The 129,121-nt window shown below is 40.3% G+C and overlaps 4 protein-coding genes across 9 annotated transcripts; 3 read left to right on the forward strand and 1 right to left on the reverse strand.

Moving 5' to 3' along the window:
• Positions 1 to 535: 535 nt before the first annotated feature.
• On the forward strand, positions 536 to 31,268 carry taf2 (TAF2 RNA polymerase II, TATA box binding protein (TBP)-associated factor). Its single transcript, XM_051075769.1, has 27 exons — positions 536 to 966; positions 7,496 to 7,571; positions 8,064 to 8,224; positions 8,481 to 8,599; positions 8,872 to 9,013; positions 9,359 to 9,590; positions 10,449 to 10,633; positions 10,779 to 10,892; positions 13,655 to 13,754; positions 14,389 to 14,474; positions 14,578 to 14,713; positions 14,840 to 14,994; positions 16,128 to 16,242; positions 16,456 to 16,565; positions 17,267 to 17,332; positions 17,475 to 17,601; positions 18,160 to 18,285; positions 21,035 to 21,175; positions 21,575 to 21,685; positions 21,914 to 22,107; positions 22,358 to 22,497; positions 22,821 to 22,890; positions 23,896 to 24,005; positions 28,237 to 28,466; positions 29,337 to 29,501; positions 29,706 to 29,808; positions 29,937 to 31,268. The coding sequence occupies exons 1-27, from the start codon at positions 536 to 538 to the stop codon at positions 30,233 to 30,235; spliced, it is 4,044 nt and encodes a 1,347-aa protein (XP_050931726.1). The 3' UTR covers positions 30,236 to 31,268.
• A 1,042-nt stretch (positions 31,269 to 32,310) lies between these two features.
• On the forward strand, positions 32,311 to 57,454 carry enpp2 (ectonucleotide pyrophosphatase/phosphodiesterase 2). The gene is made up of 25 exons (XM_018665660.2): positions 32,311 to 32,686; positions 33,315 to 33,420; positions 35,738 to 35,893; positions 37,349 to 37,474; positions 39,510 to 39,570; positions 39,744 to 39,841; positions 40,037 to 40,116; positions 41,432 to 41,551; positions 42,323 to 42,378; positions 43,570 to 43,635; positions 45,464 to 45,536; positions 45,996 to 46,104; positions 46,285 to 46,410; positions 46,712 to 46,743; positions 46,927 to 47,054; positions 49,116 to 49,191; positions 49,350 to 49,437; positions 49,589 to 49,758; positions 51,856 to 51,901; positions 52,145 to 52,284; positions 52,522 to 52,657; positions 54,076 to 54,153; positions 54,281 to 54,413; positions 54,720 to 54,873; positions 55,644 to 57,454. The coding sequence occupies exons 1-25, from the start codon at positions 32,669 to 32,671 to the stop codon at positions 55,812 to 55,814; spliced, it is 2,547 nt and encodes an 848-aa protein (XP_018521176.1). The 5' UTR covers positions 32,311 to 32,668; the 3' UTR covers positions 55,815 to 57,454.
• Positions 57,455 to 62,470: 5,016 nt separating this feature from the next.
• On the forward strand, positions 62,471 to 72,142 carry nod1 (nucleotide-binding oligomerization domain containing 1). Of its 5 annotated transcripts, none has more exons than XM_018665657.2 (13): positions 62,502 to 62,666; positions 63,346 to 63,538; positions 63,692 to 63,866; positions 65,251 to 67,063; positions 67,173 to 67,256; positions 67,557 to 67,640; positions 67,761 to 67,844; positions 68,402 to 68,485; positions 68,577 to 68,660; positions 68,750 to 68,833; positions 68,971 to 69,054; positions 70,066 to 70,163; positions 70,654 to 72,142. In XM_018665657.2, exons 2-12 carry the CDS (start codon positions 63,368 to 63,370, stop codon positions 70,136 to 70,138), a joined length of 2,820 nt encoding a protein of 939 aa, XP_018521173.1. In that variant the 5' UTR covers positions 62,502 to 62,666; positions 63,346 to 63,367; the 3' UTR covers positions 70,139 to 70,163; positions 70,654 to 72,142. The 5 variants fall into 5 exon arrangements, with proteins under 5 accessions (XP_018521172.1, XP_018521173.1, XP_018521174.1 ...); XM_018665658.2 differs by having other exon boundaries at positions 70,066 to 70,158; XM_018665656.2 differs by having other exon boundaries at positions 62,471 to 62,590; positions 70,066 to 72,142.
• Positions 71,880 to 102,825, reverse strand: znrf2b (zinc and ring finger 2b). 2 transcript variants are annotated; one of them, XR_007814742.1, is made up of 5 exons: positions 101,901 to 102,825; positions 85,795 to 85,890; positions 78,731 to 78,893; positions 77,916 to 77,988; positions 71,880 to 77,793 (listed from the first exon to the last, which is right to left on the reverse strand). XR_007814742.1 is itself a non-coding variant. In XM_018665662.2 (5 exons), the coding sequence occupies exons 1-4, from the start codon at positions 102,304 to 102,306 to the stop codon at positions 77,931 to 77,933; spliced, it is 666 nt and encodes a 221-aa protein (XP_018521178.1). In that variant the 5' UTR covers positions 102,307 to 102,825; the 3' UTR covers positions 71,880 to 77,793; positions 77,916 to 77,930. The 2 variants fall into 2 exon arrangements, 1 of the variants encoding a protein (XP_018521178.1); XM_018665662.2 differs by having other exon boundaries at positions 78,788 to 78,893.
• Between the last annotated feature and the right edge of the window lie 26,296 nt (positions 102,826 to 129,121).

The following is a 129,121-nucleotide window of genomic DNA, read 5'->3' on the forward strand; positions in this document are numbered from 1 at the left end:
AACTTTGTTTGTTGTTGTTAAAAACAATAAATGATTTTTGGCACATAGAGTTTACAACATCAAGCTAATTCACATATCAATTATGTGCATTTGGAAACAAAGGAATAAATACTGTGATTTGTTTGTTTTACATTTGGTACAAACCATCCAGCTCTTGTGTCTGCCCCCTAACTAAGACATGTAAATGAAAATAATAATGCTAAAATAATAACTAAATAAAATTCAAGTTTGTATTTCAAGACAAATTAAGACAAGTCTCGGTATAGTATATAGTTACAATCAGTCCTTGGCATGTGCCAAAATATGTATGTATGTTAAGTTAATCCAGCTGGTAACAGGTAACAAGGTAGGTTATTTTTAGAAATGGATTTGACATCAAGATATTTCCAGTTAGAAGAAGGTGATGTTCTGTCTGGCAAATCAGGCAGGTACCTGATAGAGAAGTTCCTGGGGCAGGGCAGTTTTGGGAAAGTGGCCAGGTGCATAAAATTAAGCACCAAGGAGAAGATGGCCATGGTTCAGTAAAAGAGAGCTCATGCTTAAAAAACTCAAGAATCTTGACCAAGACAAAAACAACCTGGTCAAGTTTGTGGATCGTTTTAAGTATGGAGTATATGTTTGTTTGGCATTTGAGCTGCTGGACAGAAGTCTCTATGATTTCATGAAGCAGAGGTACTTCAAGCCACTGCATGTGTCTCAGATTCATCGAATCGCTCAACAGATGCATGTGGCTAAGAATGCCCTCAAGAGCATTAGTCTGGTTCATGCAGCCATCAAGCCAGACATCATGTTCATCAATCATCAGTCGCAGCCATTCAAGCTGAAACTGATTGATTTTGGTTTGGCAGCACCAGTCTCTGCCCTCTACAGAGCCCCTGAGGTTATCTTGGGCCTTCCATTGAATGAGGCTGTAGACATGTGGGCTATTGGCTGCACTTTGGCCTATATGTACCTCGGACAGGACTTGTATCCCACAGTGTGAATATGAGGTAATGAAAGCCATTGTGCAGATGCAGGGCCAGCCAAGTGATCACCTGCTGAATTCTGCAATTAACACCACAGACTTTTTCAGCAAAGACCACAACCTCCATCGTCCCTCATGAAAGCTGAATATGCAGGTTGAATACATGACTGCAACAGGCTCCAGTGCCAATCTGTGTGGGAGTCTTTTTGACACGTTTACCAGTCATTGAAAATGACGACACACAGGCCTTTTTAAACCTCCTCAAACGGATGCTGCATGTGCATCCTGAAAGAATCACCTCAAGTGAAGCTCTGGGGGACCATTTCATTACCATGAGACACTTAACCAGCAATGACAACTTATACCACATCAGCTTGTTCGACACTAAAAGAATACCGACTGGAAGAATCGACGACTGAAATCAAGAACTTTATAACATCCAGTGAGGTTGTAAATTGGACACTTACATCCATTACCAGCTCAGATTACTTAGCTGATGAAGAAACTGCTTCTGGTTCTTCTAGTAATGAATTATGGCCCCCAGCACTGTCGGCCAGAGCATGTAAAATACACATGTAAAAAATGCAATTTTATATTTCACCAAAAGGTTGCAGCAGCCCTGTGTAGCCACCCCCTGACTGTGTGACCCCTGCTGTGACCCCTTCCCGCCAATTTCTGAAAGGTGACTGTAAATAAACAAAAGGAAAGTTGACTGCGAGGGACACTGCTTCCAGGACAGGTGGAAATTACAATATAATAATAAATACGGAGAAATACGAAATAATGTTTGCCTGATTTGCCAAGAGAAAAAATTTGATGTCAGGAGACACTACCAGTCAAAATATGCTAACACATTTGACAAGCTATCGGGGAGCAAGCGAGACAAAAAATTTAAGCAGCTGGAAGCTGTTTTAGCGTTTTTTCACAAGAGCCCGTAAGTCAAATGAAAAAGCCACAAAGGCGAGCTACGAGGTGGCGATGCTAACTGCTAAATACTGCAAACCTTTTGCAGAGAGTGAGTTTGTCAAAGACTGTGTTATGAAAATAGTGGAGAACATCTGTCCCAAGAAGAAGCAAGAGTTTGCCAATGTTTGCTTGGCTCATAACACTGTAGCACGGAGACTTGAAGACATATCATTGGATATTAAGAGACAGCTGGGGGCCAAAAGAGCAGACTTTGACTTTTTTCGTTAGCCTTCAATGAAAGCATGGATGCAACTGACACTGCCAAGTTAGTAATTATTTTTGAGAAGAGTTGATGATGACATGAACGTAACTGAAGAGCTGCTTGACCTCTAGAGCCTTAAGTCCAAACAAGAGGAACGGACTTATTTCTGTTTGTTCCGCCGTTGGTGACGTGAAACTACCGTGAAGTAAAATCAGTGGGATTATTGATTACATCATATATTATATGATGTGCCGGCCATGGCTGATGAACGAAGTGGATTATCAACACTAATCAGGCTGAATACGGAGGTGTTATATAACAACTATGTAAGATGGCAGAGTTTCAACAACGATTCTGGATTTTGCAGTTATTGAAAAAGAGATCATGCTTTTCTCCTCTCTCTTCTCTGTGGATCCCGATGACGCTCTGCATCAGCTGCAACTGGAGCTCACTGAGCTGCAGTGACAGCGAGTGGTGCAGTCGACACCAACAGCTCTCTCGTAAACTTTTACCAGCAGCTGGATAAAGGCAGGTTTCCAGAGATTTGCATATTTGCGAAGAAAATGCTGAGCTTGTTTGGCTCCACATATCTGTGTGAAAAGACATTCTCTGTTATGAAGTTAAATAAGAACTGCGTGAGGACAAGACTAAGTGACTCTCACCTGCGTGACATTTTGAGTGTCAAAACCACTGCCTTTGAACCAGACCTGGCCTATGTACTGCAGTCCAGATCTCAGTATCACCCCTCACATTAGTGCCAGCAAGTTACTTAGTTTGGTCATTTGAGATGAATACATTCTAGATTCTGTGTTTAAAATTTGTTTTGTGTTGGTCAAAAACAGAGTTATAAATGTTTGCACTTGGACTATTGCACTTCTTAATAACTGTTTGTGTTATGTACCAGTAAGAGTGACATTGGAGGCATGTCCATATGTTTTGAACTTAAACGTTGACAGAAAACATTTCATTACTAATAACAAGTCATGTTTTAAAGTGAACCGAGATATATTTCAGCTTCGTGGACGTTTTTTTTTCCAGACAGCTTTTTCATATTACATGGCCTTCAGATATGAAAGGCAGAGTGGTTTTGGTAAGACCTGTTTATGCCTGCATGGGTAGCCTAGATATATTTGCATTCCATGTGAATAAATGTATTTGGAATAAATTTTTCATCAAATATTTCATTTGCATTTAATTGTTCAAAGAATGTCAGACAGAATGAGTGGCCCTCACACATTTTCCCATTGTCAAATCTGGCCCTCAGCCAGAAAAAAGTCTGGACACCCCTGGTTTACACGAACCCAGAACTGTTGGAAGAGTACAGATGGAAGGAGAGAGGTGTTGTTATGAACTCTGAAGCACTGCGAAATGAAATTTACTAAACTTGAATACACATACAGTGTGATGTGAATGTAGAATGCTAAAGTGTCACATACTCGCAAATATACAGCAGTATTTGTTAGGATGTTGGTGGAACAGTTTGAGATCCTGCTGGGGAAGCGACCGCTGCATTTGAGGAGGCCGAGACCAACTACCAGGATCTTTTGACCCAGAGCAGCTTTTGGCAGCTTGTGTCATTGTGATGTCTTTAGTTATGATGTGAACGCTCAGAAAAATTGACCTCCTTTCGAAAAAAAAATCCTAGCTTTTTCACCATGTAGTATTCACATTCAATGTGAAAGTAGTCATAACAAAAACTATTATTTGAAAAAATAAATTAACGTGAATTAATCACATGACAAAAACACCCTTGGTGTGAAATAACCTTCAGGAGTGAGAGATATAGTCTAATAATAATATCACAATATTTTTACTGCATTACAGAACAGTACGACATTGTTACAGCGTCACGTGACTACGTAGTTTCATTCTACTCAGGTCCGTGGTTTCAGGTGTGTTTTACTTAATGCGGTGCTGAGCAGCACTGACTGGACGTGATGCATGCTGAGCTAAAAACAATGCATGCTGGTTAGAAATTTTGTCCCGACTTTTGCTGGAGCTGTGCAGCGTCACCATGTCCTGTGACTTTAAAACCTCACTGGAGGGGTTGCTTTCCTCCGGCTGCACTGACTTGGAGCCTCCTCTGTGATGGCAGCACTTTGTCCTGATTAGCTCAATGCCTTCACTGACGCACATGACGTGTAGTATGTTTTTATTCTGTTTTACACCTGTGAACCAACACTATAGTTTGAATTTCCAGACAGAAGCTGTTCATGAGTTTAGTTCAGGAGTTTGTTATTGCAGAAGATATAAACATATTTTTTATCCTTCATATTTCACCTATTCTCACTCTCTCTTGTCCCCCCATACACCTGACCATATCGCTCTATCTTTGGTTGAGTAAACAGTGTATATATAGGTTACAAAGCAGTCTGAAATATATAAAATATATTATGATAATTTAAAGAAATTGTACAGTACAGCTGTACAGGTTTTCCACAATAAGTTCGATATATTTGATGAGATGAGAGTACAGCTGGTAAAAGGCAAACGCCGTCACTCAGTCTCGCTGTAGGAAGCAACTTGAATGTGCTCGACTTGACTTTGTAGTCCTCCCCAGCAATCAGCGGCAGTTCATGTTGACCATCAAGTCAGGCGTAGTCAGCCACAGTCAATCTCAAACGCACCTTTTCCTACAGGTGGTGGAACAAATTGGTTGTGTTGCTACCTTTAGCTGTGACTGTTTTCTTGCAAACCTTGCAGAAAATTTATGCGGATGTTGTATTCTATACAAATTATGTATGTTATTGTTTATCTATATTTTTTTAATATTTATTTTATCACATTACTTTTATTTAAAGTTCTATTATATTGCACTGATCACTGCACTTTTCAGTGCATTTATTCTATGCCTTATTTTATTTTTTTTTTAAAATAAATAGATGAATATTGTCAACATATTCTACTGTCTGTAATGTTTGTATATGAAAAAACTTTAAGGCCTAATCCTTGTTAATGCCTAAGTTTACCCTGACCAGACAAGTCAGCCACCAGAGGCCTGTACTACGAAGCAGGATTTGCAGATGTCAGGTTTGACTCTGGGTTTTCAGCCTAGGACAGTGGTTCACTTCTTATTGGAGTAAATCACCACAGTAACTGATGCTGAACAACTAACCTGCTCCAGGGCAGGTTAACTTCAGAGGACTGGATCAAAATCTGTCAACTACTGACCAATCAGATCACTGGAAAACTAGTGTTACCATTGCAACAGGATCCTGACAGGGACTGGAAAGTTTACAATAAAGTGATAAAAAATAAAGATCAATAGATATTTATTATAGCTCAGTGGAATCGCTTTGTTCCAGGCTTTCCATATCCACAACAGAGCTTCTAACAGAGAGTTTATCACACTAAATGATCACATACTCAGTATTAATGTCTTCATTTTGGTTGAATGAAGATTTTATCCATGCACTGCTGAATATTTCCCACGATTATAAATGAACATCTCAGTCAGATCCACCTCAGACATTAACTCTCTCCTCTCTGCTTTGGCAGCAGAAACAGTCAGACATTACTGTCACTTTCACTTACTGTTTATCTGCATCACATATTCACAGTAACAGAAAACAATCATTTATGTACTTATTTACAATAAATCCTCGGCGTGACTTTGATAATTGGAAATTATTTCTAGTGTTTCTATTCCAGTCACATGATCATATTGTTAACATTTCACCTCATAACTAAAATTAATTTATGGACGTCGCAAGAACCGAAACGACATGAAGCTATCATAGTAACTTCTCATATCATACCGGGTACCTGACTCGTGGTTCTGACAACGCTGCTTTTAACTAACAACTCCGCCTTGTCTTGGGTTTACTTAATGAGTTGATAACCATTGTAGCCAGATTGTTAGGTTTGGTGAAGCCAGATAATGACAAGATATCCTGGATATATTGAATTCATTTGGTAGTACAGGCGTCAGGTTGGCTTTAGTATCCCCTACCTGAATGGCTCATCTGGAGGGGGAGCAGCTAAATGAGGAGCTAGGAACCCAATTCCTAAGGGTTTTTTTTTGCAAATGTATTTCTTTGTGTGACTGTTAAAAGGTTAAGGTAAAAGCCATGTTAAAATATAACTCGTTAATGAGAAATTTGATGGCCTTTGTGTATGTTAGAGGTACTGAATGTTCTACGAATAATGACCCTGCACTCCCTCTGCAGCTGACTGTCAGTGTCATACTTTTCCTTACCTGTTGATAGTTTATGAGCCAATGTTGTACTTCACTCTCCAAAAGCCAAAGAGGCCTAAAATAAGTGCAGTTTTAAACCATTTAGTTCCTATTATTCACATATATAAGGAATGGTACAATACAGCTGCATGAAAACAGTGATAATCATTCAGACAAGTGAACGCTCCCTGTATGCGCGCTCCCGCGGGACTCGAGATTCCACAGTCTCCGCCCCACTATGACGCAGCAAAGATGGGGCTCTTATTTTTTATAAAACTAATTTAAATTAATCGGCGTTTAATTTATAAACATTGATATATTGCGTGGAATGTACGTACTGTAAATGTTGGTGATTGCTCTGTCGTTATTAAAACTATTTGTTTGATGCCATTTTTACGCGGGAGGTCAGAGGTTACGAACAAAATGGCCGAACGAACCGGAGCAGTTACCTCAATGCTGTGAGCAGCCGGACAGAGAGGGAATATTCGAATGTTTTGTTGCGCGGCGACTGCAGCAATCATCATGCGGACCTGTTCGTTTCTATATAATACCCACTGCTAGTCATGGCCGACTTATATTCATGGATACGTCCACGGTGGTTGCAGTAAAAACACTGCACAGCCGTCTCCGGGGGATACAAACTGAAGCTAAAGCACTCATTACAGATAGGCTAATACAGCGCTGATTACGGCTTTTGACCCCGACTGTTACATGTAGCGTTTTGTTAGCGTTGCTATGCATTAGAGGGTACCTCTCTTACTTTCTGCAGTCTGGCAAATGTATGAGCTTGCTGAGTCTGAAGCTAGCAGAGTAGCCCAGCACGGCTGGTAAGAGGGAGACGTCACGGAGCAGCGGTACGGCATGTTGAAACTTCAGCCGAGACACAGCAACAAACGAAGATGAACAGGAAGAAGGATAAAGGATTTGAGAGCCCCCGTCCCTTTAAATTATAAGTTCTTTTTGCTTAACTTTGTTCTTGTTAGCCTAAAACGAATCAAAAGGCAGTGCAGTCATGTCTGACAGTAAAGCAAAGTTAACGTTAACCAGCTAACATAACAGCGTACAAGCAGCAACTCTTGTTAAGCAGAGACAGTAACAAGTACAACAACAGTTTGAAAATATCTGTTTAGTGAATGGCAGGGAGTGTCCAGTTTATAGTTCAGTTTTACATCACATATTGATGTAGTTTTTGTGTCGCTGCTTTTACGACCCACCAGGTGGTGTGCATCAACAACATCAACTTCCAGAGGAAGTCTGTCATCGTGAGTACATCCTATCCACTTACTGCAACAGTTGTAATATTATAACTGACAGTAGGAGTTCACAGCTTGACTGTAGTGGTCCCTCTTCTTGTCCATTACTCTCCACACATTACACTCATCCAATCAGGGACAATTACTAACTGCATTAAGGATAAATACTCACTGTATTAACAACATATTACACTAGTAACTCAGATGTAAGTTATGTTACAGTCTTATGAGTCATAATTTGTATTTGCTAGATGTTATGCACATATTATGTGTCAGACTTAAGTCTTGTTATTGTGTTACAGCCCTACAGAACTGTGTTAAACATAAGTCACAAGGATGTGTGTGATTAAGCCAGCACAGACATTTGTGTTTGGAAGATTTTTAAGTGAACAAATCCTTTTCAACAGTTCACTCTGGGTCAGCAATGAGAATAACTTCAGCTAAGGATTACAGTTGTTGTCTAGTTTCACCAACATCTTCCTCTTCTTTTGCATCCTGTAGGGCTACGTCGAGCTGACCATTTTCCCCACAGTGGTCAACCTGAACAGGATCAAGCTTAACAGTAAACAGTGCCGCATTTACAGGGTTCGAGTCAATGAACTTGAAGCTCCATTCATTTACAATGACCCCACACTGGAGGTGTGCCACCATGAGTCCAAGCAGTGAGTATATCAGCGTGTTGTACTGTACACATATTCTGCTTATCAGATTAACTTTCAGAAGACTGGAAATACATTTGGTTGTGACAGTGAGGTGTAGGGCAGGACACTCATGTAAATAAGTAGAAAAATATTCTTGTGATAATATTTTTATTTATCTTCTCACATTCTCTGTGTATTTTAATCAATATTATCGTGTGCCTATTTTAAGAAGTATTTTTGATGGTGGTGTGGTTCTTTCTTGTTAATGTTTTTGTAGGAGGAACCTCAACTATTTCTCTAGTGCCTATACAGCAGCAGTGAGTGCTGTGGACCCTGATGCAGGACATGGGGAACTGGTCATCAAAGTTCCCTCTGAACTCTGGAAACAAGGAGATGGTAAAGGCCACTAACAAAGAGACTCACTGATTTCTTTTGCATAATTGATGACATAAAGTTAAGAGGATTTGGAGTATAAAACAAGTTATCATATTATCTGTTAAGTTCAATATTGTCATCATCAGAAATTTGCTGTAAAAATCCAAATTTTGAATTCCTCATGGCATGTGTTGATATGGTCACATGAGATGTGCATGACTGAAATGAGGTTCAAACTGTGGTTATCTACATAAATGAAACCAAACAAATGTCTGTGTGTTTTGTGTCTCCAGATTTGAAAGTTTTAAAGGTGTACATAGAATTTTCCCTGGACCAGCCAAAAGGGGGTCTTCACTTTGTTGTTCCCGATGTGGAGGGCAGCATGGCAGAGAGAGGAGCTCATGTGTTTTCCTTTGGATATCAGAACTCTACCAGGTATCAAACATGTGCTTATAATTACCATATTTTACAGAAGTTGATTCAAATCAAATGCAGTGTTTTTATTAGCTGTCCATATGTGGAAAGTGGCAATTAATTCTAGGAACAATAAAAAATGTTGGTTGACATTTTTACCTAATCTAATAGTTAAAATCAAAAGGAGATGCCTATTGAGGCTGTAACATTTGAAACCGGATGTTCCACCAGCAGCCCAGGAAACTAACACCAAGTAGAAGTAGTAGTAGTAGTATAATTGTCTACTAGCCCACAACAGCATTAGTCATTGTATTTATTCCTGTTTCTATCCTGTGCTTAAACTCATAAGATTGACTTCTACCCCAGATTCTGGTTCCCTTGCGTGGACTCTTACTCAGAGCTGTGTACATGGAAGCTAGAATTCACAGTGGACGCTTCCATGGTGGCAGTGTCCTGTGGAGATCTGGTGGAGACCATCTACACCCATGACATGAGGAAGAAGACTTTCCACTATGTCCTCCCCATTCCCACAGCAGCCCCCAACATCTCCCTGGCTGTGGGGCCCTTTGAAATCCTTGTAGACCCCTATATGCATGAGGTGGGTTTGTAGTGACCAGTGGTCAGTTAAAATGATGATGTTGCTTCATGCAGCTTGGGATATTGGAAAACCAATTCAATATCACGTTTTTCAATGTTTATACTGATTATGTTTAGACCAGTAAAAGACATAATGATGTGAATCATTTGCCGAAAATGTGATTTTGCTTTTAGAAAATGAAACCGTAAGCACAGTATCACTTCAACTTTCTGTCCAGTAACATAAAGTGTTAGTGAAGAGTTGGTATTGATCAGCAGAAAAGTAAGACAGAAACCTAAAAAACTGGTTCAGTGTTTAAGTGATATATCAAGTACATACACACACCTTCTCTAGCATCTCAGATGTGAGAATTTGCTGCTCTTCTGTGTTATATTACTGTAAAAGCAGCATCACTGCATTGGAACGTGGCCAGAAAATTGCCGCCAACCCATTCAAAACATGTGTAGTCAGAGGAAAAAGGGTCCACCACTAAAATATTTACAGGGACAATTGCTTAACTTCAGCTGTCTGTAAAACATTATGAGATGGACCAAACTGTTGCGTAATGCTGGTCTGTTGTCTTTGTAGTTCTTACTAATGACCACTAGATGTCCCTAAACACAAGGTAGCAGTATTGACTTTCATAAGGATAACACTGCACATTATAATCACATAACCTTAATTGGAATCTAGTGCATGAACATCCTGCCCATGTAGTTTGTTTACTTCACTTCCAAACAGTTAATTTACAAATTAATCAATAATAAAAAAAAGAAATAATTGTAGCCTTAATCATATTGGCACCATTATCAAAAAATTTAGAAATATACAAAGTCTCATTGAATAACCAACATTATACTTTGTCCTGTCCCCTCTCAGGTGACCCATTTCTGCCTGCCGCAGCTACTGCCACTGCTCAAACACTCGATGTCTTACCTGCATGAGATTTTTGAGTTCTATGAAGAGATCCTGACATGCCGCTACCCTTATTCCTGCTTTAAGACTGTGTTTGTGGATGAGGCTTATGTACAAGTGTCCTCCTATGCCTCCATGAGCATCTTTAGGTAATCATGACATGACTTTGTGTTCAACAAATTACTAGCTATAGAAACTTGGAGTGTATTCCTTAAGGATATTTTACAGTAGACTCATGGTTGTGGGTAGTCATACTGTGTTCACTCTCAAACTTAAGCTGCCTCTGCCTTTCAGCACCAACCTGCTCCACAGTGCAATGATCATAGACCAGACCCCACAGACCCGTCGTTGCCTGGCCCAGGCCTTGGCTCAGCAGTTCTTTGGCTGTTTCATCTCCAGGATGTCATGGTGAGACTGTAGCAAATCCCAGCCTAAGACACCACACTGAGGCAATAGAGTCAGTTTTGCTGTTCAGAGCCTCTAACTGTTGGCTCCTTTAGCCATGGGCAATGTAGTATCTTTTGCAATATACTGGGGAAAAAAATTCCCCACTGTAAGAATTATTCATCCCGCGATAATAACAATAAACTTTACGTTCAGGTTTCTCTCCCCGCCTCCTGTTTACGTGCGTCTCCACAGACACACACACACACACACACAGTGGTGGAGCCACAGAGGAGACAGGTTGACAGCTTGCTATGTTAAGTGTAAGAAAATCATACGGATGTTGATCCCAAATGTTTGAAAGTCAGACCAACAAACCAGCATTTTTTTAACACACGCTATCTTGGTTTGACATGATAACATCTTCACACTGAAACATTCCTTATCAGTGAGATTCACATTAAGGAACTAAGGAGCTAATGCTCTTAAAACAAGCACTGTTTTTCTGAATGGATTAAAATCACTGCAGACTGACATCTATGTCTATGTCTGTCTCTACAGGCATTTTCAGAGTTTTTTATTTTCTTGCTCATGCATGTATGAAACCATGATTAGATCATCAAATGAGGGTTATCAAGCTCTCTTTTTTCCATTCTTTACATTTATATGTTTCAATTTTCACGTGATCAGCTGAGTGCATCACCATAAATGCCTTCAAAAAAAGACTGTCCAAAAGTGTGTGTTGTTGACCCCATTTGTACAATTCATCATGGCTCCCCTCTGTGTTTATCGGCAGGCCACCTTTGAGCGTGGTAATTCAGAAGAGGTATAAATACTTTGGCCTTTAGATGTGATTAGATGACGTGTTGTATGAACCGGAGCCGTTTGTAGACAGTGACATTGAGAAGAGGTGTTATGAGTTCAGCCATGGACAGACCAGAATAAGCTTCAAAGGCCAGATTTGTATGTAATGGAAAAGCGCTGTCATTATTGTTTGGAAGCGTACTCACATAATGTAAAAACCATTTCCTCTGGAGTCCAGGCTGTCAGCCAGTCTCTCTCTTCAGGTCTATTTAAGAAGTGTGGTATCATTTCACCCTCAGACCTTTTCATACAAGGCTGGTGATGAGAGATTTACTACAGAACTAAGCTGTTTTGTCAGTACTATGAGTTACAGGATGGGCCAGGACAGGCCTGAATGACTGCATTGACCAATATGATGGATCGCTGTGATTCTGCCTGGCAAGTTGGCCAGTGTGTTTGGTGTGTGTGAGAGACTGAGGAAGTCATTCAGGGGGGCTTGTTTGTGTTAAGAAGCCCATCAGTAGAACTTTAACGCTCTAGTGCTTTTAGAACTGTCCATAAGAAATTATTGCATGTCCTTCCTTTACTTCCTCTCATCCTCCATTCTGCTCCCCTCCCCTCCTCTCCTCTCGTATCCTCTCTGACCTCCAAACACACATCAGATGTAGGACCTTGGTTTGCTTATGTTGTTGAGCTGGCTGGTGTTTAAGTAAAGACCTCAGGAAAGTCAGTCAGATCTCTTTGATTTTAGCAACGTATGGTGCTGCCTGCTAGCAGTTAATCAGAGTGGGGGTTAACTGAGGCCTGTAATTGAAAACAGGCTGTGCTCAGTAGCCTGTCAGACATACAGAAGAAAAGGAAAAACTGCTCTTTTCCAAATCTGTGAAACTGTATTTATAAATATTGAAGTTATTTTAGCGCTTTAGAAAAACAAGACCTCGGATTACTGTTTTATTTTTGCCTCTTGTGTCTCTGAAAAATCTGCTAATACGAAGGGAGATTTGACCTATAGCTGCTTAATGGTTTGTGTTCTGTTGTACTGTGTTTTCGGGCATTTGCAGTTTTCCAAGCCTGAACGTGGAGCTTCTTTTCAAGGCAGGTTCTGTTGATCCGGTCAGGTTGAGATCAAGAGAGAAATTAGCAGCCACTATATGATCCATACACAGTGCATAAGGGCAAAAATTGGATCAAATCTTTAAAGGAAAATACTTCTCTCTCCATAATGCTGATTATAGCAGATACGCAGATGAAATCATCTTTTTTACATAAGCCACACTGGATTCAGTTCAGCGTCAAGCGGTGAAACCACCATGGTTGAATCAGCGTGTTGTGTCTCTTTTTTTACAAGCTAATAAATCCAGGTTGGTAAATTTATTAGAGTTGTGATTGCCTTGCCAAGCTCCTTCCAAGAAATACCCCGAGGGTAAAATTCACTATTACAAACTGATGAAGCAACTCTTGTGTGGCCTTATATGCATCACAAAGGCTTTCCACTTTGAAAGAGCCTAAGACAGTGTGGGCAGAAGGATTGGAGAGATCAAAATAAAAGGGATTTTATCATCAAACTCTTATTTATTTAGTCTTCTAACTCAGTGTAATTCATTTTGGCCTAATTGTTTAGTAGCTTCAAAGTTCTTGGTGGTCATAAATCTTATGCTAAACAGAGGCTCTACAAAGTCTGAATGATTACAAGTCTGATTCTGACTCTTAATTCCTTGAAAGATAGATAGATAAGAACTTTATTGATCGTTTGGGGAGGTTCCCTTCAGGAAATTCAGGTTCCAGATTACAACTTACAACACTGCAGAGAGAGAAGAGAGAGAAAGACACATGCATTACAGGGAGGGTGCTTGTAAGGTTGGACATTTGTTATAAACTTGAAGAGAATTTAACCCACTCATAGTTAAAGTACTAATATTTTGTAATGTTTTGAATTTTGTAAGCTAACCCCGCAGTGACATGATATGTTGTTGCATCTGAAGGGCTGATGAGTGGGTGCTGAAGGGAATCTCAGGTTACATCTACGGCCTCTACCTGAAGAAAACCTTTGGAGTCAATGAGTATCGGCACTGGATCAAAGAGGTAACTTTTCAAACGTGTTAATCCTCTCTTTATCCTGTCGTAACACTACGAGGTCTCCCTCAAGGAAATAGGTCAGAGGAGCTGGTTGTAGCTCTTCCAGCTTCTCAGATGAGAAGATTTACTGCTTTTCTTTGCCATCATTGTTAACTGAATATCTTTGGGCAATGAGTAGTCGATTAATTGATTGGTCAATTCCTCGATCAGCAGAAAATTAATCAGCATCTGTTTTGGTCATCAGTTAATCTTTTTAGTTGTTTTTCAAGTGAAAATACCAAGCATTCACTGGTTTAAGCCTCTCAGTTGTAAGGATTTGCTGCTTTTCTGTATCATATCTGCCTGTGAGCTGAGTATTTCTTGACTGTTGGTCAAATAAAACAGGTCATTTGAATACTCCATCTTGGGCTTTGGGTAATTATAGAACATTCTGACATTTTATAGAAAAAGTAATTACTTTGAAAAATAATTGTTAGATTGTATCAGTTATAAAAATAATTGTTGCAGCCCATCAAATGATGTCCATGAGAAAAAAGTTAAACAGAAGTATATATAACTTTTGGACCCCATTTTATAAAATTATTTTGTGTTTTACTGAGCTTTTGTAAATGTTAGTCAGTTTAATTCTGTTGTTTAACAGGAGCTGGATAAAATTGTGGACTATGAGCTGAAGATGGGAGGGGTTCTGTTGCACCCAACGTTCAGTGGAGGCAAAGAGAAAGACAAGTAATAAATTACATTTCCATTTGAATCCCTATGCATCAATTTAATGTGTGTTAGCAATGAGTAATTTCCTGCATCAGATTGATTTATTTTTTTCCCTCTTCAGCCCAACTCCCCACCTTCACTTCTCCATCAAGCACCCCCACACATTGTCTTGGGAGTACTACAAGATGTTCCAGTGTAAGGCCCACCTGGTGATGAGGTTGATAGAAAACAGGATCAGCATGGAGTTCATGTTGCAGGTCAGGAACTATCAGCATTTTCTTGTCTTTTCTGTCTCTGTAATTGAGGCTGTTAAAATTGGTTAGAGTTAACATCTTAACAACTTCTTTCTTTTTCTGCTGTCCTCTGTGTTGCCCCCCTTTTAGGTTTTCAATAAGCTCCTGAGTCTGGCCAGTACGGCCTCATCACAGAAGTACCAGAGTCACATGTGGAGCCAGATGCTCTTGTCCACCCACGCTTTCCTCAAATCCATCTCCAATGTCTCTGGCAAAGACATCGGCCCACTCATCAAACAATGGGTGTATCCTTTATCTGTAACAGATCTCTGTTTGGAAATGAGCAGTTTAAGTCCTCAGTCACCTCCCTAACCTTGGCCCTCCCTAACACCCAAAGCTTTAGAAATAGTTGCCCTGACCTATGCCAGCCACAGAATTTTATTTTGTGTGTGTTTGTGTACAGACAGAGAGTTTCTTAGGCTTTATGGTATTTTTTTTTCTTGACTTGCAGTGTAAATTGTTGGATCTTATGTACAGAGGTGTGTGCCTTTCTAAATTATGTCCAGTGAATTCAGTTTGCCACAGCTTGAGTCAAGTTCTAGACGCATCTCAAAGATAATTAAAGAGGATGCACCTGGCCACAATGTGGAGTGCAACAGCAAAGGGTCTGAGAGATTTCAGTCTTTGATTGTTAATACATTTGCAATGATTTCTTAAATGTTTGTTGACGTTGTAAATGTTGTCACTATGGGCTATTGTGTATAGATTGATTGGTAAAGATGACAAGTTTATCCATTACAAATTAAATCTGCAACACAGCAAAGTGTGTAAAAAGTTCATAGGTCTGAAAACTTCTCTATAGCCAGGAAAAATCCTACCAGTCAGACTCTGCCTGCAGTAAGCATAAAAGGACCCATAGAATTTTTTGCAAAGCAGAGATTAACACTACAAAATCTTTTCCCTGTTTTCATGTCAGTAACATAATATAGATTATAATTACCAAAAGTGACTAATCGTGATCAAACAGAGAACAACAGCTATCATTATATGGAGTCATACATGATGTACACAAGAGAAATAAGAGAAATAACAATGAAGAAGAAAGAAAAAATATTGATATATTTTAACAAGAAATCTCTTTCCTAACAAGAAGAAACTATTTTACAAAAAAGAAAATAAATAAAGAAAATATATACTTAAGGAATGTTTTACCAGTTTGGACATCTAAATGCATCATACATAGGAGAGTTTTAATCATTTCATCAATTGCTCTTCAATTAAAAAGACACTTAGAGAAACTTAAGAAACTTATAGAATAACTTAACGATATTATTAGTAAATGTAACTCGCACCACCTTTTGCAGTAACCTTCTTTCTCTCTACTGGTTATTTTTGCCCCAGCTGTTCTTGGTCTGTAAGTCTTAACTTAATTATCCAGAGACCAGAGCAGTGTGGTGAAATTCTTCGGAAGTTTTGCCTTTAACAGAAAGAGGAACGTGCTAGAGCTGGAGATCCGTCAGGACTACACATCATCTGGAACTCAGAAATATGTGGTGAGCTTTAAAATATGCATGTATGTGGAATGAGTCTGTTGTCTGTGTTCAGAGTAAAAGCTGTAACTTAGCCAGAGATTTGACTGATTCCATGTCTGAAAAGGACTAAAAGAACCATTGCACGTATAATTAAAATCCTGACCCACATTATTGGCTCACCACACAAAATGTGGAGTTTTTTCTGTTAAATAATTTAAGTATATTTCCCTGCAGGGTCCCATCAAGGTAACAGTGCAGGAACTGGATGGATCCTTCAACCACACACTGCAGATAGAGGAGAACAGTCTCAAACATGACATCCCCTGCCACTCCAAAAGTAGACGGTACGTACTGCAGCAAAACACACCAGTTCTTTCTCTTGTGATTAGTGAATTTTGCATATTAAATGTATGGATATTGTGTAACAATGTATACTACTTGCCTTGCAGCATTGACTTAAATTGCTCTGATATAGTTTTATATCCTTATTATATTTTCTGTGGTTCTGTCACAACATCAGAGCTTCCCCATTATTAACATTATATATTAGAGTTAGGGAAAAAAACAACTTTTTACATCATTAGGGTTTCCTGTTGTCAAACACGTACGTACATGGTCTCAGATTACCTGTGTTGAAGTTGAGTGTTTGGCTGTAAACACTAACTACAGTGTATTTGTCATGTCTCATGATTCTGTTACCTCCTGTGAAATGAGGCTAAAACAAAACAGAGAGACTTTCACTGAGTGAATTGTTTTTAAGAGGATCAGCAAGTGATAGTGTATTGTTTGCAATGGTTTTGTGGTTGCTGTGATGTGATCTGTCAGCCATTCTCTTTGTGTTCATGTAAATCTTAAAGTTGACTGATGTTTTCTTGGTGGCTCTGTTGTGCTGCCTGATATTATGTTAATGTTAGTCTCTGTTTCTGTCCTTGGTTCTCCTGTGTCTGTTCAACAACAAAGAGATTTAAAAAATGAATGTCCCACATGTTAGTCTTTAGTTTTTGATTGACTGATAAGTGATGGTTCTGTTGGTTTCTTTTCTCAGAAACAAGAAAAAGAAGATCCCTCTGATGAATGGAGAGGAGGTTGACATGGATTTGTCAGCCATGGAGTAAGTAATTACCACTGCCACTGTTTGCATCTGTACTACAGTTTTGAAAAATTTACTTGACTATATCCACATGATTCATATCATCTTATTGAGATTAAATGTTGTGTATGTAATATGTCCCTGTCTCCTCTTTCCTCTGCAGCGCTGACTCTCCCCTCCTCTGGATCCGGATTGATCCAGACATGTCCATTCTGAGGAAGGTGGAGTTTGAGCAGGCTGACTTCATGTGGCAGTATCAGCTGCGCTATGAGAGGGATGTAGTTGCACAGGTGGGATAGTGACAAGGGTACAGTTTTCCACACCGGCTTTTGTTTTTCAGCATTTGTAAATCATTAAACTAACTTGTTTTTGTATGAATACACATGGACAACATAAGCCTGCTTTTTGTTCAGTTTATTTACCTACAGCTAAGACAGATCACTGCATTCATAATGTGTGCTCCCAATAGGGATTAGTTCCAATAACTGGTTCTATTTTGGGAGCAGTTCCCGGTTGTCAAAATACCGTGAGAGCTAGCAGTGCTAACAAGTGTCTTACATCTCCTCACTCTTGTACCAGCCAACAGCAATTGAGGACAGATATATAGCAGCTTCTCATTGTTATGCAAGTCTCACTGTCACACATTAAAGTCAGATATATTTAATTAACATTATTTACTGTTTATTCTGCTGATCTTTTTATTTGCAGGTTGCAGCTACAGGTCAATATCATTAATTAGGCTGTTACCATAAGCTGTGTGTGTGTTTCTGCCATCATCTGTGTGTGTGTTTCTGCCATCTCAGCCAACGATATATACAACATCTCTTTTCAATTTCTCTCTCTGCCAGGAGGAGGCTATCTCAGCGCTGGAAAAGTTCCCAACTCCTGCCTCCAGACTGGCTCTGACTGACATCCTAGAGCAAGAACAGTGTTTCTACAAAGTCCGCATGCAGGCCTGCTTCTGTTTATCCAGGGTATATATGTGTGTGTGTGTGTCTGTGTGTGTTTTTCAGCAGCAATGGCGCTGAACAGTAATTTTTACTAAAGGAAGCCCCTGGGCAAGCAGCCTGGCATAGCTAAGGTAGAACATACTTGAATGAACATGTGACACTACAGTGTGTACTCCAATGATCCACAATCAACATTTGACTCTGGAATCATCATGGATACACACTTAATATGCGCACCAGTCACCGCAGTTGTCACTAAAGCTTCATATATACTTTTAAAAACATTACACATGATGCAAAGACAGTTTGACCTCAGGCTGACAGATTCTGAGTGTCGTGGTTTGGTATCACATACTTGCTCTTTATGACTCAGCATAAGTGACAGTCATGGCCTGAGGTGCTATGTTTTCAGGTTGTCTGTCAGTCTGTCCGATTCTCCTGAACGCGATATCTGAGTAATGTCTTGAGGGAATTTCTTCACATTTGGTACAAACGTCCGCTTTTACTCAAGAATGAACTGATTCGATGTTGGAGGTCATAACTCAGGAACAGAGTGGCAGATTGTAACTATATTTCCTGTGGCATACAGTTGTGAGGTGGTAATTCTGGTGTCATCATATGTATGGCACAACTGTGACTGGATGTGGGATTATTCATCGAGTAAAACCTATTTGGCTAAAACATTGAGGCCCATGGCAAGTCACTGGACTGATGGCAGTGATTGATGTACAGATGATGTTGATGGAGCAAATTGCCAAAAGGTGCAAATTAATTTTCCCCAATATACCTGACATCATCATAGTCTGTTATGGCACCATGCCAACCACCTTCTCTTCAACTCATTCAAAATGAATATGCAGCCATGATCTGCTGTTTCTAGCTTGGAATGTAAGATCCTCTTAACACCTCTTGACCTCTGGTTGCAGTGATAATGAGTGTTTGACACTGAACTAACAGAACTGTTTTGTTGTTTATACATATCACATGGTACCTTTTCACTGGAATACAAATGAGCCTAATTGCCTAAAACAGAAACAAATGACCTCAAGGATTAACAGTGAACTTTGGCCATCCAAAGCCTATGGTTCCAGATGGCCATGGTCTGGTTTTGTTTTGGTTCTTTGCTTAGACTCCTCAAATGTATCAGAAGTCACAAAAATATGGCTTATGTGGTGGAAAATAATCTGGTTGGGTTTATTGAGTGCATTTTAAATGGTTGCAGTATTAACTTCAAATGGCAGTAACATTATTGAAAGTGACAAACAGAAAGTCACCAACAGGAATGGGTGGAGAATAGAAGCTAGTTTGGCAAAGGTGGAGTGAGACTGGATGGAGGGAGTAATGTGGATGGATTAGTGGATGAAAGAAAATGGGAAAGGAGGGCTTTAGGGTAGTCAGATGAATGAAGGTTTGGGAGGTCTGAGTGAATGATTTATGGTGAGAGGGACCAAAAAGAAAGAAACAAAGTTGTTCAGTTTATAGTGAAGCACTGAAACTAGTATGGGTCTGCTCTGTTTTCAATTTGTGTCAAAAATTGAAGACAGAACTTGTTTTCATTTCTAATGGTTGATGGCAGCATAGTGCACATAACCCATGTCCCTCTATTCACTCTTGGTAAAAACTTTTACAAAATCTTAGGTGCAAACAATATTGTGAAAAGGGTTACATTATAAGAACAACATATATAGAACTTCCCAGCTAGCAAGGCCACCCACCAGTTTAACCCTCACTGAATTTAAGCTCAGTTGACTGAATAATCCTTTTCTGTGGCTACAGGAAATTCTCCATTCTCTGGATTTGGTCTGTTCCAACTTTAACCCCACTGGATTTCCGCCATTCGAGTTCCACCTGAACCAATATTTTCACAACATGATAAACTGAGTGGGGGCTAAAATGGCAGCACTTCACTTCTTTCATTATGTTGCTGTGCTTGGCCACAGAATCCTCAACAGACTCCACCATGATGGCCTTTGGTATATACTACTACGACTACTACTACGAAACATACACATAAACACGTTGACTCATAGACTTACATACCCACACTGACCACAAACTGACTTAAACCCTCAGATGGACTTGGCTGCATTATGACTGGTTGGGATGGTATTTATTTGCTTGATTTTGGTGGAAACTGTGGGAAGGTAGAAGGAACAGTCTGGTTCAGAAAATCAAAGGGGAAAACATGTAAAAACTGATGAATGCATGCACATGTAAAAAACACAAAACACAAAAATACAGACATGATTGTGAATGGGTGCATACACACACACAGGAACATTCCAGTGTGCGAACCCCCCTTTATTTATCTAACCAAATGACAACATCCTGTGCCAGTGACCCTTAGCCTTTTATTACCACATTAACATAAATTCCCCAATATCCTGTCAGAACTCAAAGACCACTGGAGCCACTGGTCTTCATACCTGTGGAAACCTCATATGCTGCTCATGTGTACTTTTGGTTTTTAGTTTGAAGTTCACTTCTCACCTCAAAAATTACCATGGACAGAAAGGACATTGTTATACAAGTTAAACATTCTTGACTTGTCATGTGTGTGCCATACAGTATTTCACAAATTCTTGCTACAACTTGGGTGCAGCTTATTCTTCTGTGTACATTTTATATTTCACGTGCTTAGCAGAAATCTTGAATCCAGTCTTAATATTTTCCACATGCAGCAACTTAAATAGATATGAACTAAGTAATTTAATAACTGTTTGACTGTAAAATAATGTTCATCTGTTTTTGTGGGTTCATGTAAACCTTACAGATAGCCAATGCCATGGTGAGCACATGGCAGGGCCCGCCAGCTATGAAGTCCCTGTTCACCAGGATGTTCTGCTGTAAGAGCTGCCCCAACATTGTCAAGACCAACAACTTCATCAACTTCCAGAGCTACTTCCTACAAAAGGTATATGAAATACACAAAATGCACCAGCAGGCACACACAGTCAAACACACAGTAGTCCTCATTAACAGCTTCGTTAGCCGCTAAGCTTCCTGTGACAAAAAGATTGATTATTAACCAGTGTTTTTTTTTCCCAGTACAAAAATACCACAAATATGTTTTGAATTCATTTGTAAGCAGTGTTGCTGTTACATACTTTGTCCACCAGAGAGCCTGAAAAGTTTATTTTTCAGCTCAGAACGTCCTTATCAAAAGTTGATATTATTATGTTTATATTAAAAAGCAGATTTCAAATGATGTATGACTGCGTTTTTCAAATTCTCAGGTATCAGCCTCAAACCCGTTGTGAAACTGAGCTTTCAAATGTCATATAACGATTCCTGTTTCATCTTTCCATGTTAGACGATGCCAGTTGCCATGGCGTTACTCAGAGATGTCCAGAACCTCTGTCCCAAAGATGTCCTCAACTTCATACTTGACCTCATCAAGTATAACGACAACAGAAAAAACAAAGTAAAGACACACATTTACTCACCTTTAAAGACTTAACATACAAACAAACATATACATACACTGTATTTTTCATGAAGTTATTAATTGGCATTATGAACATGAATAGTTAGTTCTTTTGGAGAATATTAAAAAAAGGTTTGCTTGAATTGTGTTATTCTACAGATCCCAACACTAAATTAGATTTTATTCTCTCCCTCTTTCCTCCCTCCCCCTGTCTGTCTTTGTCAGTTTTCAGATAACTACTACCGTGCAGATCTGATTGAAGCGCTGACTAACTCTCTGACCCCAGCTATCAGCATTAACAATGAAGTGCGGACAGTGGACAATTTAAATGCTGATGTCCGTCTCATCTTGGAGGAAATCACCCGATTCCTTAACATGGAGAAGCTGCTGCCAAGCTTCAGAAACACCATCACTGTCAGGTACAGAGTAAAATATGTTCCTGTATACGCTGGTGGATGTTCTCCTAAAACGTGTATTTCTCCTGGAAGCTCTTCATCTCAGTTTCATGTGACAACATATTTTTAAAATGTTGGCTTATTGCTTCTTTTGTAAGAAAGCCTAACAGTTGTATCTGTGTTTAAAATGTCCAAAAATAAAAACCCTTTCTAAGTTCTTCTGACACAGCTGGAATAATATGCATCATTTTTACTGTCCTCTCCCTCTCTCCAGTTGTCTGAGAGCAATTCGTCAACTTCAGAAGAACGGGCATATTCCCAGCGACCCGTCACTATTCAAGTCCTACGCTCAGTATGGACACTTTGTAGACGTTCGCATCGCAGCACTGGAGGCTCTGGTGGACTATACAAGAGGTATAACATTTAATACAAGTGTGCTAACTGTTATTATTATAATCATCAGTAGTATTCTCATGAAGCTTATTGATCCAGCTCACAGGCCACTGGAGATCAACATGAGTAGCTCTTACATCAGTCTGTATCTATGTTGTAAGTTTGGGGAAGCCATTTAACTGCCACTGGGTGTATAATCAGGACATGATGTGTGTAGGTGTACAAAACACATTTGACATATCTTTAGTACCACAGATATGTTTTTCATAGTGACACGTGCTTGTGTTCGGGTTTGTTGTGTTTGTTCTGTCTTGTGTTCATGATGGGGGTTTTTTGTCTTACAGTTGAAAGAAGTGCAGTGGAGCTGCAGTGGTTGCTCATCATGGTCCAGAATGACCCAACTCATTATGTCAGGTCAGCAAGCAGCTAGCACACATGCGCACTCTTTTACATCTCATCTTCCCAAATCTGTTGTCAGTTCTGTCAGAGATTATACTATTACATGAAACAGCAATGAGGCTATAATATTAGAAAAAACATTACTGAAGGGCTCATGACCACTGATGTCTACCTCAGGACTAACTGAATTTAGCCACATATGGAATGAACGTTAGTGCTTTTGTCACACTGTCTCAGTCAATCATATATGAAAGAGAATGTCAGTGTGATTACCAAATGTCACCTCTAATCAAAGATGTTTTTTTATCGCTGACACCTTCAGAAGGTGTAATAATTTATTACACCTTTATATAATAACTACAAACTGCATATGTATGTACATTGAAACAGTTTTTCTTGCTGAAATTGTTGCTTCTGTCCACACACTAGCAAAAGTCCCTTCCTGAAATAATTTCAGTGAAGATAAAGGTTGATAAAATCTATAAGTCTTGTTTCATGCATAAGTGAATTCTTGGTTATATGAGGTCAATTTTCTCAGTTAGACAACTCAAGTGGGTATCCTCCAAAAGTAGAAAGAAATTCCTGCCACTGCTGAACAAGAAAACACTGTTACTTTGTAAGACAATCTCTTGATTTGTCAACAACTGAAGCTTCATATTAGCTTTATCTGAACTGTGGAACACATTTAGCATAGAACAAGACTGAAATAGCTTTAGCAAGTGTTTCTTTGTGGTCAGTATGGTCAGCAGGAAGAGACACAGCTGCCAAAAATGCTTTCAGTATAAATACAGGCATGTCACTACTGTATTAAGGTAGGCTTGAAAAAATGTGAATTTGTCCTTTAGTAGTAGTATTTGGTAAGTCAGGACTTGTTCTTATGATTGTTATACTCTCCTGTAGTATATTTTACTACCTGGGTAAGTGGTTAAAGAAAGCTGTAGTTAATGTTAAATGATGGTATGATTGACGCACAAACCACTAGTGTGTGGATTTTCATCTTCTTGTTTGCTGTCCAAACAGACATAAGATCCTGGGTATGCTGTGTAAGAATCCACCTTTCACAAAGACAACAGACTCCACTCTGTGTAATGAAGCACTTGTCGACCAACTCTGGAAGCTCATGAACTCAGGTGAGGCACACACACGCACGTATGTGTAGTGTATCAGTCCGGTTGGAGGAACTTGTGACTGGGTATGACCAGTCACAACCATTTCTAAAGCCTTCACATTATTATCGATCAGATGCAGTTGACAATGTATTAAGGATATAATGAACAAAACTGTGCAGCTGTGGCATCAGAAACAAATGTGGGACTTTGTTCTGGTTCTAGTTTTTATCTTGCCATTTTGTCATTTTCCAAGCCACATTCAGTTGTGTTTGGCTCCAGCTAATTCATACAGGGCAGCGTATCTCTTCCTAATGTGTTGGGACTAAAAGACAGTTCAGTAGGTACAGTCACTGACAACATGCAGTTGTACGTCTCTTTAAGACCTGGCTCACCTGGCATTTTATTTGACCCTAATCTTAAATTTAATAAGCAAATGAATACTGTTGTTAATTCATCTTTTAACAATCTTAGTGTTTTAAGGAAGGTCAAGCACATGTTGTTGTTGTTTAATGATTTAGAGACAATCATTCACTCTTCTATTTCCCATCACCTGGATTATTGCCTTACACTGCATGTCAGAGTCAGCCAGGCAGCAGCATCTTCAGGTGCAAAAAGCTGCCGCACGTCTGCTAACTAAATCTAAAACATCATGCCATATTATTCAGATTTTAATGTCACTGCACTGGTTACAAGTCAACTATAGAGTTGATTTTAAAATGTAACACTTTTTAAAGCTGTGAACTGTGAACTGGCTAGCTCCAACTGGTGATCTTATACATCCACACTCTTATCCCATAGCACTGAGGTCATCTGATGCACAGCTCATTCTCATCCATTCATTCATTACTTTTTCTGTGGCTGGGCCCAGAAAAATAGCCTCCTTTCAATCAGCCTCTACCATTTTTAATATGTTTTTTTCTGTTACTTTTCTGTGTGTAAAGCACTTTGATCAGCCACAGATTGTTTTTAAACTGTGCTATAAAAATACACTGATTTGACTGGACGTTCTCACGTAACTGTCACTAAGAGTTGTCCAACTCAAAGGCTGCATGCAGTCTCATTAGGCATGGGGATATAAAATGCACTAAATGATCAATAGGTTTTGGACAGTTACTCTTTGGCATTTTCACTCAAGAACAAATTACAGCTTAGCTTTTCCCACTGTTGTGATGATGTAGGACCTAACCACAAATGGACTGATCCAACCACAAGTAGGGGAATTACACTAATGAGAGTCCAGTTGATGCATGTTAAGTTGAAGTTTTCCTTGAAAGAGAGGAGCTCTCACAGTACTACAACAACTAACACTGTGCATGCAACAGAACTAAGAACACATTTTATTCAATAATATTTTCTTTGGTTTCATCTGGCAAGTAAATCCATTTGAACTAAAATTCTTTGTGCCTGTAGACAAGGCATAATGCTGCAGAGGCCTGGAAGTGTTAAAAGAAACTATTTGATTCTGATGATAGATGTTTTCTTACTGTTTATCAAAGCCAGCAGTGCCTATTCACCATTGTACTGAAAAACTCTAAAGCACAATATCTTTCACAACAGGAACCAGTACACTGTATTTTCAGACAACTCAGGAGATATTCAAACCTACTGGTGCTGTTTGAATGTTTTCAAAAACTATAGTGGCTGTAGAAAGTACCAGGAGCCCCTCCAGGTTTTGTGGAGCTGTGGATTTGATTTAAAGTTATTTCATGGTGTGATGGATGTTTGGAACCAACATCCATCAATTCACATATTTCTTTTTGTCAGTCATATCATCTGTGATCTAGATTCATCTCATTCATAAAATGAGGTGATAATAGATCACTTTCTTTCTCTCAGACAGACAGAGGTGGAGATAAATGAAGTTCCCCTTTACACATGTGTTTGACTGGACAGACTTCTGTCAGGCTACCAAGCCTCCACTCACTGACCCTGAATCCTTCTCTGTAATCCTTTACAGTAGATCCAAAGGGGTTTTGAATGAACTTGAAAGGAATCACAGTGAAAAGTTAGTTCTGCCTGAAGTTATTGTGTTTTCAAATGGGTTATGCAACACTTGTGTGTATAAATCAGCTGGTTTCCAGACTTCTCTCTGTTCCAGTGCAATAGTTGATGTTGCAGAAGACATTAACTGAAAGAGCATTTGACTGAAGATATCAGTAGTTCCACGTTATTTAAGATTTTACTACTTCTTTGCCTCTCTTTCCATATCTGTGTTCTCCTGTTCTAAGTGGAATTGTTTAGAATAGTTTTGGTTTATCTCCAGTCTTACTTGTTTACTTCATACATGTGGCTGAACATTCATTTCCTGTGAAATGCACAGCCATGTCCAGTATTGTACCTGTGGTAGTGTGATTGTGCAACTTGACAGAACACACTCTACAACTACAGTAGTGGGTCCATAGGGGGGCTACAGTCATTTCTAACAGTCATTTTCATTATAGGTTGATGTAATTAATTAATTATTTATACAATAGAATGTAGAAAATAGTGAAAGCTGCCCATCTAAAGTTCCCAGAGCTGAAGATTAAGTCTTTAAATTGCTTGTTTTGTCTGACAAACAGTCCAACACAACATACAACAACAACATATTCCATTTAGAAGGATATAAAACATAGTGAAACAGCAAATCCTCACATTTGAGAAGCTGCAACTGGAGAAAATCTGGCATTTCTGATTAAAGACGTCATCATTAATCGATTTTCTTGTTGACAATTTGTTTAACTAAATGTTTCAGCACTATTCCATAAACTCACCAGTCATCTTTCTTGTGCAGCAGTCAATGATGAGCCTCCATCATTTTCTTTTTACAGGAGCACCACTGCTTTGTCTGGAAGGTTTTGCTGAAGCATTTATAAAAACCCACTTTGTCCAAAATATCTCACTGCTACCATCCACACAATACACGACTTCTCTCAGACATGTGGCTACAGTACAAATCCCCTCAGCATCTGTGCTCTTCCTCCTCATTGGTCTTAATTGGTTACAGTTAGTCTGTTTGGAAGACACTGTGATACAGCCCCAGCTGTTTGCAGTCTGGTGGCGTTTCTGTTGCCTTTACTGTCCGTCTAGTGGTTGTCACTGGTGTCTCAGATGTGGTCTTGATAGGCACAGTAAGAACTATCCAGCATCTGTATCAGCAGTTAAATTTTAACTGCCGATGCTTTTAACTGTCGTTCTTCAAGAAAGTAACTGCAGTAGATTCATTTGCTGAGGGGGTGCTTCAGATGGAATATTTATCTCCCTGTCTTTTTTCTCTCATTATCACACAGTTGTTACTTCCAATGATAAAATGGAAAAGGTTAAACTCTACTTTTTGGTGCAGTGCCTCTTCCATAATATGCACATGGTTCTGCCTTCTATTGTGTCCTCAGGTTTCATTATTTCTTTCTCTTCCAGGGGGTCCTATGTGTCTTTCTGCTAGCTAGCCAGGCCATAACGCTTCAGTCTGCCAATCCAAATACACACCACCTCAAACCCCAAATACAAGTATATGTTCACAATTCCATATTCCTGAAGACCATTGGGCTCTTTCTACAACATGTTATTTCATTTATTGATTTACAAGCATGAAGAATGAACAAAAATATCACTAATCATTATTTCCAGTGAACCACTGGGGTCTGTGGGAATGGGAACCTTTAATACTATGCTATGAAAATGTGTTAGTTGTTTTACACCCCCCCCCCAAATAACCCACAGCCCCCCATGTGTTAAACACTGTGCACACACAGGATGATGTTTCACTGGCTGAAGGTCAGTGCTGTAAGAACACAAACTCAGAGTACTTTCTGCTGCTGTTGGAGTAATTTATTTCAACCTTCCTCCAAAGCCACAGTCCACCTCCACCACCACCCCACCTCTCCACCCCCATGTTAGGCGCCGGACTTCTGGATCGGCAGTTTCAGCAATATTGGGTGTTTAATTCATTCCAACTCTTAACACACTGTTACTGAAATGACCCATAGAATTATGCATTTAGCACTTACTGGTTGTGTTGTGCTCATACTGTCTTTGTGGGAATATCAAGTAAAAAGTGTAGTTGAAGAACAAGATTCATGTTAACTCTGTAAATCTGTTTCCTCCAACACTCAATGTACTCCTTCCTGTTTTCTTCCTTTATCCCCATTTCCCCTTTCCTCACTCTACCTCCCTGCCTGACATCTGTTCGTCTTTTTTAAAAGTATTTTTTGACATGGCCAACATGTTAGCAACATCTTCATTTGTTGTTTCCATCTCACTCTCTTTTCCTCAGGTACCTCACATGACTGGCGGCTGCGCTGCGACGCTGTGAACCTCTACTACACATTGTTTGGCCTGACCCGACCTTCCTGCCTGCCACTGCCAGAGCTGGGCCTTGTGCTCAACCTGAAGGAGAAGAAGGCTGTGCTCAACCCAACCATCAAGCCTGAGCTGGCGGTCGGCACTGTTATGGACACACCTGCCAGTATAGGTATCCATGGTGTCGGCATGAGCTACACAGCGGTAAGTGGTGTGGGGTCATTTCATTTCGACAGTTAATTTATTGTTAATAGAAAATGCACGTTATGAACTACTAATAGTAGTTCATAACGTGCATTTTAAGTTAGCAGTAGAAATTGTGTAGTTTTAGCCAACCAACACATTATGAGTTCATCACGCAGTGATTGAGTTTCATTGGTCTCTCTGCCAGTGATGATGTCATCAGTGAGCTGCCTGGTGGTCTTTATTTCCTTCTCTTTGAACGTCTTTAAGTAATGTTACATTGTAATTTTCAGATGGCATATAGATATCAAGTATTTTTAAAAAACCTATCTCAGTCTCGATCTATGTAATTATGAGTACTACAGTTTATTGCAGCCAACACTATTTGGCTGTACCCCAGTCTCGCTGTATCACCACTCTAGCCAGAATCACTGTGATAGGCATTACTGTGGTAATTTTAACCAGAATCTCATCTCTGACAGCTGATTAAACCAGTATTATTCTAGTCTGGGCCCAGGTCAAATGCCAATCTTAACCATAAATAGAGAAAATCTCTGTCTGTCTGTCTTTTGATTTTCTCACTAAGTGCTCATCCAGTTAACCTCAGACTTCTCTGGTTTATTGCTGAGGACCTGAGGGAGTGCATTGTGAAGTTGTTTGGATGAGAACTTGTTGGAAAAATCGACAGCAGTTCGTCCATTTATTTTATTGTTGTTACCACAGTAACCATGTTTTCTGTTGACACAATCATTTGATAATGTCACTGATGTCAGTACTTGGTCATGCTCCAGCTAGGCAGGCACTGAACTATTTACTTTTCATCTTTAATAATGTCATGTAATAATAAATAAGCCATACTGCTGCACATTTAAGTTTCTTTGTGTCTTGCAGGTGGATGAGGAGCCAGATCCCATCTCATTAGGGGTATGTGGGGTGGGCCAGCCACCTCAGGGCCTGAAGAGGAAGGCTGAGACCCCGCTGGGCTCCCCCCCAGAGCCAGGACAGGTTCTGCAACAACAGGATGATGATGGAAGAGGGGGGCGCTACAAAATCAGGGTAAAGGATGTTAGGCTAATTATTTATGGACATTTGTTTTACTGATGTCTGCTGTATTCTGTTGCTGCGAGGTCTCTGTTATCCACAAAGGCTCACAGAAATAACAGTGTCAGTGTTATGTTTGCCTTTCTCATACAGGAAATACACAAGTTAGTTTCAGGTGATTTTCATATGGTATTAATATGTAATTCTGATCTGTTGTAGTTTAACACCATGGAAGATGAAGATATTGATATGGAGACTGTTCATGATAGTCAGGCCTTCATTCACCATCATCTCAATCTGTTAGAGAGACCCTCTACACCAGGTAAACACACACACACACACACACACACACACAGACAAAAGGAAACTGCACAATATTTTACTCATCATATTTCAAAAAACAAGTGAGCCCACAACCAGGTGAGAGACACTCCTACTCTTTCTCTGTAGGTAAGGAGCCACCATCAGTTGAACAGTCCATGCTCTCTATGCCGGCCACGCCGGTGCCGTCCTTCTCTAAAGAGGCCACCTCCTCGGCCTCCAAACACGGCAGCGAGCACAGCCACCACCACCACCACCACCACCACGAGCACAAGAAGAAGAAGAAAAAGCACAAGCACAAACACAAGCACAAGCACAAACACGAAAGCAAGGACAAGGAGAAGGAGAGAGAGAGGGACAACTCGCACGCCTACAGCAACAGCCCAGCCAGTGGCCGATCCCTGCGCTCGCCATCTCTGTCTGACTAAACATCTGGACAGAAGTTTGGCTCAGTCGCAGTTAGCTGGATACATCCATCTTGCTGCAGCAGGTTTGGACAGTGAGCAACATTACTCAGTAATGAATGAATGAGGAAAACTCACGTGGACAAAATGTTAGAGGAAAGTATAGTGTTGAAGTGTAATCCTCCAATAAATGGAAACACTTAATTCCTGAGCAGAAACAGTAGTCTGACTCTCAGGAGGAAACATGGAGTGCAGTGTCATTAAGGTAAACCTCCAGAGGCGTCCACCACACACACACACACACACACACACACACACACACACACACACACACACACACACACAGCCTGGAGGAGTTTGTGGACTTTTAACACCGCTTCCAGGCCGTCTGGGGCGTGCAACCACATACACCTTCCTCCACAAACGGTCAAACACAGTCTTAGCTGACCTCGTACACCCCCCACCCCTGCAGAGACACCACTCTGGTGTGCCTCATCCCCACAGCTCAATCCCAGCATTCAGTGAGTGGCTTCTGAGGGGAAACAAGGTTGATGGGTGGTGTGGATTTAACCATCCTGTCTGGACTGGGCCTCTGGTGTCTTAACACACTGAAAATGACATTTCCCCGTCTGCTTACAGATGAAAATGAAACAGAGGAATTTCACTGTACTGTACAATTGAAGCTCAAATAATACTGGTGTGTTTTTTTTAAATACTCTGTGTTTCCCATCTGTCATCATTGATTAAAGATGCTTTTATATTCATGAATGTTTTGACTAGATTGAATCCAGCTCCACAAAGGCATTCATGGCTGGGTTTACTCTGGCTCTGTGTCTTAGGGTTGATTAGGTGGTTTTAAACAATGAAAAGAACATGCAGAATTCAATATTCACCATTTAGATAACCAGGCAGGTATTAAAACTGTGATTTGAGTGGTTAAAAAACGGTTCTCTTGTGTAATCAGCCTTCCAATTTTATCTTGATTTCCCTAAAAAAAAAATCAATAAAAGACAAAGAAAGTCTTAGCATTTATGTTAAGATTCTTGACACTGGTTAAGTCCTTGTCAGCATTTATTCCTGCTGGGTGCACTATGAATTAAATGGTTTAAAACTGCACGTATTTTAGGCCTCTTTGGCTTTTGGAGAGTGAAGTACAACATTGGCTCATAAACTATCAACAGGTAAGGAAAAGTATGACACTGACAGTCAGCTGCAGAGGGAGTGCAGCGTCATTATTCGTAGAACATTCAGTACCTCTAACATACACAAAGGCCATCAAATTTCTCATTAACAGCTTTTCTCTTAAAGAAGTGGTATAGCTCAAGATAAGAAATACAGTCTTATATTGTTGTTTTTTATTTGTGATTCATTTGAATTTTATTATTCAGCTCATATCAGTTCATGGTTTGAAGCTTCTCTGATGTTACTTCCTGATTTCTCATTGCCAGTGCAAAATGACCTTTGATTACATCATCAGTGACAGCCAGGCAGAGATTCCTCCATTTATAGCGAGAGAATTAAATGTGAATTTCTAGGACATGTGAAAGTGGCTGTGAATTCCCTTGTTGTGTTAAAGCACCATCAATGGTTCCTTATTACTTAACGTAAGGAACTCAGGCTTCATGTTTTCCACTTTGTAATTTTTGTTTTGTTTTATTTTTATTCTTTGGATTAAAATGGATAACCAGCATCAAATGTCTTTACAGCACGGAGGTAGTGTCAGTGGCTATTACAGAGCTGGAAAGCTAGACACACTCACTGGAACCTGGTACCTCCAACAGTGTTATCAATATATGTCACAACACTCCTAAATAAACCAACAACCACAGCTTTAATGGCAGCATCATCCATGCTCAGCTACAGCCACCACCTGACACAATGACGAGCCGCAGCAGCAGCCAGTCATACAGCTCTCATCTCAACACTAAGCTCAGAGATGCAGACATACAGTCACCATGGCACATTTTCAATCACTATTTTGCAACAACAAATTTCATTAATCTATCATTTGCCTTATATATTTGCCCCCCCCCCACGGATCACTGTGAGTTTGATAAGCCAATAAAAAGTCAGTGATTGTTGATTTTACAGGGCGAGTGTGGAAACCTTCCATATGAGTTTATTGGTGCATGTTTGTTTTGAGACTCTTTATCCTGGGTGAACCCACAATCCTTTGACCTGACACGGGTCCAGTGGGCCTGAGCCCCCAGCTCTGCTCGTGTAAAGTGGGAATGTGCGTCTCTGTCTCTTCTCCCTGCACCGTCTGAATCCTGGCTAAGATAAAAGCCCTCCTCCAACACAGATCCAGTCAGAGTCCAGTCCGCTCCCTTCAGTCTCCTCCCCCTCCCTCCTGTTCTCCTCAACGGTCCTCCTCTCCGGTGGTCCCTGAGCTTCGGAGTCAGCATCAGTCACTCTCCCACCTACAGCACAGGACTGCGCTCCAGCCGACAGAGGAACATGTTGCTGCACAAACTGGTACGGTAAGAGCTTTTAGCTGCAGGTCACTTCACAGCGTAGACAGCGCCGTGCGTAAATCCGTGCGTAATTACGCGTTTAACCGCGTTAGTTTGGAGGTTTGCGTTATCCCTCGTGGCTGAAAGGACATTTTCTTGATGTTGTCAGCTTCTTCCTCCGAAGACCCCCGCTCTCGCTTTTCTTCTTCTCTGCTCTCGCCTTCCCGCTGCTCGGCATTTGCAGAACAATCGTAGACTCGCCTGTCATTTCCAAGTGGCGAGCGATTCGTCAGACTGTTGAAGGTGATTGTTATGCGGATGCGGGTGGTCCTTATTCACTTTAATCCAAACACCGCACCAGTCTTGACAGGTCACCGAGAAAACGCAGTCAGTGTGACTGAGGTAGACCGATTCCACCTCCGTCAATCTGCACTTCAAATGTCCAAAGTGAGGGTTGTAATGGAACAGCCAGTGCGCCACAGAAGGCGTACACCCTCTAACAGTTTATATGGGATAAAAACACAAGGCATTTTGAGATTTTGTAATAATTTCACCAAATGGAAAAAACAGTCAGGAAAACCTGACAGGTTTTGTTGTTTGTTGTCTGTAAAAATAGTGTTTCTGATGTGTTGTTATTGTTGTTGTCTCAGTTTGTCCGGATCCTGTCAGTCCTCTGTGGCGCTGATGTGTGTTTGGGATTCGTCTACGACCGGCCCAAACGCTCAGGAGAGGACGGGACTTTAGCCAGGACAGAGTGTGAGTACACAGCTGACAAACAGAGAGCATCTTTGAGCTGCTTGACCCTGAGCTGGCAAACACACACACACACAGCTGAGACAGCCTTGAAAATGTCACCAAAACCTTCCCAGTCTCAGGGTGGATAACCTGACCTTGACCTCTGACCTCAGACAGTAACAAACTGGACGGGTTATAAAATCAGGTGTTACAAGAACAGCTGGGAATCAGCTGTTTTCCTTGGGTGTGATGTGATTTCAACAAAAAGAGCATTTCCTTCCTCCGACAGATGAATGAAATATAACATTATGTCACATACAGAATGTGGTTCATGCCCCTTTGATACAAAGGAACGTGTACTTGCAGCTCCTGCTCACAGGTTGTATGTGTCTGTGAGCACTGATTTTCCCTTCCCAGACTGCAACAGTGTTATCATCTCCAGAGCTCTGAGGGTGTGTCCATGAAAAGTCTAAAACAAGTACAACTGTCTTATTTGCACCCTGGTAATCATCTTGTGAGCATCTGGGTCTGTTATAGGTGGGCTGGAACTGAAGATTATTTTCATTACTGATCAACCTGCAGATTATTTTCACTGATCTGACCTTCACTTTACTATCACATACAGAGGAGTGATGTGACGTGTGGCATTTTCACTTGAAAGACGAGAGAGAGATGAGTGATCCCTCATCAATATTTTCTTCATCACTTTCTGATTGATAGATTGAAAAACAGGATCAGAATCCAATAGATCAGAAATTATTACATCACAGTAGTGCTGATACGATTGATAAGTCAAAGACCAGAAAGAATCGACAGTAAATCTGATTAGCGACGTTCTGTGGTTCCAGTTTTGCTGCTTATCTTTGGGGTTTAGATTATTTCTTGGACAAAACCAGTGGATTAAAGATTTTTCACTGTTTATTCATACTGTATGTACTCAAAGATGAATTGATTAATCTAATAATGACAGTAACTGTTAGTTGCAGTCCCACATCACTGCACTGCAGGTATTGTGTTGTTTTCTAGGTGTTTTGTAGGAGCACTTTTCACAGCTGTGTTGGACATTACATTAACACCACACATGTTCAGCAAAGCACGAAAATATCACACACTTTAATTTAGCTGCCAGAGTGGCTCAGCACAGGTAATGTGAAGTGTGTTTTGGACACACATTGATGTATCCTGTAATAGAGACATACAGTACATCCACTCTGACCGTCTCCAGGATCGCTCCTCTAGACATGAACAACATGCGAGAACCAAGTCTCCTCACCAGCCGCTGCAGCTCCAGTGGAATTTCTCCGGCTCCGTTTATTTGCTGGGTTATTTTCTATATGAAGTGTCTGCCAGCGCATATGAAATGAGCGAGTGGAGAGTATGTGGACAATGGATCACTGTGACCCTGCGAGGTCGTGATTGGACAGCCCATGCGTGTGTGTGTGTGTGTGTGTGTTTTTTTTTTTTTTTTTGAGGAGAGAGAGTGTGTGTTTGTGTTGCTCTCCCTTGAGTCAATATTAAGAGAGCATTGGAGCTCATTTCTGCTCCAGCTTCTCAAACCATGTCTGCACAAGAAGGCAGTGGTTTGCTTTACTTTGCTGTAGACAACTCTTCTCAGTAACACACTTCATTCACCAAAGGTTTACAGACATCTTACCTTCATCACAGTGGTATCTGAAGCTGGTTATGGTTTCTCTATAGTCCATTCATCGTCCATGAAACTTGACCATCACCATAAATCCAAAACATGACTGAAATCATCTTTTCAAAAATAGTTTTCACAGATCAAGTACTTAGAAAATACTTAATACAGTACTCCATCGTAATCCATCAGTGGGTGGAAAGGTTGAATCTGCGTTTTTCTAATAAAATAGCAAACTCATACTCAATCTCTTCTGTATCTTAACATGTGTGGGTAACCTTATCCCTGATCCAGGGCTGTCCTGTCACAGTCCTGGTTATTGTTGTAACCTGGAAATTCAGATCACTCAGCTCATTACATTTGTTACATGAAGAAAATACAAACTTACAAGAAGGCAGGTAATCGTTTACTTTGAACAGAAAGGTGTCTTACTTTAAACTCTCGCACACAAAGTGATGAATCTAAACTGAAATACAAACTGGATTTACTGGTGTTGCACCTTGTGATGTTTGTATCAGACTGAAACCTGGAAGAGTTTCTGATGTGGGAGTGGCTGGTCTGCCTGCAGAATCGTTTCTGAGAACTCTCACTCAAACTGTTTTCTGATGTGTTGCAACAGTGTTTAGAGAAACCAGAGTGTAAAACTATTCACTGAAGCTGCAATCTGATTAAAAAAAAATTTTTTTCTCTGGTCCTCAGCTCGCTCTGCGTCTCAGTACGTCCCGACCTCCGGCTCCTGCAGGAACAGGTGTTTTGAGCTGGTTGAGTTGGAGCCACCAAACTGTCGCTGTGACAACCTGTGTAAGACCTACAACAGCTGCTGCTCTGACTTTGACCAGCTCTGCCTCAGGACAGGTACTCCACCATCCAGCACTGGATTTGTCTTTCCCTTCCATGTCACTTAAACCCTCTCTGACTTTCATCCTCTGCTCGAGAGCAAACTTCAGCTGATGAAACAAAACTTGAGACACACCAAGTTCTGAGCAGTATTTACATGGTTAAAAAAAGTGTTACAGTTTAAACTCACTCTCATTCATTTTTGAGATATTGGTTTTGCTGTGTAAAAGGGACCTGAGGTTGATGTTGATGGTGCATGTTCGGTCAGAGAAATAAATCAGTCTCAGGTTTTTTGTCATTAAGCTGAAGAAATCCAGTCTGTAATATCTGTCAGGTGGTTTCCAACAGAATGAAAAATCAGCTGTGTAATGTAACTGTGTGTTCCTGTGACTCTGCTGGTTCTGTTTGTGTGTGTGTGTGAGAGAGAGAGAGAGAAAGGATGAAGTCTGTAGCAGGAGTTTTTGTCAACAGACATGTCACTCATTACATTCTCTAAATGTTAAAGAAGAAGCAGGAAAACCACATGGAGTTCAGAGACATGCTCCATGTTCTTATTCCTGATCATGGTCTGCACTGCATTTCAGACAGTAATACTGTAGCTAAAGTCACTGGTTACCTGACAAGTGAGCGTTATGATGAACTTCTAAACTGTGTACAAGTGCATTAGGTCACACCACTGTCAGTATACAGTAACAGTGATGCACTGACGGGACATTTTCTGTACCGACCACTTTAACCTCTGATACTTAAAGTACAGTTAGCTATAGTTACTCTGATACTTTTACTTATGGAACAGTTTGAATGCAGGACTTTTACTTGTAATTGAGTTTTAATACAGTTTATTGCTGCTTTTACTTAATTATGGTCTGAATACTTCACCTTCACCACTGTTTGTTGTGAGAATGAACTTGTTTTAATCAAGTCGTTCAAATCCAGTCTGTAATATCTGCAATCAGATATTTTTAGGCCTGATTGTCCAGCTGTACAGTTTATCTGTAGGAGCTGGAAATTCACTGTTGCCTTAAACCTGACATAGGACTGAACAGGGTTGTTAATTGTTGTGTGAGCTGTATCCTGTGTGTGTGTGCTGTCTGTCAGCATCTCCTCCCTGCTAGCTCTGACACTGGTGGTCTGATTTTATGTCGTCTTCCTCAGCCCGCTGCTCTTTGGTTTACCACTTCCCTGCCACTGTAATCTCCCCTGTGTGAGAAAATGATGGTATCCTTATTTTTGTGGTTGTTCTCGGCTCTTCGCTCTGACAGTGTCAAATCCCCACTTTGAGCTACAGCTCTCATCTGGTGTTCTCATCTTGTTGCTGGGCCCGTGCTGCTGCCTGCACAGCCACACAATCTACAGCCAAACCCTTGTTACATAATCACATCAGCTTTCATTTCTCAGTGCTCGTGGTTTCACTTTTTATTCCTTCATTGATTCTTATATAAATGTCTTCCCCCTTTGTTCTCCCCATCACAGAGGGGGGCTATGAGTGCAGTAAGGATCGGTGTGGGGAGGCTCGAAATGAACAGCACGCCTGCCACTGCTCTGATGACTGTCTGGCCCGAGGAGACTGTTGTACCAACTACAAGACACTGTGTAAAGGTTTGTCATAGTATTTCCATTAGAAATATTTTAATATATAAAACCACATTCAAGGGAATTCATATATTGTAGATCAGAGGTTTTTCAGTCACCAGTCAGGTCCCCCCCCCCCCCCCCCCCCAGCTCACTGGACAAGCTAGCAAACGGCTAAGAGTCTACAGCCATGTTAGCAACTCCGTGATACTGTAATGACCATTGTAAAGAAAACCAAACTGTCCAGATTTATTCATGATCTTTGTGTCTATTTCCAGATGCAGAGTAGTTTTTGTTGAACCTTAAGGACTCACACAAAAGAGTCGGGACAACCTATCTCACATATATGGTGATTTATTAACAGTATTTATTGACACAAATTATTAACAGAGAGGAGAAAATCAATACTCAAGTCAATCTTAAGACTGATAATCAATAATCAAAGGTGGGAGAGAGAGTGAGTAATGACTGAACCAACTTAAAATATGAGTTAAGATATTCAAATAACAATACACCATCCATCCATTATCTATACCGCTTATCTGTTAAGGATGGTGGGGGGGGGGGCTGGAGCCTATCCCAGCTGTCATTGGGTGAGAGGTGGGGTACACCCTGGACAGATCACCAGTCCATCCCAGGGCCTACATATACACACACTCACATTCACACTTACAGGCAATTTAGAGTCACCAATTAATCTGCATGTTTTTGAATGGTGTGAGGAAGCTGGAGAACCCAGAGAGAACCCACACAGGCACAGGCACAAACTCCACACACAAAACCCCAGGGCTCGAACCTGGAACCTTCTAACCACTGCACCACTGTGCTGCCCTACAGAATACACTAAAATAAAATAAAATAACAAGACTTGATAAAGCTACATTAAATGATAAATATAATACCTATGGCAGCTAAGGGAGGCTACCACCTGAAGAGGTGATAAGATGTCATCATATAATACGTGGACAGTGCCTGTGAATGACGGCAGACGACGGTACAGTCCACAGGCAGGTTTCCACAGCTCAGCTGGCAGCATAGAACTCAGTAGTCCATCGTTAGACCTCAGACAGCTGGTTAGTGTTCAGGCAGGTGACGTCTCTGGCCAGATGGAGGCAGCTTTTAATGCAAGGCTTTGACAGACGTTGCTGGTTGTTGATCCCACACTGGTCAGTTTAGGTTGGTTGCCAAGGCAACTGCAGCATGTGGAGGAGCGAGCAGACATCATGTTCACACAGGAGAGAGGGTCTCTGGGTCTCTGCTGCGGTTGGTAGTTCAGTTCTTTAACATGGAGTAACCATGTTACCAACAGGTTAAGTGATGTTTTACCAAGCAGCACTGGTTTTGTTTTCACCTGTAATCCTGGAGTTCAGAGACTTAGAAAATACAGAACAACCTCTCCTTCTATACAAATACAAACTGTCAGCCCCATCATTGCTTTGCTTTTGTGTTGTGAGTTTTTTGGACAAAGCGCTGGCTCTCTGCCAGACCAGTGTCACCCTAATTTACATCAAGTTACATTTTTAACTCCCTCCTCTTCAGTCATTTAAGACTTCACCTCTTTATCTGTAACAGATGTTCCTTCACTCATATTCGGTCATGTCCTTGATGTTTTCTTCCCCAGATTGTCATGATCCATGCTGTTAAATGACATGAAATATGAAAAGTCTAACACAGTGGAAATGCAAGTTATCCTCATATGAATTATTGCTGCTCTCCTCAGTGCCAGAGAAATCATTCAAACTCCAAACCAGAATAATATGAACAGGCAAAAAACATGAAATTCAGCCACAGAAATAGATTTTCTGAGACCTCAGTCAGACGTTGTGCAGTTTGCAGGGAAACAGTGTTGGATTTACTTTGGTTACAACTGAAGCCTGAAGCCAAGGAATGATTAGACACACGACTCTTGGATGTAATTTTCTCTCACTATGTACCTGGTACACCTCTAAATGTATGGACTGTTTTGAGTATTTGAATATTGACACACTAAAGCCCCTTTTACACAGAGATCACACAACAGTGACACACCTGTGTAAGCCTCTCTCTGATTGGACTCTTTCAGGAGACAGCTCATGGCTGCAGGATGCATGTGAGGAGATCAAGACTCCTGAATGTCCAGCTGGGTATGTTTACATCTGAGCAGTTCTCATTTATGTTCCCAACGTCATGAACTTTCACTTTTTGGACATTTATATGCCACACGTGTGAATTATTTGCTGAGGACTGAACTAAATTGTCACATTTTCATTTCACCGAACAGCGTTTGTTTTGTGTGTTTGATGTTGTGTGTGTTCAGGTTTGTGCGTCCACCACTCATCATGCTGTCAGTGGATGGATTTAGAGCTTCCTACGTGAAGAGAGGGAACACTGTCATACCTAACATCGACAAGCTCAGTAAGACCTCAGTGAGGGTTATGAGAAGGTTTAGATTCAGCTGTAAGTTCTCTGACAATTAGACATTATTGTTCTCTCAGTGGTGAGGGGGAGGGGAGGTGAAGTTTTTACTATACTGATCACTCAGTGTGAACAGACAATCACTAACTGATGTAGTGTCATTAGTTAAGGTGTGTGTTCTGTTCTTCTCCTCAGGAACGTGTGGTACCCATGCTCCGTACATGAGGCCTGTTTATCCCTCCAAAACCTTTCCCAACCTCTACTCACTGGCTACGGTATGACGCAGGTTTAATACAGCTTTAATCCTCAGCTGTATCTCTCCATTTTAAGCTTATTGTTAGCATGCTGTGCTAACAGCTGCTGCCTGTGATTACATCCATCCATTATCTATACCACACATACTGCACCTGTAATTACAGTTTGAACAATATAAGGTGAAGGTGGTTTATGCCTAAACTTAATTAGACTGAAAGCATCATGATGTAGTAATGTGGTAACAGGAGCAAATACAGCATGCTAAAATTAGTATTAGGGCTAAAGTACAACTGAGGCTGATGAAATTTGTGCCAAGTCTGACGATGTGAAGTTGAGCTTGAACCGAGGATTTTGGTTTTTATTATGAATATTATATGTACAATATTTCCCACTGAAATGTTGTTCAGGTGAAATTTTATACAGTACACTGTATAAAATAAGGTTTAGATAAATACTCAAGTGAAGTATAAATATGTATAAAATGTATGTGATAGTAATACTTAGTGGGCGGCTGTGGCTCAAGAGGTAGAACAGTCACCCACCAATCAGAAGGTCGGTGGTTCCATTCCCGGCTCCTCCAGTCCGCATGGGCAAGATACTGAACCCCAAATTGCCTCCAATGTGTGTCATCGGTGTGCGAATGTGTGTGTCTGTGTTAGAAAGCACATTGTATAGAACAAGTGCTGTATGAATGTGTGTGTGAATGGGTGAATGTGATCTGTTAGCGTGAAGCGCTTTGAGTGGTCAAAGACTAGAAAAGTGCTATATAAGTACAGTCCATTTAAATGAGAATTTACATTCCACACTGAGAGTGTTAAATTTAACACTAGAAAGGTGTCTATATGTGTCCACTCTTTTCAGTGTTAAATTAACACTTTTAAAAGTTATCCAGAGTTATTTCAACACTGTTGAAAATTAACACTGGCAGTTTTGCTGTGTACGGGCAATTTAGAGTCACCAGTTAACCTGCATGTCTTTGGACTGTGGGAGGAAGCTGGAGAACCCACAGAGAACCCACACAGGCTCAAGGGAGAATATGCAAACTCCACACAGCAAAGCCCCAGGCAAACCGGGGCTCAAACTGAAGCTTTCTTGCTGTGAGGTGACAGTGCTAACCAGTGCACCACCGTGCCGCCCGTGTGGACATATCTGCAATGACCAAAATCCACACGCTTTCAGAATTTTACTCCAGGGGTGTAAAGTTTTTATAACTCAGGTATTAAAATAACACTGACCACCGATAATGTCAGTTAACACTGGTGATTTTGCTGTGTAGGCAGTACAGAGAAAAGAGCACGCAGGTGATAATATCCATTTTCAATCCTTCAATCTCAGGGTCTCTATCCAGAGTCTCACGGTATCGTTGGCAACTCCATGTATGACCCGGTTTTTGATGCCACCTTTACCCTGAGAAGCCGAGAGAAACTCAATCATCGCTGGTGGGGAGGACAGCCGGTAAGTCCTGCCTCTTCTCTTCTCTTCTCTTCTCTTCTCTTCTCTTCTCTTCTCTGCTCTGTAGTCATTCTCTTTACCATCTGTAGTTCATCAACACTCTGATTATATATTTATCAATGTGCTTACGAGGTTCTCCTCGATTTTTCTTTTTGCTTTGATGATGGATCAGTTTGTTCATGGTTTTCAACATTAGTGTTCTCCAAGTCAATCTGTCAGGTCACAGATCAGAGGCCAACAAAAGCAGGAAAGGCTTTTTCTTTGAAGCCAACCACAACAGGAATAACAGGACTCAGATCTAACAAACCAAGTCTGATAGGCTTTATCATCCACTGATTACTGACAGATGGTAATATGTGATTAATAAAAAGGCTGGGTTGGGAACACTCTTCATTCTGACAGGACCAAAACTTAAACATCAGGAATCCTGGAGCTTTTTTGTTGATTTACTAAACCTGTGCAAGTATTTCCTTTGTTGTTTGTCAAATAGAATAATGACTTAGGATGCATTGCTCACTAACAAGTCTTGGTGTCCCAGTGTCTTTCAAAATACTGTATGAATGCTGCCAATGGAAATGGTTTTGTGTCACTTTGAGTTACAGCAGTCAGCCACAGTGGGATCTCTCTCTATCCTTCTTCTCATACTGTAATGTACTGTACACTGTGACCTTGGTGTCCTCACAGTCTGTCTGTGTCCAGGGTAACGCTCCAATAGTATCCTAATAAACTATGTCAGACTGAGAAAATAATAAGACTCAACTGTTTGTTTCCCAGATCTGGATCACGGCACTCAAACAGGGAGTGAAGGCTGCCACCTTCTTCTGGCCCATGTAAGTGCACACACTGCACACACACACACACACACACACACATATAAACTAAATTGTGCATCAGTAAAACAGTAGATAGATAGATAGATAGATAGATAGATAGATAGATAGATAGATAGATAGATATTCCTTCAGCCACATGTTGCTGCTGCTCACACCACAGTCCACCTATAGCCCACAGAACACAAAGGAACACACATTTATCAGCACAGAGAGGGCTTTGATGAAGCAGGAGGCAGATCTCAGCAGGGATGGCATCGGGCTGTTTTTACAGCAATTTGTGCAAATGGGCCTGTTTAAACTGCACAGGATTCCTCTGTGAACAGGGGTCACTGACATGCCACTCCATAGAGCCACGGGGGTCGGAGCGTGGTTTACAGTGCTTTTCTTGCACTTGGCACTGACAGAGGTGTGTGAGAATGAGGAGAAAGAGTCAGGAGAGTGCATATGACAGGGAGGCAGAGAGAGCAGATGTCTGCGTGGCTGAGAAAGCAGCATACAACAGATTACATAGTTAAGTGTTACAGCACCAGTGTAGAGATTGGCATGGTAATGGGGACCAGGGATTGTTGCTGTGGTGGAAGGTCTGTGTTGGGCTCAGCTTTCTGGGAGGTCCCCCTAATGACCACAGGCAGAGAACAAGGGAGGATAGAAAGAGGAGAGGAGAAGAATGGGAGAGCGTATAAAACACACAGTGGGAGGAGGAAAAATGAAGTTGAAAGTATGAGCATAGACAAAAATACAGAGAGAGATCAGAGGAGAGAGAAGGCTGCTGTCAAGTATTAACGCAGTGTAACCACACCTCCTTGTTCCCCCGTGCCACCCCCCACTGCCTCATACATCAAGCCCTGTTCAGGGCCTCGGTCCTGGGCCTGATGGCTGACAGCTGTGGACTGTATGACAGCCAGCAGCTTGGTTGGTGGCCTCATCACTACACAGGCAGCATACAGGCAGCCTTTGAGTGAGAAGGCTTTAAATGTGTTATACTCCACATACTTATACTCAACTTTATGAGGCTCTTTGAGAGTCAAAGGAACAGCTTGGAGTTTAATGGTTTCATGGTTGAAGAGGGCAGCAGGGTACCAGAGTCTATTACCATAAACACTGTGTTTATGTCTTTGGCTTGTTTGTCACTAGTAACTGTGGTTTTTAACTGATGTTAGCCTTCGCTGTGTGATGGGTGTTTTCCAGTGCCATCCCATTAGAGAGGAGGATACTAACCATGCTGCAGTGGCTCCACCTCCCTGAAGGAGAGAGGTGAGTTCACTTTTATTTCCTCTCTTTGTCAACATTTGCAGCCATAGCTGAGCTACAGTGGGAAATAACGTATCTTACTATATGTCGTTGTTTGGAGTTATGTAATGTCAGCTGCAGGCTGTGCATCTTACACCTAGGCCTTCAATGGTTCTCCCTGAATTAACCCTCCTCTTTATACTGTCATTATGATGTCACAGCTATAGAAACCATCAACCATATACAGAAGCACAGTATAACAGAACTCTGCATCACAGACAGGCATGTAGCCAGAATAAATGTCATCACTAAAGCAATGCTATAAAAACCCAATTATCACAATTCAATAGGTCTCCAAACACTGCAGCCACAGCTGAGCCGCACACATCATCTCCAGCAGAAGACGTAAACAATAACATATAGATGAAATGCATTTTACTCATTGAAACTGCTGATTATTTGTAGATCAATCAAACTGCTTCTGTCGAGTGGACACTCTCAGCTCTAAAGTGAATTAAAACTACGACTGGGCAGACTCGACTTTCAGCGTTAGCCTCCATGGTGATAGGAAAGGACTTATAGTGGGAAGTGAGACACACAGATAACCTCTACAACAGAGTTACTGAACTCTTCCTCCTCCTTCAGCCATCGTGGGTTAAAAAAACAGCTATTAAAGCTATACTAGCATGTTTTAGCTTGTGCTAGTAGCTACAGATGCAGGTTGCTAGCTCTGACTATACAATCAATTGACATGGAAATACTTACATCATGGTAGGCCTGCTAGATGGCCCCTGGTCTCGCCAACTTGAAATCTGATTGTTTAAAGGATCCAGGAGGCGACAGTTTCATCACCATTTGCTGAAATCTGATTGGATAAAAGCTCTGACATAAACAGACTGTATTGGAGGCAGCGCAACCAAGAGGAAGCTATGAAGCTATAAAGAGAATGGACTATTCTCAACAATTTAATACATATAGTATTAATGGAAAATAACATATATAAAAATATAATTCAGTGACTGTGACAGTGTTTAGGCCAGCAGAGAAGGCCTTGCTGGACCTGACAGCCCACCACTGTGTAATGTAATCCTGTACCACAACTGGGTGTTCAGCATGAAAACCGACAGTTGTGTTTACTTGCTAATAACAGTGCATTCATTCTCAGTTACTGTGTTTGCTGACTGGTTGAATATGACCTGCTTCAAACCAAAAATACTGAAATTGAATTTGTATTAAATTCTGACCTGTTCTCCTCCAGCTGTTAAAATGAAATTAGAGCATATGGTTTAAATGTGTGAGGGTAATGACATACGGTAATGATATGCTTCATCAAGCTACATGGGAGCATGGATCACAGCGAGTGAGTCATTGTTTGATTCTCTAAATCACATACTTAATGACTTTTCCTCTGTAAAATCAGAACTGATAATGGTGGATCAGTAGCTTCCAGAAAAGAAGTAGTTATGACATGTTGTGTTTAAAAACAGGGTTAAAATTTTCAGATGTCATTGAGAGTTTTGAACTCTGTTGAAAAGTGACAGAAATAGTTGTGTGACAAATGAAAAAAGAGCTAGAGAGAGAGCCCAGTGTACTTTCTCTCTCCCGTACAGCTGGTTGTGAAGTGGGTGAGAATGTTGGATTGTGGCTTTCAGAAATGGCTGGATCCAGAGGAACTGTAGTATTTGTAGTATTGCCATTTTTGTACAACTGTTTGAGTCTAGACAAGATTTAACATGTGAGTACCACAACTCATAAAACCTCCAAACAACCCCCTGCCATAGTTATTATTAGTTATTACTGCCACTACAACTCTAACAAACACATCTCCAGTCTGACCTGTGACTCGTTTCAGGCCCTATGTTTACGCCATGCACTCTGAACAACCAGACACATATGGACACAAAATGGGGCCCATGAGCACAGAAGTGAGTACTTTGCATCTGCATGCGTGTTTGTACATGTGCAAAAGATTTAGACACTAAAAGTAAAGTGAGGCTGCTTTCAAAAACAATACCATTAACAGTTTTTATTCATCACTTAACCTCATGCTCTGTGGGTTTAGTTGTTCTGACTCCACGGTGCTGAGATCAGGGCTGTGTGGGGGTCAGACCAGCTGTAGCTGTTCTGGTTCTTCTTGTCTCTGAAGTTCTTTATGACTCTGACTGTATGTTATGGATGAATTTGGCATCAATCAGACACCTCCCTGATATATTGCAGAATGGATAAATACCTAAACATGTTAAGTGGCTAAAGCTCTTTTTTTTTTTTTTTCTGCACACTACTGAATGTGTGTATATTGTTAAATGGGTAGATGTTTCTTTGTGTGTGTCTTATATATCATCAAAACACACTCACTGGATTACAACTCTCTTTGTGTGTTGCAGTTAAACAACCCTCTTAGGGTTATTGATAGAATCGTTGGTCAGCTGATGGACGGACTTAAGCAGATGAAACTGCACCGCTGTGTCAACATCATCCTAGTGGGGGATCATGGTACCGACACACACACACACACACACACCAGCACAAACACACATGGTGGTATCAAATCCTGCTGTTATTCAAAACCTTTCATGGAATGTAGCACGTGCTCAGTGCTACACCAACAAAAACACAGCTTCACTGAAACAAAGCTTTGCTCAAACGTACACCTCCCATGTGGTCATCTCTCAGGTATGGAGGAGGCGCACTGTGATCGCACTGAGTTCCTCAGTAGCTACATGACCAGTGTTGATGACATCATCCTCATCCCTGGGTCCCTCGGCAGAATACGCTCCAGATACCCCAACAACCCTAAATGTGAGAGACAGAAAAGGTTTTTTGTTTGTTTGTTTTTTAAAATCAAGATGTTCCATCCATTATTTGTCCCTTTGTTTGTTTTTGTTTTTCTCCCTCGTCAATTTTCATGCAAACAGTTTCACTGCATTTTAAGCTTCGGCCTGTTAGACCCTCTTCAACAAACATGGAACAATCATTTTTGAGCGAGGACAGTACCTGCTGTGTCCGACCAAAGTGACTGGACAGCTTAAGCTTCTTGTTAAATAGACATTTTGTTCATTTGCCCTGGTTTTCTTTGCTCTGACCATTGTTCCTTTTTCAGATGACCCCAGGGCTGTTGTTGCAAATCTAACAGTAAGTATGAGGCTTGACTGAAAAATATGATGACTCATGAAATATGAACTGTTGAATTTGAAAAGAACTGATGGAGAATTTAATAAAATTGAATGAGAATTGTACAATTGTAGAGCTAATACTGTTACATATGCAATACTGTCTAAGGTCAAAATAGCAGTCATTTATTTATTTATTTTTCAGTGTAAGAAAGCAGACCAGCACTTTAAGCCGTACTTGAAGCAGCACCTGCCTAAGAGACTGCACTATGCTAACAATCGACGCATTGAAGAGATTCATCTGCTGGTGGAGAGGAAGTGGCACGTTGCCAGGTACAGAACCTCCGCTACAACACGAGGTGCAAACATATGACTTAAACACTGAGTGTTTAGAAGCTAAACCGGACAACTGTAAAAACTCACACAGCATACAGTATAAAAGCACACATGAGAAGTTCACTGAGCACAAAAAGACATTCACCTAGTTGAGGTTTCTGATTGGAGATATCTTCAGGACCACTGTGGGCCACACTGTGGCAGAAGGCAGTCCATCAGTGTGGCTCAGGACACATTTGTGTTCGCACCTGCTAAAAGAATGTGGCCACATGCAGACCAAACCACCTTCAAAGGTGATCAGATCTCAAATGCATCCTCAAAGCATTTTGAATAGATTCACACCTTCACCTAGAGCTGTCCACCTGTGATCAGATCACCCAAGAATGTGATCGCCAGTCATGAACACAGGGTCTGTGAAACCCAGAAATATGAACTGGGAACTCCCTCTCTCCTCCTTTGACCTGATACTATACTGTCTCATATGAGGCCCAACAGGAAACGTCAGGTGAGGGTTAAATCCAAAACCAGTCAGTCAGGTGATAGAGTAAAGTTCTAAGTAATTTAGTCTTAATTTGTGGTTGATCTACTAAGAAGAAACTGCTCTAACACTGTGTACAGTCGGTGTAGATTTGCAGCCTCCCATCACTGAAGCTTTTTACTACAAATTCAATCCAATTCAATTCAGTTTTATTTATATAGCGCCAAATCACAACAAAAGTCATCTCAAGGCACTTTTCATATAGAGCAGGTCTAGACCGTACTCTTTAAAATATGGTGTTTACACACAGAGATCCAACACTTCCCACCAAGAGCAAGCACATCTTACCTTACTGATTTATTTTTTTATGTCAACATGGGCTGCTATCAACTCATCATTAACACGTGTAGCATTTCAAGACAAGCTGTGCCAAGTCACACTAGTGTAAAAAAAAAAAGCCACATCTTTGGGGTGAGGTGGGAGGTTTGCTGAAACATTAACGATCTGCTAAAATTAACTCTGACAGGCATTTGATGTAAAGCAGTGAAAAGTCTTACTGCAGTAAACCATGAAGTCATCACAACTGAAAGTGAAAACAAACCTCCACAGCTAACAGTGCTCTGTGTGTGTGTGTGTGTGTGTGTGTGTGTCTGCACATGTTGCATGGAGCTGTCATGCTGTTTTGGTTGGTGAACTGTGGGAGAGCTACATTCTGTCTCGCAGCTTCACACACACATGCAGGGCTTTTTAAATGAAAGAGATCTTTGAGGTTTCCCTGCAGCTCAGATAGACAGACGGGGCTAATCGTTGGCACCAGAGCCGTGAGCAGAGCGTCAGAACGTTTACACTCTCTCTCTCTCTCGCTCTCTCACACACACACACACACACACACACAAGCATAACACACACACACATATACATTAGTCAGTGTCTGCTAAACTAACTGCTCATTCCAAATGAAACACTGTTTGTCTCATTTCACCATCAGCTAGCCATTTACATTTTCAACATGTTTGTGGCTTCACCCAAGACACGCACACACACGTACACACGTTATGGTGTATAACTGCAAGTAGTGTTTTAATGGACACTTAATAAAAAGTGGCTGTTTTTCAATTAGAGGACTGTGGTTTGAGTTGTGTGAGGGAGTGGCTGTCCTGGGCTAAGGGCTAAAGTTTGTGAACATCCTGTAGTTTAACTGTATTCTACACCATAGTTAAAACTTGTGTGGACCTGATGGACTACTCTATCAGGTCTTATTAAATGATCTAGAATTTTACACCTACAAGATTAAGGTAGAAATGAGATTTTATTTGATTTTTTGACATCTTAAGTGCACTCTGAGGTCACATAGAAGTCAGATATCAGTCTGCACAAGAAAATGTCAAATCTGTCGTGGCTGGAATATCAGTTGAACCATTAAATATACCCATATTAATTAGCTATAGCATTGCGTAATGGAAATTTATCTAAACCTGAGGCAGATTTTGTTTTGAATCGTGAGTTCTTCTGACAAATGTTACATGCCTACAATGTTCATCAACCAAATACTGATCTGTAATTCATACTGTTCACAACAGGAAGGTTCCTGAAGGGAAAAGGCACTGTGGCTTCTCTGGTGACCATGGATATGATAATAAGATCAACAGCATGCAGGTACTCTTGATAATACAGCAGGACAGAGATGTTTACTATATTTAACACCCAGAGATTGTTCCATTTACTTGCTGCAACATGAATTATTTCTTGATTTTATCTAACTGTTATTTATTGTAACAAATCATGTGACCTGTGACATCAACTTTTATTTTCAGACTATTTTCTTGGGATATGGACCTACGTTTAAATTCAAGACTAAAGTTCCTGCCTTTGAGAACATTGAGCTTTATAATGTCATGTGTGGTAAGGCATGTTTTCATGTCCTCTTGTGTGTTTGGGTTTGTAAGTGTGTGTTAGAGCATGTGTTTGACTCTAATCGCCTGTGAGCCAAACTATATTGTCATGATGTGTGACTTCTTTTAGTTGATGTGAAACCAGTTTCTCTCGCTCTCAGATCTTCTGGGTCTGAAACCAGCCCCCAACAATGGAACCCACGGCAGTCTGAACCACCTGCTGAGAAGTCCCGTCTATAGACCCACCATGCCAGAGGAGGTTTCCAGGCCAACAGCTTCAGGTCATGTCCCTGCAGGAACAGACGACCTGGGCTGCAGCTGTGATGATAAGGTCAGCCGTGATGACTCAGTGGCAGACCTGGGCCCAGCTTCCTGTACACAGTCCTAGTTTTAAGGAGACTGGCCTGTCAGTCAGCTCACCTCTATTAATCCTAAAAGCAGTGAAACTACAATCACCATCGTCTTCATCATCTACCATGATACTACATGCTAACACTTAAACACAAACTAGGCTGCTAGCAGGTAAAGTCATTTCAAATATGTGAATAATTCAGTAACTGAAATCATCAGTAATCATTCAGTGATCAGACCTTTTAACTTACATGTTTTATCAGCTGCAAAGCCAAGTAATGAGTAGTTGTCAGGTGACATGGATCAGTTGTCTTAGTACAAACAATGTAATTAATGTCCCTAAACATAGTGTTGTACTAATTGTTGGCATGACACAATAGAGCTCATGTTGATACATGGATACTTTTGGTATCTATGGTATGTTTACATCACTTTTAGGTAAGTTGATGAACAAGCCAGTCCCCCAACATGGTGATGTAACTCATAAATGTGATGCTAATGATGCACTGACAACTTTTTGAGTCAATGCTGGCAGGCTGTTTAGCTGTGATAAGGTTTGGTTGATGAACAGCCAGTCAGCATGAGCTCAAACAGATTCCTGTGTATCACGACATTTTGGGTTGCACCTTATGTTACAGCTCCCTCATCTGTAATTACCCAGGCCAAATCAGAGCCGTACAGAGTTCAACACAGTATGAGCAACCTGTCTGTGCTGCTGGTTGCTTTTATTCTTTATTCAACTGGGACAATGCACAGCATATTTACTGCAACAGATACAGATAAAAGCTGATTTACAACATTGGTATTTTGCAATACTTTAATATTACAGATATGAGGGAGTTATAAGTTACTACCCAGCTTAACAAGAACCATTAAAGAATTATCTCTCTGCTCAGTCCAAAGACTGATTCCATCCTTGGACAGTCTTTAGACTGAGATGAGAAAGATGTAACATGAGAATCTTTGATTTATCTTACGCTGATGTGACCTGCAGTGTTTTGGCTGTTTAACATGAGATTGAAGGTACAGTTGTCATCAGTCATTACTGGCTGCTTTTACAGAGTTTTACAGAGTTTTGTGAGATTGTGCTGTTTTTATATAATGTATCTAAGGACAGGAATTGTCTACATGTCTAGTGAAAACAAGTCATGAACACCAGAACACACTAGAGCTGGTCCTGAACCCTGTGAGGTGTTAGCTGGAAATTCAAATCTGAAATTCAGATAGGAAAGAAACCTAATTCGAATACTTGTTGTTGTATTTTGTTACAACTCATTGACTGTGTCATGATGCAAAACTACTACACAGGAATCAGCTGAAGATGAGGGCCATTGATTTGACCCCAAATTATTGCCAACTGGCAGCTTTCCTTTAATCCCAGCAGCATTCAGTTACCATGAATGCATCGAACCAATGATTGGGAAGGCTGGGAATACTGAAGTTAGCTGGTCCTCACCTGCTCTGTAGAGAAGAGTGTGACTCCAGAAGTCAGAACATTTCTGTTTTGCATTCGCAGTGCAGTTAAACTTGTCTTTTTATAATACATTTTTGTAAAAAGACTCATCTGCATGGGTTTAGCATCAGTGATTATATGGTTGTGTGTGCCTGCTACTCTTGTGAAAATGTATCTATGTACCTGATTGCTTTGTTGTGTCTTATATTCAGCTTTCTTTAAAGCTGAAATAAGGCTTGTTGCCTCTTTGCTTTCTGCTGCAGAGCTGGAGTCAATTCACCTCCAGCTTCACAACACAAATTGAAGTTCATTTGCTAACGAACAGGAAATCTCTCCGTACATTGAACCATAGCCATTACATCTGACAACGTTGTCGGTGTGTTTTTGGAGATCTGAATTGGATTGATGGATTGATGGATTGATGTGAATGAAACCCAGCCCTGCTGCACACTGTTTCACTTCATCTATACTGTGTTTGTGATTCCCATGTAGATCTATGGCAAGAGATTGTTTCAATCTCCGATCTTTTTGCAGTTGCGTGTAAAAAGTAGGGGCCAGAGAGGTTTGAAAGTGACCCTTGTACGAGGCTATAACCTGGAGTCACTCTGGCTCTGTCTCTTACAGAACAAAGTGGAGGAGCTAAACCAGCGACTGAGGCAAGCTATTGATGGTTAGTCTTTCATGATGCTACTGAAAATGATGTCAAGAACAGTAAATCATCCTGTGGCAATCATTTACCACGTGTTAAGCCAAACTACATCATTATCATATGCTTGCAGATGAAGATGCATCATTGAAATTGTTTTGATGCTCCTGCTCATTCATTCACTTGAATGTAAATGCAGTGTTTTGTAAATGCATCCTGTTACATTCCTGCCTCTCCTCTGCTGTATCTCTCTTTGCTCCCCCCCAGACAGCAGGAACCTGCCATACGGTCGACCTGCTGTACTCTTCCGTACCAAATACTCCATCCTCCACCACAGTGACTACATCAGTGGCTATAGTGAGGCTCTCTCTATGCCCCTCTGGACGTCGTACACCGTCAGCAGACAGGTACTGTGCATCCTGTGCTCTTTGCCCTGGTGCAAAGTTATTCTGGTATTTACTGTGTGCAAGCATCATCTCCTGGTGAAAGTAGTGTTGAACTTCTTCGCTTCTCTGTACCATCTCTCATTTACCAGACGGTCGCTCTGGTTTGATAAGATACACAACTGTTCAAATCTTGAAAACCACCAACAGGTGAAGTTAGATGTCAATAGAACTATGTTGTGTGTGTACGTGGTCCCATAGGTAGAAGTGTCTCCTCTGCCTGAAGCTCTGTCCAACTGTGTGAGACCTGATACCAGAGTCCCTCCAGCCTACAGCCAGTCTTGCAGCAACTACAGAGCAGACAAACAGATCACCTATGCTTTTCTGTACCCACCACGTAAGTTTACCTGCACAGCTTAAACACTGAATTACAGTAAGTATACAGTGGCTTCAGAAAGAGTATTCAGACCCCTTCAATTTCTGTACCCTTTATTGTGTTGTAGATTTCATTCAGAATGGATTGATCTAAAAAAAATCCCATTGATTTACACTCAGTAATCCATGATGAGGAAGTAAAAACAATCTCTCAAAAATCAAACCACAGAGTCCAAGGAACTTTGCAGACCTCTGCTATAAAACTGTGATGAGGGATCGATTGTGGTGATCTATCGATCCAGTTCTAAAGATCTGAGTGTTCACAGGAGCCTCAATAACTGAAATGGAAGACGTTTAGAATCATCACAACTCTTCCGTCCGGCTAGACTCAACCCTCACTCTAACAGCTCCAGAAGTCCTCTGTGAAGATGGAGAAGCTCCCAGGAGTACAACCATCTGTATCAGTCAGGTCTTTATGGTAGAGTGGGCAGACGGAGGCCACTCTTCAGTAAGACATATAACAGTCCATGCAGAGTTTGCCAAAAAGGATTTAAAGGATTCTGAGACCATGAGGTTTTTTGTCTGAGACAAAAACCAAACTCTTTGGGCAGAACTCTATGTCTGGTGAACACCAGGTACTGATCAATGACTTGGATAATACCATCCCTATGGCGAAGCATGATGGTGGCAGCATCATATTATGGGGGAGACTGGGGAGACATATAGACTGGTTAGAACTGAGGGAAGGATGAATGCAGCCAAATACAGAGAGTTCCTTGAAAGAAACCTGCTCCAGAGTACATGCAAATTCTGGACTGGCTTCAGGACAAGTCTCTGGCTGTTCTTGAGTGGACCAGCCAAAGTCCAACCCCATAGAACATTTGTGGAGAGATCTAAAGATGGCAATTCACACACCCTTCCCACCCAATCTGCTGGGGCCTGAGAGGATCTGCCAGGAAGAATGGGATAAACTGTTCAAATCCAGGCGTACAAAGCTTGTAGAGACTTACCCAAAAAATTTATCAATGAGCAATTTAATGTATAACACAAAATGTGCAAAAGGTGAGAGGGTCTGAATACTTTGTGAGGCCATTGTAAATATAGATCCATCACATCCATTCATTATCCATTCCACTTATCCTTTGAGGGTCTCAGGCTGTATGTTGCAAAAATATTTTGTAGTTTATTCATTTCAATTTTTGATTGTTACTTCTGAGACAAATTCACAGCTAATTAGCTTAATCATTAGCTAAGAGCTTTCAGTTCTTAATCATTAGTTGCTGCCCCAACCCAAGTGTTTGATTTATGTTCTTATATTATCAGTTTTAAAGAAAGACTCTTCACAAGTAAAACTAGTGCATCATGTCATAATATTGTGTTTTTACAATCTTACTACACCTGGTGTAGTTTTAACAATGTTTCTTTTTTCTTCATTAACAGAATTATCCTCAACTATAGACAAAAAATATGATGCCGTCCTTATCACCAACACTGTCCCCATGTATCCTGCATTCAAGAGTAAGTCAGTCAGCATGTAGAACTTTTTTTTTTTCCTGAGCTCTGTGAGTGGAATCCTGCTCATCCCGTTTCATCCCCACATCCCTTTGTCTCTTTGCTCCCACTCTGTTCCACCTTTCTCTCTCAGGGATATGGGGCTTCTTCCAGAGAGCACTGTTGAAGAAATACGCCACTGAGAGAAATGGAGTGAATGTACTCATTGGACCCATATTTGACTACAACTATGATGGGGTTAGGGACTCAGCAGAGAAGATTAAAGAGTAAGAAAATTCATTACACTTGTCTTGTAATTCAGTGCAGCTACAAACACTCATTTTGTTTTTGTGGAACAGTTCAGTCCAAACTAAGACAGAAACTTCCAATATGCATTCAAAATGTTCCTGTGACCAGCTTCCCACTTGGCTAGCTTACCTATGCATTACCATTACTGTTTTCATATTGATACAGTGAGACCACTACACAACACATGATTAACCACCTACAGAGCATTAGAAAACAACTAACATATGAAGATACTGTATAAAGCTTTTTCTCAAGGTTTCTTTTTGATCTGTATTGCGTTGCAGGTATGTTAGTGGGACAATACCCATCCCCACACACTACTTTGTGGTCCTGACCAGCTGTTTAGACTTCACACAGGCTGCAGACTCGTGTAGCGGCCCCCTCAACAGTGCTGCATTCATCCTGCCACACAGACCCAGCAATGATGAAACCTGCAATGTAAGGAACATCACATCTTTAAATGCATCATCTCATTTCCAGATCACCCTGACCAATATATCAGGGAACAAAAATGATGATTGTTTGAAAGTTGGTTAAGTCAAATCTCAGTTCCCAGCCAAGTTCAGTAAGCATTTTTAAATATGCTGATAATACAGCCATAATTGGTCTCATATTTAAAAATAACAAATGCAGTTATAGGAAGCAGGTAGTCCAAGTAGTCACTTGGTGCCACAACAACTTCCTGTTCAACACCGAAACCCAGAAAGTCACTGACTTTAGGCACAGCGAACAATCAAAACCTATAAGCCATAACTCATCAATACAGTCATCAATAAAGGAATCCTCTTTTTATCGACAGTATTTTGGTACAGCAGCTTGGACACATACAGTACAGTACATGTAGAAAATTGCAGTGCATTTCCAACAGATCCTCAAAAATCACAGGCTTCCCTCAGCTGAATCTTTGTACAACAAACACATGATAAAAAGAGCAGGTAGAATCATATGTGACCCCCCCTCACTCATTATCTGTTTCAACCTCTGCCCTTTGATTCCAGTCAGCTGGTTTCCTGCTGTAATAAGGATAAGAAGTCTGTTTCTTCGTTTCTAATCCCACTGTAGCTATAGTGTGATTATATTTGTGTTGTGATATGTTATATCTGCCTGTATGTGGTACTGCTGATGCTGTGTACTGAGTAAAATCCCATGAGGGGAAGAGAGGGAAACCCATGTTAATGCTAGGTGTCCTCCCCACTGCCTCCATGCAGAGCTCAGAGGAGGAGTCTCGCTGGGTGGAGGACCTGATGAAGATGCATACAGCTCGGGTCAGAGATGTGGAGATCTTGACAGGGCTGGACCTGTACCGCAGAACCACAAGGAGCTACGCTGAAATCCTCTCACTCAAAACCTACATGCACACTTATGAGAGCGAGATCTGATCTCCGTTGGTTCTGTTAACATTAATGTTGCTGATCTTTTTCAACCGTGGTGGATGTATGTGGTACAAGGAAGAGATGTGATCATCTCTATTACACTGACCTACACTAGCTTTATCTCTCACTGGGTGCTGTGGCTGCCATCTGCAGCGTTGTGGCCTTTTTGGTTTAATCTCACTCATTTCATCCATCTGTTAAAATACAGCTTTTACACTACTGAGCTACTTTCTGAGGTACATTCCACTTAAGTTTATTCTGTTGAGCAGTAGGAAAGCAAACAGTTCCTCTGCTCTGTGTGACTGCTTCATGTTTGGCATCAAGTTCAATTAAATTACAAGTTCAATGAAATGACATCAAACTGAAAGGACAGGAAAGTCTGCACCTACATATTATTCTAGATATCATTCTAAAACACAGTGCTTACTTTATCTCATTTTAATATGCAGTTTCAAGCAAAATAAAAAGGTTTTATGAAGGGCTCAGATTAAATCTGTTCTAGTAAATTTGATCCATACTGTGTCAATGTCAGAGGCCATTAAGAGGCCATGCTACTCTGCCCTGTAAAATCTCTGCTTCCTGCTGTCCTCACAATTTAGCAGATTTATCACCAGCAGTATGGCCAGATCAACTTGTTAGGGGACCCATGGGCAAAATACTGTAACTTGTGAAATACTTGCTGAAAGTCACTTGGTGACTTTAGGCCTGTACTCTGTTAGCATTCAGACAGCACAGACAGCAGACACATCTGCAGGCTTAACTGGAATATGATCTTGACAGGCAGTTTGTTAAGTTAAATGTAGGTGTATATATGAAAAAAACATATTAGCACAATATAAATGAACTGAATGACTCTGGAGAAACAAGACAAGATCGTTATGTGTTTTTGTGATACACATTCCCAAACAAATTTGCAATTAATCAAATTACCAAAAACTAACTGACACACAGTGAACCTTGGGCCTTTAAGACCCTCCTGGGCAAAGGGCCAGCAGGGCAGTTGCCCTGTCTACACATTCTACAGCATTTTTCATAACTTCCATAGTCATTTACACATACTGCAGATGTTCCCATGATAATATTTTCTTTGAAGAAAATGTAGAGTACATAATTTTTTTTTCTACATACATAATTCATATATATGAAAAATATCCCATATTTTTGAGATGTAAAACAATATTTAATTGCACTACGAATGACCACCAGAATATTTTTTTGTCATTTCACTAAGTACTTGCAGACAAAACAAATCACAGTATTAAGGCAAGACTTTTAAACTAGTGCAATGAGCACATAATTTCTTATATGATATTGACCCACTCTGTTTAATATTAAGTTTACTCATTATGTTATGTCTGCATTGAACAGTTTCTCATTATGTTCAGTGATTAAGAAGAAATTGCCTTTGTGTTTTGGAATGGAATAATAATGCAATGTGTTTGTATGTGTATGTTGAGCTCAGTTTGACTGTGTGTGTGTGTGTGTGTGTGTGTGTGTGTTGTGTGATATTGACTTTTTGTTCTGTGCACAATAATAATTATGTCAATGATGATGATGTATTACCATGTTTTCCCTAGAACATTTACCACCTGTGTCCTATTTGTGCTTTATGTAAATTTCATCACAATAAACAAGTTTTTACTAAATTCAGTGTGGTGTACATTAAGTTAGCTCACAGCTATCTTATGTTTCTGTTGGTCTGCACACAACAGAAACCTAAAACATAGTAATGAGCAGTAGTGGAGGAACTTCAACACAAGTCCACCTTTACTCACCAAGCTCTTTACTAGGAACCCCACACTAACACTGGGTAGCTCCTCCCTCAGCTCTCGACTCCTCCAGATGATGGAAACTTTCCTCTGAGATTCTGCTCCATGGTGACATGACTGCATCACATCATTTCTGCTGATTTGTCAGCTTCACATTCATGCTGTCAATCTCCTGTTCTACCACATCCCAAAGGTGTTCTACTGGATTCAGACCTGGAGACTGAGGAGGTCACTGAAGTTCACTGAACTCACTGTCATGTTCATGAAACCAGTTTGAGACTTTAGCTTTGTGACATGGAGCATTATCCTGCTGGAAGTATCCATTAGAAGATGGTAACCTGTGGCCATAAAGGGATGAACATGGTCAGCAACAACACTCAGACTGTGACATTCAAACCATGACTGATTGGTATTAAGGGCCCAAAGTGAGTCAAGAAAACATTCCCCACACCATTACACCAGCAGCCTGAGCAGAAATCCAGATCCATCAGACCAGGCTAAGTGTTTCCAGTCTTTCTCACCACAGTTGTACAGAGTGGTTATCTGAGTTACTGTAACCTTTCTGTCAGCTCCAACCAGTCTGACCATGACCTCTGACCTCTCTCATCAGGAAACGCAGTCAGCTGGAACATGTCTGCTTGGTCACAGAATCTGCCTCCTGATATATGCACTTGATGACATTGGATTTGCCACAGCCAGCTCCCCCAGAGACAAAAGAACGGTTCAGGCTTGTCGCCGTAGACATGTTTTGGTACATTTTTCTCACAAATTTGGGCTCAACTTGGGTGCCTCAATTGTTGGCATGGCTCCACTGCTCTTTCGACTGGCTTGGTAGGCAGGCACATTGTCTCAGTCCTTTTCCTCAATTATGGCTTCTTGCTGATAACACACTCTAAACGATCCAATTCAAGCTCTGGTTCAAAAGTGTTCCACACTAAGAACTAGGCCTTGCTGTTGAATCTGTTCCAGCCCCGTCTCATGTCCTTCTTATCATTTCTTGTTGAGGTCTATGATACATTGTACTTCAGCCCCACATCCAGCTGCTTTTGTTGGCCATTTTTCATTTTTCAGTTCATCATTTGACCTGTGTGGAAAATAGAGTTTTACCTGTCAAACTTTTCTGGTTGTTTCCTCTTTAATCTGCTCAAGAGGTGACTTATTTTCAGTGCACTTTTTCTAGTGGCAGGCTGCATGACCATACCAGAGAGTCTTGAGTGCTAGCTTCTCTGTGTTTAGAATATGCCTGCACAATCTGCTTCATTTCATCTTGTTCATTCACATTTGTTTTCCGCACATCAGGAATGTGCTGAGGAACTCAGCCATTCCATACTCTGGTTTGTATGAATTTGTACACACACATGCTTCAGGTGCATCGTCGACCCATACAAGTAAATGTGTGGGCTTCCTCTGGCTTGAAACTCCACGTGATAGAAGTACTCTTCCACTTCACCAATGGGCTGTGCAGGTGACATGATCAGATTGTCACGAGAGCATCAACTCTTTTCACAAACATCCACATGACAGTGGGTTGTCTCATAGTCACATTTTCCATTCCAGTCAAGTTTGTTTACTTTTTTTGAGCTTTTATTATTGTTATGACTTCAGGCCATCTCATTTCAGCAGCAGAAAATGTGAGAAAAAAGGCAGGCTTGTCTAGAGGTAAAGCATGGTTGACATCTGTTGAGTGGCACTCCAGCTGTGTGGCAAAAGGCTGTCTCTTGGACTTTAAGGTAGCCACGCCTCAAATCAGACATGTGTACACTGTATATTTGTGTCTATTAGACCTTATTTTAGCATTTCCTGGTTGCTCTCAACCACTTGACTGTAGAGGAATGGTTAAAGATGCATTTTATTTATTTTATTTTTTATTTATTTATGGAATGGTTAAAGATGCATTTTATTTCAGATTTTTCTGACTCATTCTGTTATGTTTTATGTTCATTGTAGGGCTGTCACTTTTTATTTGAAATCTGAACATTCATTCGAATGTGGGATGAAAAGTTCATATTCAAACTGTAAGGACTTTTTTGAAATGGAGGCTGCAGTCTCTATGTGCACATTAGACCATTTGAAGCAGTTTACTTTGTGATCCAGCAAAAGGCGCTCCGTCAGTTTGACCTATTGCATGCCCTATAGGCCCTTTTACTGTTGTGTTGTGTCCCTACACATGTTAGCAAGCAAGTTTCATTAGCTTGTTTTGTGGGACCAGACTGACTGACCCGTACATACTAACTCAGCAGATGGATATCTGGCAGGATTACAAGCCAGACATTTACACCTATCTAAATGAAAAACCGTTAGATATGATTTGAATATGAGAACATCTATTCTTTTTGTATATTTTTTAAATTCAGAACATTAAATATTTTATTTATGATATTTACTTCATTTTTGTGCACTCATAGCAGAGGAGCAGAGGGGACAGCATACAGTCTAAGGGAGACAGGCTGACAACTTGTAACATTAAGTGCAATAAAAGCTCCTAGAAGTGTTATAAATGTCTGTAAAATCAAATATAGAACTCCAAACATCAGAAAGTCAGACCAAAATATCAGCAGTTTTTAAATACACAGTATCTGGCAGCAGTGACTCTGCTGCTGATGAGAGGGAAGCAAGTCCTGGCAGCTAGCTGCTTTCCTGCCTGTCCAGGTGTGTGTGTGTGTATCTGTGTGCATTTATGTTTGTGTCACTTAAAGTGACTCAGACCCGTTGCTCCTTTGATTCTGGCACCCAACATGGAAAGTTAGCATTTTTGCTTGGTTATGTGGCCTACTACTCTGAGATGATTGCTGTTTGCCTCCAGCTAACATTGTGACACTGTGACATACTCGCCAGCCTTAGATGGGTCTAATGACCTGTCAGTAAGCTAAGCTAAGGATAATGCAGTGTTGTTTTCTTACAAATAGCAGACAATCACAAGACCATATATATATATATATATATATATGTGTATGTATATATAGTTAACACAAGCTCAAGAAATTTTCATGTTTTATTCTACAATATAAAATACCAGAAAATAGTAGCCAGATAAAAACCCATGTGATTTTTTTTAAACTTTTACATGTCTTAAAAAAGGCGGTTGCTAACAAGTGGCTAAATGAGACTACAGAGGTTGTCAGTGTCATAAAATGTAATATGAAAGCTTATCTACTCACTAGTCCACCTTTACAGCCTCGTTGTGTTCACACTCAGGCTCTTGCAAACTATTACTAACTATCTAAAGGCTTCTGTAGAAGAGTTAAGCACGATAAGTTGCAAGCCATGTGGTGGTGATGCATTATATTTATGTAGGCCAATCCAGAAGTTAGCATCACCCTGGTTCCCTTGACACAAAGCCAATGGACTTCTTTCACCAGCCCTCTTTAACATGTCTGAATAGTGGGTGCAAAACTGGCTGTATGATTGGTAACACCCTGATAAACCATGTTATGTATTCTGATGGTATGACTGTTTTCTGTCCTAGCAGTGCTAGTTTTCAGCAGCTGCTCAATATATGCTCTTACTGTGGGGAGCACAATGTGCAATATCACACTAAAAGAAAGTTATGTATAATGTATAAGAATAAGGCATTAATATTTCTCAGAACATCACAGGTGACAGAGAAAATAATAGGATAACGGTAACAATATCACGCAATACAATACAATACAATACACCCACAGACTACAGCCTCAGAATAACCAGAGTCAATCAGAGAATCACAACTTCTCTGACACAGACAAACAAAAACTAAACAGAACAAGTAAACAAAAGTAAGATTGTAATTGCTTCGAGGAACAGGCAGACACAAGTCGCTTCCTTGCTACAGGTTTATTCGCAGATTTCTCTCCAAATCCACCGTGAAAACTAAAACACACAGTGTTGACGGGACAATACATTAAACCTCTTAACTTAATATAAAGACAACATGCACAGCATATGAAACAATATTTCACAGACAGAACATAATACCTCGTTGGCTGCATGCCGCAAAAGGAATAATCTTTGAGTCTTCAGAAGTTTCTTTAAAACAGCTTCCATCATCTTAAAGTCCACTGTAACTAGCTGGTAACTTCACTGATGCACAGACGTTCATCTTACTTGCTTCTTGCATTTACGCGAGAACAGCTCAACGAGACTACGTAACATAAACTAAGAATTCAAAATAAAAGCACCATATTTTACACACAAATTACAAATGACAGATACAACTCATATTCATAATTATAACAGAAAAGTAGACAATTTACAAAGATCACAATGCAACAGTTACAAAGATATTGTGAGTTACTTGTTCTTGTCTTTAAAATGATATATTTGATTAACTGCACAGAAAGTAACCTGGGCATTTTTCTTTATTATGTCCTTTGAGTTCAAGTGTGAGCACCCACTGTTAACTCAGTTCCTACTCAGGTTTGTCCTCCAACCTCCACTCTTTATTTCACAGGTCTAACGTCATAGCATAGCAATGAAACCACTTTAATTTGTGTTTTCATAACTAGAATAAAGATTTAACAGATTTTAAAGTGTGTTTACAACAGTTTCTGTGTTCTCTTGTTAAGTCAAGGTCGGTAATAAATGGGTTTTTAAACGGGACCTGTTGACTGGGTGGAAAGACACACAGTAAAATCTCAATTGTTTTTTCTTTCATGAATAAAGTAAATGTGAAAACACGTTTCAAACCAAAGGCGTTAATGTTTAACACACTTTTACGACAAGTGGTGCAAAAACAACCCAAAAACCAGGACAAACATGTAGGCTACTTAGCTCTGCTGCATCTCTAGTTATGTAAATAGAGTATAATGTCGCTGTTCGTTAAAAGATTCAAAAACACCTGATATGTGTTTCAGCATTTCCGTGGGCGCTTGAATGCAGCACTGGCAGGTTGCGAAATTGCGGGGAGAAATGACGCGTTGATGCTGAATACTTTCACTTCCTACATCAGAAAGTAGCAGCTGATTGTTTTATCCTGAGTGGACGGCAGATGTAGAGTACAGAAGGCAACCACTGGGCAATTTCCATTTACACATAGTTAGTAGTTCCTTCAAATACTGGGTTTTTACTTTAAAGTGCAGTGGTTACGCTTTGCTGTCGACACAACGCTATGGTAGGATTAATTTGCTCTTCTGCAGCATTATGGTTTTACGTGAGTAACGTGTAGTTAGTTGTTTCTCTGGGCTAGATAACATAACAGCCCAACCCAGCTGATGCTGCTATCGTGACAAGAACAGTTATTTCAGTACTTTTAACTTTTAGCTTACGTGTCGTTGCTGGTGTTCCCTCAGTAGTTTGGAGAGACAGGAATTAATTAATTTCAAAAGTTTATACTCAATCGGGACACAGCAATCGATTATTCACCGAGGCGTGTCATTTATTAAATAAAATAGGAACCGTAAAAAGATTCAGGAAACAGTTGTGGTACAATAGGGAGAGAAATTGTAATAAATATCTTCAATTACTTTATGATAGTTATGTACACAATGTGTGTGTGTGTATCTACTACTTCTGCATAATTTTATCAAAAACTAGTACTGACAATGCTTTAGCCAGTACAGTATCAGACAGCACCCATTCTTGCAACAGATAAATTTCCTAGAGATGATTCAGACGTCTGAAAAGTAGAGATTTCTACAGTTATCAGCACAGGGACTGTATTTTTGAGGGTATTTTTGAATGATCTTTTTGGCTGGTCTTCCTGTAATTGACTCATTTGAATGTAAAATGGGATTTTAGGCTTAACCGACTCACAATACAGTCTACCTGTCTTGTCGTCTGTTGTCCCATAGAAGTGACCGTTCTGCAGTAAATATGGGTCAAAAAGAAGAAGTCAGATGCCTTAACATCCTCACCTACCACAGAGAGCTGCTGGTGTCCAGGTTGAGGAGCATTCAGTGCATCCTGGACAATCTGTTGGCTTGTGGTTTCTTCTGTGAAGAAGATGTTGAGATTGTACAGCGAACTGTCACCAAGACAGATCAGGTTTGAAATTTTCATTTCAAATCTAAGTACATTGTGGTATCTCTCTGTAAAATCTGGTGGTTAAAAATAAAAATAATTCACGGTTATGGCATGATGTGTTAGTTTGTGAAATTATATCCAACACAGCCTTTTATTGCTGTGCCTATTTTCTAGGTTCGCAAAATCCTGGAGCTAGTTCAGTGCAAAGGGGAAGAGGCCTGTGAATACTTTATTTTCATCATATATAAAGTATGTGATGCATACATCGACCTCCAGCCATGGCTGAAAGAGATCAACTACAACCCAAGTAGTGACATAATGGTGATGCAGGTGGTTAACACTGATCCCAGTAAGTATTACAACCGTGAATGCTGCTCCGTGCCAACAAGATGTTCTTCTTCATGCTTTGTGTTTGTGTCACAAAAGAGCCTATATGTTTAATGCCCAGATGTCAGACAGATGTGAGGAGCTGTTGTATTGCATTGTATTGAGGAGTGTTTCTGCTAATCTGAGACCAGATAAGGCCAGATAATAAGGCGAGAACTGGGTACAAATATAAAAATACTCCAGATATTTGACTATGATTATTGACTATTGTGTAGAGTCCGCAACCAGCAAAAATAAAAGAATCAGATAAGAATAATTTGTTTCAGTCCCTGAACATTATTAGGGTTAGGTCTCAAACCTCATCTACATGTGGCCTAATAATGTTTTTAGGTACCAAATGAAATGTATCCATAGCACACAGTAAAAACATTGATCAATACCGAAACCTGTTATCAAAGGTCTGAGCAGGTTTGTAGTCGTGTTACTTATTTTATCAGAAATATTTCACTGTTTTTAATGTGGGCTGTGCTAGTGGGAGTGGTTAAGGCATATTTTGTAAGCACGTCACTCCCTCTCCACTTAACTCCCACACTTTTTCACCATGCTCTGCTCCAGACTTTTGTGTAGTTCTTGCAAAGACTGGAGCTCCTTTGTTTGTATGGTGAAATGTTTTAGGTAATAATTCCCTCTTGTGCCCCTTATTGGTCTTAAAGTTTCTAGATTGAACACCAAACCTCTATTTGAAAACTATTTTAATAGATAGATATTGATCCTTTAGGGAGGTTCCCCTCAGGAATTTCAGGTTCCAGATTACAACCTGTAGACAGAGAAGAAAAAGGAGAAAGACACACATGTTACAGAGAGCTCGTAACAGGTGATAAATACAATATGTATATATAATAAAATAAATACAGAAGAAAAAAGTTAAAATTAAGAATTAGAAATTAAGAATTACAAGTAGAAAAATAACCAACCGAGTTGTAGGATGGCAGTGCAAAAGCAAAAACAAAACACAAAAATCAGTAGGACACAGGCACAGGCACGTATACACATTTCCTCAGCCAACCAAAAATTGTAATCCTGTCACAACTGCAAAATATGTTTCATAAAGGGATCAGTGTGAGTCAGTGCAAGTTCTCTGTCCGCAGAGAAAATGTGCACACATGAGCCTTCATTGGCTCAGTCTGAGGATAAAATCAACAAGGGGGAAGCCAAATCAATGTGGTACTTGAAAGCGGTATTAGAGATTTTGGATAAACTTTAAACTTTGTCGTCCTGAGAGGAATTTTGTTAGCATGCATTTTGTGCCTTTGTGTGTGAATCTATGTGTGTGTTTGTGTGTTTTACACACACACACAAACACACACAATTCCTTATTGCGCTAATTCACATTTATTTCCTCTAAGTCAGCAGGTATCGTGAGAAGTTGAGGCATGAAATGAGCCGTGACACCTGCTTCATCATGTCATATGGCCAGCAAGAGGAGACCCGTCTGGAGGACCTCTACACTGACACACTGATGGAACTGTTGAACGAATGCAATGAAAGTCTGGGCTTTGTGGAGAGTCTGGACCAGCTCCTAGGAGACCACGCAGTCTTCAATCCGCAAGGTGAAACCATCTATGTGATGGGGGATGCTGGTGTGGGAAAATCCATCCTCCTGCAGAAGCTCCAGAACCTCTGGTCCAAGAAGGAGCTGCAAACAGACGCCATCTTCCTCTTTAAGTTCCGCTGTAGGATGTTCAGCATCTTCAAGGAAACAGAGCAGATCTCCCTCAGAGACCTTTTGTTCAAATACAACTGCCACCCAGATCATGACCCAGATGATGAGGTGTTTGATTACATCCTGCACTTCCCTGAGAAGGTTCTTTTTACATTTGATGGCTATGATGAGATTCAGGAGCATCTAGACCTGATGAATGTCCCTGAGGTGGTGTCACCAGAAGACAAGGCACATCCCCTGCAGCTGCTGACCAGCTTGCTCTGTGGGAAACTACTCAAGAGCTCTCAGAAAGTGTTGACGGCCCGGACAGGGATTGAGATCCAGAGTAAGGTGATCAGAAAGAAGGTGGCTCTGCGGGGTTTCTCCCCAACTCACCTGATGACCTACATTGATTTACATTTTAAGGAGCAGGAACACCGAGAGCAGGTGTTGACTCAGCTGGATGCTAGCCCCCACCTCTGTGGCCTGTGCTCCACCCCGCTGTTCTGCTGGATTGTACTCAAGAGCTTTAGGCATCTGCACACCATGCATGATAGTTTTCATCTGCCTGACACCTGCATCACACTTACTGACATCTTCCTTCTGCTGACGGAGGTGTTCCTTAGCCGCTCAACCTCACCTGCTCCATCTCTGCTGAAGAAAAGAACCCGGTGTGCCTCAGAGACATTCAAAGCAGGGCTCAGGCCGCTGGCTGCATTTGCCAAGCTGGCACTTCAGGGTATGGAGAAAGGTGGCTTCATTTGTAACCAAGAGGAGATCGCTGCATGTGGTCTGAGAGAGGACGACCTGCCCCTTGGCTTTCTTAGGCCTGTCAGTGAGTATGATGCCAACGGAAGCCCTGCTAACTTTGAATTCCTCCACATCACCCTACAGTCTTTCTTGGCAGCGTTTGCTCTTGTTTTGGATGAGCAGGCTGCTGCTAATTCCATCCTCAAGTTCTTCACAGAGTGCAGCAGGAAAAGGGAACCAGTCTGTCTGCTTTTTGACTTCTGTAACTGTTACCCTTCAAAGTCCGGTGAAAAACAACCATTTGCAACTACTGAGCACCTTCAGTTCACTAATCTCTTCTTGTGTGGACTGCTGTCCAAGGCTCACACTGGCCTGATGGAGCACCTGGTATCTCCTGTGTTACTAAAGAAAAAACGTGCCTTGCTAAAATCTTACCTGTCCACCAGTGTTAAGTCCCACCTCCGTGGGTTACCCCACTACAGTGGTGATGAAGGCAAGAAAGTCCATGTTTTGCCCAACTTCCTGTGGATGCTGAGGTGCATCTTCGAGACAGGGAGCAACGACATCGCTCGGATGACAGCGAAAGGCATCACAGCTAACCTCATCAAGCTGGGCTACTGTAATGTGTTCTCAGGCGACTGCACTGCCCTTAACTTTGTACTGCAACACCGACAGAACCTCCTGGGGCTTGACATGGATAACAACAACATCAGTGACTATGGGGTGAAGCAGCTGAGGCCTTCATTCTGTAAGATGACAGTAGTGAGGTAAGAAGTATAAACGTGTTTTTAACTAGCTTCTGATCTCCCCTGAGAGATATCTAGACTGATTCTGTGACGTATGTAACTGAGCACTAATTGAACTGCTTGTCCACAGATTGTGTGTCAATCACCTGTCAGACAGCAGCATTGAGGTTCTTGCAGAGGAGCTGTGTAAGCACAGAGTTGTTGAGGTCTTGGGGTAAGTAAACATAACAGTTGTTCCATGTACTTAGAAACTAATTAGACAGTCACAGTTATACATTACATAACATGACTGTTATATGCTGGCTGTGAAGTGCAAATCACAACAAAAAATGGGAAAACACAGCAGCAAATTGGAAAAAGGAAAACACCTTTGCTTCTTGAGTTGCTTCTAGAATTACAGAGAAATTGACTAGGTAGCATGCTGCCCCAACAAGAAGTATTAATACTCAAAAAACTACAACACTGATTTATGTTTTTCTGAATCTTTAACCTTCATTTGTAATTTTGTCCTCAGGCTTTACAACAATCACATCACAGATGTTGGAGCCAAACTAGTTGCACAGATAATTGAGGAATGCCCAAAGTTGCGAGTTGTCAAGTATGTTTCTAACTAATATAATACTGCTACTAACTAATACTACTACTAATTTAAAAAAAATTAAAATTTATATGTCATGGTCTTATATCTGTTTTTATATTGTCATTACCTTGTTTTTAGGATTGGTAAAAACAAGATCACTAGCGTTGGTGGGAGGTATCTGGCCAGTGCAATTCAGAAGAGCACCTCTATATTTGATGTGGGGTAAGACTTCACAGCTGTAAACTGTCTTTGTAGTTTCCGATCGGATAATGCCGGATTCTCAATCATCTGAAAATATTAAAGTGGTGGCTTTAAAGAAACAAGCAGTGATAGCCAAGATAGACAGACTTGTTTCCTGGTTTAGATTATTTTTATCCATCTGTTCTCATGAAAGTGGAGAGATTAGAGGAAAAGTAAGTGACATGTACATTAAACCATCTATCCAGTGACACAAAATATTTACAACACAGCATTTTAAAAATGGGTTGATTTAACTCATAATGAACCATCAGAAAGGTTTGGCATGCTGAACAAAAACTACCCTGACAGGCTGCCAGCCAGAGCCAAAAAACACTGGTGAATTAAGCATAGTAAATTGGAGAGGAGTTGTTTGACTTGTTAAATCTTTATGGAAAAGTGTGCATTCTAAAAAAACTGAAATTAGAGCATCAAAACATGCCAAACTAATTTCCTCTCACAGGAGACTGATGGTTTAAGACAGGCCCTCTGTGTTTGTACACTCAGTGATGCAGCTCAGTTGAAGGTTTTGATGTTTTCAGAATGTGGGGGAACAGCATTGGTGATGAAGGAGCAGAAGCATTTGCAGAGGCTTTGAGGCACCACCCAAGTCTTACCAACCTCAGGTGAGAAGTTGACTACCTACAAATTTAATCAAAACCTACCAATTTGGACTCATTGTTTAAGCTGAGTAATTTCTGTGTTTCTGTGTACTAGTCTCTCAGCTAACTGCATCACATCCAAAGGCGGGAAGTTCCTGACAGAAGCTTTGACAGAAAACAGCATCCTCAGGATATTCTGGTAGGCAGATCATTTACTTTGAGCTTAATGCTTTTTGCTGTTTGACAGAAGCACTCTGTATATATAAGGACATGTCTGTGTTGTTGTAGGTTGGTGCAGAATGAGTTGACTGATGATGCAGCTGCACACGTGGCTGACTTGATTAAAGCGAACACAGGTTTAACCCACCTCTGGTACAGAAAACACACACACACACTGTATTTACTGGCATGATGTCACCATAGATAATATGTGTATCTGTGATACTGTTGAATACTCTGGTCAGACACAGATTTCCAGAAACTCACCTGCTTTGCCTATTTGTCTGCAGGTTAATAAGCAACCAGTTCACCGTGCATGGGATCAAACAGCTCGCTGAGGCACTCACTGACAACACAGCACTCAAAGAGATATGGTGAGGAACACTTATGATGAATAGTGACTTGAAGTCGTGTAGCCTTCTATCTGTGCTAACGCAAAAAACACAAAACTACAAAATGCCCCACAAAATAGCATATTTACTATAATCAGTATTTCTATATCAGCTATGCATCAGATGATGGTGAAAAACAATGTTATAATGTGAAAGGAGAGATACAGGTAATTATCAGCTCAATCTGCAGCTCCCCTCAGCTTTTTGTAACTTTATAGTGGGTTCATTTAATTTCAGTTCCTTGTTTGATTGTCTGGCTCACAATGTCACTCAAAGCCACTGTCCACATCCTGCTGGGCAGTGAACAGAAGGCAGATGCAGTCAGAGACTAGCTGGTGAACATAGTGCAGCATTTGGCACCTAAAGGGCCAGATATTTCTCTCAGGAGCTGATGGAGACAGAGCTAAAAGAGAATCAGTGTTTGACTTAATTCATCAGGTAGACACAAACATGATTGAAAATGAATGATAATGTTTCGTCACTGCCAGATGTGTGAATAAGCAGCTGTTTGTTCACCATATCACGTTAAAGTTGATGATGTGTCATTGTTCATAACCTATTGGCCAAAGAAAAACTGAAAAAAAAAAAACAAATGTATTGATGAGGCCTGAGTATTGAACTAGCCCTTGGATATTGGTTGGTCTAGTGAAGTCACTTTAGAGGTCATTGGTTTGCTTTTTTATTCCAGTCGGTGTACGACAACATTTATCTGGGTTTGTGCACTTAAGCCTTGATGCTCAACCCCAGACTGAACTAATGTGAATGTATCCTGAAAGACAATTTGGGTTTGAATTAATAATTAGTCAGACTGAGTGATTAAGAGTCTTACGTTTTATTGTCTCTATATAGTCAACATTACGTAGTCACTAAACTAGTTATAGAAGTAATTGGGGTGACATACCTGTTACAGCATCAGGGCCGTTTCCATGTATTTTCCCTTTGTGTTGGTGAATGTGAACAGTAGTCTGATGGTTTCTGATCATGTTCCTACAGTGTGAAAGGAAACCAGCTCTCTGAGGAGGAAGAGAAACAGTTTGTGGCAGAGAAAAGGCTGCGGTTCCACTGACTGGACATTCACTTACACATGTAAAGTCTGTATGAGCCTAAAGATGTATTGTGTGTTCACTGTATGCATGTTCAGTGTTAGAATTAGCAAACTGATCAGGTATGGTGTTATACTTTATGCTTCCATCTGGCTGCAACTGTTCGGACTGCTGCAGGCACTGTTACACTATTTGCTTTAATGGAAATACTATATATTCATCACTTGTTGATGAACCATTTTTTGCACTAAAGAAACTTTGTTATTACTATTTCAAATAGGGGATATTTACCTGCACTTTTAAACAAAATGTTTGATAGTTTTACATGACTGTTGGAAAAAGGAAGCAGAAGCACCGCTGAACATGAAGAAAGAACAAACTTCCCTCTTCATGAACATTTGTATAGATTTTAAGTTAATATTCTGTTCTATGTGAATATACACTGATCAGCCAGAACATTAAACCACAGTGAATAACACTCATCATCTCATTACAATACTATATGTTAAATATGTTCTTTTGTTACTTTGACATGTAGCACCCACCTAAACATTGTTGCAGACCATGCACCCCACCCCCATCCCCCACCTGGCCATGGCAACGGCACTGATGGTAGAGGCCTCCCCCAGCAGGACAGTGCTCCCACCACACCACAAAAACTGCTCCAAAATGTCTGGAGGAACACGACAAACAGCCCAAGGTGTTGACCTGGTCTCCACACTCCCCCAGATCCCAGTCTGATCCAGCATCTGTGGGATGATCCAGAACAAGTCAGATTCATGGAGGCCCCACCCCACAACCCACAGGATCCAAACGATCCACTACCAATATCCTGGTGCCAGACACCACAGCACACCCTCAGAGGTCCCCTGTCCATGCCCCAGTGGGTCAGAGCTGTTTTGGCGGCACCTACACAGTATTAGGCAGGTGGTTTTAATGCTGTGGCTGATCAGTGTGTACTGTAAACAGTAACTTTATTTTATTGTTACACAAGGTGGTGTTTATTTTCCACATAGTGGAAAGTGAGTGAGTGAAAGATGACAACATTTGTTATTAGTATAATGTTTATGGTTTGTGTGATATATTTTTGTACAGATACCCTGGTGGTAAAAGACTGATGGCCTCTAGTGAACAAAACATGGAGCAAATCAATCAGGAAGACTACACTATTCATTAGTTCCTCTATGCTCCTGATCAGCTTCTCTCTGCAGCAGATGTTTTAACTGGTCATAGCAGGAAAAGCACAGGTGTAATTACGGAAATGTACTATTGCTCTGTTCCACTGAAGTGTTCCCATTAGCCATGAGTGAGCAGTGAGCCAGCATTAGCAACAGTTTTAAAAAAAAATTTCTTCTGTGAAATTCCACCTTGATAAAATATATGAACGTCACTAATCTCTTCTGGTAACATCACCCAAAGCTGCCGCTCCTGCCATACAGAATCAAATCTCTCACCATCCACTTTGTTAAAGGAGCGGTCAAGCATTTTAGTATTTCCACTTACATAAAGTTAACTGTATTTAAAAAGGAGGAGTCAGAATCAGAGCAGCAGAGGCTGAGATATCTGATTTAAGTATGGGTCTAAATTCCACATTTCTTATAATGCAGTTCCATAATGTTTTTCTTTACACTCGTCTTCTATAGTAATGAAAAATTGATTTTTGAATTGGACCATAATAATACCATATTAAACTTCCCAACAGGCTTATCAGTGAGGTCCATGTTGTATTTGGAAAAATGAAATAGAATACGACACTCAGGCTGATTCAGTCTCTGGATTTTTACTTAAAAATTCTGATTAGCCTCAAACACAAAATAACATGGCATAAAAATGCAGTAACTAAAGGAGAGTGATTGGTATCCAAAGGATTCACCCTTAATTGCTTTTTGTACATAGCTTTAAGAAATATTTGAACATATTTTGTTGTGATTATCTGTTTTCAGCACACATTCTCTGTTACATTTCATTAGGTAATTCTTGTTGGGGGCTCAGAACTGGCAAGAAATAAAATGATAAAAATGCTAAAAGGTGCTTGATTTTTCCTTTAGTAGCTCATATAAGGCTTATTGTAGGACTGTATTTTCAGTGCATTACACTCGATACACAGTATTCCCAATACAGCTCATAGGCTGGACGTACAACCTCCCAGTCCCTAACTGGAGCCAATACACCACTGTGTTTGTTGTCACTGAGCTATTGCTCAAACACCAGTAAAACTGAATACTGGGGATTTCTCACTGCAGGTGTAAAAAAGGGAAAGCCCCGATCACACGTGACAGTAGTTGCAAAATTAAATATCACACATTGAATTGCATCAACCACAGTGTAGAACAAGGACAAGAAACAGCAGAACAGAGAAGTGAATCTGTTTGCGTTCACAGGATATTCAGCATAAAGTCATCATGATATCCTTTACACTATATTGTCACTGCTTTCTTTTATGGAAAAGATATAACTAGCTGTTTAAGCAATAAACCTTAAGTATCTCTGTCTTGTTAGCTTATCTCCTCAGTGGATGGAGTTACTCAGTTGTCATGGAGGTGGAACATTTACAGGTTTTGGTCTCGTCCTCAATCATAGCTGATCAAAGTCATTGACCAGGAGTCAGTTAATGGCCTAAAATTTCATACACAGGTCATGTGATAACAGCTGCGCATTTCCATCTACTGAGGGAGGTCATGAAATCACGTGAGAGCTGCTGACAGCTTCAGAAATAACAAATCAGCAGACAAAGATGTGTAGTCCTCTTTCAGAGGCTTGTAAACCTCTTCTGGTTGTTAGCTTTATATCAATTTCCCAAAACACTGTTACAACATACAATATAAGTGTTTCTCAAATTCCTCCTCCAGTAATTTAACACTGGCATTTTCCTCTGTACCTCTTCATTTTCATCATCAGCTAAGGGGTTTAGTCGTTTCACTGGGTGAGTCATTGTGCTGTTGGAGGCAGCTGTTAAAAACAATATAAAACCACAACGACAGATAATGTCATCATATCTATTAAGGCCAGATGTGTTGCACTTTTCCTCTACAATTCACAGCAGAAATGAAGAGACTTCACTAGTTCTGCTCACAGAAACCAGTTGTATAATCACTGAAATGATGATAAATAATAATTGGTTGTCAATTCAGTCAGAGATTAAGGTAGAGTGTGAGCCCTGTGAAATGTCAATCAGCCAAATGTTCAGACTGTTGCTACAAACAGAGAGGACATGATGAGGAGAATCCACACAGCTCCCACCTCCATACAGGACACAGAGAAACTCCATGCCTCTGTAGCACCACAGTGTGGTGAGACACGATATTACAGGGCTCAGCTAATCTCTGTGTGGTTGTTAGGTTTACTCATTCAGTATGATGAAGCAGTAGTCATGAATGTGCCGAGGTGGATCCCAAAACTCCAAAGTTTACTCCATTGTTTTCTCCAGTGACCCATCAGCAGATCCTCACTGTCATCCCAACCAGAGAATGACATGTTGAAAATATAGCAGAAGATTTGAAGACATATGGAAGTCAGTTAAAGGGATACTCCAGTAATTTAGTATTGCACTTCCATGAAGCTGAGGGGGCTCACAAGAGACAAGAAACAAAACAGAAAACAGAATGGTCAAAAGCAACAATCCAGTCGTCAGTAAAGTTCAAGCTTCAAAAAACCTTGGATCCTACACTTCCCATAATGCAACTTGATATATTATGCTGTGTCCACATCATTTAGAATCAAAATAGGAAACATTTTCATATTTACAATATGCAAACATTCAGCTCTGTCTGAGAAAATGATCCACTGCAGTGATAATGTCATCATCACTATCACCACTGAGCTCCTTCTTCATCTTGGGGAACAGACAGTAGTGTGAACAGGGCGGATGTCGGGCGAGTTCAAATCTACATTCGGCCGACGACTGCACGAAGGCTGATGTCTTCCGTTTTCTCAGGCAGGGCTGACTCTGTTTAAGTGATCTGTTTAACTCATCTCATTCTACCTTAGACCAAAAACTTATCAATCACCACTTGTGTGTTGCAGGTTAATGCAGTGTACAAGTCAGAAACTGGTGATCACAATAACCGATAATCCAGAGTGACATATGAAGGTTCACAGACACATGAACTTCACATAAAGTGATTTTTGCACAAAATGAGGACTGTGGATTTTCTCTCCATCACTTTGGTTGACATAGCTTTAGATAAGGGATCTTTTAATGGCCAGAATGTACAGGAGGAATGATTACACTGACTGAAAACCTTTTCAATGTACATGTGGAGTCCAAGGACATGTGACTACTGCTTTACTGATTTAAACTTGTACTCCTTAAACCCTCCCTGCCTGGTAAACACACATATCTTTTAAGTTCTATGTCTCCAGTTTGTACCACAGGCTTCCTGATAAAAGTTTGGTATTCTTCAAGGTCCAGCTGAGAAGTGAATCAAACTTTAGAAAGATCCTCCATAGCTACAGAAGATAATTTACATGTTTTCACAGGCTAGAAAATCAGTGGCTGCACCTTTAATTCCAATATCTCACTTTTTGTTTAGACTGCAGAATCCTACAGGTCATGCCAGCTGGATGCAGCACAAACAAAATATGACAGTGACTTATACTGATCACATTTTGTAGTGAATGTAAATAAAATTTACTTCATCAGTAGCAGATGTGTATTTTGGATGGAGTTGCAAATAAACAACTTCATAATGTAATTTACAAGTAACTTTCAGCATGCAGAGATGCAGAGTTTGATGTTGCATGTATGAGCCCAGTCCAGGTTACTGTCTGATAGGAGAGGTGTGTTTGTGAAGGACTGGAGAAAAGGAAGAGAAGTGGATTTGATTCATTTCTTTTCTCTGGTTCAAAGGGCATTGACCTGGAAAATCAGTTGCTCTGTTGACTGGCTGGAAAAACCTGTGCACCATGCATCTGGGTGGTTGGGTACGGCTGATTGTATTAGTACATGCAGCGGTTGATACCTTGAACATTTGCATGATGAACTGGAGCTTTACAAACATGGTAGTGCTGGGTTTTCTCTCCAAAATAAAGCTTTATGTTTCCTTACCTTCCTTGCACTACCATGATTCTACCTCTACGTTTAAAGGGACAATGAGAGGAATGTGGTGGTGAGAAACAACCACATTCATGTGGGACACTTCATGTCTCATTAACCAACATCTCTGAATAAAAATGACATCGTTACACGCCCTCATTACAGACCTCCACATGAAGCAGGGGTTACGCAAGATTGCTTTGAAAGTTGCTGTTGAGGAAATAATGAAGCAGTTTGTTTTTTTCCAGTATAAAAATGATGTTCAGGATGGTGGGACAAGCACTGGATTCTGAGTCATGGAAAAAAGGAGGGTGTGGAAGGATTTTGGAGCTTTGGTATCCACATTTAGTGAATCCACTGATGAGTTCATCCTCTCCGGCTGATGATGAACATGTCAGTGATATCGGCTATGATAGTTTTTCACTGGATTAAAAATCTGAACACTGTTATTCCTCAGTGGTAGAGGTCTTCAGGCAAACCCAACCCCCAGAAACAGAGTGGATCAGTGTGTCAGTCTTGTGTATTGGCAAACATTACTTGGTCTGAGTAAATGCAAGCACTTTGACTGGAGTTTTGATTGAAGCTGCCAGGACCCCAGACCAGCTGTAGTTTGATCGACCAATAAACAGCCAAACAACAATACTTCTCCCATGACCTGTTCACATCATTCACTGCTCTGAGTAAAGGGATCAAATGACACCTGTTTCTACTCTAACATTAAAGATCAATGTACTCATGTTCGTTTGCCTGGTGCATTTAAACCACCAAAATCTGCAATTCCAACTGGAGGTAAACTGGTGCCCTTTGTGACCTGAGGGTTAAACCATGAACCATGTGTTCTGACTGACTGGGGACATGTCCTTTCACATCTCTCCTCTCGCTCACTGTCATCTCTCTACTATCGACCATCAGGAAAGGCACAGCTCAAAAATAGTTCAAAAATAATGCCTTTAAGGTCACGTTTGTTGAATGATTTTTTTTTTGTCCAGGTACACAGAAGTAGAACAAATCAAGCACTGTCACAGAAATAGAGTAGATAGTAGAGATAATAATAATAGAGAGAATAGTAAAAAAAGGATAATGTTTTCTACGCTGAAAATGCTCCAGCAGCAGTCTTTAATTTTTACATTTTAAATTTCTATTTTTTATGTTCATCTTGTAATGTTTTTATTCATTTTTTATTTTTATTTTACTCCTTTTAAATGTTCCAAAAGCCACACAGTTTCCTTGTAATCTGCTCTATGTGCTACACTTCTATGGCACTGATTGATTTATTCTAATACTGAGCACCTGACACCGCCTGCCTGTTCAAAAGAGGCTGGACTGCGCTTATCACTGACTCACACTAAAATGCAAAAATCATTTCTTACTCTGAGTAGGAACCAGTGTATCTTCATTTGCAATAAACATGATCCAACACTATATTCATTCTTTTATCCATTATCTACACCGCTTATCTGTCACGGGGGGCTGGAGCCTATCCCAGCTGTCATTGGGTGAGAGGCAGGGTACACCTGGTACAGATCTCCAGTCCATCACAGAGCCAAACACTATAATCTGGTCAAATTAGAAATTATATCTACCTTTAACAGACTGGATGAAAACAGAAGCTAAAGGTCCAAGATAACGTTTGTCTCACCTTCTCCTTGAAGTAAAAACTTTGTTATGAGAGTCTGTCCATGTTATAATGAATTTTTCACCTTGTTGTTGTATATGTATATTTTTGTTACAACATCTCACAAACATTTCTCCTATTAACATGAGTTGTTCTGAAGAGAAACTCCCATATGTCGTTATACTAAACTGACCATACAGTTTCTATCATGGTGGCAGCAATGTGCCTCTGTAGATTCAGATTGCTAAGTCTGGCATCCTTTTCAGGGCTGAGGATAGGTTTTTCTACCTGAAGACCTCCACTCCATGGTATATCATTGAAGAGCACTGATGATTGTGTGTGTGTGTGTGTTGGCACCATTTTTACAGCAGCTTCAGTTCTGAAAATGTCTCAGCTGCTGATGCAGACGTATTCCTGCTGCTGTCCTGTCTCTGGCTTGTTTCTCCTGGACTGGTAGAATGGCAGTTGTGATGAGATGGTCCTGCAGGTCCGTCCAGTCGGTCCAGCTGGCTCTGCCCACAGTCTGGACTCCTGTGTGCCGCCCTGCTGTGGCTGGGCATCACTACAACAAGGCACTGGTAGACACTGATGCTGAAGGAGGAGGGGAGGGACAGAGTAGGAGGGATAATCCACCATTGCCCTGACACCCCTCTCCACCCTGCCCCCCCGCCTGCAGGACCATGTCCACCTCCTCCAGTGTCCTGGCGTACAATCAGCTGACATCTGCTGTCCAATGGCCACTCAGGAAGAAGAGTCCCGCCTGTCATAATGCCCTGTGTGGCTCTGAGTGTCAGGGCTGCAGAGGATGAGAGGTGGAGATCGGTCCAGTCTCAGACCGGGTGTGGATGTGCAACTCAAACATAAACAGAAAGTCTGTATCCCTGAAGATTTCTTAAATGAGATTTGGCACACCATGGTACTACATTATTATTTGGGGTGGGGGTGGGTGGTTAACTGATCACAGTGGTCACAATGTCCAGCAGTCTCCCAGGATCCACACTTAATTTAGTAGATCAATCTCATGGTACCTGCCATCAAACAACCAACAGAGAATATTTTTTAAAAATCATACATTAACTATTTAAATGTTTTTTTTTTTTTTTAATTACAATGACTGCTGAAAAGAGAACGGTCATCTTTGAAACTTTACCTGTGCAAAAAAGCTTTAATCTGATGGATGCTCTGGACATGATCTGTTCACTTCAAACCACTCATCGATACAGCTGGAACAGATAGTGTACATCAAATGTTAATCCTCATATTTTCTGTTTTGGTATATCTGGTGATACCTGATAGTCACTGCTGGTCACATCAAGTGTGTTCCATATTCAGTAAATACATGGGAAATAAAAGTGTGAACCCCTCTGTGTTGTTTATCTTATCTTAATTGTAATCAAGTATTTTTGCACATCTTTGCATCAGCAACATTGGAAAATCAGTTTATGGATAAAATAACTCTTATACTCTGGAAACACACCAGAGTGTGATTCAGAAGGTCCAGTTTGAGTAACAGATCCATAGGTTTACCAGACAAAGTGCTGCACAATGTTTTCTAATACTATGTGGAAGGATTACACAACTCTGTGAAGTTAGGACTGCAACAATAATGTTATCATGTGTCTTGAAGGTCACCAGGTAAAACAGGAGAATTACTCATATCACCAAGTAATCTACCAGGAATGTGTGCCTGCATGTATTTATTTGGCCAACACACAGCCAGTTGCTGATGACGCTGTTTTAGTGTTGAAAGTCATCTGTTCCTCTGACCCATCAAATGAACCAGTATGGTGCTTACCCATGTTTGAGCTGAGCAAGATGAGTCAGTAATAGGACCTTAAACACATTCAACAAGTTCCTTAACATCAGAATTTCAGTCATAATGTGTAAATATATTCATGTTTAGCCGTATAACATAACAGTTCTAAACAAATCATTGTAAACCTGATACAAATTCAGCTCAAGTACCTGTTTGTCATAAAAGAAATGAAATGATGCAGCATCTTCCTAAACACAGCTTCCTACCCTTTGTGGTAGATGCAGAGGCAGGGGAGGCGAGCAATGGTGTCTCCCTGTACCAGCTCCTCCAGGCAGATCGCACATTCTCCTGCATCCTTAGTGAGGACGTCCTCTGTTAGACAACACACACACCACATCACAGGCAAAATAAGAATTATAGGACCCTTCATAACACAAGGGGTTCTGTAAAAAACACTTATGTGTGTGAATTCCTACTTGAAATATAATATTTGTGTTGAGGGCTGAGTTTGAGGAAAGTCCTAAAGGTCATTACAATCAAAACTCTTTAATGGAAGCAAAGTTGAAAGTAATCTTCCCACTAGACCATCATATCTTTGCAAAGTGCAAAGTTCTCAGTTTGTCCTGAGGGTGGTGCTAGAGGAAAGATCGTGGTTTATTATTATTATTATTATTATTATTATAGAAAGGGCTTTTCCCTCTGGTGACCATGAATATTGCCAGCAAACTTAAATAAAACTGATGGATCTATAGCTGGGCCCTGAAGCCATCATAAGAGACTTACATATTCATGTACAATGCATATCCTCAACCAACACCACATACAGTATTTAATAAAAACACACACACACACACACACACACAAAAATACAGAGCAAAATTCCATGTGTCCGTTACATTACATGAAGACACTGCTTCTTTGTTGAATAATTGAAATGGAAATCAGATTTTTAATCATAATTGCATATATGATGATCGATACATCCTGATAATAAAATTCACATGTTGCAGTAGCACTATATACAATTCAGTGTGGGCATTACAATTTGTACGAGAACTGTGCTGTATTTGTGCAAGAGAAACCTGAAATAGACTAATACAACTCTGCTAGCCTTGATGTGTCTACTATTTCTAACAACTATTTATAGGTAGAAGTATGAGTAATATAAACAATATACTTACATAAATGCCTGTGTATGCATTATGTTTGTGCAGTATATATACTACTGACACAGTATTGTACATATAAACAAGCTGCAGGTAGATGGTTGTATCAGAAGATCATAGAAAATCCAGTATGTCTTCACCACTGCACTAGTGCTCAGGATTGTAATTCTGGTATTTCCAAAAGATCCCTGAAGGCATCATTCATTTGTTAACCGACTCTAAAATATTTTAATATCAGTGTTACTATACAGTTCTTTACTATGGGTTAAACTGCCACAAGGAAAACTTTACCTCTGCCTGTATACAGTCTGCATGTTAAAAGTGTGTGTGTGTGTTTCATTTAGTCCTGCTATGCATAGCATTGGACCGGGAAGTGGAAGTCAGCATGTGCACCATTAAACCCATCACCTGCAGCAAAACACACAGTCATTAGGACTAGCCTTATGTAACAGTGGATTAACCCACATAGGCCTGGAAAAGCCAGTTATTATGGGCTGCAGCACATGACATCCAGCTCAGCTGAGGGGAAACATCTTTTAAGTACTGACAGTGTCGGTCAGTCATTCACACAGTCAGACACAGAGACACTGTTTGATACATTTTGTCTTGTTGCCAAATGTTTGTTTCAGTTTCCAGAGATGACTGTTCTGCATCAGCATGCACACTGAAAGATACAGTAAGATACAGGGTCTCATTTGTCTGTTTGTGGATTCACTTGCATGTTCACAAATCACGTATGTTTGGTTGAGTTGCTGTCTCCCAGCACGAGAGAGAGAGTGAATGAGCATAGAAACAATGCTAAACCGAAACTCAACTTTATTTACTCTGCACTTGATTGTGGTTACGTATTAAATAACGAAAATACAGACAGATCTCTGTACAACATTCACACATTCACAGGGGCGACCTGACACAGTTCATGTCCTGAAGTGAGGGGAAGTGTACACAGCAACATTTGGATAAGCCGGAGCTGTTTTGGAAAAAGTGCTGTGGACAGATGAACATACACTGAGCTTTTTGACCACAAGTTGTGTTTGGAGAAAAAAAGGAGCAGCGTTTGATGTGAAGAACACCTTGTCAGCTACTAAGTATAGGGTTGGAAATATTCTGCTTTGTGGCACAGAGGGAAGAATGGATTCCACTGAGTGTCAGCAGATTCCGGAGGCAGATGTCCTGCAGTTAGTCAGGAAAGTGAAAGTAAAAAGAGGCTGGCTTCTACAATAGCACAATGATCCAAAAATCTGCCATGAACTACTTCAAGAAACACAAGCTGATTTTGGAATGGCCTCCACAGTCCCCTGACAGGAACATCACTGGGTAGATCTTAAACTGCTGTATGTGAAGGACAGCCTAAAATATCTCAGAAGTTGAAGGCTGAAATCAAGAATAGAAAGACTCTTAAGTGCTACACAAAGTGTATGTACAAAGGGTGTGGGTGGGTGCTACGTACTGACTTAGTAGGAGCCATAAACTTTTTACCACAATCACTGTTTAAGTCTTTTCTGAATACAGCAGTGTGTTAATATTTGATGAAATGTTCATTGTTTGTGTCTGTTTGCTGTAGAGTTTGGATCGACCACTTTTCAATGAATAAATCAACAGAATATGGAATTTGGCAAGTGGTGGCAAACCTTTGCATTCAGCTGTATAGATGTATAACTTCTCAATGGTTGCATTGTTGCACATTTGACTGCGTACTGAGTTTGTCATAGAATTTTAGACATGGGATTTCTTCTTCATAAACTTTAAAATGTTAATAAAAAATTAGTGGACAGAATAATGTGGGATACTTTCTAAGCAGTTTTTTGGGTGTATAAGGGCTCTAACTAATGACTTTAATGATTGCTCGGCCAATTATTTTTGATTAGTTAATCAGAAAATGGTGACATGACATTCAAATGTCTTGTTTTGTCCAATGCAGACTGATAACAGTCCAAGAGCAAAGAATATTTGCTGTGATATAAAAACAAAGAAAAAGAGAAAATCTTCACAGTAGAGGAGTAGACCCAAGCAGATGTGTGGCAGTTTCATCACGACTCAAATGATAAACTGATTATTGAAATAGTGGCTTTCTGCTGACTGAATAATCAATGGGCTTTACACACAGTTAACCACCTATTGTTTTATATCAGCTAGTCAGCATCCACTACTACTCATATAATGGAGATCCACCAACATGTGTATAGTCTATTTTGTCATTTGATTGTTTAATAGTCACTTTGTTTTTAAAAGCCTGATGTATAACTGAGTTTCACTTCCTCTCCTGCCTCAGTTTTACTGCCCCATTATAGTGTAAATCCAATTTAAGACGTTCTGGCTTTTACTGGAAATGGTCAAACTTACTATCAAATATAGTCACAGATTATCATGTATCTGTGCATTCGGCCTAAAGATATTGATACTGGTTCCTTTTTGCAGCAGTAATAAAAAATCAACAGGTAAAAACACTTTGCTGATGTTTGACTTGTGTGAAGACACCAACAGGAAGAATCAGGATCACAGAGATGCTTTGAAGAGCAGCTTTAACTGCAGCAGGTTGACCTCTAGTTTCTCTGTCTATGGTGTGAAATAGAACGTACAACTTGGCTCTGACAGTGTCATCAGTCTGGTTCACAGCAGGTTATAAATCAGAAATGAGGTCATGAAAAATCTCAGGCACTATAATGCTGTTCTGTGGACGGACACATAGACAGGAGGAGCTGTGATGTTCATGTGCATCTGTGTCATGAACCAGTGGTGGATATATTTAGAGACCAGGTTTGTGTGTGTGTGTGTGTATTTCCACAGGTTGTATTGACATGAAGTCTGGGGGAATTTTCACCTTATATCATTTCCTCTTTCTGCTGTACAGAGTCATCGCAACAGAAAAAATGGTTACATCAATCATCAAATTATGTAGGGGACAGATGGTCTTTGTATGAAGTCGTTTATATACTGTATCTGTTCTGACAAATTAGAACAATACCTGACTAACATATAAAATCATATTTATCAAGAGGAAACATGTGATGTTGTTCACAAATGATTCGACTATTCATATATTGCACATGCTGGTTTCAGTGTGTGTATTATAGTAGATGGCTGTCCATGGATGGCTGAAAGCAAATAACTGAGAGAAGCATAATTTTTTTGTTGTCGGGAAAAAGCCTTGTATGTTAAAAACCATTACCTTTCAGGAAATGAAAAAAAGAAATAAATGAACACCACCAGATTTAGTTAGAATATCTTGCTAATATTTTCATCAGTTAAATATTTGTTAAATCCACAGACCACAATAGCACTGATTCATGAAAAAAAGAAAATGACAAAATATGTAGATACAAGGTTTCTGTCCAACGCAACAGTATGCTGATTATAGATCCTCAGTGTGTCTAAGTAAGAGTGTGTATTCATAGGATTCATCCTCTGAGAACTATGAATGTCTGTACAAAGTTTTGTCTGTACAAAGGTATCTCACAGGATAAGCAAAAGCTTTGGCCTGCTGGTGATGCTACATTAAAAGTCAGAGCATCATCAACGTCACATAGCTCTGTACACTATGGATATGTGCACCAAATGTAATGGCAATCTTTACAGTTGTTGAGATATGTTGAGATACTTCAGTAAAAGCCAACCTGTTCATGAGGCAAAAGTCATGCTCCAGAATTCAAGTGAAAAGCGTAGCCTGTTTATGCTTCTGGTGGAAACGTCAAGACGTCAGCACATTATTCAGGAAAAAAGGTTGAGAGATCATTTGACTCCACCTCATGCAGCTATTTCATGCTACTACTACATGCTAAAATCTACAGCTGACCCCCTCCTCACCTGAGCCATGCTACCAGCCCCAACTACATAATTTGCATACTGAAATCCAAACAATGCAGGCAGAATCCAGATAACAAGAATGTCTGTTAATACAGATCAGATTTCAATACTCAGATAATAGGAAATAGGGTCTTAGATTAAACCACGTGGGACAATTACTATCAACAGCAAATGTCATGAAGAGAAGAATGATTCAAAGTAGGGGTGGTGCTACAGGAATGCTGAGGGAGTGCCAGGAGTGGAGAGGATTAATCCTCTGGGGAGAATGAATGTTCTCAAGACATATTATGGTATGTCTTAATAAAAATCCGTTATTAGCTTTGGAGTTTGTTAGGACTGGGCCTTAGCGAAAACATTTGAATTCTTCCTCTGGAGACAGTGGAAGTGTCCAAACTGGCCACTTGCCATTCCAAGACACAAAGTAACAGAGAAAGCAGCTGAGGGCGAGAGATTTCACAACTGACATGGCCTACAGAAAACTAAACACACACACACACACACCTATACCACATTTCTTAGTGTACACTACCTCTAGATTTCAAATCTGTCAGACAATCTAAGAAGCAGTAGCTCAGCGTCAGTGTTTTGCACTTTTAGTTGTTTGCTGACTTGTGGTCTCCATACTGTAGGGAACTGATCAGACGAGGAACATCATGTGACTGACGGACAGGAAGACAGAGCGGAATCTGTCCCAGCTGAACAGGAAGTGAGCTAACTCAAAGAGGAACTAAACTTTCTCCAGAAACATACATTTTCTCAAACAAAGACATGAGATGAACACACCAGAGATGCTGTTGTCTACTGTACTGTGTGTTCATTTTCTTTGATGGCTTCCAGTCAAGAAAAAGGTTGCTAAACATCTACAGAGACAGTGGGAGGAGAAGTAGGTCATCCATGCTGAGACAGAGACACAGGATGAGGTGATTTGTAACAAATGATCCTAAAACAAACAGAATCCCCAGAAGTCTGATTCAAACCAGATTCAAACCACTGCCAGTGGTTAAGCTCATGATGTACTTGCTTTCTACCAACATGTATGCACAGACACATGGCTGCAACATGAGCAGTATATACTTTCACCTGAAGAAAGTATCTCAGCTAGGAGACAGATCAGAGCCAAACCACCCCTGGCTGATGACATACTGTCTGTCCTCAAACCTAAACAACCATATAGATCATCTGTCCCTACCCTCCGGTATGGCCAATAGGAATGTCCCAGTGACCAGCTTACTGGACCTCTGTTGTTGTTGACAACAATAATAATCATGTGTAATAAATGTGCTTAACGGTTAAGTCTGGTATTTATTATTAATTATTCATTTTATGAGTATTGGATATACATTTTATTTCAAAAATGATCCTTCTAATGAGAATCTTGTGATTTCATTCTGGTATTTGTCCCAGTTACATTTTTATTTCATGCCACCTAGGCATGAAGGCTAAATAAAAGGAGATGTTGGTTTCTGTGTCTGTGTTTACTGACAGCTACAGCTGGATAGTTAATTCAGATTTCATTTTGACACTATTGCTGCTCTAGTTAACAGGAGCTAACTGGCTAAATGTTCTTTTACTAACAGGAGCTATTATTGCAGAATCTGTTAGCAGTTGTTGAGCTCGCTAATTTAAGAGGGCATGATGAAAGATGAGAGGGCAGTAACACCTGACTCCGCTGACCAGTCAAGTTTCTGTTTACATCCATGTCTGTCCAGACTCATATAATCTACAGTATGTGGTAAAGATTAGTCTGACCGATTCAGTACCCAACCAAATGTGAAATATGGTCACAATCTCCCGCTCTGCTTCTGAGTTATGGTGTTGAATAATGACCAGAATGTACTGCAGAGCATTATGATGTCAATGAAGCTGAAGCTTACCTTTTTATCCTACTAGAAATTAGTGTGACATTTTGCCATAATTAGTCTATGAATTGTTGAGTTACGGTGCAAAACATCTTTTGTGAAGTTACAGTGAAGTCACAGTGACCTTGACACCCCTCTAGGTGTTCCTGATGTATCATGTTCAGAAAAATGGGATAGACAGTGACTTTGACCTTTGACCTCCAAAATCCACTTAGTTCATCCTCAAGTTTTTTGTACCAAATTTGAAAAAAATCTCACAAGATGGATGGATGGAGTACAAGGTCCCAGATCTTTTACGAAATAGTGATTATCTCTAGGATAATGTCATTTTAGTTTGTTTTTCAGAATTTTCCATTATTTAACATATCTGTGTCCTTTATTATCATTTCTCTCTGTTTATATTACTGCTCGTAAAGTGAGTTAAAAAGGTATGGCCAGTCTTACCGTTGTATGTCACTCTGGGTTTGGTTAAACACAAGACCAGGTGAAGATCCATCTCATCTGAGGACACAAACTTGGAGCACACAGGGCACTTGAAGCCTGGAAGAAAGAAAGGAAAACACACAAACAAAAAAGGGGTGTTAAATGTGGAACACATCACATGTCCAATCAAAGTATCCAGTGATTTAAAGTGGTGATTGCCAGTTCTCAAGTTCATGTTCCTCTCTCTCTCTCTTCAGGACACTTCATTTCCTGTGATCTCTGTGATCTTCTTCTATCCAGACAAATTAAATAGCACTGCTCACTTACCAAATCCTGGATTTATACCCAACAAACCTGTCACTACCAGTGAAGGAAACATCAACTTGACACTTGGTATTCACCCCAGACCTACGCAGAGGTTTGATTCCATACATACTGTCATGGCTGGTCCATCTGCACCACAAAATCCTGCCCTGCCTCAGCTCCACCTGCCTTGGATCATTCTGACTACAGCTGCCACACTATTTATGACTGTTTCCTGGTCCTCTCTGTCAGTTCAAGTCGACTCGTTATTCTCACAGAAACTGCTTCCTGAGAGTAACTTGCCAAAGATTTCTGCCTCAACCCTGCCCTTTATTATTGTGTGAGAGGTGCCATTTACAGATATGACATAAAGAAAGGGAATGAAAATATTTCAATTTAATGAAGTCCAGTCCAGTCCAGTACAACACCATTGACTAAGGACTACCAACTGTGGTCTCCACCAACTCCTGAGAAACATCTCTGGGTCTTAGGCTGCTAAACGCTCCAGTATCTTCACCAGCTGCTCTCAGACTGAGTCTGGCTACCGTGTGTGTTGTCAGGATATTAAACAAAAACAATGAAGCTGAAAATTGAAAGATGTTAGCACTATTTAGCATGCATTTGCATATGGTCATTTCATCTACTGTTCATTTATAATATTCATCAGTGCAGCTTTTATTACTGTGGCGTTTTAGTTGCTTTGTTGTAACTTGGTTTTGAAGCGTTCCACAAATACAGATTCTCATTATTATTATTATCATTACTTACAGTTTAATTGGATCACACTGCTACTAAATTCTACATTTCTTGAAATTATGTGTGTGTGTGTGTGTGTGTGTGTGTGTGTGTGTGTGTGTGTGTGTGTGTATACACACACACACACACACACACACACACACACACACACAGACACACACACACATTAACCATTATCACTAAACAGATAACAGAAATCAAACTACAAAGATCCTCCTTTTTTAATTTATTGAAGTGTTGATTTGAAAAGAGCTGACATCAGTTAGAAACAGATGCTGCTATCTGGCTATGGGCTGAATCACTACTGCTGTATATCATTTAGTATTAGAATACCTACGCAGACTAATTTATATGAAAAGTCACAGATAATTATAAAAATGCTCCCAGTTACAGCTGTGGTTGTAATTATCCCTATGTTTCAATTTCCCCTCACATTTATATATACTGTGTATATATATATATATATATATATATATATATATATATATATATACACACACACACACACACACACACACACACACACACACACACACATTATGTCACAGTCTCAGACATCAGCACAAATCTCTCATTTCCACTGACATCACAGTGACCTTTGTCACAGATTACCTTCATAGAAGCCCTCATCCATCATCTGTTAGCATAACAGCTCTGCAGCAGGGGGGATAATGTCACATATCACTGGCAGGTGATAGAGGAGTGTAAGTGTGTATATGGTGTGTGTGTGTGTGGAGCTTTCTAAAATGGTAAAATCTGTCCACATGCTGTGATACTGATGGAATAAATAGATTAGCGCAGTCAGAAGCAGGCTCTCCGCTGCTTGTCTGACCTATTTTAGAGAATCATAACACGCACATGCACACAGAGCATGCCATCTCTCAACATCTCCTGGCCATCTGCTGACAATTAGGAATGTGAAGTCTAGGTGTATTCATTTGAAAGCGAGACAAGGATGAATTCCAGCTCTGCATGACTCCACAAGTCATTCTGAAAAATGCTAAAAGCCAAAGCTGAACACTGAGGCTGTGATGACTCATCCAGTCAGCTGTATGTGATGCTCTCTCCAGGAAATTAAATTGCCGTGTGTGTCCTCATGCATGTCTGAGGTTATACCTGTTCTTGGTAGCATAAAAACTCTGGCTAGTATATTTCCCCTATCTTCACTCACACAAGCTGGACTATGTAAGCATAAGACATAAGAGTTATTCATAACCCTGGAGCAATGTATATCTTTCAAGTTCCAGCTGAAGTGCTACTGTGAGGGGCTTCATATCCACAGAATTCATGTAAACAAATAGTGACTTAGGACAAGTAGGTGGCATGATCTGGATCACCTGTTGTGTCAAGGCACAAATGCTCAAAGTCTTAAATTCCCAAAACAACAGTGGAGAAAGGTGGAAATGTTTGGCTGATGAAACAATGAGAAAATTATCAAAGTGCAAGAACAAATCACCACCACTATGCTCTGATAAAAGTGTGGGAATAAAACATGTTGATGGACAAAAATATCTCTTTCTTTGCTCGGGGAGAGGGCTGCATCCTTTCTGCTTTTGGTTTCACATGACAACGTTAAAGAAAGTCTCAAAATATCAGTTTGAGGAAACTGTCTGACCACTTCTTTCAAAACCCATTAAAATTACAGGTACTTTTTCATTTTCCTGTACACGAGGTTCATTTCTTATATTTAAAAACACAAGATCTTTTAGTCACCAGACTTTCACTCAAGAGTAATGTAATATCATCATACATTACATATTGTTCTCCTGCAGTTACCTTGTAGTGGTGGAGAAGCTTGCAGCCCTGACAGGAGCTTGAACTGGTCTAAAATGAAAGACATCACAATGGCTCTCTAGGTGAAGGACTTAGTTGAAACTGTGCATCATGGGCTCTGTGGTGCTCTGTTCACAACAATTAATTACATTACTTTCAGACGCTTTTGTCTAAAGTGAATTACAACGAGAGCATTCAAACCTACGGGTAAAAGCCACATATCATCCAAGCCTTCAACAGATTCCCTCAAGAGAACTCTGAAATAACTGTACCGTCACCTGTGGTGAAAGCCTGCTGGAAACCAGGGGAGCAAATGAGTTCAAACATCGCAAGGTCTCAGCAATATAATGAAATATCACCATGATATCCCAAGAATAAGAGGTAATCAGTGAACTGGCTTGACTGATATCAAGTGATGAATAATGGACCAGCTCTCCTCGAGTTCCTTCAGGCAAATGAAAACCTGGAAGACCAAAAATGACCTGGCACAGAACTGTGATGAACAAGCTGCCAAGATGAACTCAACATGTAGGATAGGACAGGGATGAGTGACCTTATGTGTCACAGTGGATGAAAAATTAAGCGACTAAGTTATTTCAACGTACGGCCAAATAAAAAGTTTAGAAAGAGTTCCACACCTCATATCAAGCCTCATTGAGAGCATGCATAATCTAAAGATTGTTTATTAGTTTGTTGTGTAATAATATGTGGTGCTCCATCGTGACTAGATGTACAAAGAATGCAATGTAATGCCAGTCAGTGTAGCTCTGAAAAATTTCATCACTATGAATTGTTGTGTATTATGGACCATGAGAAGGAGACCAAAAAGTGAGTTTATGCACATGCATATATCAACATGGGCTATATATGTGTATGAAGCTCACTGCATTTAGTGTGGTGTACAGGCAAAATCCTTGGAGGTCATACAGAAGATCAGATGAATTTTAAAAAGGCAGAGAATTTTCCTGTTACAACAAACGTTGCATGGCAGTACACACCGCTGACAAATCGTTATTCTAACAAGGAAGGTGCAAAATATGACACTGTCAAGCAGATCATCTCCTGGGAAATGCCATTTTATAGTCGCTCTTGTCACATCCCACATCCAAGTATGACAGCTACTGACAGTGAACAGTCAATGTCATCGTCTATACGACTGGAGGTACACCGACTTAAAGACGAACCGCTGGTTCCGTATAATGATTTAATTCAGCTGTTTAAAAACAGTGATGACACAGAAAATGTCTATCTACTTAAGTCCATCTGCCACAGGTTGCATGCCAAAAACCAATTTATTAATCTGACCGTGGAGTAAATTCCACTTATCAACCTGGGATACAGTGGAGGGACTACGTCAGTCAGCTGGCCTGGCAGTGCCAGGGAATCCCCAGACAGAGGAAGGTGGAGAAGGAGCTGGAGTAAGTAGTTGGGGAAAAGGACATTGTATACACAGATGGAGACTTAGGAAAATACAAACTGGACCAAGGCTTATGAAATTTTTATGTAAAGGACCTCTCAGAATGCCACTGTGCTTTGCTGGGGTCCACTACTAACAAAACATAGGTTATTCAGATTAGTAATCTTATAGATATTAAATACCTTTTTATATTTAGTAAAATCAACACACCTTCAGAAACACTGAGTACAAAGTATTGTGTCAATGTCCCTTACATAAAAACAAGGGGCAAAATAGCAAAAAAAAAAAAAAAATCAAATACAATCAAAACCTCCCTGAGTCAATGTGAGTAAACTCAAGCATTTCTATGTTTCTGACTTGCAGTGGCCTGCACAATATGATGCACATTCAGTAGAGTTGCACTGCACAATACGGCAGTGACTGGGCAGAAAATGCCTTGCACTTTATCCTGATGTGGATGAACACTGTCCTCACATGCAGCTTACGCATGTCCTCATGTATGGCAGTAGTATGTGTTTAGCTCTACATTTGCATCAGTGTGCCTAAGGGTAAATATGGCACAAAGTGAACTTGAATGTCTGTGGGATAAAAGCCAAGAACAGAGTAAAGTAAAAGCTCAAATCAGTTCTTTTCTCCTTTACTGTGTTCTCTGTGCTGGCAAAGACCAGTGTGACACTTAAAGTCCTCCTGAACAAGCTGAAATCTAGGCAACAGCTACTTGGCCAAAGCTTAAACGTGTTACGCATTAACCAGAATTCTTTGGTTTTCACTCTATATGCACAATATGACTGCTCCCCATCAGATCTGCTGCTTGGAGAGCATCCCAGGGTACTGTATTCATTATCTACTGTATTTATCTCAGCTCTCCTGCAACCCCTGAATCAGCACATCCCAGACTCCATGCTATGAAATGGGATTTATGAATCATCATTTTATTGATCAGCTCATTGATCACTGACCTGCCTGGATGCACACCACTCCCTTAGCTCAGTGCATCACACACACACACACACACCCACAAGCATGTGCACAAAACGAGCACTTAGAATCACTTTAATCTTCACTTTATTTTCTGCAAAGGCAGGGAAGTTCTCAAGTTGAACACTGTCTGGGGAAAGGAAAAGATAGGTGTTTCAGAAGGCAGACATCAATCGTGACTGACCAAATCACCTCCTCTCCTTCTCTCTCTGCAGTGCTCTTCTGTGCCACGTGTGCAGTCAGTCTGGTGAATGAGGACAACATTCAGACCCTCTGCTGAAGAGGAAACTGAGTTTATTATCCAGGAAGAGCACAGACAGAAGGAAAGATAAAAAATGTCAACACCAGGAATATTTTTAGGTAGTTTCAATGAATTATTGTTTTGGCATTCTTTAGGACTGCGACTAGGGTCATTGTATGGATAGCTGAGCTGAGAAACAGTTGGCCTCTTCGTGCATGTATAATTCATATGACTGGTACCTGCATTTCAAGGGACTTGGAGAGAGCAAGAAAAGGAAGCAGAGAGAAGGAATAGGAGGCAGGGGGCTAAAGAGGTCAACAACAGGAGTATAAATAAATGTGCTTTTCAGCTGGGGTTTAAGCAGGGTAAATGATGAGAGGCCTTCCTCCTGTCAAGCTAATATAACACTGCTTTCTGCTTAGGTCAGTCCTCTGTGTCTCCATTGTTCCATCAGTAAATATTAGCATCACACACAACCAGAGAGCACCAGGAGGCAACAGTGGAAAGACCAAAATATCCCATTCAGGTCCACAGTGATCTAAGGTGATCTAGAAAATATCACCTTCCACTGTAATCCAACACGGTCACCTCCCTAAAAAAATAACAGTAAAAAATGAATAATGTGACCTAAAGTGACCTGTGAATCAATTCCAAAGCATACAGTGCTCAAGTATCAGTGGAATCAGCTAGCCTCGCTCGGTTTAAGGTGAAACACAAACACACATGTAAAAACAACACAAAGTGTTACATGCTGTCACTGTTTCGTGGTAAACTGTATGCAAGTTTCCATAGCGTTGTCATTGACGTTGCAAGGTTTGGCAGTGACAGTAATAGCCTGTATGAAGATCTTTAATAAACCTGACCGTATCTGGCATCCTGCAAGAAACGTAACTCCCCCTACAACCACACAGTTGATGTTTTTATATTCCTGCTTGTGTATGGATTAAAAAACACGCTACAACATGTTAGTGTGTTTTAGACACATTGGTAGACATATTTTCTAACTTTATAATTATAACTCTGAACACAAAGTAAAGCATTCAATTTAGAAACACAGCTTCTGACGCCTTAAATATGAGTTAACTGAACTCTGAATAGTTGTTAAAATGTAAAACTAGTTAACTGAAGCTGAGAAAACAAGTTCAATAAACCTGAGTCAAGTAGCCTTGACTATTTAGTCACATGAACAGTCAATCTACACAGATCTGCTTTCCTTTTCCATTTTCTCAGTTAAAGAGTCAGTTCTTCATGTGACATGTAGAAATTCCAGCTGAAGCCATTTTGTACAAGAATCAGTACAAAGATAGCACAAGGCTGTTCACAGCGACTCTGTTAAATTCTTACTGTACAGGGGTAGGGATGTTCATTGTGGTTGGCAATTATGCCTCATCAATTCAGACTGTATTTATGAGCACCTAAGTGGTAAAAACCATCCGTGTCAGCCTCCAACTTGTAGCTCAGAATTGGAGATATCTGGAATTTACTGACAACTTCTCCCAGTTAGCAAAAAGCACCACTTAAAGGTCTGAAAACTGCAGGCAACACAACTGAAAAGAATGAGTTTAGTTATGAGCTTTAGGGGGATTTCCATTGTTTCCACTCCCACCACTGAGGTTAGTAACGGTGACAGTAAAGGTTCCGACAGGTGGTGTGTTCTGTTAGTCATCTGCCACCATGTGTTTTGACTGTGTGTGTTTGTGTGTGTGTGGTCTTATCAGCAGAGGGTTGTCCTGACAGTGTCTGGACTGAAAAGCACAATAAAACAGCTGAAAGCAGCTAATTAATCAGATCACAGATCATATGTACACACAACACTGTGCTCTCAGAAATTATTCTCACTCACACATTCTCTCTAACATTTACCATTACTGTATATTAGAGGTCATCAACCACATTTGTAGCCAGAGGTTTCCTCTGCAGACACTGTGGAGGCCAGACTTTCAAATAAAAAAACAAAAACAAACTACATTTATTTAGGCCTAATTAGGCCTGCACTGTTGAATATTTTCACTTTTCAGACAAAATGAATGTTATTTGTTTATTATACATTTACTTGCATCAGTGTGAGCAGACATGGGTAATCCATGATAACTAGACATTAGGCCTGTGCTGAGTGAAGCTCTACAGTGAAATAAAATTTTACCCATCTGAGACAGTAAAAACGTCACAAACACAGAGCACCCACAGGGTAAAATGCCAGATATTTTTCTGAGCAGTTGGAGAACAAACCAGACCTTAAAGGAAGTGAATGTTGGACTTAAATTCATCAGATGGTCTGTTTGCTAAGATATTACCCCTATCAATTTGATTAGGATATGACATGTCAACTTTTTGTCCACAGCTAGTTCTGTTGCCCTCAGAGAAAAAGTTCTGTTTAGTGATAGAATGAACATTCATTATAGTATGCAGTGTAGTTCTAAACACCTGACTAATAAATGAATATGGCATGCAATTATATTACACATTTACCAGATGAAGTCGACTTTCGGTTTCACTTTTTTCTCTACATGTGCACTCAGCGTGTAGGATCTATAGAAATTTATTGGCAAAAATTGAATATTGATAATTATGATTTCATATATTATCACCTGAAACTGAGAGAATTTGTGTTGCATTTGTGTTGGTTTAGAATGAACCCTACACATCTACATAGGGAGAATGTTGTGCCTCCATGAATAAACAAACCTAACACTGGAGGGCCTTTCACGTCATCTGAACTCCACCATAGATTCATGTTTGGAAAGAGAGGGCTGACAGATGAGGTTCATTTGCAATCTGCAACCTCACTGCTAGATGCCACAAAATCCTACACACTCGTACTTTAAATTACATTGATTCAAAGCTTTATGTGCAGGATGTTTTTTTTTTAGTGTTTGATTGGTTGGCCTGCCCTGCAGTGTGAGGTTGACAGAATGGGGAGGAGAGTATGGTCCTGGCACGTGATCAGCTCCTACCCAGCTATCTTTCTCTTTGCTCAAACCGGCCTGCTGGTTTGAATAAGATGACAAGGAAAAGCAGAATGTGTGTAGGAAGCCACAGGCATCATTTAGGAGTTTTTTTTTTTCAAAGGAACAATTAAATATGCAGTGCTTGGTCATGCTACCTCACTACTTAGTGGAAAAAGAGCTTGCTACTAGAAAATGTACATTTTGGAAATAGCTACACTATCCAGACACTACTATGACATGGTTAAACTAGTAGAGTCACTAGACTTTAGGAGTTTACTCATAGAAACTACAGAAAGCACCTGTCACCTCAACGTCTTTGTCTCATTCCTAATCCCTTCCTGCAGTTTTTAAAATGATCCAATAAAGAAAGACGTCTGCTTCTCTATGTAGACTTACTTTCTTACACACAGAGGAGTGAGCAGTTTCTAAAATCAGTAACCAAGGTTGTGATCACATCAGCATTTACTGTAACAATTAAACTTCACGGCCAAAACTGACCAGTTTCAATAGGATCACAGTGATGAATGGTTTTATTCTTGGGGGCAATGTATCAAACTTTCAGGAGAATTAATTTCACTGGGCTAAAACCAGAGTGAAGCTGCAGCTACTAAGCCTTAAGGTGTCACCTCACATTAAGACAAAGCGCTTGTTTCATGTCAGAACAGAATCTAAAATGTCTTCGCTCCACACCCTCCCAGTGTCAGAATTGGAGTCTCTGCGTTTGACAATTTTTGTAACCTTCCACAACAGACAATCAGAGAGTCAAGCCAACTTCACACAACGATTGTTCAAGCATCTCTTCAGAAACCTGTGTAATGTCATAGCTGCTACATCCATGCAGCGCAACAGCATCACACATCTGCTGCAGTATTCAAATGAAGGGGCTGAGCAGCAGAGATTAGGAGAGCAGGTTAGGTAGCCAGTGGCTTATCTCATCAAGGTAGATTTCAGCTAACCTGGACTGACTCAGCCACTAACACCACCATGGCTCAGCTCTTTGGTGCATGGTCTCCTGAAACCTCACACTGACCTGTGGATATTTCTCCAGTAAGATGCAATATTATAGTTCTCAGTAAGAGAGAGTGAGCAGACTACAGATCATTGTGTCCTTGTTCATAAGTAATGACAGCAACAGTAAAAAAAAAAAAAAACTGCCAGACAGTGCTCTGTCTTCCCAGAAGGCTGTTGGCCAGCTCCAATCTGGCTTTAGCTCTTTGCAGAAAAGAAGGCGAGCAACAAATCCATCCTCAGCTTGCAAATGGTTGATCAGCCAGCTTCTGTGAGAATCTCAAGAGTAAAAACCTCCTGCTCATTTTTATCAAAAAATACACAAATTCAAAATTCTCAAACATTATGTCAAAATTTGATGTCCTTTTTATGCAATGATTTATTTCACTGTGTCTTTAAAGGGGGCAGTGGAATGTAGCAAGGAGGAGGCAAGGAAGGCAGGTTTTTAGCCTCACTCCTGAGTTTAGCCTTTCAGAACAGATATACACAGAATTAGGATGAGAGTAGACTCACTCAGAACTAGTTCATACAATATTGTTGTCTGACCATTTGAAATCCATTCTGAATAGCCACACTTGAAGCTAAAGTGAGTCAGTTTTGTAAAGTAACACACACAGTCATAATGAACGATTATATGTCATGTACTTGTAGATCATCAAAAACATATCAATAGTCAACAGTGGTATACCACTCAGAATCTGCATATGCCACTAAAAGAGTGACGTACCATGAACTACTTCACCGTCTCAGCTTCACTTCAGTTTACCCTGACTGCCAAGTTACTGATAAATCTGCTGTTCTTGTGCTAGGGGAGGAATGTTGGTCTTAAAATTCAAAATGTGTCATCATGGGGGCGCAAATGTGTTCAGCAAACTTCATGAATACCTGCCTGTTAGATAATGCAGTGTTATGTCCGGAGAGCTGACTGCGCGCTGTTGCTACTTCACTTTCAAAAGATACTGAATAATCAGAGCAGGATAGCAACACTTCAGAGGTGTGACTGGCTGTCATGTTACGTTTCCTTCCATGGAACTTTACAGATTTTTCAGATAACAGATTCCTGCAAAATGAATATTAAAGCTGGTGTTGCAGTTGTTGCTTTGAGACATGTACAAAATACACTTGAGAAAATCTACAGCTCTGTAGAACATTTAAAGTTGACCCAACTCTGACCCAACTATAATTACTATTTGCAGGGAAAAGGATTACAAGAGCAGAATAGATGAGCTGCAGATGGAGAATCGTTGATTGTTCACATAAACAGTCCCTCAAAGGTCCCTAAATCCTGTTTCTCAGTCCATTACAAGCACATCCAAGAAATAAAGAGTTTGCTAGAATTTGCAGCTGTGTCCAACTGGTACAACTACGCTGCTGTTATCAGACACTGTGATGTGGAGCTGGGCTCATTCAAACACACTGACAGCAGGAAAGCATTTCCATTATGAGCTTACAGCTTACAGTCAGACAGGGACGGAAATTCTAAAAACAACCCACACATAATGGTTACAGACTTTGGACTGTGACATTATCTTCCTGTGCACACAGACCTGCTTGTGCAGGAAATAAAGTCTTCAGCCAGTTTGTAACCTTTCCCAGGGTTTCATTGTTAGGTTTGATTCTAGGGACTCAAAGACATCCAGAGTTCAGCCCAGACCCCTTTAGTGACAGTCTGAGGACACAGTGTACCTTCCCAGGAATATGGTTTTTGTGTATAACTGAGCATTTTGTTATCAGGAGGCTCATGTATAAGACTTGCGATGTATGTGTCTTTTCAGTTGTCTTGCTGCCAATTCCTGACTTACTGAACTGTGAAGCTAACCTGTTACCACTCAACAGACTAAATGGTTATTATTGATGTTGGTCTTCCAGTAACTTCAGTAACTTCCCTGCTGTTTAAAGTTGGATTAATCAGGTTTTTTGGCCACTTGTAGGCAAAGCTACACAACAAGCTAAAAATTACGTCAGGTGTAATACCTCTGCAAAGTTGATCAAATTTATATACACCTTTTTCACCAACATGGAACAGGTTCCGTGGCAGTTTTGCACACCTCATTTTGAAATACATCTGCAGGTTTTCGCTCTCTGTTCATCGTGCTGGTTTACTGGATAACACCAAGGTTCCAAAAATTCTTAATGGAACCAGTTCCAGACCCAGAGCTAATCTGGTGGAAAAGAATTGTCAGAAGGTGCAACAGACCACAGTAGTTTGCCTTACCATCTAGCAGAGAGCACTCTTAAAGTTCCCTATCAGGTTGACCTATTGCTGCCCTGTTGCCCATACGCCCAAATTTCACAACTAAACTGAGAATGTGTGCTGACTTTGTAAAAAAACGCTGCCTTACAGTGTGATGCAAAGAAATCATACTATGGCTGGTTCTGGATATATCTTAGGATGATGGTGGAACAGTTTGAGGTCAGGCTAGGGATGCTAGCAACGCATCTGAGGACTAACTACCAGGATCCTTTGACCCAGAGCAATGGCAATCTCTGAGATTGGTTGATGCCTTTATTCACAGTGCAAACGCTCAGAAAAATCAACCTCCTTAAAATAAATAAACAGATAAATAAAATAAAAATACATTGCTTTCTCGCCACATTATATTAGAGTTCTGTGTGAGAATACTCATGACAAAAACAGTCTGAAAAAATATACTGACATGAAAAAAATGCCTTTACTCTACAAACACAACACATCTAAAGAGTCACCTTCTGCTGCAACCCAAGTGGCAGCAGAGCCATCAGAAACAAGTGGAGTAACATCAACTGTCTGCTACTGCCAATTCAAGACACACAGTGCTGCTGTATGACAACACACAGGAAAATACAAAGACTGACACTGATCACTGATGGATGGACACTGCTGGACACAAATGCTTTGTTTTGTGAAACTCGTAGAGGATCCCTGAAAATAAGTTTTTCCAGAACAGGATGTCAGCCAACTCTATAACTTACCTACCTAGATTACCCTCTCATATTTTACTTTAGCTTCAGGTAAATGTGTAATTTTAAAGACCTTCTTCTCATCACTAAAAATACACATCTGTCTCCCCCTTATCAAACACACACACACACACACACACACACACAGAGTGAGATACAGGCCTTGTTGTTCCATTCACCAAGTTGTTGTGTTGAATTAATTTGATAAAGCTCTATTTCTCTCATAAATTCACACTCCCTCAGTGTTCAGTACACTTCAATGAACAAACTGAACATTCAGTTAGTTGTTGGGTTGAATGTGATGAAGCCGTTCTGTTGTATTTCCATCAGACTGTGACAACTAGAGGAGTCTTTAAATTAGGAGCCAACACCATTAACGAAGAGAATACCACCCAGCCTGCTGGCACATGTACGTGTGTGTGCATGTGTGTGTGCATGAAACCGATTCATCCATGCAGCCATAGAGGAAGAAAACTTAATGAGTTGAGTTAATTATTAGGCACCTGTCTGCTGACTCACACTCACATTGACAACCTGTGTGCACAACCTGCTGCACGTGTATACTGTGCATGTGTTTGTTTTAGTATCTGTCTTACAAACACACAGACATGAATAACCTACCACTGTAATAAACAGTGAGACTAAAGGAATCTTTCATGTTGATCTTCCCAGAAATGGTCTGTTTCCTGCTTCTCACTGATGATAATGTAAACCTGTTAATAGTCACTATTAAGTCAGTGCTGGGCTAGATAAAGAGACAGACACATGGGAGGATGATAAATGTATGTATTACTTCCAAACTTGTGTCCAGTGATTATCCAGTGACACGAGTGAAGATGGTAGGAAGTTGGTGTGAGGGCAGTCGGCACTGCTCGATGAATGCCAGTTAGATATCTGCTATGAGGCCACAGAGACTGAATACATTCATTGCAAATAATCTGACAGAACTAACAAAACATAACTTTTATAACAGGTACAACATGAGAACTCCTCTGTACAAACTGGTATTAAGCTCTGACAGTCTAATTATACCTAACAAATCAACAGTGGAAATACGGGGCCTTGTATTCCTGCTTTTCCTCTCTGCATACATGTAATTGTGAGGTGACTTTGACAACTGACTGATGTTTTCATTTTCTTTATTTCAGCATATGAATGAGTTGGAGTGAATTTAGTAAAGTGTTTTATTACCATACTACAAAGAACATTGTTTAAGCAGCCGTTATTGGTGATTCAGTGAAAGTTAAATAGATTAGAATCATACATAGCATTTTATTCATCTGGGATCTGATAAATGTTTCTGTGACTCCCATTCTGCTGTAATCTGTGCAAAGTGACAGAAAGACAGAGTGTGTCTCTGGGTTGTTTTTTCCTGCAGCTGCCTGCTCTCCAACACCTCGCAAGTGACACTAAATTCATCTCAAAGTAACCTATGGTCTTCTTCATGTATTTCTAAGAACTGAGAGGGTTTTTGTCTGTTGTCTGCGAGCTAAATGTTTCCCACCATTTGAGTCAGTTTCAACAAGGAACTATCAGACAAAGAACAACCACTGAGGTTTTGCTCTACTTGAGGCGAAACCTTCACCTCTGTACACAGCCACACAAACTTTAACCACTACTCACCTGCTGTTGCTACTGCAGAGTTTGTAATGACATCCAAGCAGCTGACTCACTTGATCAATCTTAGCTAAACTAAGAGATGTTCAGTGATCAGGTGACTTCAAACAGTCAGTGCAGCTGTCATGGTGGATCAATGAAATCTACAAGAAGACATTCAATGGAAGCTGACGCTGTTTATTTTAACGATACTTGGCTCAACTCACACACATTAGTCATCAGCGTCACACATGAATGTCATTAAAACCAGCAGGTGCTACTGTGTGACTGGACAGTATGTCCATCACTGCCTGTGTAGGTTCTGTCAGCACAGCAGTGTTTGATTTATCCTTGTGGGTCTGGTTTTGAACCAACAGATCATCTTCAAAAGTTTCTATGTCAGATTCTTAGGCTTGTTTACTTATTTTTGATCAGACATTCCTGATTTGAGTCATTGAATGATTCCACCTTTGGGCTGCTGTACTGTACATGGAAAGGTTTGGCATATTTTGTTAAATATCTAAACAAAGTATATTTATATTTCCCCAGCTCAAATTTTAAAAAGTAGAGCTACTGTAGACCCAGAAATCAGCTGATACATCAGCCGATAACTGACTTACTAACTTACTGCAAATATGTTTAGTTGATCAGTATCTGTGTACACGACGGGTGATAACAAGAAATTACAAATAGGTAGTCACAGAGCTGAGCTAATGTAAGAGGGAGAGGGAATCTGTGTAAGCTGGCATGGCACAGACGCCTACTGACGCCTACGCTGCTGAGCTACACACCAAGCCTCTGACTGTGGAATGCTAGCATCCTATCTGAAACCTCACTCTGGTCCTCTTAACAGCAGTACAGTGTGATCTGTGTCTAAAGGGGGACTGAGTTTTAGGTCACGTAGAAACAGTGTCACCGTTAGAGTCTGTCCACCAGAGAGCACTGACTGTAAAGGTCCCACTCAGTATCCTGGTCACAGTTCTTATTAACGATCTCTATTATCTGATTATGTTATACTAAAAACAAGTACAGCCATAGCATTATTTATCATTGTTGATGAAATGTTGATATCAGTCTCAGAGATCCAGTGTCATTCAAAAGTCCTCTTTTTAAGTCTGCTTTTGGTAATAGTTCTGAAATGAAGAGATCCTATTGTCACCCTCTGAAAAAATGTAGAGAGTTTTCAAAGGATGCCCAGCCTTAGGCTTCAAACTAATCACTATTCTCATTACTGAATATTTTGTCAATAATTGTTCTATTCTCTGATTAACTGTTTGGTGGATCAACTGTATTAATCTATCAAAATGTCCTCAAAAGTTTCTGTTAATTGCCTAATCAATTAATCTGGCAGTAGTTTCACCATTACTCACCATTACTCAATACAAGTGGCTCCCATCTAACCACAGTGCTGCAGAGCCTTATAGTTAGATTGAGGACACTGAGGTCATGTTCTCAGTTTTAACTGTGATCATTGCTGAGGTTTTAACAACCTGAGGGGAGTTTACATTTTACAACTTTATAATACTAGATATTTTCCTGGCAAAGCCCACTAGTAACTAAATTTTATAACTATTAATAAAAATGAAAAGAAAACATTTGAACATCTTTTTGCCAATATTCATTTCCTGTCTCTGGAAGCAGGTTTTGGAAAATAAAACTGACAGAAAATGTACCTCTGCTGTTAATGACATGATTAAATATGACAGATCTAAACAAGTTAAACATTCATACACAGTTTCATGTTGAGGTGGGTTTGGGATCATGACATCTACAATCTAAAATCCTCCCTAAGACACTCGCTCCTGTGAAGGTTATTTCCCGTTGAATGAGCTGATGTGTCTCAGACGTGGCCTGACAGATGACAGAAAGTGTCTGATCGCTATCTATGTTCAGCCATCATATGACCAATTTTCTGCTCATTTCATAGAATGTGGCGTGTCCATTCATTTGAATAACACTTCACTGAGCTGTTTGTTCATTATAAGTATCTGAAACCAGCTGTTTACCATTAAAGTGTAAGAAATGATTGGATAAACTGTTGAGAACTAAGTTTCTGCGTAGTCAATGAAACTATTTAATAGATTTCTATAAACACTGTGGTGACCCATCATGTCAGTGTCACTACAGTTCAGTGACCCCCTGAGCCGGGTCAGCTCTGCCCTCTTACCTCCGAACAGATTAGGAGAGAGGTGTGCTGGTAACGATCCTATCAGCAGCCGGGGACCTTCGTGCCCTCTGCCCGCCGCCTCCTCCGGGCTGCTGCCCCCGGACTCCGGGGAGCTGTAGGCTCCGCTGCTGTTTGGAATGTTGATGCCGGACTGGGGTCTGGTCCCGGAGCCTCCGGAGCCCCCCACAGACCTGGCCCTGGCTCCAAGGTGCTGGCTGGTGCTGGACGTGGCTCCGGAGGCTCCGGACGCGCTGTACGCATGGTACCTCACCCCCCCGGCTGTAGTCCGGCTAACGTTACTGCCGTTGCTGCTGGATGTGCTGGAGGGCAGGTCCGAGCCGGAGTAGGCTCTGGTCCGACCGTTGGCAGCTGGATTAGCAGTCGGGCCGCTCTGCTTTGCCCCCATGTTAACCTCCACTGATTCGGCTTTGAAATATTAAAGAGGCGCTCTATGAGCCACTGCGGGACAGTGCGCCAGATTTACGCCTGAGGCAGATGGCTTTACAGGACAGACGTCCAGGAAGAAAAGAAAAGCAAAACAAACTCTGCGTCGCTATAATCCCACGGGGGATTAGCAAAATGCCAGTTAGAGAAAAGTTGAACCGGACATCTGTGACAGCGGCTGAATATGTGAGAAAACTTTATTCGCCGTCACCATTGTATTCCGTCAGTAGTAGTTGTGGACGTGCTGCAGGTAAAGTGGATCGTTCCTCGGCTGAGCCGCCGCTGTGGACCCGCTGTGCTCCGGCCGCTGGTTCCTCCTCACTGTCCGCTCCGCCATGGCTCCTGAGCACCGTGAAGGAGCGAAGAGCCGGGCTCTTCACACCTCCCTGCCTGCCAACACATTGCTACGAGGAGGAAGTGATGGAGGAGAAAAGTCCTGCATAAAACCGTTTAATCAGTGACTGCAAGGAGACTCGCTGTGCAGGCTAGCTATCAAGCTAGCTGAGTTCAGAAGTACTTCCGTCCAGAAGTTTCAAAATAAAGCCATTGCGGTTTTTTTTTTTTAAATACTGAAGCTGGTAGAACCAGCTAAAACTGCCATGCAACAAATCCTACCATCTCTGCGATTATAATGCTTAGTTTATGTATGCTGTAGTTTGACATAACTGTGATGATACCAACACTATTATGGACTGAGCAGAACATTATAATTTAACAAGACTATGAGCCACAGTAGTGACTCTGTCAGACTGCTCTGGTGTCACAGTGCTTCTAGACTGAACACCCATCTGCTCATTCTTGCCCTTATCCAACCAGCTAACCATATGGCAGCAGTGCAGTGTATAAATCAGGCAGATACAAGTCAGAAGCTTTGGTTGAAACAAACACACATTTCATACATCAAACACAAGAATGGAGAAAATGTGATCTGAGTGACTTTGACTGCAGCATGATTGTTGGTGTCAGACAGACTGGTCTCTGCTGATCTCCTGAGATTTTCACATACAACACTCTCTAGAGTTTTAACCCAAATCATCCAGTGAGCAGAGGTCAGAGGTCAGACTGGTTGGAGCTGACAGAAAGGCTACAGTAACTCAGATAACCACTCTGTACAACTGTGGTGAGCCTCATCTCAGAATGAACAACACCACCAACCGTGAGGTGGATGAGCTACAACAGCATCAGACCACGTCAGAACAGAAACCTGAGGCTGCAGTGAACACAGACTCACCACCTATCTGAGTGTTGTTGCTGACCATGTTCATCCCTTTATGGCCACAGGTTACCATCTTCTAATGGATACTTCCAGCAGGATAATGCTCCATGTCACAAAGCTAAAGTCTCAAACTGGTTTCATGAACATGACAGTGAGTTCAGTGAACTTCAGTGACCTCCTCAGTCTCCAGGTCTGAATCCAGTAGAACACCTTTGGGATGTGGTAGAACAGGAGATTGACAGCATGAATGTGAAGCTGACAAATCAGCAGAAATGATGTGATGCAGTCATGTCACCATGGAGCAGAATCTCAGAGGAAAGTTTCCAACATCTGGAGGAGTCCAGAGCTGAGGGAGGAGCTACCCAGTGTTAGTGTGGGGTTCCTTTATTGGCACTGACATGTAGGCTGATGAATAGTGTATCTGTGATAAGTTAAAATTACCTGATATATCAGTCAGGCTCTTGAGATGCCATATATCTGCACTGTATGTATGGTGTCTTGGCATCTACAGATCTCCACCAGTATGGTTTAACCTTGTACTGAGCTGTGTTTTTCAAACATTGACTCTCCTGCAGCTATCACCATATCAGAAAAGATATCAGACTGTTCAGTTCTTTATGAAATATGGTGCAGTTGGTTGTAAAGAGTTCACACACTTCACCTATAAAAACATTTTCCAAACAGGTAGATGACCTACATGGCTGGCAAATCAAGGTCAAGCTGGCTCAGGCTGAATCTGCTGCTTTGCCCAAACAACTGCTATCAGTATTTACAGTATATTTGCTATGTTACTGTACACAAGGTTCATTTCAACCTATCTTTTAAAAGAACATTTAGCAATTCATGTCACAAATCATGTCTCTCCACATTTTATATAAGAATTTTCACTGAATAGGACTCAGTGTGTGTTTTGTGCAAACATAATCTTTCATATCATTTTCCAGAACGGAAAGTCTTATTTTGAAATCCGGAGGAATTATTTCTGGTCTGATGGTGTATATGTGCGGAGGCTTGATAGGTTTTGAACTACCGCGTCGGGTGACATCAGCAGCAGCGCAGCAACGTCAACAACAACCAGAGTGTCACGCTACATTTATGGTCAGATGAACTCCTCATTCACATGGTTTTAGCTGATAAACATCATGTTGTATTCAAGCTAGAGCAGGCTAACTTTAGAGAAGTTACTAAAATTAGATTCAGAAAGCACAATTAAAGACGAAAAATTATACATTGAACCTCTAAACTGTTGAATGGAATTGAGCAGACCTTTGTACTGTCAGGCTCTTTCTGTCACATATGTAATGGGAAATTCAGGACTTAAGTTTTTTTTTCCATTATCAGTTTGTGAGACTAAAATAATTTCTTTTAAACTGTTTTTTTTTTTAATTATTTTATTTTACATGGGGATTCAAACCACATAGATTCAGACAGATGGTTCTCAAAGTAAAATATTCAGTGGTATTTCAAATTTGACATTAAGTTCCATTGTAGTAATGAAATCTCACAATGGGGTAGTTACTTTAAAATATCACCATAGCCTGTCTTTGCTGTGAAAATGGTTCCCAGATGCAAGCAGCAGAGAGGGATGACATGCTGTGATGCTCCATGCACCGTCCACTTTATTCAAAAAAGGGCACATCTCAGTCAGCAGCAGCTTGTGTTTACAGGAAACACTACAGGACAGCCTTTCAACCCCACTGAGACAGGGGAAACACTGCCAGTCAATGCAGTTCACCTCAGCATTCAAACAGCAAATTCTACCTGGATACAGCGTTTGCGATGAATCTGACTGGTCTAAATTTGCAGCTTGACAGACAGAAAAACAGATGTCAAGGACACAGCCTGTCACTGGGTCTCTGGTTTGTGGTTGACACTGCCATGTGTTTGTTTCTGTAAAACTCAAACCACTTCACCGGAGGAACTGAAATGTGGTAGGTACGTCTGCAGAGAAGTTTTCTAAAGGCTTTGAATGCAGAATGACTTTCTGTCAACAGCAGCAGTAACATAATGTGGGCAGCAGAGCTCACAGAGCCGGCGTAGAAGGTGAGTGGTTTTCTCACCCTCGACCACGTTAATCCCTCTAATCTCCTCTGTCTGGAAATAGCTTGGGTTATCTGTCAATCGATGGCCACGACATCCATCACCACCTGCATAATGAAGGGAAGGACAGGGCAGCTCAGCAGCCACACCGCAAAACCATAATTACATTAACCTTAATGGCTTGTGTTTGTGTTCAAATGGACTGTCAGTGTGGCAGCATTATTAGGGTGTTGGTGGTGTTGGATGGCAGGAATCATTTTGTGAACTCCGTCTGTGCTGAGTATCAGGGATGTGTTCAAGCCTCTGAAACAGAAGTCAGACAATGGGACACACACTGAAATCAAGGATTTTAATAATGGTATTTACATCAAACTCAACCTGCAATAGCCATGTAATTAGACTGATCCAATCAGTATAAACAGGTCTAATACAATGGCATCATTTTCATAATATCAAGTGTGATTTTTTTATTTTCCAGAAGACCAAATATACAGCACAGTCTAACCTGGGATTTCAGCAGAGGCACAGGATGTGTGGTTGCGTCCATCAGAGCTCAGGAGTGGGTAATTAAATTCCTAAATAAGTAATCAAATGATTTTGAATAATGCTATCACTGTATCACTAGCACTGTGTTTGTATTTGTGTTCTGATTGCTTTGGTTTATATAATGTAGCAACAGGCTGTGAAGGTACTGACATTTTGGTTCCTTAAGGTGATGCACAGTTGCTATAATAATTTCAGTGTATACTTTTTGTATACATTCTGTCTACAGAGCCCACTTTGAGAGCTCACTTCTTAAAATAAATAAATAAATAAGTGTAAAACCCCTGTGTCCACATTGGAATTGCACTGGAAGCATCTGGAATCTAATTTAATGTCAATTCAATATAGCCCATAAAACATCATACTACCACAGTTCCATGCAGTATTCTGTACGTTTGTATAGTTAGGCACATTTCCTGGGGCAAAACCTGTTCTTCATTTATCCCATGTGTGTCTTAGAGTTGGACAGATCAGTATCAGTATCCTGTAATTAATACTTAATCAGTTCTCAGATATTATTGATTAACTGTTAACACAAAAAGTTGAAAAAAGGAAATGTGCTTCTTACATGTATACAAACATACAAACATGACACAGAGCAGCTATGTCCAATATTCACTCTCGTCTTAGCTTTTTTTCCTGCTAACTGCTCCACTGTAATCAGCTAGTTGCTAACTGTGCATGTTAGCATGCTAACATACTAAAAATGGTGTAGATGAGTAGAAAATTCCTTTCTTTCTGCTGTAATTACTGTAATAATAATAAAAATGTAATTGAATTGTAATTGAACTGAATTCAAAAACTGTTGCCAAATACTGACCATCCACAGGTATATAATACATAAACTGTTTGTTCCATGCTGCTACTATTCCTACCCAATGTTAAGGTAACAGGCATTTGGAAAAGTAGGAAAGAAGAATCAAGGTGTCTGTGAGGCGTTAAACAACCAAGAATTTCATCATTTAGAAAGATGTGGAATCAGGTCTTGTGAATCCTGATACCCACACTGATCCCATCCTCTCTTTGACCAAATTGAGCTGTATACCACTTCAAGGTGAAGTCCATAAATCGAGCACAGACTCCTTTTCAAATCCCTCATGTCATCAGCCACAGATCACACCTTCAGTGTGAGGAAGACCTCAGGTTGCATCATGGATGGTCCACTCTGCCTGAGTTATAGCACAGCATTACATCATACAGCATCACAAATCTTATGAATGTGTCTCTGCTTTGGTTTGCTTCGATTATTTCAAGAGATTCAAGTCACGGTTTCAAAACGTGTATGTTATCCCTGTATAACATAGAACCCTGTGGTGAGGACAATCAGGTAGTATGTTCCATTTTTTATCAGGAAGGAATCTATGAAGCTCCAGACACAATGCCACCAGGTAAAAGCGGAACACTGCTACCCCCTGTTGGCCAGCAGAAGAAACTACAGCTTACAATAAACAATTAACAACTATAGGGCAGCACAGTGATGTAGTGCTTAGCAAGAAGGTTCCAGGTTCAAACCCCAGTTTCCTCCCACAGTCTAAAGACATGCAGGTTTGGTTAAGTGGTAAGTGTAAATTGCCTGTAGGGGTGAATGGTTGTCCCTATATGTGTGCTCTGTGATTGGCTGGTGAACTGTAAGCGTGATGGATAATAATGGATAGATAACTAACTATATAAAACAAAGTAAGATCCCCTTTACTTACTGTAATAAGAGACAAAAAAACTATACCTACATACAACCACAGAAATGTAATATTTTCAATGTGTCTGAGAGTATCTTTACTTACACTGTGTATGTTAGTAAAGCAGAGAGTTTACGTAGGAATTATTTAGAATTTAACTGCAAAATTTAGAAAAGAAGAAGAAGAAAAAAAATAAAAGAAAAGAAAAAAGGAAAGAAAATCCCTTAAGACTTTTTGATCAGAGATTGCAGGGTTACACAATTATTTGGGAATCAGATTAACTAACATAGATAACGTGCAAATCTGGGTTTTCATAGATTTGGACTATGAGCTTTTAATGTTATTTTCATTGTAGGAATTTTCCCAGGAGGCTGAGAACCACTGACAATGACCATGAGATTCTTGGCCACCTCTGTTATCAAGGCCCTTCTCCCCTGATTGCTCAGTTTGGCCAGGCAGCCAGCTCTAGGAAGCTTCTGGTTGTTCCAGGCTTCCTCCATGTGAGACTCATGGAGCCCACTGTGCTCTTGAGAACCTTTAACGCAGCTGTGAGATGTTACATAGACAGATGTGTGTCTTTCCACATCACGTGGAGTCCAATCAAGGGCTGTGGTCGAATAGTCCTTTTTGCTTAGGAAGGTTCCAAACTGAGTGAAATGACCTGGAAGTATCTCAGTGGCAGCCACGATAAGAGCTGGTCCAATTCTCTAAATGCAAAGGAAAGGAGCTTCAGTGCTTTATATCTTATCTCATATAGCATAGGGTACACCTTCCTTTACAAAAGGAAAGTAGATAATGCCTTCCCACAATTCCTTGCAGCAGCATTTTTAAGAGACGCACGGCAGCAGACCCACATACATGTAGAGCCAACAGAGCACCTGTTAAATGATTGTGACACGATCAAAAACTTGGAAATCCTTCATAGGTCACTGAGCTCAGATTTCATTTCTTTCAGATCCAGTTGTCATCATCATCCTCACAACAAAATCCTATATACAAGTGTCATTTCATGAAATAGCCTCAATTGTGGAGTGTGAACTATGCCTGAATATAATTTTTTTCTGGATCTTTGTTCAATTCCTAATTTTTATTTAGTTATTATTTTGGTGATTCAACTTTCTCCTCTTGCATATCTTCATATCTGTTATGTTTTTGTAAGATTCTCTAAATACCACAGTTCTCTTTTCCTTATTCCTTATCAGTTCTCCTTCACATCTTTCCTTGACCTCATGACATTTTCCATGAAGGTCGATGAAAAGTCCTTAAGAAAGGACATTTGTTTTGACAATTCGACCACAGAAACAGTAGAAACATCTCAAAGGTGATGAAGAGAAATTGGAGGAACCTGAGCTAAATTTCAAGCATCATAGCAAAGGTTGTGAATACTTATGTCAATGTCATATTTCAGTTTTTCCTTTTAATAAATTTCTAAAATCATTTCTAAAATCTTTTCTCTGATTATGTGGCACTGAGTGTCAATTGATAAGGGATACGTTTTTTTTTTGTTTTTTTTTAGAATGAGCCCAAAACTTAACAAAACATGAAACTTGTGATGGGGTCTGAATACTTTCTGAATGCACTGGTGTAGGTCTGCACTGGTATGCACTGTTTGCTGGACATGGCTGCATTCTGCATTCTTCTTCTCCAGCTTACTTTTGTTTATTACCACTGTAAGACAGAAACATTACAACCTTAAATAGTGGTGCACCATTACATCACTTGATTATGGTGACAAAGTGGAAATGGAAACCCCAAAAGTCTAATGTTTTGTGTATTTAGGGGTCTGAGCCCAGGTTAAACCAAGGCAACATGAGACTCAAACTTATTAGTGCCATAGTTCCTGCCCCCCACACAGTCCCTTTGTTTTAAACATGTATAGATGATTGGTAAAATACGCTAGCCATGTTCTCAGCATTTTACAACCATCAGTTTTAAAAACAGCAACAGCAAACATGGTGTAGTGCTCACATCTTTTTGTTCTTATCAAATTGGAGCAGAGAGAAAAGTGTGACTCAGGCTTTGCTGAGCATGTTTGCACAGGAGGAGCTGGGCAGGTCAGTCAAAAGAGCAAGTAAGTTCTGTACTTCCTGCTGCTAACCCATCTAATCTTTAGATTTCTTATAAAAGCTTTTTGGAGAGTGTTAGAGAATCATGATCTAAATATTGTTTAATTCACATCAATAGAACATAAAATGAGGAACTTCCTGGTGTCTTTCTGAACAGGAAAATGTCAAATATACTGACGATGACTCCAGCCAGCGGTGTCCTCTGACAAGTCTCAGACATGAAGCATACACCTGAAAGAAACATCCTTCACTGCATCAGCACATCACACAGACAATACCACAGACAGCAGAAAACACTTTCCTGTTCCTCATCAGTGGTCTTTCCAGTGACAGTGGAGATATTTACCCAAGGCTTCATGCTGAGTCCACTGGGAACAAATGTGCTAGTTTAGCTCCTTTACACCACCGGGGGGCAGTGTTGCTTTAACAAAATGAGCTTATCAAGACAATAGGGTATTACAGTCATCGATACCTGCTGTTAACAGCTGTGTCCATGTCAGTGTTGCAACACACCAACTGATAATAGTAGTGAGTATTTATTTAACTCTTAATACAGGTGGTTAATACTGGTGAATAGAGTGTGTGAAGAGGTATTACACACCGATACAGAAAGAACTGCTGTCACTCCTGCTTCATACGCCCAACACAGAGTGAGAGTATTTATTGTGTTGACCTTTGGTTTACAGTGTTTTTGTGTGAAGATCAATCGACAGGATTTCTTCAAAACAAAAATTGCTGTGATTTGGAACCTTGTTACATTTTTTTGGTGCTAACAATGGATTAACTGAAAGTAGTGATGAACCTGACTCTGCAGTTTCTCTCAGTTTTATAGAGCATTTTTTAGCATCTTGATGGACTGACAGAGTCAGAGACAAGTTAGTGAACACAGTATAGCATTCAGCAGCCAGAAAGATGCTTTCCTCAGGAACTGGTGGAGAATAAGACAGAGCTAACAGGAGGGTTAATAACCATCTGCTGGATGTGTAAATAAGCTGCTGCTTACTAACGTGTTCACCACAAAAAATTTAAAAGGTCATAAAAAATGTACTCTGATTGTAGAAAACATTAAATACAATAAATGACAAATATTTGCGGTGCCTGGTCAGTGTCTTGTGGTGCAGAGGCTGGTGCCTGCTGTGATATTTCAGTTAACTTTGTATGCCAGTGGAGATGTGGCTGCTCTGTGACTGTACATGTCACAAGGTTGATGTGAATTCTGATCGTGTGTAGCTGCAGTTTACAGGCACATAGTATCATATTATAACACAAGTGACCAGTGGGTGACCTCTGTAATACACCAACACTGCCTCCGTGTGTTCTGACTGCCACTCTGCATTCCAGACAAAAACTTGAAAAGAAGAAAAATGCACTTAATTAATTGCCTGCCATATTTTCCAGTCCTTCATCCAGCCAATTTAGTGGGAGATGTCAATCAGGTGGATTAGGCTTGTTTTTCTGTTAGCCTTGTGCTGACAGTGGAAAATGATTAAAAGGGGAGATTATGTGACAGCAAATTTGTGTTGATATCATTAAACTTTCATCATGGACTGGGTTTAAAGCTCTAAATTGCTTATTAACTCAGCTTTTTGTGGCTGCTTGCCTATCAACACTTCAAATGAACCAGATATCAGAGCAGTTCCCTCCAACCCGCCACATTCTCTGTTCTAATGCTGCGGTGGAAATATCTATTGTATGACTGGGAGAGAAACATGGACACATGTACATGGATTTCATCCCAATGTCTGGGCCATAATCATACAGAGCTCTTGCAGATGTCATAAATCAAGCATGCAAGTCAGCAAGTTAATAATACATCATGTATTATTACAACATGTGTATGACTACAGAGAGATTTGAATGATTATGGCATTTATACAGAGCAGGGAACTTTAACGTGACTTTAGACTGATTTACAGATTCTCTTCAAGTCCACCTCAAAACAGTTCTAACATGCCAACAGTAAGGGAAAAGAGTTCTTGGTCACCTGATGAATCCACACACAGTTCTCAGACCTAAAAGAATTTGCACTGTTTTTTTTAAAAAACTACACTGTTTTAGTTTAGGGTAGTTATCAACAGAAAAATCACTCCTGGTATGTGACCTGTGTGTGGTGGAGTTAATGTTTAATGTCAGAGGGCCTACTGAACAGAATAATGTCACTGCATACCCCCAAAAACATCTGAACACTTTGTAATGATTTTTTAAATACAGCCCACTAATTGTTTGAAATGTCCATTAATGATATACGCAGAGTAATATTATTAACCAAAATGACTGAGGCATTAAGGACAATTTTCAGATGTTATCAATGAAAAACAGTCATTTTGTAGGTTGACATGGGGTGGTAGTCATGATTCAAATGATTCAGTGATGCAGGGCTGTCCTCTCTGCAGTGATTTGGAACTACCCAGCTTTCTTATGTGTGAATACATGACAGCAGAGGTTTGAAGAATGCACAAGAAGAGAGTCAGTCACCCCAAAAAACTGATTTGCTGTTACACTGACACACAGACAAGAAAGTTTGGTCTAGTTCTCCAAAGATTAAACTGTGTATTATTATTATTATTTATTTTTTATGTTATATTTAAAATGTTTTACACACTTGAGATGTGTCATTTATGTCATCTATCAGAAAGACAGACATCTTTGTAAATTGTTGAAAGAACATTTGCAGTAAATAGAAATCTGAACCATCTCAAATATTTGCTTGATTTTTTTCTTCAGTCACTCTGTTTCTTTCTCTCTCTCATTCATTGTTTTACTGTTGAACAATGAGCTCCCTGAAGCTCCCTGAGCCTCTCTGTGACTGAACTGAATTAGAACCAAATCAGTGTTAAACAGCATCTATAAAATGAAACTTTAAATTTTCCTGTTAGGATATTGGATCATTTTATCTGTAATAATATCTAAATAAGAAAGTCTGAATATCAACAACACCATAACTGCACAACAATCCCTTTTTACTTGAAAACATATATTCTCATTTATAGTGTCATGTTTGTGATGGTACATTCAGTTTTTATTCACAGCAATTTCACATCAACCTATGAGAGAGAAAGATAAATATTCATTTATGAAACAGTCACATGAGGTGGTGTCTAAGGGTTTGATCATTTTATTGTCTGAACACTTTCTGCTAAAAGCAGAAAAGAGAAAATCAGACTGGAAATACATGAAGGTCTCATGTATAGAGCAGAAGATGTTTGCTGTAGTATTAAATAATATTTTCATGAAGGGCCTTTTTCTTTTTTTCTTGGTCTATCTTTAACAGATTTTAGGACATTTTTCAAATGTATTAAAAAAGAAAAACTGAACTATCACATTCACACGTGTTCAGACCCTTTGCTGTGACACACTAACTGTCTCAGCTGTAGTTTATATATAGTAGTATATACCATTAATTTAATGACTTGCCTTCTCAGTAATGTACATGTACAACCTGTATTTACAAAGACAAATCACAGGTAACGGAACTGATACACTGTGCCAAAGTACACAGCCTTTATTGTCATTTATGTAATCTCAGTTTGGCTAACTTACAATTAGCTCTAGCTCTTAGCTGAGTATGGGAACACTCAGTGTGTGGTGTGTTCAGCCTGCAGGCCATGTATACTACACCATGGGAATATCTCTTTGCCTTTGTTTAGTCTGTCAACGCATCATGTCATAATTTACTTAAGACAAGAGTGTTTCAGACAGCAGCCAGCTCAGCCTCTGCCGAGAGGTTCCTCCAGTGCAGGCTCAGCTTCACCACCTGGCCCACCACACACACACACGCACGCACGCACGCACGCACGCACACACACACACACACACACACACACACACACACACACACAATAGGGTGGGAAAGCCTGTGTTGATCCTCAGGATATATACAGACACAATATGACATTCTCTGAAACATAAGACAGAGCAACAAAGAGCTTTTGTGACACAGCACCCTGGTGACCATATACAGCAGTACACAGCTCTGGGTTTAACGATGACTCTGAACCACTGATCACATTTCTACATGTACAACATGGCTGTGTGAACTGAGGAGGATTTCTATGCCTTAGATGAGACTACAGCTGGACCTGAAGTGACATATATTTTAAGGAACAGTTTGATAACAACATTTAATAAACAGGCATCTTGTACTGTGATGTGGCAGTGGGATACTTACTCTGTAGTTGCTATGTTTTATTCTCTTTAACAAGGAACTGATAAAATAAGAGAGAGAATCCATGTACTCACATGCTGATGCACATATGTATCAGTGTTACCACACATCTTGCATAAATATGTACATCACAGGCTGTGTCCAAAATCACTCCCTATTTACTATATAATGCACCATGTTTATCCTCCACCATTTTATTTGAGAGTGTAAATTATTCCACCATATACTGCCCTCACAAACCCACAACTGAACAAAAAACGTTCTGCTAACAATCCCGCAAGTCATTTTATAGATGACAAAATGAAGGAGCTTCACAACTGTCTGATTTCACTTGGTGGCAGTCTAAACATTTGACCACCTGAAAGAAATCAAATGACAACATTCACACCAGCCTGGTTTTGGTTTACGTTATTTAAGCTGGTGTGAAACTCGTCAGTTGAAATGATGAACTGCTCAACCTGAGACCAGTTAGATAGAATTCTTAAAGTGACAGGGCAGTCATCTTACAAGTGTAAACTAAACTGTACAAGCAGCATATATTTATGCAGGATCATTTGGTAACCATAGTAACACACACATGCATGTTAGCATCTGAGTGTAGTGATTTGCAGTTGAAATGGTGGTGTGTTGTAACTATGTCATGCTTTATGAACTGTATTGTATCACAAATATTTAGTCCAGCTGAATCAGATTGTGGTTTGTTTGCCCCGGTACACTTTGTTTGGCCGGATGCTAGCACAGCAATCATCAGGAACAGATCAAGACCAGTGATCTGACCTTGATCTAACCCAACTACAAGGTATACTCTGCAAGATTGATCTCAACAGTTGCTGTGGACAGGTGCACTTTGAGTGAAATCAACAGTTGTTCACAGCTAGCCACAGAAAGAATCAAGTTTTGACCTGGACTAGTGAGTACATTGTCTTTTTGATATCTGGGCAGACAGGAGCTTCTTCAGGACCTTATCACTGTGGTAACTTTCTCACTCCTGCCTGAGACGCATCTTATCCATGAGGGAGCTGCACATTCTCATGGAGCTTTTAGTGATGCTTCCTGGTTTTCTTGAACTTTGTTCATGTGTGCAAAGTTGACCAACTCATCCACTGATTCACACCAGAGGAAACAAACTATAGACAGAGGAGATCCAGTTGCAGTCTCAACTAATTATACTCATAATAATCAAATATTTCTTCATGAGAACTTTGAGACAATACACAAGTTAAATCAACAACAACAACAAAAATAAATAAGACATAAATAAAAATCAAATCCAATAAATGAGTTACTTGTGAGTCAGTATGATTTTATATTCACTCCTGCTTTCTTTGGTCCAGAACAAATGATGTCAACTACAGGTGTAAAGCTACCTTGACTGCTGAAAGTGGCTCAACTCTGAGTAGCAGTAAAGAATAAAACGATGACAGTTGCATGTGATGAAAATAGGCATTGGACCCTCGAATTAAAAACTTGGCTGATAGACATTAAGGCAACAATATTCCAACAACAAAACATCTGAACACGTATACATTTTTTTACTCAACACACACACTGTATGTGTAATATGACAAGTCTCCTGGTGCTCCTACAACTCCACTCAACACCTGCTGCTAGAATTAGAAATTACTTATTAGTTGTAGTGCTATGTTAGCAGTTAATACTTTAATAATCATTACTATCATTACTACTGCTGTATTACTGGCATCACCTTACACTTTATATGGAATCTGTGTTATGCTATGTTCTTCTGTCACTATTCTCTACCCCCACCCCCACCCCCCACCCCCACCCCCCCTCTCTCCTTCTTAACCCAACCAGTCGAGGCAGATGGCCGCCCACCCTGAGTCTGGTTCTGCTCGAGGTTTCTGTCTCTTAAAAGGAGGTTTTCCTCTCCACTGTCGCCTAGTGCTGCTCATGGTGGATCTGTTGGGTCTCTCTCTGTAAATACCTATTTTAAAGAGTATGGTCTAGACCTGCTCTATATGAACAGTGCCTTGAAATGACTTTTGTTGTGATATGGCGCTATAGAAATAAAATTGAAATGAATTGAATTGAGCAGCGTGGTGTGTTCCCTGAACAGTTTGTGGATCTGTAGAAATGGTTAACATGGTCAGAATGGCAAAGCTGAATAATATGAAAGTTTTAAGCTGCAAGATGTCCCAGTCTGACAGTTATGGATGCAGTGCAAACACCTGCTAAAGGTAATGCATGTGTATGTGTTTTTGTGTCAGTGATCAGTGGAAGAAAAATGAGCACAGCTTTCCCTGTGACAGAGACTGACTGGGGGCAGGAACTCTGCTAAGTATGCCCTGTCTCATTTGCATGCATAGATGCCATAGTATTAGCATAGTAATAGTGGGAAAAAAAAGTGCAGAGAACTAACAGGAGATATTTGGCAGCTGATACTCAGGGCCCAATTACAAGCGTTCGCCTGCATTCTCCTTTACTCAGGGGCTTTCTCATCTCACAGCCCTCTGCTCTGCTCGGCACAGTGGGCCTATCTTCAAACTGTCAGCCTGTTTAGAGCTGGAGATTGCTCTGTGTGTGTGTGTGTGTGTGTGTAAGTGAGAGAGAGAGAGAGAGAAAGAGAGAGAGAGAGAGGAAACAGACCAGCTCTGCACTAATGAGGACAGGGACAGAGACAGCTAGAATCCTCTCTACTGCCTCACCCCTGCAGCTCTTCCCGCAGGATGGAGGAATGTAAATAAGCTTTCCATATTCTGACTGAGTGGGCAGGCTGGAGAGCTGGAAGGTGTTCTAGAGAGGAGGCAGAGGAAAGCATAACTTCAGGTGACTTAACCAGCTGATTGGTTTAAAACCATTTTACTCAACTCAACACTAAAATGAACAAGCTAATAAAGCTGCAAACAATCAATCAATAATGCAGTAGACCTGCACAAGATGTCAGGTGCAGTCGATTCATTCATTTACCATGAAGAGGAGCTGTGTTTATCAAGCAGTATGGAACAAAAATCTGATTTGCTGCTGTTGAGCAAGTGAACAAACAAATCTTTAACACAAAGTCCTGAGGTTAAACTGAGTGTCTCATCACTGTTAATGATCACAGACAAAATCTGCAGATTTTAGTATTTAAGCTGACTGAGAGCACTACTGTTAACTCAGCTGTGATATACAATGAAAGGCCATAAAATTCACATAAACATGCACGAGGTAATAACTGTGCTGCATGTTGGTGGTTGCTGAGCTGTAAAATGTATGAACAGTGCTTGTATAATTGAATAGGAAAGTTCATTATTGAGCTTGGTTTGCCCAGTCCACCTACAGATGAAGACCCTGAGATGTGTTTGAAAGCTATGAAAAAGATCTCAGAGTTATTTATTTATTCATCTCCAATGTGCTATATGAACCTAGTTCTGTACCAGACTAAGCCAGCAACAGCCTGAACATAAGCTGCATTAGTTCTGTGTTAAAGGGTTAGAAAATACATTTGATGAACCAGTATTTGAAATCACACAAAACATTAAGTAACAACTAAAGATGACCAGGATCTCTTTAGAGATTTCTCGTCTAGATGCTGAGACAGTGTTGGTGTTACAATTAAATGCAAACAAAATCAAGAGGACACAACAACAGAAACAACAACTGTGGCATAACTTGCCATTGCAATAACACACAGGACACACAGTGTAAATATGACAAATCAATTGCACAGCTGTAAATTATGTTTGACCCAGATGAGACCCCAAAAACCAGAACTGAAAAATATATAAATAATGCATCAAATAGAGTCAATAATCATGAGAACGTCAAAACAAGCTCAACATTTCACGGTGTATACCATATTTGTGGCAGAGAAAAAAATAGAAGGGTGAATTAATGATGCAACAACCTGTTTAATGTTACTATTGCGCCCCAAACCTCTGCACTAAACTATTTACCATCCAGATAGTTTTATACTGTGTTCTGACTAGAATTACTTTTTTCCTTATCACTTGGAATAAGATCATGGGAATTTTTTTTTAACATTTAGTCAACACTAATTAGACAAATGAGTCAATCACACATCAGTGGAGATGTGGCTCCTCTTTGGACATGTTTTTCCATGTGACAAAAACCCAGCATCCAATGGCAGCACCACATTCATAAGTGTTATTTTGTGACTGTGGCTGATGTGTGCTTCCTTAAAAAACACCACACTGGGTAAACAGTGGGTGGGGAGATGCTGCTCTGTAAGAGGCATGGTTTCCAGGGGACAGCAGTTGATACACTCTGAGAACTTATTTTCTGGTTAGCAACTGACCAAGCTAGCAACCAGATCATTTGGAGAGGCATTGTAACTGCCTACAGTGCTAGTGCTAGTCAGCTAGCATGTTGGTGATTAGCTTGCCAGCTACACCAGATGGCCAACTAGTCACTATGCTACACAGACTTCTAGGATCACATATTCTGCAGGGACGCATAGATGAATATATTTTTCCGTAGTGGTCGTTGTACAGTTACAGGTATGATTCGTGACATCTAGTCTTAAAATGTCTGCATCTTTCTCATCTTTGAATGAAACTGAGCTAGCTGCTGCCTGCTGGGGCCCTGAAACCTTTCCAAAGCTTTGATGAATCTGTTCTGTAAGCCCCCTCAGCTTCCTCCCATTTTAAACAAGGTTGTTAGAAAATGAACCTCTCATTCTATGTTTGATAAAAGACTTCATTAAGTATCTTAATCACTCAAAAAAAAATTCTTCTCAACTGCATCTCCCTTGACGGTGTGGCTGTATGAGAAGAACCCAAGTGAGTAGTGTGGTCTCTTTCAGCGTACAGCTCTGCTGTAGGATCTTCTCCAGCTCCATTTGAACAACAAGAATGGCCCCTGCGGCCCCAGCAAGGAGACAAATGATTGAGTCACCTGGGATCTCAGTAAAGAACAGAGGAAGAAGCCCCCACAGGACCACAGGTCAATATCAAAACAGACAACTGCTCCTATTTACACACTATCACCCTCAGGCAACATCGAACTGATCCAGTAAGCAAAAGCTGGAACAAAAGATATGTTGAGTGCTATTCAGACTTAGGGCTCTATTTTAATGAAACTGGGAGCAAGAGTATAGGCAAGTGCAAGCTCATGGCACAATTTTATGGCCAGAGGCTCAATTGCAGCCCTGGTTTAGAACAATGAGAAAGGAGCTCCTTACCCATTCTGCATCTCTCCCACCCTGTGTCACATTTCTCTCCTGTGTTAGAATATGTGTTGGAAACATCTTCAAGACTGTCTGCCTTTTAGCAATAATGCTAGCCAACAATAATATTGGCAACAGTAACGTATCTTGTGAAATCGGTATATCGATGCCTATGAACGTTGTCTTAAAAGTGTGGCTCCCAACCTTTTTTTTTAAATGACTGCAACCTTTACATTTTGTTAGCCTTGCTACCAGCATGGTTCATGGGATAGCAATGTTAGTATGTCTGTCACATCAGTTGGTCAGCCCATTGCATTAGTCCAGACTGAAATAATGTATCTCTACAAGAGATAGGAACTGTATGAAATCTGGCACAGATGGATGAATCTTAATGACTTTGGTGATCTCTTGACTTTTCCTCTTGATATTTTTGTTTTTGAATGAAACACTGTATCCTAACGAATTTGGTTTCATGTAGTGATATTGTCAAGTAATTAATTTGTTTAGTGCTCTGTTTAAGACACAATACTAATCAACAAATGTTATCATGCTAACACTCTAAAGTAAGACAATCAACAAGGTAAACTTAATACCTGCTTTGCACCAGCATGTTAGCGTCGTGACTGTGGCCCTGTAAGCATACCGACATTAGTTTGTTACTTAAAGCACCACCATGCCTGTCAGTACAGAGCTCACAGAGCTGCAAAGCATGGCTGTGGAGTCTTACTCATGTCTGTTCTTTTCTCATTAGATGAGGTATTATGGTATGGGACAGATGGCAATCCACAGAAACCTGCCACCTGAGTCACTTTAACTGTCCATTCTGGATTATGTGGTGAAGAATTAATATTTCTGTATTTATTCAGTTTTGATGTTTGAAAACATACTATAAAAATAAAGGTAATTTAAATGATGCCTCATTTCTTTATGTGGTGAAAATGTACAGTCCAAAACATGGAAATGAGCAAATCTTGCAGCATAGTTACCCTGTCCTTAAAGATTCATTGTAGTATTTTAACTCTGCAATCTTCTGTATCCACATGAAATCTGATAATAAATACAGATTTTCAGTGTTTCATCTCAATACACATATGATCTATGAAAGAACATTACATTTGTTACGAGCCGTTCCTTTAAAGTAGTTAAAACAATTTTCTGGAAAGTTTCTGCATTCTTCCTTTGGCCCGTTCCACTTTCAAACATATAAATTACATAAACAATAGGATATTTGGTCTTCCACTGCTGCATGGAGATTCCTGGTATGATTTGGAACAGATCATATTTTATCTAGGGTTGGGCTTCGGTCCCTGAGTGTCACATATGTTCACAATTAGCTGGGAGACGAAGGTCCAGCTGCGGTCGTTCTGTGGGGAGGGAAAACATGAGTTCATGATCTTTAAGGGATTAAGGCTGCATCTTTGGATCTTTGGTCAAATATGTATATGTATGTATGTGTCTGTGTGTGTGTGTGTGTGTGTGTGTATGTGTGTGTTTGTGCTTGTGTATGTGATCACACTAATCACATTAGGAAACCAAGCACTCTCAAAAAATTCTTTTTCAGTCATGGCTTTCTGGGCATCAGAAATTTGAGGTACTGATGAGACAGGGTGATAGCTTGATAGCTACTAGCACTGCTGATATTGTTCTGCTGATGGTTGGCTGTGACATACCAGACATATCCCTGATCTCCTGCTGGAAGGTCCCAGCGGCCAAGAATCCCAACGTGGACAGTGTCAGGGTTCTCTTCCTAAACAAGGTTCCAAATTGTGCTATAATTCCAGTAGGAGATGCCTTGGGTGATGAAAGTAACTATATAATAGCCACTTAACAGCAATTCTTCACTCTCCATAAAGAGATCTCTGTGGTATCTGCAAAACCCTCTTGCATTTTATTGGTACATAGAGGTCCTCTAACAGAGCTAAGTCTGCCAATGCTGAGATTTGACCGTCAAATCTCTTGTTTAACTGTGTGACTGTATAAGAACTTATCATGCTGCAAATCAGTTAGCCTACCTATTGCTTTAAATTCATTTTAATTGCTTGTAATTACGTCGCCTGTAGCCTGTAGCCTGTCTGCATTGCATGGACTCTGACACAGCCAGATTTACTGTGCTGCACCTCAAGCCCAGGTTGACTTTGTATACACTAGACTTGACATGAGATTTGACTGTAGCATCGGCCCACATCCACATTAATGCTGAGCTTTGTGTGGAAATGACCATACGCCCAATTTTCTGACATATGTCCATTTGATAAATGAGGGCTATTGAGTGTTTATATTGAATATATGGAGAACACATTCAGGGTAGTATATAGATATACATATGAATATTATGTATTTGTGTGATGTCTGTGATGTTTATGTACCATTACAAACCACAATACATGCTTTGGATCATCAACATGTACATGTTATGTATGCACTAGACAATTTCTGCTATATCGTCATTGACTTATTACATACACATTAAACTCTGGCTCATATCCAGTGTGTATTTGATACTCTTGTGTGTGATCACCATAGAGGGTGGACCCTTTAGGACCAGGTTCTACAGGACTGGGTTTGGATGAATATTTAGAAATGATGTCCAAGTTCGGTTGTGTCGGTAGCAACAAAAGGCAGCAAACACATGCATGTGTGCAGAACCACTGATTACATTATATAGTGTTAAAACAATCTACTTGTATACTTATATCAAGCAATTCCTTTTCATGGTAATTCACATTGTGTCTATATGTGTAATCAGGGTAAACAAGCAAGCTGTGACCATGATAATAACAACTGTGTGACAGGGTAACACAAACTCAGTGCTTCAGCTTTCATTAACTGCCTCAGGCGTGGGTTGGGTTTGGACATAAGAAGACAGAATGCCTGTTGGGTTAAGGTAAGGCTCAGTCACTGGGATCTGAAGGTGTTGTTGCATTGTTTGTTTAAGGTCTAATACACATAATAATGCCTTTTACAACAGCAAAATCTGGCACGTCATACGATTCAAAAGAAAATAATAACAACAGTGATTTTACATATAACATTAAACATAACTCATAGTGACAGACCCACAGCTAATTACAACTGACTCTGTTTTGGTTCACTCTTATGGCCCTCCCAACCTCCAGCTGATGAACTGGAACTCTGATGACCCCACTGTACCTGCTCAGCACCAAACAGCAAAAGTTAATGAAGAGCTGATGAATGTAGTGGAGCATCTACCTGCCAAAGAGCTCACTTATTGGTGGAAACCAACCACAGGTAAATGGCGAGTTAATATTGGAATTACCCTGGGCACCACTGGTTCCAACTACAATTTCAAGTAAAGACTAATGCTGCTTCATGTCTACTGGCTGTGTGATTGGGAAACTGTTTGGCAACAAGTTTGTCATATCAACTTTATAAGCTGATAAAATGTCACTGTTGTGTTACTGCACTGCGCCTGGGTAGCCAAACAATATTAATGTAGGTTTAAAACCATAGTGAAAACTGAACCAATCAACAGCCAGTTTAACAAACACAGGACCCTCTTGTTATCGGAGTCTCTGTGCTGTCACATCTGGCTGGCTATAATAGACAAATTGGATGGTTAAATATGGGTTAGTTGGGCATGGGCTGAAACTGGGTACACTGTAACACACTGTAACCAATATAATGGTGGCTGCATCTGTGGATACGTGTTTCATTCAAATTCATCCATAAATATTAATTGGCATTGGGACAATTATATCAATACAATTCTTTTCTTTTGTGGAGACAACACACAAAATAGCAAAAACCAGGATCCATTGAGGATCCACTATGCTTTGTTTATTGCTGGCTCAGCCAACTTGGCTGTGTGGGCCCCACAAGAGTTGGCAATGAGCTGGGGCCCCATTTGAACAACTGGTACTGTTTTTCCCCCAATCCACATACTGTGTGTTGAGGTTTTCAACCTACAAAATGACAATTTTGGAGTGCTTAAATGGAGCCCAAATGTGAGCCAAACATCAGAAAACAAATGTGGGTATATCCCTGATCCTGATGCAGATTACATTTCCTTGTGTCAGGATTTATGTGAACACTACTGCACAAATGAAATGAATTATTGTCTAGAATTTCTTGTTATACACATACAACTTGTATTTAGATGGCTAAAGAAGATATCAAATTTCCCACAGCTTGCACAAGGGGACAACTGAAATACATCCTGCGTATGTGTGTGACATTAGGCTTTGCATTGTTGAGTCAAAACAGATGGAAAAAACACATCCTCCTTCTCAGCAAGGCTGGTTTGTGTTGCAACCCTGAAGGTCCAGAGTTACACAAAGCCAAAGCTGAAAGTGACTCTCAGAAGACAGAGGAATGCCCTGAGGGATGCAGTCATCTGGGATTACTGGGCTGGAGAGTCAGCATATCATATTGCCATTTCCTTGTCCTTTACTTTTTACTCCTGTCAAAAGAGAGCTGCTTCAACTGGATGTGCTGAGGCTACTAACTCATATCTGTTTCAGGCCGGTGTCAGAAATATAAGACTGAAATTGAGTTTGAAGGATTTACAAAGTAAAAGTAGGTTAGTAAGTGTAATGCAGTACTTATTAATTAAGCAAAGTGTTACATATAACATATGTATATTCACTTTGAGACATTAGTATAACTCAGGTTTGGGCTCAAGCAAGCAGAGTTTGAAAAATGTTCTGTAAACTAACTCTATATTGCGTTATGGCACAACAGGACAGTTCTGTAAAACTCTGGAACATATATGCACACGGCAACAATAGCAGGGCTGAAGTACAGAATAGACAGCTAATGCTAGTTAGAGAGAGATCATTGTCAAGATTAGATATTTAAACTCTCCTGTGTCACCTGCTGCTATGAGATGGGAACATGAGGTGAACATGTTATGCACCTATCCACCACTTTGATCTTGACACCCTATGGTTTATTACAAGATGGGTTTTATCCTTTAAGCACATCAGGACACATGTTTGTGGAGTGTTGATATATTCCAAGATTGCAGCAAACACTTTGGTGAGTGCAATGTTATCAGTACTGATAGAACTGTTGGCCAGATCTATGAAAATAAAACCCAACTTATAATTAACTGTAGTTGGATGCTGTCATGTGCTTACACATAATGAAAATCCAGTTGTCCATTGAAGCCCAATGTTTGTGACTGGAATGAGGCAAACTAGGGTCTCCAGTATTAATGATGAACACTTTACACACACACACACATACACACACACACACACACTCTGACCTTCACAGCCTTAATTTTGCTGCACTATGCCAATGTCACACCACTTTCTGCATGGACTGATGGCACTGGACTTGGACTTATTGTGCACTGCAGTCATGTATTACTTCTGTGGTGATTGTGCTCATATTTCTTTACAGCACATATCACTTTGACATTCCAGATAATTCAGAAACTTTATTACAGTAACCCCTTTCTAACTGCATAGTTTCAACTTGATTACCTGCTCTGAATGTGTATTGGCTGTTATCAAACGCTATTACCAGATTGCAGCATCCTCTTTGAAACAGGAAGCACTGGGGTTTCAGTCAGGAACACTGTGCTCCAGTATATGAATGCAGCATCACACTGAAGATTCAGTGGAAAGAACAATTTATTCACAACCAGTCACAACAGTGTGTTGCAGGTCACAGCTTTGTTTGCCGGGGATGCAGTTTTTTTGAGCAGCACAAAATGATACACCATAGCATTTTTAACATTTTGAGAAAGTCTTGTTCACTCATAAGACAGACACACATACACTCATAGTTGACTGTGTTGACTCTAACATGGATCTAACATCTTAGTCCCTTGCTCTGCATGTAATTACACACTTCTTGAAAACCCTCCAACTTTGTTTATATGAGAACTGGCCGAATGTGCTCTTGCAGCCTGCTAATGAGCAGACATGGGGATATGGTGCTAATACAGAAAACATGGAGCGACACACATATTCTCTGCCTCCTCTCTGAAGGCTACCTATCAGAAGGATAAAGCAATTGAAGTAGCTGGAAACCTGCTGTGTTTTATTTTGTGTTTATGAAGCCTCATGCAGGCTAGGGATAGTTTAACCACTGCCAGTTAACAGATTGCACGCTACAGCCAACTAAAGACAGCTATGGAAACATTATGAAAAGACCATCACTGATGTTGAGAGTTGGGTCTGTAGTTACGACCCAGAAACCAAACAACAGTCATCACAGTGAAAAGAGTCTGCAGTCTCCAAGACCAAAGGAGGCATATGACCAAGAACATAACTGTCATCTTCATTCACAGGGTTGTACACTGTGACTGATAATGCCAAGTTGTACTGTGCTGTTATGAGGGATTGGAAGGAGAACATTCAGCCCAAACAACCTGAACTTTGCTACAGTGGCAACTGGGTGATCCATCATGACATGTTGCTCACAGTGCACTGAAGATGTTTTTTTGGCCACACTAACACAACAACCACTCCCCACCCACTCTACTCGGCAGCTTTGGCTCCCTGTAACTTCTTCTCTTCCCCAAAATGAAAAACTGAAGAACTGCCATTTTGACACAGTAGAGGAAATCCAGTGCAAGTCACAGATGGTACTTCACATGCTTATAGAATGGGACTTCCAGGAAGCTGTCCAAGAGTGGCAGGAGAGCTGGGAGCAGTTCAACACTGCACAAGGGGACTGCTTTGAAGTAGATGGTGGCCAATTTAAATGAGATACAGTTTTCCTTGTTGTAAGGGCAATCTCTGAACTTTTTGATTGTACCTGGCAGTATGAAAATTGTGAAAAATATAATAGTAGAATAACATTTAGGATCAACTAATTCCCATTGTATTTAAAGCTTCAATAACTGATTTTTTGGGCCACTTAGGGCAGCAGAAAGACGTTGTGAATACAACACTTCTGTATCACCCCCTTTTAAGTTGATACAGCAAATTTGCTTTTTTATACATACAGCAATTATGGAAAAACATTAGCATTTAGTTGGAATTTAGAGTCTATCAATCTCATGACTGCAAGTTCTATATTCACTGTTTCAACTGTTTTTATTTCAAAATGAAAAGGTTCATCAACTGGAGAGCATAAATGTGCTCAGTAAGACACTATTGCCTTGCATTACCATGCAATATGTATCTAGATACTGTATCTTAACTGGAGAGAGAGAAAATAGATATTACTTAATTACTTAACTGCACATTGAAATCAGAATGTAATTGGAGAGACAACAACATGGCCCAGACAACATCTGGAGGAGGCCACCATATGACATACAGGGATCAAATCACAATGTAGCAAAGTCAAGATGATGAGAACACTTAACACCAATGATATATCCAGATTCCATGTTAATAGCACGTGGGGTCCTAAAGCCATGATGACCTGCCTAATAGTTTTTTAATAGTGCTTATGCACAAATGCCTGATGGTTGTGTTACAGAGAAGGTCTCAACAAGAAGACATCTTGTTCTAACCCAGAGTGTTGGACAGATAGATTACTGAGTAGACTGACTATCACCATCCTTTCCCTCTACTGCTAGAAGGGCAAAAAGATAATACTGTAACAGTAACAGTTGCCTCCAATTTCCTCCTTTAAACTGTCTGTAAATTGTGGGTTCTCCACAGGGCTCCTTCACTGCAGGAATTCTCCAGCTCAGACCACCCTGCACAGGCACACCACAAGACCACTAATGTTATGACTATTCATATTCATGTTCTTTCTTTCAGTTTGTAAAGGGTCAAAGTGATGCCAAATATTTATCCCTACTAAAAGTATGGTAGGTCCACAAACACCATCCACTACCATCCATCCATGAACCTGGCTCAATGGATATGAAATGCTGTGAGTGCATCCAAAATCATTCTATTCCATCTGTTACTAGAACAACGTAATAACTTCACTTCAAATAGATGAGCTTAGCATGAAACCACAGCGCTGTCAAGTACCGTGTTTATGTTGATCCATATAGCAAAAAGCTTAAATCTGTACTTTTAAAAGTAACTGCAGATGATATGAATTTACTCCAAAAATACAGCAGCTGTACACACGGGTTGTGTGGGATGAAAACATGGTCTAAAAGATTTTGAGTGTGTGAAATAATAAAAACTTTTTTGATTTGTAAAAAAAAATGCGTATCAGGAATTTTTGAGAATTTCTAAGTAGTGATTCAAAAGTTGGTTAGGTCATGTAAAAAAAAAAAAAAAAAAGGGGGGGGGGGGGGGGGGGGGGGTCTGTATTACAATTAATGCATTTTTAATTGAACTCACAGACTTCATACATGTGAAGTACAAATCAGTGGACCGTACCCTTTGTAGTGATGTGTGTTTATGTCTGATGTCTGCCTGGACATAAATTGTTGTTTATGCATCTGTGGTTTAAATGCAAACAGGAACTGCTTGGAGACTTTTCCCACACCTAATGCTCTATCTCCAGGGCAGCATTATACTTGTTTACTGTACATCAACCCAAGCATGAAGGGACCCCTGGCGGTACAATCTCAAAAATGATTAAACCTACAGCCTTTGGTGAGCTTTGATAAACATACTTGAACTGCTGACCAATAGCAAACCATCTGATGGATACTGTCCTGAAAAAAATGACCCCATAGGTTGTCTGTGCAAACATCTTATTACAACTCAGAGTTACATTTTATTGTTAGGTGACCTCTAGTAGCTGGGGATGTATTCAGTATGAACAAGGCTGTTAACCTGTGGATATTATTCCTACCTATAGATATTATTACTGCTGCTTGTGTTAGAACTCACTGCTGCAGTTTGATTGATTTGAGTTTAAGTGTTTGTCATTGTTTTTGAATACTTTCATTGTCTCCAGGTCATGTTATTTCTGCTGTTGTTATTATACAACACATTGGTTTATTTTTGTTTACTTATTGAAAAATAAGACAAATAGCATTAACACTAATGTTTCTGTTCCGTTCCCTGTGCTCTTGTGGCCTGAAAGGTGTGCAGCACCAAGTATTCGGCTCTTACCAAGGCAATATCACACTTGAATGCCCTGGCACTAATGCTGTTTTAATGGTGCTGACCTTTGAGGGGACAAATAACAACACAACAGAGAAAGCTAACAAAACCAATTCACCATTACCCTGCTCTGCTGAAGAATAAACTGATCTAAAAAAACTTGCTAACTGGTGATTTACAAGCTAGCCAGCAAGCTATTATGACTGACTAGTGTAGGTTTCCAGTTAGAGCTAGAATGTTAGCTCACCAGCCACAGTAGTTCAGGGACTAGGCATGCAAGCAGGAACCCATCAACATGATTTATATATCTGTCCAACACTTTTTTTCTATCCATCCATACATAGATGTCAGCTGTGTGTTGAAAATCTGTGGACCATGGAAATCTAAATAATCTAAATAATTTCATATAACACTGAATGTTTTTTTCATGATCACTCAGAAACATGTATTCATGTCATATCACTGACAGCCTCAAAACCTAGCAAAAAACAACCCAGAGTTCAAAGGGCCTGCACATTTTATACATGCTGCTTTTTGCTTTAACATAAGTAGCCCATTAATTTCATTTTCAATTTTCAGTATTATTCAGTATTATTTAGTATTATTTCAGTAATCATGTTTTTTAGGTTTCCCAGTCCTGCTTGCTGTGTTCAGTGAGCTTCCAGCTATCTCAGGAAAAAAGAAGTGGAGCTAGGGCTCAGTTCAACTTGACAGCCTGGCCCCAGAGAGAGGATCTGGGTTCAGAGAGCTGGATAGGCGAATGCTACAGAGGTGTGGAAGACACAGGGCCAACAGGGTGAAAGAGCTGGAGGAGTAAAATAAAGAAATGGAGTGAAGCTTTGGCATGCATTCGACAGATGGCAAGTTGAAGAGAAACACAATACAACAGCAGGTAGACCACATAGGGAAAGAGACATGTGAGCGCACATGGATAAGTGTAAAATGGACCTTAAAAAATGGGTGAATATTTGTTAGAACCACCTCTCAGAGAATCAAAA

This window comes from Lates calcarifer, linkage group LG15, assembly GCF_001640805.2.
Source record: "Lates calcarifer isolate ASB-BC8 linkage group LG15, TLL_Latcal_v3, whole genome shotgun sequence".
NCBI classification, from domain to species: Eukaryota; Metazoa; Chordata; class Actinopteri; family Centropomidae; genus Lates; species Lates calcarifer.

What these genes read in the sequence shown, in the direction of transcription:
- taf2 (XM_051075769.1), top strand. Translation starts at nt 536, where the DNA reads ATGCTTAAAAAACTCAAGAATCTTGACCAAGACAAAAACAACCTGGTC. An exon ending in GACCCAACTCATTATGTCAG is followed by an intron (nt 22,891 to 23,895) that starts GTCAGCAAGCAG and finishes CTGTCCAAACAG; the next exon opens with ACATAAGATCCTGGGTATGC. An exon ending in AGAGAGACCCTCTACACCAG is followed by an intron (nt 29,809 to 29,936) that starts GTAAACACACAC and finishes CTTTCTCTGTAG; the next exon opens with GTAAGGAGCCACCATCAGTT.
- nod1 (XM_018665656.2), top strand. Translation starts at nt 63,368, where the DNA reads ATGGGTCAAAAAGAAGAAGTCAGATGCCTTAACATCCTCACCTACCAC. An exon ending in GGTGGTTAACACTGATCCCA is followed by an intron (nt 63,867 to 65,250) that starts GTAAGTATTACA and finishes ATTTCCTCTAAG; the next exon opens with TCAGCAGGTATCGTGAGAAG. An exon ending in CCAAAGTTGCGAGTTGTCAA is followed by an intron (nt 67,641 to 67,760) that starts GTATGTTTCTAA and finishes CCTTGTTTTTAG; the next exon opens with GATTGGTAAAAACAAGATCA.
- enpp2 (XM_018665660.2), top strand. An exon ending in ACTCCTGAATGTCCAGCTGG is followed by an intron (nt 39,571 to 39,743) that starts GTATGTTTACAT and finishes GTGTGTGTTCAG; the next exon opens with GTTTGTGCGTCCACCACTCA. An exon ending in ACCTAACATCGACAAGCTCA is followed by an intron (nt 39,842 to 40,036) that starts GTAAGACCTCAG and finishes TCTTCTCCTCAG; the next exon opens with GAACGTGTGGTACCCATGCT.
- znrf2b (XM_018665662.2), bottom strand. Translation starts at nt 102,306, where the DNA reads ATGGGGGCAAAGCAGAGCGGCCCGACTGCTAATCCAGCTGCCAACGGT. An exon ending in ACCCAGAGTGACATACAACG is followed by an intron (nt 78,894 to 85,794) that starts GTAAGACTGGCC and finishes GTTGTCTAACAG; the next exon opens with AGGACGTCCTCACTAAGGAT. An exon ending in CTCTGCATCTACCACAAAGG is followed by an intron (nt 77,989 to 78,787) that starts GTAGGAAGCTGT and finishes TATCTGTTCCAG; the next exon opens with CTGTATCGATGAGTGGTTTG.